The following is a 144,179-nucleotide window of genomic DNA, read 5'->3' as shown; positions in this document are numbered from 1 at the left end:
CAAGTATGAATAAATTGAAGATACTAAGAGGGTCAAGATTGCGAAGGCCAAACTGAAAGGGCATGTAAAATTTTGGTGGTAGGAGATTCAATTAGAGTGAAATAGTAGAGGAAAAGATAAAATCACAAGATAAGATTGGATGGTAGGTAAATTGAATTGATAATTCATTCTTGTTGATTATGAGCTCAATATACTAAAGAAAATGCAACGGTTAAAGGAAGCAGGAAGATCTGTCCAACAATATACAGAGTAGTTCTATTAAGTCCTCATCAAAACATGTCATGCAGAAGCTAACAAGGGGAAAGTTTCTCATTACCTTAATAGGTTAAGGCCGAGTATTCAAGAGAAGTTGAATCTAGTTAGAATGACCAGTATTAAGAGGCATACCCATTTTCCTTATGAGTGGAAGAAAATTCAAACAAGAAGTTTGAAATCAAGCAAGGTGGAAGATGTCATGGTGGGAGATCTAACATACAATATTATGGAGGTCATAATGAAGATTTAAAAAAATGAATAATGAGATAACTAGTACTAAGAATCAAATTGGAAATAAATATATTCATTTATGATAATATAGTAATAGGGGCTACAGAGGAAGAGGGAGAGGGGAAGGACCTAAAAGAGGAAGTTTTTCGTTGAACTTGTTTTCATATTGAGCCTATGAATGTCCCCAACACCAAGGAAGGACATATAGGAGAGCCGAAGACAAGGCAATAGTTGTACATGCATATGAAGAAGCCCAATTTGAGAAATCATATAATGTTAAGATGGGAGAAACCCTCGTTGTCAGGAGAACCCTAATAAATGAAGAGGAGTAAGATCAGAGGGAGGGTTGTTTTACACTAGGTGCAAGTGTGAGGATAAGTGTTACGATGTGATTATCGATAGTGGGAGCACTAGAAATTGGTGTCAAATGAGATGGTTGTAAAATTAAAGCTCACAAGAGAGAGACACACACATCCATACCAGATTATCTAGGTACATGATGACCACAAGGTCATTGTCAATAAACAATGCTTGGTGAAGTTCAAGATTGGGAGCTACACGATGAGATATTATGTGATATAATACCAATGGATGCATGTCATATATTATTAGGGAGGTTGTCGAAGTTTAAAAAGCACACTATACATGATGGTCATGCAAATACCTATTCTTTGACAAAGGATGGATTGAGACATAAGTTGAAGCATTGAAGGAAATAGAAGAAAATGCATGTAGTAATGCCATAATATGTTTAGGTGATGAAATAAAGTTCCTAGAAGGTACAAGGCATGAGTATTTGTGTTTTGTTTTAATTCTGAAAGATAGTAAATAGGAAGTAGAAGATGTGCCTCCAAAATTTACAAATTTGTTGGTTGAGTTTCATTACATTATATCAAATAATGTGCCAGATGGATTACCTTATGTAAGAAAGATTAGTCAATAGATGGACTTGATTTTCGGAGTCATTTTGTTGAATAAGGCAGCTCACAAAACAACTTCAACGGAAAGTGAATAATTGAATAGAGAAGTACAAGAGTTGTTGCAAAAGGGGTTGATTCATGAGAGTTTAAGTCTATATGGTGTGCCAATAATATTAGCACCAAATAATGGATAATGGATGATTCTAGAGATATCAATAAGATCATAATCAAGTATAGATTCCCCTTGCTAGTGATGGATAATATTATGGATTGTTTGAGTGGATGTGTGTATTTCAAAAAAAATAGATATGAATAACGGATATCACTACATATGAATCAGGGAAGGAGATGAATGGAAGCTAGCCTTCAAGAAAAATGATGGATTATACATGAGTGGTTAGTCATGCCTATTGGGATAATCAATACATCTATTCTTTGACGAAGGATGGAGTGAGACATAAGTTGAAGCCATTGAAGGAAATAGAAGAAAATACATGTAGTAATGCCATAATATGTTTAGGTGATGAAATAAAGTTCCTAGAAGGTACAAGGCATGAGTATTTGTGTTTTGTTTTAATTCTAAAAGCTAGTAAAGAGGAAGTAGAAGATGTACCTCCAAAATTTACAAATTTGTTGGTTGAGTTCCATTACATTATATTAAATAATGTGCCAAATGGATTACCTTATGTAAGAAAGATTAGTCAATAGATGGACTTGATTTTGGGAGTCATTTTGTTGAATAAGGCAGCTCACAAAACAACTTCAATGAAAAGTGAATAATCGAATAGAGAAGTACAAGAGTTATTACAAAAGGGGTTGATTCATGAGAGTTTAAGTCTATATGGTGTGCTAATAATATTAGCACCAAATAATGGATAATGGATGATGTGTATTGATTCTAGAGATATCAATAAGATCATAATCAAGTATAGACTCCCCTTGCTAGGGATGGATAATATTATGGATTGTTTGAGTGGATGTGTGTATTTTTAAAAAAATAGATATGAATAGCGAATATCACTATATATGAATCAGAGAAGTAGATGAATGGAAGCTAGCCTTCAAGAAAAGGGAAGGATTATACATGAGTGGTTAGTCATGCCCATTGGGATAATCAATACACCAAGCATGTTCATGTAGCTCATGAATGAGGTGTTGAACGAGTTTTTAAGTACATTTATCATTGTTTATTTGGATGATATTTTGATATTTAGTAAGACATTAGAGGAGAATATAATGCATATTTTAAGGGTGTCTGAGAGGCTAAGGGAAGATAAATTGTTGATTAATCAAAAGAAGTAAAATTTTGTGAAGGAGTTAGTATATCTAGGATTCGTAGTTTCAACAAAAGGTCTAAAAATGGACCCAGAGAAGGTGAAGATTATCCTTGAATAGCCTACTCCAAGGACTACTCATGAGATAAGATATTTTCATGGTTTGGCTAGCTTTACATAAAGTTTATCAAGAGCTTTAGTAGTAATTCTGGACCCTTGACTAAAACAATGAGAGGGAATGGAAAGAAGTTTAAGTAGACTACATGAGGAGACAATGTTTTGAAATGTTTCAAAAGAAAGTTACATACCAACCTCTTTTTCACTTCTAAGTTTTAATAAGATGTTTCAAGTAGACTATGATGCTAGTGGTAGTGCAATTGGTGTTTTTTTAGGACAAGAAGGTAGACATGTTTCTTACTTTAGTGAGAAGTTAAATGGTTCCAACAAAAATATTTTTTTTATGATAAAGAGTTTCATGCTATAGTTTAGTTCTTGAAGAAGTAGAGAAGTTATCTTTTGTCTAAGGAGTTTGTTTTATATATTGATGATCAAGCTTTGAAATATTTGGATAGTCAAGGAAAGTTGAATCAATCACATTTGAAACATATTGAGTTTTTCCACAGTTATTCCTTTATTTTGAAACATAGGAGTGGGAAGTCTAACAGGGTTGTAGATGCTCTTATTAAGAGATGAATTTTATTGACATAGATGTTTATTGAGGTTGTTGGGTTCAAGGAGCTCAAGAGTTTGTCTCTAGAGGATCCTAATTTTGGTGAAGCTTAGAAAGATTGTACAAAACCTATTACTTTAGAAAAAACCAGGTGTTTGAATTTCATCATCTAGGATGGAGTTCTATTTAGAGGAAGTCAATTGTGTATTTTTAAGAGTTCTAAGAGGGAGAATGACATAAAAAAGAAGCATAGTTAAGGGTTGGCTAAACATTTTGGTCATGATAAAATTATTTTGTAATTGTGCACAGTTGTAACAAGGTGTGAACAAATTTAGATAGAGTTGTAGAATATGTCAAATGGAGAAAGAAGCAAAAAAAAAAAGCTTTATACCAATTATTACTTGTACTGGAGAAGCCTTGTAGGATATCAATTTGGACTTTGTTCTTAGTTCCCTAAGGATCCAAAGAGAGCATGATTCAATTTTTGTGGTGATTGACATGTTTTCATAGATGATACATTTTATTCCTTGCAAGAAGACTAATGATATTTTTCATGTGGCATATTTTATTTTTGGAGAAGTGGTGAGACTACATGATCTATTGAAGATCATAGTTTTATATCAAGACACCAAGTCTATTGGGTACTTATAGAGAATATTATAGAAGAAGTTAAAGACATATTATAAATTCATCTCAACACATCATCCACAAAGTGGTGGATTAAGAAAAGTGGTGAATATGAGTTTCGGAAATTTGTTGTAATGTTTGTTCTGAGATAAATCAAAGATATGAGATTTGATTTTACCACAAACATAATTCACATACAATAATATTGTCAATAGGAGCATTGGTTGATCACCATTTTTGATAAGTAGTCATAACAATGTTTATGAATAAAGGAGGTTAGGCAAAAAAGAGACAAGTAGTGTTGAAGTCAAAGATTTTTCATAACACTTGAAGAATATTCAAGAGGAGGTGGGGAAGAACATTACTAAAATGAATACAAAGTACAATGCTATGGTAGATGAGAAAATGATACATAAAGGAATTTTATACTAGAGATGAAGGCATGGTTCATTTGAGGAAGTCAATATTTCTAGTAGGAACATATAGTAAGTTGAAGATGAAGAAGTTTGGACCATGCAAGATACTAAAGAAGCATGACTTGGGAAATGCCTATGAAGTAGATTTGCCCACTAAATTGAATATTTCGCCAATGTTTAACATTTTTAATTTGATAGAGTATCATAAAGGAGGTCTTAAAGACAAGGTCATAGAAGAACAATGGAGTATTCCAACAACTATTTCAGCTATAGAGGATATTGAAGGAATCTTAGATAGACATGTTGGTAGAACCACAAGAAATAAGACATATGAAGAATATATGGTCAAATGGAAAGGACAAACTATCAAAGTTTCATCATAGATGACAAGGGAGGAGGTCACCCATATTGGTTTCCCTATGAACACTAGAGATGTGACAAGGTCACTTCTCAAATTACTTCAAGTGTTTAATGTAGGAGCATCTTGGGCGGAAGTAAAATATTGCATCACCCAAAGATATTTTGATTTGTCTTTCAATACAAGGTATCTCAATATAGAGTTACTATTTCTAGAGGCTTACTACTTTCATTAAGTTGGTCACTTAGGCTCATAATGTTTCAATCTCATCCCTAGAGGTTCATTTTAGATATATTAGTGTTCCAATAAAGTCTCATTGCAATATCAAGTCTATTTGTGAGGTTATTGATTTTTTTTTTTGTAATGGCAACTAGGTATACAAATATTAAACTCGGGTTTTAAGGCTTTAGAGACTCCAAAAATGTGTCAAACCTTGGTTTAATGGAGCTTGTGTAAGTCTTGTACTATAGATTAGGTCATGAAATTTCTAAAATGGGGTCATAATAGTTAATCAGAGAAATTGGCAATGAGTTACGGTCCTCAAAAGTCGTGCCACCTGAATTAAGCAAAAGTGAAATTTCTTCAAAATCTCTTTTGAGCTTCAAAAGTTATTGGAGCCCACTCTAATGTAATAAAACATGAAAAAATAATGATAATTTAGGCTTGGTCGACCTTAAGGTCTAGGGTTATATTTCTAGAACCTTCTTGGGTGATAGAAAATTGCCTATATAAAAATGGTATGCAGGGTTGTCTAAGACAACTTTGGGAGGTTGATGGTGGCTTCGGCTTACAAAATATTGTTAAAAAAATGTCCATGTGGATTTGCATGTTTTATTTATGAAATTTGTAATTCCTTACTTTTAGAGATGTTAAGAAGCCAACTTAATATTACTTCTTTATTTTTATTATTCATTTATGTTTTTAAGGGGAGTACCCTTCATCATATTCCATTATCATAGTTTAGAGTATTTGGACCTAAAGCATAAAAAAAGCCTTTTTGGAGAGAGTCTAAGAACATATCAAGAGAAAACATATAATATAATGGCCATGAATTTGACCCACAATTTCTCATGACTCAAAGCCTTGCTAGTCCTCTAGTAATTGAAAAGTTTAGAATCTTAGAATTCATCCTAAAGTCAGTGGTCGATCTTTGTCTAATACCTCCCTTTTCCAAACTCCAATACTATCCCTTTATCTATCTTAGATGATCCTACCTACTAACCTCTTCATCCATATTATATTCACTGACATCCTCAATCATGCTTAGAAGTGGCCATAAGAGGAGTGGTGGTTGAAATTTGAGGGGAATCCAATGCTCCTCCCTTACTTAGCCCAACAATATGTATCAAGGGACTCTTTTGGCTATAATAACATAGTTTTGAGGAGAATATAACTCAAATATTTTTAGACTCTTTATCAAGTTATTCTAGTGTTGGAAAACATATTCTAGAACTGCCTATCCTTTTTGTCTTTCCATCTACTCATATTCTTAGAATGCTTCCTCTTTCATACCCTATATCCTCCTTTTATATACTTTCATAGTAAACCACAACATCTATTCATATCAGGTTGTTTGGGAATCCTTGCTTTTATCTCTATTAACATGTGTGACATTCACTTCTTCTTGTTTATATGATCATGCATGGATTTCCTTGTTGGCTTAATTTTAGATCCAGGACATGAATTCCCTTAACTAGACATCCTTGATGTGAGAGAGTGGGTTCCAATTAGTATCATGGGGTATGAAAAAGTTATGCAAGTAAAATTTACATAATGAATTCTTGACAACTACAGGAGAATTTTGAAATATATCATAGCATTTATGAGTTACTTCCATAGAAGGAATAAACCCTTGAACAATTATCATCTTGAAATTATATTATTGTTTCATGAGGTAAAGGCATACACCCTTGATGGTGGCCTACATTTCATTAACTTATGAACTAGAATAGTAATTCAAGTTGGTTTGTTATTAAGTTCATTCATCTCCTCATATTTCTTTTGTAACTCAAGTTGATTATCAATGATTATCTGTAGTCTTTCCTTTTCTAACTCCCATAATGACCATTCAAGTAAAATATCTTTATGTAGGCCAATTTTTGCAACAAGTGTGGTGGATAGATCAAGGAGTGTGGCTAGCCCCTAATCTTCAAAAAAGGGATACAATAATTAGGTCTAATAAATCTAACCTCATATCCACACTATTATCATAGTTTTTGTATTTTTATCTACTATTTATTCTATTACAGTGGTTGATTGATCAAGACCACTCATGTTCCCATGTCTGATCATGGTTTGATTCATCAAAAACTTCCCTTTGTACAATATTTTAATCATCTTCAACTCATGGAACATGTGGTGAAACATTTTGGGAATCATCTAGTGAAACATTCCCCCTGCCCCCCTCAAAGAAACATTTTTTGTATGAGGACAAATTTCATCGCCTAAGGCACTTTCCTCTATAACAATATCCTCCTCCTACTAGCCTGAAAACTCATCCTCTTTTTCACATTCAACTTCTCTCTGATAATAATGGATCCATATGAGTCAATAGTGACATATGGAGTTTATAGAGTAGGGGTTGGGTTTTGTGATCTCCCCCTTAGCCTATGCCACCTTCTAGTAGGGGTTTCTTCTGTAACCCTAGTGGTACTTTATCTCCTAGTCTTCCTTGGTAGGGTTTTAGCAGAGGACATGGTTGTAGGAGAATCATCTATCACAACCTTTCTCTTCTAGGGAGAAGGGGTAACCCTTATACTCTCTTGTTCTTCTTTTTTCTATGTTTCCACTACCTCACCATTCCCCCTATCTATCTTTCTAGTTGATTTTATTCTTCTAGACTCTTGGGGTGGCATCTACTATAAGATTGTAGGACAACAAATTCAAGATCCTCAAAGGACACCTTGGAGGTATGTGCCTTAAGTGTTTTTTAGGTTGTAGAAGTTTCTTTAGAAGGGTTTTCCTCAAGCTTAGCTTGAGATGGGGAATGATCTTCTCTAATATTAAATGCGCCTCCTAATTTTAGCCCTATTGTGTGGCTTAGTCCCTCTAGGTTCTATGTATCCTTGGTCAAATCTTCTTATTTTTACAAATTATTCCAATGACATTGGAGACACTTTTGTTATATCCCTTTCTATAATCAATTTAATCAGATAATGATGCAAAACAAAATGAGCATGCCTTTTTGTACCTTAGAGGCATTATGAAGGACAAGGTCGTAAAGTACATTCATAAATTTCATTGGCCTATTGAGGTACCAAATGTGGCTTAATAACTTGAAGTAGACAACATGTAGGTAGGATTGCCACCCCTCACATATAAGATACTTCATCAGATAGATAACTATCTACATGTATTCTTCTAAAAATGGCATCCTTTTTGTACCCTTCTTCTTGTCTACCTCTAGAGCAAGGTCTATATGTAGGGTAAATTGGGATCTAGAAGACCTAACATATTTTATTTTAGGGTACATCTATCCAGCTATGGGCAATTCAATTACCTCTACGATAATTTATTTTGAAAGGTCCACTCTTAAACCCTTCATATTAGCAACATTGTTTTTCAGAGAGCTTAGAAATTTGAGGGCAACATCGCCATCATAACTAGTTAGCTTAAGAAAATAGTCTATAGTCGTAGTTTAGAATCAGTTGCCTACATCTCTAATCTTACAAATATAGGTCATGCACAATAAGCTCGTGTCAAATTAGAGCTCCACCTATGATTGATTATGAGGTGATTCCTTCCTATAGCTTACAATTTATAAAACCTTTATAACTTTCTTGTTTATGGATGTGAAGTTCAAAAATTGCTTGACCAGATAATTGATAATCTCTTGAACCCTTATGCTTCTTCTCACTACTTTCACTCTATACTCTGTAACTAATTATTGTTCTTGCTAATTTTTTCCATAATAAATTATAATAACCTTAATTTCAATTAATAATGACTCAAATTTCAAGCCTTGACATTACATTATCATGACAAGGTGTGACACATCAACATGACCCCCTTGTTGAAACAATTGATTAATTGTGTATCGTCTTTGATGTTACACAAAATGTCATATCATTGCCAGTTAGTTTATGCTGAGTTCACTTTGGCATTGAAGATAGTTTTCTATATCTACCAAGATTCCAGAGTTTGCCTAGTTTAGAGATAGCGTCTACTAAGTTCACTCAGGTGACAAAGGAAAGTTTGCGTAAGTTGAGTGTTAACCAAGCTCACTCGGTTAATGAAGGAAAGGTTGGATGGAAGTAGTGTAACCGAGCTTACTCGGTTACCAAATTAACTTTGTTAATATTTAGTGTTAACCGAGTTCACTTTGTTAACACAAGAAAATTGCTTTGAGTTAGTGTCTACCGAGCAAGGTTTTGGCATATTGAGTTCAATTGAATTGTTTGTTGGTTTTAGCCAACTGGGGAGATGAATATTAATTATTCTAAGTTATTTTCTAGTCAACTTGACAATGTGTAAGATATAAATATAAGGTCAAGTTGAGAATCAGAAAGATGGCACATGTGGAACATAATTGAAGATTTAATGATGCTAAGAAGAAGAGAATTAGAAGGATAAGCTGAATATCCTTGTGGAGCTAAAAAGATACATTCGATCAAGAAGGATCAAGTATACAAGCTAGAATTGAGATTCGCAATCAGCAATTTAGTTGCATCAGAAATCAGGTCATCTCATTGTTACTCTCTAACCATTGTAGCAGTCATCTAAATCTCTTAATGGAGTTGGCTTAACAGTTATTTATAAATCCTCTAACAAGGTGGCATTTCTATTGAATCATCAAAAGGCCTCTAACAAGACCACTCCTAATAGGGTGATTAAATCCTCTAATAGGGTTACACTTGACAGTGTGTTTTGTAACCTTTAACAAGGTTGGCTCCTATCAGGGCTCACTTCAGAAGAGTGAAAATCAGTAACTAGTTGTAATTGGTGTTCCCAAATTGGGTTTCCACATTAAATCTTTGTGTCAAATTTTTTCTTGCTATTTATCTTATGTGTTTGCAACTAAGTTAAAGTAATATTAATCATAGTTAATATCTTAAAGATTTTCATGTTAAGCATTTTCTGAGCTATTTTAGTGTTTACCGAGTTACACATTTTGTCTATGTGTTTGTCGAGCTTCAACAGAGTTCAATTTTCATCAGAGTTTGTTTTGTACTAACATCTAAGGGATCTAGGATTTATTTTTGTGGTAACTGATTCACCCCTCCCCTCTCAGTTACTCCTCTTATATTTCCAACACCCCCTGCCCCCAAAAGTCAAAAAACAATAGGTTCCACGTAGGATGAAACTATGTGATAAATGCAAATGAAACTTTAACTAAGATAAAAAAAATGAAATGAAAGTAAAATTAATGATTACACATTAAATATGTAACTTCTACTTGTGAAATTATGAATTGAGCTGCCTATTATTGCATTAATTATAAGTGATAGAAAAGGTGGTGATAGGTGAATAATGTGGTAGACAAGGGATGGTATAAAAGAATGGATATTACTGTGAACAAAATAAATCCCACAAATAGTGGAAATGATTATTATGAGAGTGAAAGAAGTGTTGTATAAGTGAAAGATGAAGAGACAATAGGTCTGTCTTCTTCAATTGCTAAAGAATTATTTGACTTACCTTTCAGTAATCATTGTAGGAACTCCTCTTTAGTCCTTGGTTTTTGGTATAACTTTAAGTTATGGTTTTTGATAAGCAATTTGAATCATACTAGGTCAATGGTGGTTGATTGAATAACTCCATTGTCAAAGACTTGGATGACTTCATACAAATCTAAACAATGGGTTTGGAACTTCCTTGGAGTGTTATCTAGAGTTGAACAAAAGAGCCCAGTCACCTGATTGAAATTTATTTTATTTTATGAACTTATCATGTCATTACTTCTTTTGATTTTGAATTATTTTTGTATGGTGCACATCATAGTATTTTAATTCATCGAAGACATTAAGCTACAAGATCCTATTTTTTTGTGTTGTCATATTAGTATCCAGGCTAAGACTTATTTGTAAAGTCTTGTTTTCAAATTCAATCAACGCACTTTTTTCTTTTACATGTGGTTTTGTATGGCCAAATTACTTCCTACAACTTATTACCCCAATCATGTTTGTGGATGAAAACTAGCTTAGTTGGAATAGTTTCTATTTCTCTGTTGATTATTTATGCTTGATCATTAGCTTGGGGGGATAAGGTGAAGACTTCCTATGCCCAATGATATATTCACTAACCAAATTTGTGATTAGTGTTCAAGTAAATTGGGCTCCTTGGTAACAATTGCTCTAGGAACACCATACTTGATAAATATTTCCTCGTAGAGGAGCTCATAAACTTTGTTATCCTAATAATGCTTCATTAGTATGTCCTCAACTCACTTTGTCACATAATCCATGCATACTAAGACATAATATTCTATAATATGAGGGCTTAATGGGTCCTACAAAATCCAACCCCCATTTATCAAATGGTATTACTACCACCTAAGGAAACATGGGCATACCATCTAACCTTTTTGGCCTCCCCATCATTTAGCATTTGTCACATCTCTTTGTGTACTTTGTCACATTCTTGTGTAAGGTTGGCCAATAATACCTTGTGTTCAAGATCTTTATGGTTGTTCCTTTGGTTATAAATTTCTCGCCATAGGGATCATCATGATATGTGTGTAAGATATCATATGTCGCACTATTCTAGTCTAGTATAAATTAACATATAGTCTAATACTCATCAAAAAATAAATATTTTCTCAACAAATATTTATTTTTCCTAAGGTGAAAAGTGTGAGGTATTTTTACCAATGACCACATAATTAGCTATATCTACATGTCATGGGTTGTGAGCAAAAAATAAGAATAATTATTCATATGGGAAACTATCTTCAATTTCTACAAGATCATCTTGCACTTGAAGAACATATAAGAAAATATGTTGCTGCATTAGCTTTTCCTAGTTTATTCAACTATTTTAATATCAAAATATCACATTAGGAGAAACTAATTGGCTAACCATCCTATGACGGGGGTTTTTGTTCATGAGATATTTTATAGTTGCATGATCTGTATGAATGAATATCTCATATACTACAATGTAGTGTCTATTTTTTTTTAGTGCATAGATGACTACTAATACTTCTTTATCTATGACAATATAATTGAACTCAACTCCTTGGAGATTCTTTCTAACTTAATAAATTGCATGCTCAACTAACACTTCCTTTTGTCCTAGACTATGCCCACTTCATAGGCACAGTTAGAAGTATCTATATGGATGTAAAATGGTAATTCCTAGTTAGCACATCTTAACACAAGGGATTGTGTAAGAACTTCTTTGAGGATCTCAAATGCTTTCCCATAATCTATGGTCCATTTAAACTCAACTTCTTTCTTCAGGAGATTATATAAAGAGGAAGCAATTTGACTAAAATTCTCAATGAATCTTTTTGTAGTAGCATGTATGTCCTAGAAAGCTTTTGACATATTTTTGTTTCTTAGGTATTGAGGTTAGAGATGACCTCAATCTTTGATGGGTCCACTTGGATTCCATCTACAGAAATACAATGTCCTAATACTACCTTCTTCCATCATCATGTAAAATTTCTTATTGTTTAAATATAGACCATGGTTTTAGCATCTTTGTAACACTTTTTCTTAGTTATTGTGTGTCTATTCAAATTTAGAACCATAGGGAATAAATTCCTCCATATAGATTTCCATACACTTAAAGAACATGTCTAAAAAGATGTTAATTTCAGTCATTTGAAAGGTTGTTGGTGCATTGGACAAACCAAAAGGTAATACATAATATGAAAAAAAGATACTCATGAACATTTGAAGGTTGTCTTATCTTTGTCCTCTGGAGCAATCCTAATCTAGTTGTAACCACTAAAGTCATCAACAAATGAAAAATACTTCTTTTTTGCTAGGTTGTTTATGACTTGATCAATGAATGGAAGTAGAAAATGGTCCTTTTGGTTACAAAATTGAACTCTATTTATTCCACACATACTATGCACTTGTAACACCCCACTTGGGAACCCAAGAGAAATAAACCTAACATGCTACAATGTTTACTGAACCACTTTTTATTATTATTAAAGTTTAAACAACATTAAAGTAATAATGTGGAAGTAATACACTTATACACATCAATCACACATATACAAATGCAATACATGTTTCATTCCTCAAGGGTTCCTTTAGATTGAGTCACATTTAAGAAGCTTGTAGTAGTTAGCTTAAATCTTAAGTACAATGTTCATGATCATAAATAAATAATAGACACTTCATCGCATAAGAAAATGCATTAATACAATTGATAAAATAAAATACATCTAATGAATAACATCCACTACATATGTCGCAGGGCATACGAGAATAGATAGAAGTACATCCAAATACAAGATACGTGTAAACATATAAACATCAACTAGATAGAAGTCTCTGAGATAAGAATAAGAATGATAATGGTACAACTACAACAACGAATGTCCAACAACTGTTAATTTGAGGGGGGCCCAAAAGGTAAGAAGCCACAGCCTCCCAACTACTTGGTTACCTATTCAGGCTCCCACTCCCACTGTGCAAGGAAGATAAAGAATGATTTGCTTACAACTAATCAATCATAAAACAATCCTAGGCAAGGAATCCTAATAGACAAATCTACCTCATGAGTACACAATTATTGAATAAAAAAGAGACTCATTCCAATACCAACACCACGTACCAAAGTCAACCATTGATGCCAAGTACAAAATGAGTATAAAAAACCAAAGAGATAAAGTCAATAAAAGATATTCATTTCAAGTTAAAAGCTACATGTCAAAAGTACAGTAACCAACAAAATCACCAACAACTATTAAAAATAAATCATCAACAATAAGTATATCGACAATAAATACACCACTAGAGACAAATACAAAATCTACAGAGGAGAATTAGGCTACATATTAGGGAGTGTCATCACATGATCAAACTACTTGAGTTACCTTAGACTAGTCTCTCATCAGACCCTGGACCCTTAAGCATTAAGTTATCCTAGACATGTCACTCTAGACCCCAGACCCTCAATGTGACACACGCAAAAATATAATACCCTCTCATGAAGACGAGGCAAAATAGTCATACCTCTCACTAGGTATCATCCCATTCCTATCCTTAGCCTATACAAGCAGTTAAGGCATTGAAATATCCCTTACTATAAAGGGCACTAAATCTCGATATTGTACTGTGGCAATTCGTCAAATAATTTGCAAACACGCTCTGATATTTCTTGCAAAAAAGATGATTATACAAGAAATGCAATGATAACTGGAACGCCAGTAATATTAAACTCTTCGTAATAGTGCAATAATAACAGACCCAAGTATCAATAACAAGCTTATCATACGGGTAGTAATACAGGAAGAATAGCAATGCCTGATAATTTAATTGATTCTAAAGATCTATCGAGAACCTGGTTTTGTTTATGTCCTAGCCACGGCTCCCTCCAGTTGGTGATCCATCCTTGGTTGAATGCGAGCCTACAAATAGTATCTTATACAAGAAATCAATGGCATGAACCTGAGGTTTCAACGAATGCACTTCTCCAAGTCCGACTGCAAGCCTGCTGATGTAGTTGTTGACGGGTTTGGGTCTGTTCCTGTCGACCCTCTACCAACTCGTGCTGAATGCCATTTCACACTTACTCCAAATGGCGAACTGGTTGAATGGTATCTGTAGGTTGTTTCCAGCGATCCCGTGAAACGCCCAGTATCTCTTAAGCTGCGGAGTATTCTTGCAATGTGGATCCTGGAATCACAACTGAGCCCGCAAGACACTTAAACACCGATATGACTGATGCATGAGTTCGAACCTGAATTCACACAGTTCGTGTGGCCTATCGCAAATTGCGATTAATCAGTGATATTTCATGGACCAAGATGTTATTGTTATTGCCATAAGATTTTTGATAAAACGGTGGTCTCTGTCGTCGTGCGAAACCCTGACAATGTGCGTGGATGCTGTCGGAGTTGCCAATACCGGTCATTCGAATGCTGGACTGTAGTGCTAGCTATGCTATCTTCCGGTGTAGTTCGGCAGTCCACAAAGAATGTGGATTCAATGGTTAGCCCGCCACCCGTTAGGACTGTGCGATCCAATTTAAACCACACCCAATGAATTTATTCTTGCCTTCGGTGTCATTGAGAAATGTCTGAATACTGAGTGCATCCATTATATATTATGAGTACAGCAGATGCTGACTGGAGCTCGTCTCCTAAACCTTCATTAACTGGTCACCCTAGCCTGGCCCAAAATTCGTATGTCAAATCTGATCCGGCCACTCAAATTTTCATGCAAAGTGAAATAAATCTATGCCTATAATATCTTCTACAAATTGCACCTTCTTGTCCTGTTGTTCTGGATCGAATTCCTGATTTGAAGTTAATTCCTCCCGAATTCTCTCCAATCTCTGCAACAATTCGTGGAACGATGACGAACTCTATCCTTGCTGCTTCCTAAATGAACAGTGATGCATAAACCCTAAATTTGGCCTTAAGACACCAATAATTGCCCTGATGAAATGACTGAATGTCACCTCCAATCTGCAATAATTCAGATGATATTTCACACCCTCAAAATTGCGCACCGATTGAGAGTTATCATTCTCAATGGCCCGTTGTGACAATTGCAGAAACCCTAGGTTCTACAATGCACATGTGATGGAATCACAATCTGAAATCAAAGAGAGATAAACAACTGCCTCCTTTGAATGGAGCCCCGGGGTGCCTATTTATTCTTTTCTCTCCATCTTCTCCAGAGACTTCTAGAACATTTTCGATCTTATCTCTTAAGTGACTTTATTAAATATTTTATGATCCAAGTCACTTTATTAAATTAATTAAATATAAAGTTATCTTTTAATATTTATTTATTTGATAACTTTATAAATAATTAACTTAATATCACTTATTTATTTAATTAAAATAATTAATTAGTCGTCCTTATAAAATATGCATTATTTTGGACAACCAAATTAATTAAATTAATTAAATCGAACCGTCACCAAAAAATTGGGGACATGACAGTCCGCCCTTCCTGAAATTGCTTGTCCCCAAGCAATAGCTGAACCATAAACCAATCAGTATGCCTGGGTCCCAAATGTAAATCTGTGTATCATCCCAATCCTCACCATACTCCCGTGGAGCAATCATCAATATCAAAAACTGAAAAACTGTACTCAACATCCAAAAAACTGACAACTCTGATGAAATCATCTGTAAACCAACTGTAGATGATGATAGTAGAAACCTTTATGCGGAACTCAAGCCAAAAGAAACATCAACTCTATCAAAACTCAAGCCCTTGTCAAAATGACACCTGCACCCAACTGCACTGTAGATATGACAACAGCCATAGGTACCTGAATCACTGCCATCAAATCCAATCTCTGAAAAACTGCTCCGAGTGTGTCGATGCTGCAGGCTGAGTAACTTGCTACTACCAATTTTATTTTCAAAAGATGGTGCCAATCTATCCCCTAATGGATGGTAAGAAACTAGAGCCAATCTACATCTGCATGAAAAATCTTCTATCTCTGTGTTAAAAGAAAAATGATGAGCGTACCTTACCGCATAACGCCGATAAGAACCTCCAAACTCTACTGCCGGCTCATCATCACTGAATTGGGAATCAACAGATGGCTCCAATTTCTGACTCTGAGTGACTGTAAGTCGGATAGGTCCCTGTGCACTCTGCTCAACAAACCCCTCCTCGAGATCCCTGTGAGGTAGCATAGTAGAAAGGACCCCTATAATCTTCTCAACCAATCTGCAAATAACACTAGTATCTTGGATGAGAACACCTTCTGTCACTTTATGCGAGTCCAAATGAACACATGCACTATCCAACAAATACTTCATGAATGGTTCAGTGCAGTAAAAATTATATGAGGAAACATTAACATACTCCCCTTTACACCACAATTGGTCCTCCTGTAAGGGTGGCATACTTAACGGTACCACACTATCAACTATCTGAGAAGAATCAATCTGGAGACTTGACTCTACTGGTATCCCGAACTTATTTGGACCAGCTACTTCTAAATCCTGAACATGTGTGTCAGTTCCAACAATAAGCTCCTCAATAGCAACTGTAGGAGTGTACTTACCGTCATCTACCTCAATAGACAAATGAACTGGGTTTGGGGCTGGGTTTGACCGCAAATACTCCAACTCCACGGTCACCTCCTTCAACTGAAACTGCGAGTTTTGTAGATCCTGCCGTGTGTCCTCTAAAGCCTCAGTAGTCACTATGAGCTCCTGGGAAAGCTCACTCACCTCCTCTTCACGATCCAAGAGTGCCTCATAGGCTGTACTCCCCCATTCAACCAAGTGATCACGGTCGGCTACCAGTCGTAAGTAATCCTGCTTCAAAATCTGGACAGCTTCACTCAAGGCATGAATCTCTGCCAAAGAAAAGTAACCACCGCTGGACTCATCTGTCATAGAAGTACCCCAACCAGTAACGGCTAACAACTGACGAGCAGTATCAAAGTGCTCACAAGCGATAGCAATATCTCGCTCACTAACTTTCAACTGGCTAGACACATGATGGCTCTGGCTGAACTATCTCCTACAAGCCTCTTCTGGTGCTTGGTCTAAAGGAGTATCCTCATTATTATCATCCATATCTCGCGAATCATCTTCAATGTCCATATCAATATCCAGAGTGTCAAAACCCGTAGTACTGTTGTCTAATTCCTCTGTACCCAAAGAATTTGTCAAAGAAGCCGAATCTTCAAAATTGTCCATTTCATCCTCCTGGATATCATCCAGGCCAAAATGATCCTGGGACTCATCTGGACACGCTGCCAAATATGAAAAATCTTCAACACCTTTCAGCAAGAATGGTCGATTGGAAATATGAACCAAACCCAACAACGGTGTATAAAGACTAATACCAACATCGGACAAACTGTTGGCACAAGGAAAGACAACACCGTGTATTCTGCTAATCAAATCCATGATAGCATCCAAGCAATCATTGCTACCATTAAAACATCTCCAGTTAATTGAATCCCAAATGTTGCTGAAACATTCTCGAGTCCATATCCGTAAACAAGAAACAACTGGTAACTCAAGCAAACTCCTTACCTGAGTAATGTGACCAATACCAACTAACTTCACATACCTGTCTGCCATTGTCCTTGTATCCTGGATGTGAATGCAAGATGAACTCGTAACATTATCAGCTACCACATATGATCCGTCAAATGTAGAAAGCTGAGTGTTAGACGTGCCAGATGAAATTAAACTTAGCTCCATGCCATGCTCATTCTCATGTCTCTCCCAGTCCTGTAAAGCCAAAGTTGCTCGAGTGTCCTCAAGCTCGCGAGAAAGCTTGACAACCTCCTCCTCCTTCCTCCTCAAGGCATCTGAATAGTCTTTGGCAAGGCTTAGAAGATGGTCACGATCTGATAGAAGATGTAAATAGCTCAACTTTGTCGTTCCCATTCCTTCACCAATTGCATGTAAGCCACAACAAGGAGAATTTGCCTGAACTCCCTTATGTCTCCCTTGTAACTGAATCATCTGGATGTGCTCTTCTAACATCTCCCGCATCCTGTCATGATGAGATAAAGAAGCCACAATACTATCTTTGCTTACCTTCAGCTGGCTGGACAAATCATGTGAAGTACTGCCATTCTCATCCGCATGTGACGAAGCATCTAACTGAGCCTGGTACTCTCTCTCAGTAGAATCATAAATGCTCGATGTCTGCTCATTTCCACCAGGTATCTCATCATCAACATCCTTATCATCATCTGAACTCGCCTCACTGTAATCATTGCCTGTCGGAACCAAACCACCTTGAGTACCTGAGACATCACCCTTGGGAAACCCGTATTCAACTGTCCCAACTTGAGTATCAAGTTGACAGTTACTATCCATCAGCGTAATATCCTTCACCACTTCTTCCTATGACCGAACTAAAGCCTCTGACCGGTTGCACACTTGTTCCTCGAATTCCTCATTAAGGTTCCTAGTAACATCTCTCATTGTATCAGTCAAAGCTTTGTGAGAAGATTTGACAAAACGAAATCCAGTTGATTTATTCACCTTAGTTGGGTCGGACAGCCTGTCAATCATACGGCGGTACTTAACCAACAGTTCAGACATGTTATGTCTGATTTTTCTGAGCTCATCCTAAATGCCTGAATAGTCCTCCTTTCCACAATTCCGACTCTGAATACTATGTCTATTACTTGACCAAGATTGTGTCCTCGGAGACTTTGTGCTGTACCTGTCCATCTTGGTTGAAGTAGAGTGCTGATCACTCATGTAATTCGGTTCTCACCCCACAGGATGGCAAGAAAACCGCTCTGATACCACTGAAATATCCCTTACTATAAAGGGCACTAAATCCCGATATTGTACTGTGGCAATTCGTCAAATAATTTGCAAACACGCTCTGATACTTCTTGCAAAAAAGATGATTATACAAGAAATGCAATGATAACTGGAACACCAGTAATATTAAACTCTTCGTAATAGTGCAATAATAACAGACCCAAGTATTAATAACAAGCTTATCATACGGGTAGTAATAAAGGAAGAATAGCAATGCCTGATAATTTAATTGATTCTAAAGATCTATCGAGAACCTAGTTTTTTTTATGTCCTAGCCACGGCTCCCTCCAGTTGGTGATCCATCCTTGGTTGAATGCGAGCCTACAAATAGTATCTTATACAAGAAATCAATGGCATGAACCTGAGGTTTCAACGAATGCACTTCTCCAAGTCCGACTGCAAGCCTGCTGATGTAGTTGTTGACGGGTTTGGGTCTGTTCCTGTTGACTCTCTACCAACTCGTGCTGAATGCCATTTCACACTTACTCCAAATGGTGAACTGGTTGAATGGTATCTGTAGGTTGTTTCCAGCGATCCCGTGAAACGCCCAGTATCTCTTAAGCTACGGAGTATTCTTGCAATGTGGATCCTGGAATCACAACTGAGCCCGCAAGACACTTAAACACTGATATGACTGATGCATGAGTTCGAACTTGAATTCACACAGTTCGTGTGGCCTATCGCAACTTGCGATTAATCAATGATATTTCATGGACCAAGATGTTATTGTTATTGCCATAAGATTTCTGATAAAACGGTGGTCTCTGTCGTCGTGCGAAACCCTGACAATGTGCGTGGATGCTGTCGGAGTTGCCAATACCGATCATTCGAATGCTGGACTATAGTGCTGACTATGCTATCTTTCGGTGTAGTTCGGCAGTCCACAAAGAATGTGGATTCAATGGTTAGCCCGCCACCCGTTAGGACTGTGCGATCCAATTTAAACCACACCCAATAAATTTATTCTTGCCTTCGGTGTCATTGAGAAATGTCTGAATACTGAGTGCATCCATTATATATTATGAGTACAGCTGATGCTGACTGGAGCTCGTCTCCTAAACCTTCATTAACTGGTCACCCTAGCCTGGCTCGAAATTCGTATGTCAAATCTGATCCGGCCACTCGAATTTTCATGCAAAGTGAAATAAATCTATGCCTATAATATCTTCTACAAATTGCACCTTCTTGTCCTGTTGTTCTGGATCGAATTCCTGATTTGAAGTTAATTCCTCCTGAATTCTCTCCAATCTCTGCAACAATTCGTGGAACGATGACGAACTCTATCCTTGCTGCTTCCTAAATGAACAGTGATGCATAAACCCTAAAGTTGGCCTTAAGCCACCAATAATTGCCCTGATGAAATGACTGAATGTCACCTCCAATCTGCAATAATTCAGATGATATTTCACACCCTCAAAATTGCGCACCGATTGAGAGTTATCGTTCTCAATGGCCCGTTGTGACAATTGCAGAAACCCTAGGTTCTACAATGCACATGTGATGGAATCACAATCTGAAATCAAAGAGAGATAAACAACTGCCTCCTTCGAATGGAGCCCCGGGGTGCCTATTTATTCTTTTCTCTCCATCTTCTCCAGAGACTTCTAGAACATTTTCGATCTTATCTCTTAAGTGACTTTATTAAATATTTTATGATCCAAGTCACTTTATTAAATTAATTAAATATAAAGTTATCTTTTAATATTTATTTATTTGATAACTTTATAAATAATTAACTTAATATCACTTATTTATTTAATTAAAATAATTAATTAGTCGTCCTTATAAAATATGCATTATTTTGGACAACCAGATTAATTAAATTAATTAAATCGAACTGTCACCAAAAAATTGGGGACATGACAGGCATAGGTGAAACTTCGCTAACTTATCTTTTTAATGTGTATCTAAATATTTTAAATTAATACGTTATCACTTATTACATCACTTACAATAGGCTACCCTAGTACTGACCACATTGGGCCCCAAACCCCTATTGTAAGCCATTCCCAAAGACATGTACTTAGACAACCTCCCCTAAGTACATAAACCACAGTTGTGTCCCATACCACAACACCCATAATGATTGATTTTAGTTCCTTAACATGCAACCTAAAAATAAGTTGGTTCTCCCAACCCAGATATACATAAATGCAACACAAATAAAATATCATAAATGCAACTTTTAATTTAAATCAAAAAGCCCATCATAACATCCAAAACAAATAAACATTATAAAATAAATCACAAAAAAAGCCTCTAGTGCACATCCTAATTTGGCCAACTATACAAGTCACATAACATCATCAAAAAATAAATATCACAAGACTTTAAATAAAACATAAGAAACGCATAGTTTTCAGCCATATGGTTTAATTTCATCATTTGCTATGTTTAGATTGAGTCACAAGGATGTGTTTAGCAATAAAGTAAGAATATACATGTTTACATAAATTGCTGAGTTAATATACTTATTTAAATGAATAAGTATTTAAATGTCAAATATCTTTGTGCATATAAAATGTCATGCAATATTATCATGTTATTAATTTAAATAATCTTAAATCACAAATGAATTAAATAGTTATATTAAAAATTGATGTCAATTCATTGTTTAAAAAATACTTATTTGACTTCAATTTAAGTCCAATATTAATATTTACTTTCTTTTAATTCATAATGCGACTACAAAAAACTCAAATTTGAAATTATAATTATAATTAAATTATTTAAAATTTCTCTTATAATAATAAATATTCTTAGCTATATGATTACATAGTGAACTCCACCATAACTTCTCCTAAAATATAACAAAATTACAAATTTTTATTAAAAGAGAAAAAAAAAAAAAACCAATAGTTTAACTAGACTTAAAGAAATTATTAATATTGACATCCTACATATAAATGAGTAAATAAATAATTTTTTTTTGGAATTAATAAATAATAAATTTAATTTTTTTATAATAAATATATATTTTTAATAAAATAAAAATAAACATGCAATTATTATTTTCACATGCCCTTGATCTCTCAAACCATGAAAGCGTAATATAATTAGTTTTCTATCTTTAGTATATTTGTTTTCACGTGCATCTATAATTTTAGTTACAAAATGCCTTCCTCTTAATTAATCTTTTGTTTTTCCAATAAATTTTGCAACAATTTTTTTTTGATCGATAAACGACCAAAGCCTAAATTGATTATTCTTATTTATTGTAATTAATTATTTTTTTATGTGTTAAGTGAATTTGAACTCAAGACCTCCCACATGAGAGGCTCACAAGTTACCATTGTGTTGTAAGCTCTTGTTTGATTTTTGCAACTAAATTATTTTAGATATAAGAAGAATATTTATCTTTATTTAGAAAATTCATGATAATCACATGGTTCCAATGACAAATTTAAAGTTGAAACTCTAGTTGTTCAATTTGTTTTTTTCTTCCAATTTTCTATAACTTAATGTTCCCTATATTACAAAGGGTTTTAAAAGAATATATTCCTTATAATTTTCTAGATTTTTTTATGATTTTCCTCAGTCAAGTTTTATCGATCAATAATTTTCCTTTACAAAATACACAACATAATTCTTTATCCAAAAATAAATACAATAAATTAATAAGTATTATGCAAGTACCTAAGAAGACACAAAGTAGACATATCTTTAAATAAAATTCTATGATTGGTTTTCAAACCCTGCCTCAAAATAACAACTAAAATTTGAGACAATCTATGAATGCGTACAAATCCAAAAGCCTCTAAAACTTTCAACAATTCTTTTGCTCCAACTCCAAATATTGCTCCCCAAAACCTGTATGTGAAATAATGAACTGAAAAACCTCTAATATAGAGCCCTAACACCCTTTAGGGTTTCTATTTCTAAAACCCCTAAAATACAATTGTTTTATTTAATTAATCCTTTCATGCACATTTAACTCACTTTTTAATTAAATGAACTTTTTAATTATATTTTCCACCTTATTATTTAATGCAAGCACACAAAATATTTATTATTTAATCATTAAAGATAAGTAGAGTTCAATATTTAAGTATAACTCTAATTTTAATCAATATTAATTAAATATTCACACTAAAATAATATTTATGTTATAAGTTTTCCTAAATTAGGCACCTCCCTCCCTTTTGTATCTTGGTGAGGGCTGGTCTTATATTCTGTAGTTGTTTCCTACTAAAATATCTCTCTGTTGTTAGTTTAATTTTTTTATAAAAAAATTAGGACTTTAAATTAAATCTTTTAATTTAGCCAAATATTCAAATAGTTCTAATGAATTAACAATATCATCTTATTTTAATATTTTTCCTTTTTTTTAAATCGGTAAGAGGTTAGAGCCAAGGTTAATTATTAAAATCAAATAATATTTCATAATTTAAATATCAATGATTACTCCAAGAATTATAAACAAGCATTCTACTAAGAAATCACAAGTCAAACCACGTGAAATGCATAAGGAAAACTAACTAAAGAGAAAGTCAAACAACATACACACATAAAAACTCATAGATTCAAAAAAGAACAGATAGTCAGATACAAGTCCTCTTTGCAGTTTAAGCTATGGCTAGGATTAGATCCAATCATTATCTTCCCATTCTTACCATTGAGTTATTTAGATAAGGTACGCCCATCCTGACAATTCAGGAAAGTCGATGTTTGGTACCTACAACCCACATGAAAGATAAGCATGTACACACACACACACACACACATACACACTAAACATGCAATTATGAGGAGTGGTACATTGTGTAGATCCTGACTAGCAAGTGATTATGATTCCCTCCCTCAATCACATTAGACACATTAGATAAAAATTAAAATAGACACACACACCATACACATGCAACTATGGGGTATGTACTATAATAAATCACAAGTCAAATCATCAAATGCTTAGATATAACAATGCATCACTATGAATATAAAATAATCATCAACCTATCACATGGCATCATTATGGAAGTAATCACATTTACTAACTAAGAATCATTATAACATTATTAATGCATTGGTGATCACAATCATCAATCAATGTGTGAAATATAATCAACTAAATAATCATCTTTGATATATATGTAATCCAAGTCGTGAAACAATGCCATGTAATTGTAAATCAAATATCTTTAAAACTAACAAATGCATGAAATAGGCCTAAAAGAGTTTGACACATAGGACAGAAAAGCAAACTATGGGTCAACATTACACCAATTCCCTCCTTTCTTCGGAACTATCACAAGGGGTGACACTCATTGGGTTTCATAGATTGGATATAGGAACCCAACATTCAGTAGTTTCTTCAATTTTGTCTTACCTATATCCCTTAGACTAAGGATTATCCTTCTTTGAGGTTGCCTAATTGGTTTTCAATCTTTACTAATATAGATTTTTTTTGTGCACAAAATTGGATCTATGCCTTTCATATCACTATAATCCCATGCCAAAGCTTGCTCATGATTTTTAAGTAACTTGAGCATAGATTCTTGTTGTTTCTCAGTAAGATTCTTGTTTATGTTGAGATTTTTCCTTAGGAAAACTTCAATCAATGTCGTGAGTTTCACCATAACGAATTCATTCAAAACTAATTACTTTAGTTCACGATGCAACAAAGTGTGTAGGAAGTCTGTGGTTGCATGATAGTGTGGGTAAGACCACGTTGGAAGAATAGTCTGCAAGGGACATGGTTTTGTATCACAGATTTGGGTTTTACACCATAGCTATTTTCAATAATGGTTGATAGAACACCATCTTCATCCTATACACCAACAAATGGTTCCTTCTTTATTTAATTGAATTAACTTCAACTTCCTCATCCCCTACCTCTAGTGACAAGGCTTGATCTTCCTCTAATAAGGGTTGTGTGCAATAGAGTACAATGCAACTTTCTTGGTTGAAAGCCCATCTAAAATAGTCATGTTTCCATACCTATAGGCTATGAATGCATTTCTTGTAGCTATCCAAGGTCTCCCTAATATGACTAGATATCCTCTTAAGGTTTCATTTGGTGATAAGATGATAAAGCCTATAGGACACCTAAGAATCAGGGGTAACAACTAGGTCATGTACCATGCCTATCAAATTTAACTATATTTAGAAAATTATTGGCCTTGATACAATGATTATCTCAAATTATACTTGGTGTACAAGAGTCTAGCGTTTATCATCAAAGACCACAACTTTAATTTTGAGTATCATAGATTTGAACTTTAACACTTGCTTGAACTAATGGAAATCAAACTATAAAGTATTTTTGCTTTGATCTTTGATAAGTCTATAAAGACTATGGTGTATAAAGATAATATTGGGGAAGCTACCACAGAGATAGGGTCAAGTTCTCACTGGTTAAATTCTTAGACAATTTGTCTTTACAACTTGTACTAAACATCAAGAGGCAACATTCATGACTGTGCAAGTCCAAGCCTATATGCTAATGATATTCTCTATTTATTTTAGAATCTCAAAACATGCTCTAGATCTCCTTTTTACTCCCAGGTCCAACATATGATTTTTTTGAAACATCTTTAAATTCTATGACATAACAACATGTCACATATATGCATGCTAATTATATATATAAGTGCTAGAATAAATGGATGATATAGAATCAAAATTTTAGAGTTTATAGTCTAGGTTCATTTTTGTGTGTCATGGGATTGATCTTAAGAGGTGTAGAAATGAACCAAGATATAAGAAACAATCTATTCAAAGGAGAAAATATATGGAATGAGTGTGAGTGATGGTACTATAATGAGTGGTACATTCAAAATATGCATGAATAAGTGCAAGTATTGGTAAATAGCGGTAGTTAGGGCAATACATTGAAAATATGCATGAATAATCATGAGATAAATGGTAAATTATGATAGCTAAGGATTAAGGCATGAGCTAGACCTAATAAAACATAGTGTCATTTTTCAATGTAATTATATTTGGTATATTCCACTAAGGTGGACATCAAACTTGTTAGGAGATGACACACATAGGAAAATTTTACCATTGCAATGATTTGAAAAAAATAGAAACACATATGGAAATGTCTAATGACTTAACACCCTCTAAATTGCCTTCCTTGCATTTTAATTCATACAAAAATATGATTATCACACATATTCTTTTCACTTTGAGAGAATTACATAATCTTTTTATGCAAAGATATTATAATGGTGAAATTTATTGTATACCCATGCTAATTCCTATTTAATTTCATGTCCATTTTGAGAAAATGTCATGTTACACATATATATCAACTAACAATGTGCTATTTGCGAATTTCAACTCATTCTTTTAGTATTTATGATTCCTTATATACACATGTTCCTCCGGTTTCCTACATGCACATACTTTGATCCATCTCATAAATATATTTGTTCACCTATTAGTACACATATCTCAGTATAATTACTAATCACTTGAATTTCATTTTATCCACCTCACGCCGTTTGTGGTTGTGGGTCAATCCCTCATCAAAGGCTCGAGTCTCGACTTCCCAAAGTTTAATTTTAATTTTGGCTTACTAACTTCCTTTGATTTTTGCTTTCATTTTAGAAGTACATGTTTTCTAGAAATTGATGCGACATATACATCCATTCATTCAACTCACTTATCATCATAATTGTCATCTTTGAAGTATCTTAAAACATCAAAGGAACAAATAATAACAAAATACATGGATTTGTTACACATAAAAAGAGTAAGAAATCTACATCAATTAGATACTTGTTTGTTATCTTCAAACCTTTTTCATACATTTTGAAAAATTGACCTAAAGAAATACATCTTATTAAAATATCATCATTATTTCTAAAATAATTTTAAAACCCAAATTTGCTGAAAATCAAGATAGAATAGAGTAAATAAAGATCAATTAGACAAACAGGACAAGTAAATATTGAGTAGAATGAGATACAATAAACGAAATATAGATAAACACAATTTTGATTTGAAAATTGTCCATCATTCTTACATTACAAAATAAATTTTCTTTGTTTATCATTAAAACCCATTAATCCATCGTATCATATTTTGGTGCTTAGCAACGAGGTTTTAAAAACTGAAGTTTTAGGCTTTGTTATCAAATTCTGGTTTTTGATATCTTTTTTCGACGACACACTTATATCGCTCTAACATCCGTCTCTTGTATGGAAATATTAAGTTCTTAGCGACATGTCCACTTACTCTCAACAGATTCCTTTGGTTTGGCTGAGCCGATGCTTGCTCGCTACCAGATGCCTGCTTTTCCTGTCATTGAAGGTAAGCGTCTTAGACGCTTTTGTTTTAGGGTTCATGATTAGTTCTCGGCTGCCTTGATTTATTCTGATTTGAGAACAAGTTTGTTTGATAGCTTAGCCTAGCCAAGTTCCCCTTTTCAGTCGTCATAATTTACCAAGTGTGGCTCTACAAATTTCACAGGCGCTGGTTGTGGTTTTGGACAATTTAAGCAACTAAAAATATATTTTGAACACAGAAAACGCCAAAATAATTACTCAGTCTGCATAGCTTGAAATCTGTTGAACTTTGGGGTTTTTGTTGCAGCCTTGAAGTTTAAATTTCGATTTTCTTAGAGCAGGGAATTTAATAATGTCCATCCATACGGTTCTTGGGCAGGAATGTTGCTTTTTAGTATGCATCTAGCTTCTGTCGAGAATATTGAATTGTGGATTGGATCCATTAAGGAAAGATATCTCGCACTTTTGCACAAAGCCTAAAGTTTCTGCCTGGATTGCCTCTAAACGAGATTACCACATGACGATTTGACGTTAAGGAGACTTCGGTCAATCTTTACAAGAGAGCTGTTGAGCTTTAAGGGCTACTTTTAAGATTAGTGAAAAGGTCTGAATTAATTGGGCATTAAAGAAAAGATAATGTTCAGGCCAGGAGGATATGCTACTCAGTACGGACACGGTCCTCCGGGGACTTCCATTCAGGGGCATCCTGGACCTGGACCTGCGATGCATGGAAGTGGCCCTGGTTTTCCAGTTGGTTACCAGCAGAATATGGGCTTTGTAAATCCTCCGACAATGCCTCCTCAAGTACCTCATGTGGCAACTGGTTTTACTCCAACTCTTTATGTAGAAAATCAGGGAACTCATTCATTCCAACCTTCGTATGGAACGATGGCCTCTTTGCAGCCCCTTGAGCCACAGCAGTTTCCAGGGCCACCAATTGGCCAGCCGCTTCATGGACAACCTCCTCCATATCCTCTACCTCCGCCTCCTAATTTCAATGGCGCTCTTCACTCTGGTCCTCCTATAAATATCCAAGCTCCACCTCCACCCCTGCGTCCTACCTTTTCTCCGGTATTGCTACCACAGCCATCGTCTGGAAACCAGTTACCTCAAACATTTCCACCGTCACACACGGTACCCCAGCAAGGACCACAGGGACCTTTCCTGGTAGGGGAGGTTTCTCAACCACTTCCACCTTTGCATACAGTACCTGAGGCTTCAGCCCAGTCTTCATTGCCGCCTCCTACATTGAGTGCTTCTCAGTCATCCACCTCCTGGCACACACAACAATTTCACCAGCCAGAGTTGGCATGTTCACAACCTACATCCGGATCTTCTCAAGTACCTCCAGCTTCAACGGATTTCTCCAATCCACTTCTACCTTCAGACATGATCACTTTACCTCCACCCCCACAGATGCCGAGTGATATTGAAGTTGTTCAGAATATTGAGCTTCTTTCTGAATTTGTTGTCAGGAACGGACCTGAGTTTGAAAATATGGCACGTGCTAGGCAAGCAGGCAATCCAAAGTTTGCGTTTTTGTTTAATGGAGCAGCTGGCACTGATGCTGCTATTGCATACCAGTACTTTCAGTGGATGAAAATGAAATTGGAATTACAGATGAAAAACGGACAGGGAGTAGAGGGCCAGAGTCAGTCTGCAGAACAAACAGAGCCACCTCTATATGTTCATCAAGGTGCAGATCCAGTGTTTGAGTCACAGGCAGTGTCAACGTCTCCTGCTGTGTCAGACGTGGTTATGGAAGGTCAGTCATTTAACTCTTAATACATAGTTTAATACATAGTTTATAAGATAGTTTTTGAATATTGCTTTTTATATTGATTAGTGTTATGGTCTTTCGATTCTTTTGTTGTAAAGTTACTATAGATTACCACATATTTTCTTTAGAATGAAAAGAATAACCCTATCCACTGGATCACATGTTTCAATTAATTTCTACACTTCTGACATTTTTAAATTAGTATTTTAATTTTTGACTGCTGGACGTTAATTCCAGAAATTGATTGGGATTTAATATTGAGTAACAATTCATTCTTATCATTCATAGCACGACCATGTTATTAGCCTTTTGCAAGCTGTGGGTACTTCTCCAGGTGGAACCAATTAGATTTCTGGGAAAGACTGGACATGAATGCATTTTGATTTTGATGGTAAGGTATCATGGTAATGTTGAATGTTTAGACTTAATTTTAAATGACATAGTATGATAGTGTCATTGACAAAGAAACTTAGCACATCTGAAGTATTTAATATCATTTTACTTTTCTATTGTCTTTTTAACTGTGCTTGCACTAAAAGATCTTGGAAGACCATCGTTAGTTGCTATTCTTAGTATCCAAATTCCTATCACAGACAAGAAAAGTGAAATGGTTGAATTAATCTAAATTGTTTTTCATGTTAGCCTAGCGCTTGATTTTGTATAGATGTTAAAAAGCTGTCTAAATTATATCTCTATGAATTTAATAGTCTAAAAAGTCTAAATAATGAAATTAAGGTAAAATATCATGTTGCGTGTGGAAGTAAATGGATAGTTTGCTGTAGTTTTTTAGGAAAACTGTTTTTGATTGAGTTTCGCAATTAATATAGAATCTAGATCAATTACCCTGTGAACTTAATTAGATAGCCTGTACATATGTGAATGTTTTTTCTGAACTTTATTGCACTGCCTCTTGTCATAAGATTTTTGAACTAAGCTTAAACCAATGTATGACATCAGGTTTGGAAACATTTATAATTTTATATTCTTAGTATCTCAATTCCTAACATGGACAAGAAAAGTGAAATGGTTGAATCAATTTAAATTGTTTTCCATGTTAGCCTAGCTCTTGATTTTGTATAGATGTTAATAAGCTCTCTAAATTATATCTCTAAGAATTTACTAGTCTGAAAACTCTAAATTATGAAATTAAGGTAAAATATTATGTTGTGTGTGGAAGTAAATGGATAATTTGCTTTAGTTTTTAGGAAAACTGTATTTGGTTGAAGTTTTGCAATCAATATAGAATTGAAATTATAATATAGATCAATTGCTCTGTTAACTTAATCAGATAGCCTGTACATATGTAAATGTTTTTTCTGAACTTTATTGCACCGCCTCTTGTCATAAGATTTTTGAACTAAGCTTAAACCAATGTATCATGTCAGGTTTGGAAACATTTGGATAACATATTTTAGTTTTTGGGGATGATGATATGTTTCAGTAAAATAGTTTGAGGTTCTTACAAAATATAAGCACAACATTAATTGAACAGAATTACATAAGTCTAAGTTTATGCAAGTTTAGTACCTTTCAGTTTTTAAGTGCAAACACCCACATGCATTGAGTAATTTAAAATTTGTAATTTTCATAGTGATGATTATTAAGGTAAAATTTTCTATTTCAAACCATCTATTTTTGATTGCTTAAAGGAGCAATTCAAAGGTGTGCTTGTAAACTTCTGAAAACAGTTGAAACACACTTTGAAAAGATGGTGGGACATCACAATCTGAATAAAAAAGCCATCCATTATACTGCCAGCCAAATTCCATCCATTAGCTGCAAAACCAAAGGAAATATCCTCAAAGCCAGAGTTTTAGTTCATAGAATTTATGGCCACTGATGAAGATTTAATCCATTGTAGTCAGATTTCTGCCTTACGATAATCTTTCAAGACAATGCAACATTTGCATTTAACAGCTTCTGATATTCTAAAACATGTGTTTGAATGTTGTGACAAACTCTTCTACCACCATAATCATGGGACATATAGTGTTATTAGATAATTTGAAGATAAATAGAATTTACTAAAATTCCGGTGGTTGATGACATATTGGTATGGTGAGACATGCAAAACAGTGTCAAGAGAGATGGTAAAACTTCTCAGTGATCATCTATCTCAAAGGTTTAGATTCTCAAACATTTATTGCAAAGTCCTTTTTTTCTCCAGAGGAACTCCATAATAACTTTAACTTCAGTTAGATACGTAAATTCCCGATAGAAGTTGAAACACTTGGTGAAAATTGGTGGGACATGGCAGTCTGAATGTTTAATCCATCCATTTCACTGCCATCTGAATTACAGCTGGTAATTGAAAAGTGAAAGGAGACACCCCCAAAGATGGAGCTTTAGTTTGTAGGATTTACAGCCAGAGACAAGGAAGTATTCCATTGGAGTCAGATTTCTGTCTCCTAAACTCCAACACGACAATGCATCATATTGAAGCAAGATCTTCTAATATTATAAAGTGGCAAACCTTTCTGATCTATGATTGTGGAACATATAGTGTATATAACTATGCTAGAAGGTCTGGCAGAATTGGTTATCATGTTGTGTGGGTTTGATTTGTATCCAGGTATGGGGCAAGGATGGGTCTGGGTTCAACAAGGGTCAAACCTGGGTTTCCCAGGTCTATAAAATCCCACTCTTTTGATGCTAATATTATTTAGCTGTGGTGCAAGGCTGTATTCTCAATACTTTGGTAATTTATAGCTGTGTACAAAAATAGGAGAACCTTGAATATCTGCTATCGACACCTGCCCGTTGTTCTGTATGCCTTGATATTTGAGATGTGTCTTTTCACTTGGAATTTGAGTGATTCATTTAAGGAAAAATGGCAATCTGTCTCGTTGTTGTCACTCATTAACATTTTTCTAGTGGTTGATGTCAACTATTTTTTTGATGTGAAATATAATTTTATTAATATATATGAAATAAAACATACATGAAGCTAAATATCCATAGTCTGCTACATAAACCCAGAAACCAACCAACCCCTACATCCGATAAACTAATACATTCATAGATTGATGTCAATTATTGTTTGCTATTGCAGGGATTGATTTGTACATGAGGTACTCTAGGCTTGTGTGCTAAACTTATGAACATTAACTCTTTACACAACTGCCATGTACCAACAGTCAATCAAGTGGAATACATAAAACCTCATAAGATTGCTATTTTAATCATATGCATGTTTTGGCAAAGGTCACGTGTTATCCTTCCCTCTCCATTGATAGAGTTATTTTTTAAATAAAATAATAGGGTAAGATATTATGCAGGTTGGAGACTTATTAGAAAATAATAAAATAATAAAATTGATAAGGTCCTTTGACTTAGACATTAGTGTTTCACTAGAGGCCAAAGAATGTCCAATGGAAGTATGAATATTTTGGTTAACTGCAAATATTTAGTATCTCTTTTATATCACACACAAAACATTGTATAGCTATACATACATCCCTATATATAATATCCATGTGTATATCAACAATGAACAGACATTCATTTATGTATTAGTATATATCTATACAAGCGTACTTTCCAATATATGTATGCATATATATACAGTTATGAATGCGTCTACATATAGATGTATGTGCAGATACATTTACACACACATTTATGTACACACGCAAACAAACATATATATCAATCTATATATATGTGTGTGTGTTTATATATATATATATTGGAAATTTGTATACTGCCATCCCTTATTTTTAGCTCCTTAGGAAATGTCCCGAAAATGTGTCCCCTTCCTTCCCTATCCCCAAAATGTCATGGAACATAGTTCTTACCTTGTTAGCTTAAGTGAATCTACTTCTAGCACTATGCATCATATTTCAACTTAATGAGCAACGTAGGTTCTATAAGAGCAATTGGTGCTTCTAGATCTCTTTTCCATCATTGTTAATGCTTGTTAATTTTATTCGAAGTTAGGGAATGGTTGATTGCATGTGGGACAACATGAATTGCATTGATGATCGACATTCATGATTAAGGGATTGAGGTTTTTGATTAAGTACTTGTTGATGTTAGTTTTATACCACTACATAACATATAGCAATTGAATACTTGATAAAGAATACCAAACACTCAACCCTCTTTTGAAAAGTAAATACTCATGAAGAACATGAGAAAACTCCAAAGTTTTTTACACCTGTGGATACTAATTCAGTTATATTAACGTGATTTGTTGGTTAATCACGTAGGCGGCCTTACGTTGTTCTTTCAAGGATGTCGAACTTTTACTGTGATTGTAATGAAGTCTAGCTTTGCAATATATATTGACTTGATTTCTTAGTTCACTTTTCCGATTTATCTCACTTCCAACTTTGCTCTTCAAAACTCCAACTACTAAACTACTTGCTGCTTTACTTCTACTCCTATGAATGGAAAGATTAGCAGATGGACGGGGATCAAATGTGATGAAAGCTTCCCAACGACGCTACCTCCATATGCAATGATTCAAGGGAAAAAAGACTAGATTACCATGCAAGGCTTTCTAACAAGCAGCTAGGATGCTAGCGGCCTAGTGTATGGATCCCTATCAAACATCCACTAATATCACCATGCAACTATCCATCTATTCTTACACTTGCTTAACAATTTTCTTGAAATAAAATCTACTTTGACAACTTCAATGGAATTTAAGTTTAACTATTGGAAGTAGAAATCATGCAATAACACCAAGTGTTCTTAATCACCATGCAAGACATAACAATGATAAGAGAAGCAATTTTGGTATTATCTAAGCAACAATTTTCTTCAACTCTTTTAAACTTTAACTATTGGAAGTAGAAACCACACAATAACACCAAGTGTTCTTGATCACCATGCGAGACACAACAATGATAAGAGAAGCAATTTTGGTATTATCTAAGCAACAATTTTCTTCAACCCTTTACAAATGAGGGCAAATGGACTTATATAGGGGCCAAAAATACATTAAACGGTAGAGATTAATAGTCAATCAATGATCTAGATCAAATCCTAGAAACCCTAACTAGGGTTACCACTCCATTGGTCAATGAGAAGACGCCACTTCATCAATGGACCAATGAAAAAAAGGAAAAGTGGCAACCAATGAGAAGGTACCAAAATGGTAGCCAATCAGAATCAGACACCTATCCTACTCAAGAAGAAAGGAGAATTTGCCACTTGGGCTTACGTCAAATGATCCTCTAATATAATTCTACCCTTTTCTTTCATCTTCTTAGCCAAGGTAGTGAACTTGGCTAGCTTGTCATTAACTTCCTTCACGGGAGGGCAAGGTGTGTGTTCCATCTTTAGCTCAGCTGAATTCATCATGTTGCTCATTGCTTGCTGTGTCTTCTCATGATCCTTCTCATATTCCTTCACATATCCGATAAAGGCACTAAGGGAGGCAAGGGTGCCCAAATGCTTCTTCCTGATGGCAACCTTCCCCAACTCATCCAATCTTGATCCAAATTTTGTCTCATTGACGTTCTCCTCTTTGATATTGTCAAAATCAAGCGCAACCCCAACATTGCTCATCATGGATGAAATGGAAGTGTCAACGCCTGGGTTGTGCTGTGCAATCTCATTCCCCATCTCTTCAAGTATCCTCAATCTGATGGTCAAGGCACTATGCCAAGACTCCACCATACTCATTTCTCCATTCACCAACTTTGTTCTCTCCAAGTATCTCTTCAGTAGCCCAATAATTGCCCGTAGCTTGGGAATGGCCAAGTCCTTGACTAGAAGGAAATCCTTCCACTCCCCTTCAAATGTTCCGAATTTGTCTCTAATAGCCACCAATGACTTGAATGTTGAGATAAAGGAAGGCAAGAAATTTCTCCCATCTTGAATTATATTGTTGATCTAATCTTTGATTTCGTGCAGCTGAGTCGATATCTCTTCTATGTTGTTCCCGTTGTCTTGTGGAAGGGCTGCCTGATGCAACTGTTTGATAGGCTGACAATCTTTCCAGTACTTGTTTTCGGCCTCCAACTTTACAATCCTCTCGTTTGCCTTCCTCAACATTTCTCTAATTGAAACCATGCCTTCTTGGATCTCCTCACACTCTATGTCATCCGTGATTCTTTCCAAGTTATGCACTAGTATCTCATACTCTTGGGCTACAATCTCATCCACTGCCTTGCTAACCTTTGGTATAGCGATATGAACTTTTCGGTGACCCTCATTATCGCTCTTGATTACCTTTGCCATCATTTTTGCAATTTGTTTTTGTTTCTCACTATCTTCCTTTTCCACTAACCCTTGAATATCTTCGACTGTTCAGACAGTCACCACCTTGCCTCTTGGCATAAGCATTTGCCTTAACCATAGTGGTGTTGTGCATCTCCCCAAATTTGGATTTGGTTCGACTAGCAAAGCATCACCAACAACCTCGGGCACCTAGCTTATTTCCTCAATATCAGTTGGCCTATCCTCTTCTTCACTAGTGACTGTCATATCATCTCCATGCTAGTTCTTTGAGAGAGGAGAGTATTCAGTACTATCAATGTAACCATTTGATTCTGAATCAGAGCTCACCTCTACTGCGACCCTTTGTCCACTTGTATTAACCTCTTGGCTCCTAGCCTCAATTATGCTCTTCCTTGATGGTGCTGCATTCTGTCTCTATGCTGGAGGCTCCTAATGTTCTTTACTTTTTTCAACCTTCAAATTTTCTCTTTCCATTTTCAATTTCATCAATAAATAGTACATCCAGTTCTTGAAATGCATACCTTGAGCTATGCCCATGATTCGGCTGAGAAGCACAATAAGGTCGCTATACTCTGATTTGAAATCTAACCTGGTGAGCTTTGATGACTTGGTAACTCCCTTCTTGCCTTTGTGTAACCAATTTTGCTTTAGATGAATGAAGTAGGCATCTTGATTACCCTGAAAGAACTTGGTTGTTTGATCCATCATTACCAATGTCATGCCTTTATGCTGGGGAATATTGAATACTTATTCGACCACTTGTCTGTTGACGTTAGCCAACACTCTCTTCCCTTAATAAAAAATGATGGACTTGGTCACAATATCAAATCGAGATGCACACTCCATTACCAATTCTAGACAAGGCAAGGTAGGAGGGAAAGTCACCGCGTGTACAATTTTGCTCTTGTAGATCTTCTTCACCATGGGGGATTGTCCTTCCTTCAATCTATCCTTCAACTGTACCATGTTCATCGTGTCGATATTGGGGTCACTTATTCGCCTCACTTTTGAGAAGAAGGTGGTCTTAGGCATCATGCCTTCCTTGTCTTTTCCTTTGGGTTCTTGCTTGTACTAACATCAACCATCCTAAACACTTATTTCTGCCTCTTCTTTCTAAATGATATGGACTACACTTATAAATCTCCCAACTTGTTTCTATCGATGGAATCTAGCTTATTTCTGCCTCTACAAATCCTATCTCTACACTTATAGTCGCCTCTCCAGCCTAGGGGTGGGACTACCACTTATTTTTGCCTCCTCTCGTTACCTTAGGATGGACTATACTTATATCTCCCAACTTCAATCCTAGGGTGGTCTAGCTTATTTTTGCCTCTTCAAATGTCCTATCATGAACTCTACACTTATATCTGCCTTTAAAACCAATCTTCACTTCAAAAGATGAAGATAAGGGAAACAAACCAAGCAAGAACAAACCAAGAAGATAAGGGAAACAAACCAAGCAAGAACAAGGAATAAAATCTGCCTTTAAAACCAATCTTCACTTCAAAAGATGAACGAAAATCTTACCTTAAATCTGCCTTCTACCAACAATCGGGCCTCTTCAAATTCAGATCAGAGTTAGAAATTTCAGTCCTCCAAAATGTGATGCCCTAGCAAATGGATTACTTGCAAAAATCTGCTCCTTTCACCAAATTTCGACCTCCTTGCCAAAATTGCCCAATTAGAAGGAAATTCGCTGCCTTAGGGCAGAAAAGTCTGCTCCAAATCAGAATTTTGTCCTTCTAAATTCACCCACACTAGCAAAAAAATCAGACCTCAAAGCACCGTCTCTCCACCAAACAAAATTGCCCAGCTGAAGGGAAAATTCGCTGCCCTAGGAGGAAAATCAGATCTCCAAAATTGTCCAATCTTGCCTAAAATTAGATCTTCACCTCCAAATTTGCCTTAGGGCAGAAATCGCCCAGCCTCTAGGAAGGAATTTGCTGCCCAAAAATGGAAATCCTCAAGCCAAAATTGCTGCCATAGGAGAAATTCGCCTAGCTAGAAGAAATCGCTCAACACCAAGCAAGAGGAGTGGAAATGGAATGAGGAAATAAGAGGGGAGAGCCCCTTCTTATATCCTCCTGTTGACCTCCAGAGTGGGCGGACCTGCCTGGAGGGAAACAAAAACTTAAGTTAGACCCCCCAAAATGGCCCAGTTTTAAATAAAACATGAAAATAACTAAGCCCCATAGCAAAATTGACTCTCTTAATTGCCAGTTTGACCCAAAATTGCAAACTAGAAAAAGGTAAGTCTAGGAGATATCAAAATTTTCATTTAACAACATTTTGATAGTTAAAATATCATTAAAATTGAATGTAGCAAGCTAAAAATCAATTTTCAACTCCAAATTACCAATTTCCTTTAACATTTCTAAGAGCCTCTAGGCAAAATTTCAACCAAATTAATGAGATATTGCAATTTAATTCAATTTCAATTTTGCAATACAATTTCAATTTTTTGACAAAATAAATCCTTTTCATGGCAATCAAAATTCAAACTCTAAATTCAATTTCACTATCAAAAATTCTTTTCACCGAATTTTTTCTAAGATTTTCCAAAACTACTAAATCTAAAATTCATTTTGAAAATGTTCAAGCTTGTTCAATTAAATCAAATTCTCAAAATTTGTCTAAGTCCAAAATTTGCAATTTTATCTTGCTTGGTATCATTTTAACCATCAAAAAAATGTTGCTGTCGAAACCTGCTAGGCCTAAGGATGAAATTGCATGTTCTAGAAAATCTAGTTTCGCACCATGTGAAAACAAACCAAATCCTCTCCTAGCCCAAAGGCATCCAAGGTGTAAAATCGCCAATTCAAAAAAATCTTTGGACAACTCCAAATTTTGCTAAGGCAACCGAATAATTTTCAACACCCGTGAAAATTGCAAAGGCTTGCCTGAAAAGGGGGTCCCCAAAAATTTTGGGGCAATGGTGTGAAAACCTCACAACAGTACTTAGCTGGGATCTTATTAAAAGCAATAGATTATGGTATGTCACTTATAGTAGCAGATGTGTCATTCACATAATAAATATTATTCAAGCAATTTCAAACTAGTGTTTTTTTGTGGGCATATAAGCTTATGTAATTCTTCTTGGAATGTTATAGTGAAAATTTCATTTTAAGTGTGGTTGAGCCAACATTTGTACTAGGATAGACACACTATAGGACCTAGTGTTACAATTTTTGGATTCAACTTAGATTAAACAAGTTGACATTTAACTCGGACTTGATGCCTAAGCTTGGAATAAACTTGACAAAGTTTCGACAAATTGAAAAACCAAAGAAGTTCTAAGATTTGTAATGATTTAAAAGTTGTTTCATGCACCCTATGTAACATGCTAATTTCCAGTAGCCAATTTAACCCTTAATTAAATGTGATCATAATCAAAACAAATGAGTGACAATTATTCTTCACATTCACATGAAGGGGAATAACATATTTTAACTATAGCTTTCAATTCATATAACTGAGAAATAAAACTAACATTCCAATTCTATGTTCACAAGAACAACAGTAAATTTACCATTTCTATTGCATTTCCATCTCACGGTAAATTTATGTAATTGAAATTCCTAGCATCTAAAATAAGGAAGTAATAGAATTTAAGACATGACTATATGTGGAAAACAAAAAAATGAGTACCCGAGAATGCAGATAATGTCTCTGTGTTGTGCAAACCCTGACATCTAGAAGAGAGGAGAAGAATTGCCATGGGCTTAACGTCCAATTGCGGACCCTTAAGTATCTCCACACAATCTTTGTTGAGAAAGGCCCTCCCTACCCTAGGATTAGGCTTGGGACACCATTGTCCTACCATTGAGCGTCTTGGTGTTAGAGTGTTTGCTAGTCAGCTGACGAGTCTATGGACACCTTCCAATCAATCCATCTTCTAACTGCTTGCACTTTGACCTCTAGTGACCATAGTAACAATCATGCCACTAACCTAACTTGGCCAAGGATTTTGGATGGGCATCATGTAAGCTCAATCACCCACTACTCGACTTGACAACAAGATAATATACAAAGGATTATCATGAACTGACTTAGTTATTTAGATTTGAGTATTATTATTGATTTATGTCTACTTTTCCTTGCAGGGATATTCCCATTCACACCCTTCATCTCGACCATATTGGTCCTCGTGGATGAATTTCTATGTGATTCCTCTTGATATTTGGTTTTGAATATAAACATTGCCATCTTATTATGCCCAAATTGGCCTATGGAATTACAAATGAGAAATTTAACTCAATTCAGAATAATCTAGTACCATGCAGGTGTTGCACTCATCTTAAAGGGTATATTGACAATACCCCTATACGAGCTAACACTTTTTGATAGAGATTTATTAAGAATATATAATCATACTCTATGTGCTTTCATGAACATATCTTGCTACTAACATGATGGCTCCTTATATTAGTTTAGAGGAAAGACAACAGAAAGTAATATGTAGGCTGATAAGCATTTCAAACTCTGGACCAAAGAAAGAAATAATGAAGCCTTCTTTGATAGGCAATCGGGTAATTCAAATGCATGGTTTCTGAAAGATACAAGGAGAAATCTGATTATGATTCATGACCTGAAGAATAGTATAACTCGACTTGAAAGTGAAACCAATCGGTGCTGAATATGCCGGCTCTCTCGTACAAGTCCAATCTTATGTTGTTGTCCTGTATAGGGACGTTGGATATCTTGACTAGTACTTGGCTTTCTTAGAGCAATTGTTGTAGATGATCACATGCTAGCTTTGGAAAGAACAAAAGTGATGGCAAGCAAAATGGTTCACAATAAGAAGTAAAAATGAAACTTGAAATTGTAGACCAAAATGGTAAGAAGCAATGATAATAATCCATCGCCGAGGGCGAGTGTAGATATGCAAAAAGGCTCCTACATGCATGCTTAGTTAGGCAAGAAATTTTTGAGGTGGCAAGGCATTCATTGAGGCCATCGGTTCAAAATTATGCTGAATCAAATATAAGGCTTGATGTCATAAAAAGAAAATAAGAAAGGTGGCCACTCAAGGCAAAATAATTATGCTATCACCAAGGTCCAAAATAATAAGGATAGCAACAATAATGTTTTCGTATTCATGCCTTAATATAATGATGATGCCCTCTATATTAATGCTTGTATGAGTAGCCTTTATATATATATATATATATATATATATATATATATATATATATATATATATATGTATATGTATATGTATATTTGTGTGTGTACATATTTTATGCCTACACAAGTATGAATACAGATATGGTATTATTATATTAAGACATGATAGAAATTGCAAGATATTTTGAGATCATCCACATTATGAAGGTAATCTTTTCTTTATATGTATTTTAATGTTATAATTCAACTGGTTGGCTCATGGTCGTCCTTTGTACATTCTTGCTAGTCTAGCCGTTTCATCTCTAATCAAGGTAGTTAGATTTCATACCCGATGGTCTGACAGTGGATTTGGTGTCCCATTCCTACTCCCATTTTGGCAATACTCCTCCCCTTCATTGTGCTCCTGCAAAAAGGAAATGGTCTCAGAGTAATAACATATTTCCATGATTTTCAAAATATTAAAATATCACATAATCATTTTTCAATTTATGAAATATTCATTCTTTTTTCAATTTCATGCATAACGATTAACTAACATATCATATGAAATAATAATGAACAACCATAAATTCCATTTCACATGATCAAATATCTCAATAACTTTACCGATCAATTAATTTTACATGGATTCTCAACGGCTAGGAAGTTATTTTAATTAAGCAAAAATTTGGGATGTAACATACCCTCCCCCTTGTGTTTTATTGTCCTCGATGAACTTTGCAAGATAAACAAACATTCTAACGAAAAACATAAATCCATAATACATTTAATTTAGAGTTCTTTCATAGTTCAAGTTCTAGGAAAAAGATGAGGAAACTTTTGGAAGATCTTATCATAATCTTCCCAAGTGGCATTTTCCTCAATATACTGGTCCAATTGGGTTATATCTTGATTCCACAAGCGAAGCTTACACACCAAGAGTATTATGAGTGGCTCTATTTCCACCACCCTTGGGTCTCGCACCTACAAGAAATCCAGATCAATAACATGCTCATGATGGGTTATATATTTCTTAAGGTATGACACGTGGACCACATTATGCATTTGGGCAAGGGTTGGAGGTAGAGCAATTCTGTAGGCTACTGGGTTTATGGCTTCTAACACTTCAAATGGTCCCACATATCTTGGGGCTAATTTGGAGTTTCTACCAAACTTGATGGTGGTTTTTTGTGGTTTAACCTTTAGGGGGACCTTTTCTCCTACTGAAAACTCTCTAGGGATCCTCTTTGCATCCGCATAACTCTTTAAATGGTCATTTACCTCCTTCAACCTATGACGGATCTGAACTACTTGTTCCTCCATTTCTAGAAGCATCTCGAACTCGATGATGATTTGGTCCTCAATTCTGTTCCAACTCATAGGGGTTCTACGCTCACGCCAGCTTAGAGCCTTGAAGGGTGTCATCTTAAAAACAGATTGGTAAGAATTGGTATAGGCAAATTCCACCAATGGAAGATATATTTCCCATTGATATTGATGATCCATACAATATACTCTTGGGCCTTCTTCAAATACTTGGTTTACCCTTTTTGTCTGACCGTTAGTCTTGGGATGGTAGGTGGAACTGATATTCAGTTTGGTTCCCAAGGCTGAGAATAAGGTTTGCCAAAATCTGGATGTTATTCTGGTATCTCATCAAATAGGAAGCTAGTTTGAACTCATACACAAGTTTACAATTGATTGCATAACGATAAATGCAATATATATATATATATATATATATATATATATATATATATATATATATATATATATATATATATATATATATATATATATATATATATATATATATATGGATGCACCCATAAGCAAGAATTTGGGATTTAATACCCTACCCTATAATAAGTAAACCTCGAAGACATAATAATCTCATCAAATAGGAAGCTACTTTGAACACAGACAATTTTACAATTGATTGCATAAGGATAAATGCAAAATTTAGCTAAAGGAAATGTCAACACAAACACAGACATAGACACACAGACACATAGACACAGACACAGACACAAACACACACACACACACAGATGGACGCACCCATGAGCAAAAATTTGTGATGTAATACCCTATAATAAGTAAACCTTGAAGACATAATAATCTCATCAAATAGGAAACTACTTTGAACACATACACAATTTTACAATTGATTGCATAAGGCTAAATGCAAAATTTAGCTAAAGGAAATGTCAACTAAGACATTAGATATATAAAGTGTCAAATGTTTATGAAGCTCTCGAAATATGGATGACATTGAAAGTTCAGAACAAATATTAAATAAAAGCTAGAAGCTTGTTGCTCAAAGATGCCGATATCACTTGACACTCCGACCTTCCTGTGTGTGCCTAAGATATGTCCTAGATGATTTTGGTGCCATGATGTCTAGTTGTGTCTTTGGCTTTGGTTTGGGCTCAATATCCCCTTTAGTCTTGAGATCCTCCAAATGGGTCTCTGTATGCTCTAACCTCCACCTCTCATCGCTAGTTCCTTTGTCTGTCAATCCACATTAGTAACCCTGCCATGTGATCATTGCTGAAAACAAGACCATAAATTTCAGTCATCCAATCTCATTTTGGATTAGCCTCCTCGAAAGTGACAGGAGATGTCTGAATGCCAAAGATTTGTTTGTGATAGAGGCAAAGGTTGTAATGAACAAGCACAAGATCATTCAACCTTTGTAAAGACAATCTTTTGCACTTTTGGAGTGTATATGCTCAATCATACTCCATTTGTACTCACACCTTGAAGCATTGCATTGTCAGCTCATGATACAAATTGCAAACCATCTCTTACTATACATCACAAATGAGAAAAAATAAAAATCAGTTATATCTTTTAATTTTGAGTTTATCAATAACAATATAAATTGGCAATAGATAGAGAAGATTGATATTCCAATTTTAAATCATACCTCGAGTAGATTTTTGCTTGATTCCATTTGTGTCCGATTGTTGATTTTGCGAGGATCGCTGCAAATGTAATAGCACTGCTAGGTTTTGGTATATGTTTTCCAAGGGTAGCAATGTCTCTCTTATTGGATGAGACATGGAGAGACATGTCCCTTCATGAGACATGTCTATTCACTATTAATTAATTAATTAAACAATTGATTATTTAACTATATATATTATATCTCACACACACACACACAGAGATATCTTCAGTTTGATCTCATGGGTTTATTCAATTGAAGCTGCCTCTCATTATCACTCCCTCTTAGAGAGGGAGGATAGATTCACAATAGAAGGCCATGGTTTATTTAAGGAACTTAGTCCACCATGGAAGTAATCATCTATCATGATTTGTCTCAGACATCATAAGATATCCATCACAATAAAAGGCCACGGTCTATCCTAGGAACTTAATTTATTGTGCAAGTAATCATCTATCATGATTTGTCTCGGACATCACAAGATGTCCACCACAATGAAAGGGAATGGTTTGTTTAAGGAACTTAATCTACCATGCAAACTATCATCCATCCTGATCTTCATAGACATCATAAGATGTCCATCATAATAGAAGATTAATTATTGAAAGATCATCACTTCTCAATAACTTCTACAGATACAAGTGATAGTCATTTGGAAGTCGTCACTTCCTCATGATGTACACAGGGGTAGGCCTATTAAATCATACTGTCACATGTATGACACCAAAAGTTTATATGAAGTCAAAACTCCCTTTGATTTTGATATGATCAAGATCTTAAAAAATCAACTGAAACTTATCCTTTATCCACTCCTTCTGACAAATGAATTAGACTCCCTCTGAACATCAATCTTCTGAGCTCCTTTACCTTAGAATAAGTGTTAGACTCCCTCTGAATCCGATATCAATTTCCCCTCTTTTGCAAGAACATATGGGGAGGAAAAGATCAAGGCAAATAGCTCTTATAATACATATAGAAATATAGAGAAAAAAATATAAGAGAGAGACTAATACGATACTCAAGGATAATAAATAATTTTGCATAAGAATATAAGATCATTCCAATATAATATAGATCAATATCTAATTTAAATATATACTTTGAACATATAAGCGTATATTCCATCTTCTATATATAAACATATTGTTTCCTTATCAAATAACTAACTATGATTATGAAATTCTAAGTCAAATGATGAGTAACCCATACATATTTAGTAATCTGTTCTTTATCGATACCAAATATAGTTACCAATCGATCCTACCATGTTCCCCAATCTATATTCACTTTAAGTATCATATTCACATGGGAGTCTAAAAATTAAGAGATAAATACTTACCTCCACGTAGCCTTAACTTCTTCAAATAATTCCTATCTTATCGATTCATTATTAACATGGGTGCTCATGTTATTACAGACCATCAAAATTCTGCGTCACCACATTCTACAACCTTTGTGAGCCCTTCTCCCCTTGTGATGGTCTTTTCCTGATGCTTGAACCTTCTATGCGGTCACGTGTATGGTAGCATGTTCAATTCTGCCTATGGGACGTGACTGTTATTTTCATGTTCTTACTTCCGTTCCCAGCTAGTGTTTTAGACTTCTAAAGTGCGTACGTGTCCAGCACTGTTAATGTATTCAATATTGCTTACTTCAAGCTTTGTATCTAGAGCATAATTGAACTGCTGTATGATACTGGAGAGTCGGTTCTTGACCAGAGCCCACGGATTCTGAGATAATTTCCCATTCTATCAATGGAAATGTCTGCATGACATAACTCCCTCTTCCCCAAGAATAGTCCTCAGACTCACAGAGAGAGAATCGCGTTGAGCATGTAACAATCCTGGAGTCTTTGCTCCAACATCCCACGATAGTAACACTGATCCTGTTATGAATGAGCATCATTGTGTTGATCTCCCCCAAACTTTGAGAAGAGACAGCTAGTTGGTTAACACTTATTTGCTGCTAACATTTGACCACTTTCGAACACACAGTTTCAAACCTCACCCGATGCTGTCAAATTGCGCTATACAGAAATTGGTGTAATAATTGAGTGTGCATATCCACTTCTTACACAAATCTAAATCCTATAGAAATTGCCAAGTTGTGCATCATCTTGCATTTGAAGCCTGCTCTGATACCATGTTGATTTTATTAAGATCGCTGCAAATGTAACATCGCTGCCATGTTTTGGTGTATGTTTTACAAGGGCAGCGATCTCTCTCTTATATTGTGGACGAGACATGGTCAGATATGTCCCTTCATGGGACATGTCTATTCATTAGTAATTAATTAATATAACAATTGATTATTTAGCTATATATATATATATATATATATATATATATATATATATATATATATATATATATATATATATATATATATATATATATATATATATATATATATATATATATATATATATATATATATATATATATATATATATAATATCTCAGACATATTATATATATATCTTCAGTTTGTTCTCATGGGTTTATCCAACTGAAGCTACCAAATATTAACACCGATTTTTCTCGCATAAGTCATATTTAAAGCTGTCTCCTTGTGCAATCTTGAACAATAATATCAAATGAACTTTGTGTGCTCCTGTTGGTGAATTGGGGGACATTTGCTCTTCAATTGTGTAGATCCCACTCAAAACTCATCATTGGGCTCAAAATATGGGTAAAATTGGAATGTTGAATAGTGGTATTTGGCAGTTTTATGTAAAAACTTGTGAAGTTGAAGGTGCCAATGTCAATCAATGATTTTCCATGTGGGACCATAATCAGCCTCATTCCCTGAATACATAGATCTAATGGCCTCCTACCCCTGTCCATGCTGTCATATATGTAGCCTACTGTGAGCTTCTCTCCATCGAAAAACTCATAGGACAACAACTAGAGGCTCTGTAAACTTGTTGGCAAACAGACTTGTAATTCTGAAACTTGTATCATGCACCCAACGGAAAGTAGAAAAACATGTTCCAATAGTTGGATTGATTATGATGGAACAACTAGCTTTGCGTTTGAGAAGGGAAGAGACCTCTCAAGATATCATTTTGAATTTTGGGATGAAACTTGAAATAACAAAAAGATAAAGAACCTAAAGTAATAAATTTACAACTGGTATTTTGGTCTTAAGATTGAATAAACTATATGATAACAATTAAGAACTACACTTACTAATAAATTCAAACATATTCATATACTAAGAAATGAACAAAGATTCAAACAAAGTTTTCAATTGACTACTGCCGTCACTGTAATTAGCTTTTAATGTAGAGGGAGAAGGACATGGATCTTGAGCTTTATGCAATTTGGAAGAACGGTTGAAATTTTCATAATACTGTATCTTACAATGCCATGAAGGAATACAAACTTTATGAAATGCAAGTGTGCAATAAAGAAGAGGGCGGAGTGTGGTGAAAGGGGAATAGCGTTCCTTTCCCTAATTGCACAATCGAAAGGAAAATAAACGAAAAGACTCGGGTAGGACTAAATTGCTAAATGAGTCAATGGTCCTTTACTGATAATGAATTGGGCTAAATTGGATTTGAGAGGAAATGTCAAGGAATGCTAAAGAGAAGGCAAATAAGCAAATATTACAAGTTACTACAAGCATAGATTGACAAAAAATAGACAGCAACCTGTAATGACTGTACTATCCTCCAGTCTGAATCTGAAGCTGATTTGTAGGTTATAGAATGAACGGGGTATTCTATTCCTAGGTATAGATAGCCTTGGTCATTATATACCCAATGGTTTGTCTGAATTTTCTGAGACAATCCATCAGCTCTCACACTTTTAGAATTAATTCCCGACACATTATCACCTAATTCTGTACACAGAAAAATTGGAAATTGTTTGGTTGAAAGGGGTTTTCCTTTGTAAAACCCAATTTTAGGAATCAACCTTAAAATATAAATGAAATTGTACAAAGGAACCATATTAAAGTAAAGGTAAATGATTGATCTACCTTGTAAATGAATATACCTTCATAATAGATATTGAGATTGCACATATTCATGTCGATGCTTGTATGTTGATTAATGTTGTTGAACCTTAAAATGTAGGAAGGGATCAAGGATGCCCTTTGCAAATGCATAGATCTATGAGTGCCTCTCAAAGATCTTCAATGTTGCTATGCTTGATGGATTCTTGCCTTGAAGAATGAAATTGAATGCATGTAGATGGATGAAAGGACCTCCTTTGTCATTATGGGAGAGAAGCTTGCTAGAATGGAGTAGGTTACCTTCAAAATTGCTTTAGGCGCTTGAGGAATGCTAGGTCTTGAATGCATTAATGCTCTTTAAAATTCTCCTATAGCTTGTAAAACATGAGCTTCTTATGTTTGATATTGTATTTGGATTACCAAAATGAGGAGAGTTAGGCCACTCAGATACCTCTCACAAGATTTTGGGATTCAGAAATTGTAGGAGGCAAACACGAGATCTAATTTCCCACTAAATCTTTGCAACATGCTACAACTTTAAAATTGGCCTCAAATGTCGGGTATACAATGCCCTAGGCATTGTATACATTGATATATAATGCTAGACGTGTTGTATACTTATGTATAACGCCGAAGGTGTTATATACCCAAGAAAATGGGCCCAACATGATTTGGGGAGTTGAAGATGAAGGGAAATTGCTTGAATAAAGTTAGATAGATAACTAGATCAAACATAATGGACATAGAATCTCAAAGTCACCTAAATGAGGCCTAATTGAGCACTTAGTTATAGGTGCTAACTTTATAGGTTTGTCCAACAAGAAAGTAGTATCCATTTCGTATGATTGATAAAGAGGAGAAATGAAACAACATGGGATATCATACACCAATCTAATTTAGTAATCTCCAGGATGAAAATGAAAGCTACAAAAATTAGATATAAGAATGCAACATATGAGATCTGGACATGAAATCAAAACGAAAATGTCGTGTGTCAGGTTTACCAAGTGTATAATAAGAAAAGGGATGCAAGGGCAATTGATCCCTACTTCCTATTTCCTATTGCACATTAGGAAAGAGAGATAGCCTCATAGGCCTAGAAGTGTCCCAAACGTTGAATGGGTATCTAGGTTCCTCCACTAATATAGACAAAATGATATTTAGATTTGAGAACTCCGGAAACAACAATTAAAAGATGTCACTAACTTGTGGTTTCGGTTTGAAGCAGTTCTAGAAGGAAGAGGTCACCTAGGGTGTCTTGTTCCTGAGTAGGGGCCGCCAAAGGCATCTTGTTCTTGGCACTTTTGATTGATTTAGATCGCAGATTGTTCGTAAGGCTTTGTACTTTTTAGATCTAAGCCAGTGTGAATGACACCTGTATTGCACACCAAAACGAGGAAAATGTTGTGTAGAGGGGGATTTGCCTTAGTCAAACCCTAGTTTGGAATCAACCTTGAAATTAAATGAAGTAAAAGAGAGCTTCTTGTTATAAATCAGAGGCTAGATCTAAGAAATGAAGTATATTATACCTTGGCATCTTTGAATATGATCAAGTATGTTGATGTAATAAGTTTGACTTCACACTAAAACCCAAAAGTAAATCATGAAAGACAAAATCTCGTGTATTGGATGTTGTAGTTTGCCACAATGCTTGATGGAGAAAGAGAAGGATGATTTGAAGAGTTGAATGCTTGAATAGATGTGGATGCTTGAATGTATGTAGATGGATGTTAATACTATTATTTTCTTCCTTGATGGTAGACTCCTTCGCTTGGCCTTTATTGACAGAAAGAAGCTTGATCCATGAAGAAGATTGCCTTGAAGGCACCTTAGAATGCTTGAAATGCATAATTGTTGGAGAGTAGTCGAAATTTTGATTGCTATGTTTGCTTAGTGATCAAATGTGGAGACGTCAGTTGGCACCTTAGAATGCTTGAAATGAAAAATTGTTGGAGAGCAGTAGAAATTTTGATTGCTATGTTTTCTTAGGCATCAAATGTGGAGAAGTGAGTTGCTTTTACACCTCACAATATTTTGGGGCTCAATGCTCAAAGTCTGGCGAAAAGAATATGGAAATCCCGCTTAACCAATGAGAGGGGCCCTCAATTTAAATTTTACGGAAAATAATCTAAAGAAGAGTTTGGCTTGGCCACCAAAAGGTGATGAAATTCAGTTTGTTAGCTGAGATTACGAAGAGAGAGTAGGAAATGTAGGTGGTGCGGAGCCAGGATATTGAAAACTAATTTGGGAGCCCATACATGATATAATGGGGCTTAATCGAGCATCTAATCATAGATGCTTACAATTTAGGATGCTAGATTCCTTTGTTTCCTTTTAATTCTTTTTTCTCTTCAAAGGCCTGTAGTTGACATTGTACTTCATTTACAACATAAGGCTTGCAAAAGTACAAAGAGAAAGTAGGAAATGTAGGTGGTGCGGAGCCAGGATATTGAAAATTAATTCAAGAGCCCATACATGATATAATGGGGCATAATCGAGTATCTAATCATAGATGCTTACAATTTAGGATGCAAGATTCCTTTGTTTCCTTTTAATTCTTTTTTCTCTTCAAAGGCCTCTAGTTGACATAGTACTTCATTTACAACATAAAGGCTTGCAAAAATACAAAGAGAAAGTAGGAAATGTAGGTGGTGTGGAGCCGGGGTACTGGAAATTAATACAAGAGCCCATACATGTTAAAATGGGGCTTAATCAAGCATCTTATTATAGGTGCTTACAATTTAGGGTGTTAGATTCCCCTTGCTTCCTTTTTAATTATTTTTTCTCTTCAAAGGCCTATAGTTGACATTGTATTTTATGTACAACATAAAGGTGTGCAAATTGGTATGGTTTAGTATCATGGCATGGTATGTGTGCAAAGTGATACTTAAATTGATTAATACCCCTCCATTGTATTTCATTTTCCTATCGAAACACATCATTTCCCTTTTTTCTTCATTTGTGGATGACATGTTTCCAACAAGGATTCTCTATAATTTGGTGTAGCGTAGACATTATGCTTGAACTTTTGGATCAATTTGTGAATGACTTGCAAGTTGCAATAAACTATAAATGATTGTTATCATTTACACTTTCTAAAATCAATTGTTTTTACTGCAAGAAAGAAATCTTTTAATTTGAATTGAACTTAACTCCCCCTATTGGTTTGTTTCATGAATTTGAAAAAAGAGAACAAGTAGGTCTTCTTTACTTTTGATATTTAGCTAAATTTATTTAGTGAGGCCTAATAGAATACGCTTAATGAATTTTTAATAATTTGAATTAAAATAAAGAAAAATAAAAATTAAGAACAATTAAGAATTGCAGCTAAAGAATTTAGGGGAAAACAAAAAAAGCTAGGGTTTGATTATTGGATGCGTAGGATTTGTTGTTTCCATTAACATAAAATGAAATACAATAATATAAATATACAATAAAGTGATGTGAAAAATCCAAAAAGCAACAAAAAAATATTCTAACTTACCTCTCAAGTTTGCTCGAAAATGAACAAATGCAGCTCCAAATTAATTTGGTGGCCTCCTCCAAATCCTTCGTGAACCCCTTTATATGCATGAACACAAGCTACTAAATTGCCCAAATGATCCACAATTACTATCTTTTTTTTTTGGTTTCAGAGGGTATTCCTGCGATCCAAGCCTAGCAGGTTCCCTTTACGGGGCGAGCTTGGGCTAAGACTAGTCTCTTCAACCACAGGATCACCAACACTTCCCCCAAGTGTATCCACAATTACTATCTTGTCTTCAAATGATCTCTTGGTTTTCTCGTTAGTTGCACACTATTTTGTTGAATGGGGGAGAGTAGTACATGATATAATCTTATACACCTATGGGGGAGAGTAATACATGAAATACCTTATACACCTATGGGGGAGAGTAACATTGTTGAATAGGGGAGAGTAATCTATGTTGTTGTATGGGGAGAGTATTTGAGGTTGAGGAGTATTTAGTTTCAGTGATGTCAAAAAAAACTTATTGATGTCAATGGGGGAGCATTTCAATTTGGTATTTTTGGGACTTGTGGTTTTTCATCATATGTTGCCATCAATGCCAAAGGGGGAAATTGTGAGCATGAATGCTGAGAGGGTTCCTTTGGGTGGATCTGTTTGTATGTTTGGAGAGATGATTGAACACTTATATGTTGCATTCATGACTTGATTTGTCATTGATGTCAACGTATATGCTTTATGGTAGGAACATTCAGAGTTGCAGAGAGAGTTTTTGTTAGTGTGGTCAGCATTTGCAAACTTATGTTCTATGGGGTCAAAATAATGTTTGTGGATATGTCTATATGATGTATCTATGTTCGTGGAAAGTAATATGAAGGTTCAAGTGAGTTATGGTAGTTTTATGGAAGATTGGTTGCAGGCTGGTGTGCAGGAAACAATATGCTGATAAATGAGTTGTATCTATTCAACAAGGTTGAAGCTTGTTTAGCGGGCTTGGATTTCGATTTAAGACATGTTCGTGGTGATATGTTCGAGGTAGTAGAATTTGTTGATCATTCTGTGGAGATTTGTGAGGGATATCATGTAGGCTATTCTCTGAGGCCGACTTTTGGTTATATCATTTTGGGAAGTTTTATTTGTGATGTCTAATATCTTATTGGCGTCCTATATTATTCACTGTACATTGGGGAAGCCTCAAAGCCGACTCAGTTAGTTCTTTTAGCACTTGGTATAAAGGAAAGATGTTTTCCTTGGTTGTAATTGTCTCATTATGTAATTGTGAATGTATGTGAGCTTTGGATGCGAATTTGATGAGATCTGAGAAGAGGATGATGTTGACAACTTTAAAAGCACTGTATTGGCAAGATAAGTTGCTGTATCAATAAGTTCACTATTGAATATTTTATCTTGAGAATTGTTTAGTGAAGACAGTTCTGAAGCAATTTGGACAGTGGGTTCAATTGACTTCCTATTAGCTCCTAACATGATTGAAGCAACTCCTAACAAAGTTGCAATCTTCTAGCAGGGATTCAAAGTCTCCTAATAGGGATTACATGTACTAATTGTTATGTAATTGGCTCCTAACAGAGTCATATCCTTTCACAAGGAACTTTTATATTAGTTTATCATCTCGTGGGCATAATTCCCACTAGGGTTTTCCCTCTGATCAAGGGTTTCCCTAGTTAACAAATCTTGTGTCATTGTGTATGGTTATCATCTTATGGTTGTTGCATCTATTGGTTATATGTTAAAGATATAATAAAGTTTACTTAAGTTCTTTTTTTAAGTGCAGAATTGATTCACACATCCCCCCCTTTAGTTGCATTGGTGGACTTTACTTTCTAATAGGCATGGTATGTGTGCAAAGTGATACTTCAATTGATTAATACCCCCCATTGTATTTCATTTTCCTATTGAAATGCATAGGCTATTCTTTGAAGCCGACTTTTGGTTATATCATTTTGGGAAGTTTTATTTGTGATGTAATGTGTAATGTAGTATCTTATTGGGGTCCCATAATATTCATTGCACATTGGGTTAGCCTCAAGGGTTTTATCTATGATGTAAGTTCAGAAGCAATTTGGAGAGTAGGTTTAGTTGACTTCCTATTAGCTCCTAACAGGGTTGAAGTAGCTCCTAATAGAGTTGAAATATTCTAGCAGGTATTCAAAGTCTCCTAACAGGTACTACATGTATTGGTTGTATGTAATCGGCTCGTAAAAGAGTCTTATCCTTTGACAAGGAACTTTTATATTAGTATACCATCTTGTGGGCTTTATTCCCACCAGGGTTTTTCCTCTAATCAATGGGTTCCCTTGTTAACAAGTCTTGTGTCATTGTGCATGGTTATCATCTTATGGTTGTTCCATCTATTGGTTATATGTTTCAGATTTGATAAAGCTTATTGAAGTTTTTAAAGCAAAGTGATATTTCAATTGATTAGGACCCCTCCATTGTATTTCATTTCCCTATTGAAACACATCATTTTCCTTTTTTTTCATTCGCGGATGACATGTTTCCAACAAGGCTTCTCTATAATTTGGTGTAGTGTAGACATTATGCATGAAAATTTTGGATCAATTTGTAAATGACTTGCACATTGCAATAAATTATAAATGTTTTTTCTTAGCATTTACCCTTTCTAAAATCGATCGTTTTTACTGCAAGAAAAAAATTCTCTCAATTTGAATTGAACTTAACTCCCCCTATTGGTTTTTTTCACAAATTTGAAAAAAGAGAACAAGCAAGACTTCTTTACTTTTGGTATTTAGCTGAATTTATTCAGCGAGGCCTAATAGAATAGGCTTAATGAATTCTGAATTATTTGAATGAAAATAAAGAAAAATAAAAATTAAGAACAATTTAGAATTGCAGTTAAGGAATTTAGGGGAAAAACAAAAGCAATTTAGGGTTTGATTATTGGATGCCTAGGATTTATTGTTGTTTCCATTAGCACAAAATGAAATAAAATAATATAAATTTACAATAAAATTTGAAATAAAAAATCCAAAAAGCAACAATTTTTTTACTTACCTCTAAAATTGCAGCTCCAAATTAATTTTGTGGCCTGTCCAAATCCTTCATAAACCCCTCTATATGCATGAACACAAGCTACTAAATTGCCCAAATGATCCACAATTACTATCTTGGCTTCAACTGATGTCCTGGTTTTCTCCTTAGTGGCACACTATTTTGTTATAATAGCTCTTTTCCTCTTTAACTTGTGGTTGAAAACAATAGGAATGATTTTTCAGGGTTGAGTGAACAAATACAAGCACTTTTGTTTTAATGCAAAATTGTTTTTTAAAAGTTTTTTGACATCGTTCTTTTGCTGGCCACATGGTAGGGTCTTAGGGTTGGGATGGCTGAATCTGGCGTGTCCTGCAGACATGGCGATTCTTGCAGATGAGGCCAGTCTGCCAAGACTTGGCGTGAGCAATTGTTGGGTCTATTTTTAGTATTTCTGGTTTCAATTGTGTAAAATTTTTGATTCCAGAAACACGAACAATAAATCAAATGGATTGTAGAAAACTGATATTCTTAATTGAGTTTCAAGTGACCAAAATTCGACAGAACTTACCCTGCTCTGGACCCTGTAAGTCCAGGCAAATCCTGGATCTATATGGTGGAAACACATGTTTCTATTGACGAAAACCATGAGGACATCAAAATGAATCTGTAAAGATGAAGCTGTAAGAGAAGCTAAGCTCAAAAAAGATAAGATAATAATATTAATGTCCACGAGAAACCAACAAGGTTTATGGGACCGAGCATACAGACAAAAGTGGAGGCCAAAGCAGAAGCACCAAACGGTGATTGAGAAGAAACAAAAGCAAGAAACAAAACAAGAGAGAAGACAAGGTAAAGACTAAGGGTCCTTCCTTGTCACAAAGAAATCAGTAATAGAGAAGAAAAATAACAAGAGAGAAGAAAAATAAGATAATCTTTAGAAATTAGGGAGGATGAACAGAAATGGCGTAAATCCTAAATGCGTGGAAAAGGAAAACACCATATATTATGAATATTTCGAATGGACACGAGTATTCTGTAAGCTCTGTGGATGACCCATTTGAGGGATAACAATCCAAATCCTTTATTCACCATTTTGTTGATGATTAGTTTATGCTAATATTCAGCAACATTTAAGGCCTACATCTATAGAGAAGGGGTATCCATGTTTTCTGTACCCACTTGTAAGGTAGGTGTTAGCAACTTCTAGCAAGTTGGCATAAAACAAATAATTGGGAAAAAAAACACAAGCTTAAGATAACACAAGAGTTCAACCCTAGAGAAATTCAATGTGGAAAAACTATAAAAATCAATTTGCATTAGCTTGGCACCTTCCAAGCTTTCTAAAAGCATATTTCTTCTAGCATTCACTGCTAATTTACCTGATTTAATGAAATCCAGCATTATTACACAAAATCACACAAATCCTTGAGAAATATGGTAAATAGCCTTCTACCTTCAATTACTGATGACGTGAAAAGATAGAGAAGCATGACAGGAATGTAGCACTCTCAAGAGAATTCTGTCTCTCCACCCATTCCTTGTGTTTCCAAGATGGAAGAGTTAATCATTATTTGCCTGAATGAATGCATTCATACTACAGTGCTACTGGATGATTAGTTGGGTCAATGAAAAGGAATTTTAATCTTTTCCATACAAAGTGATGGAAGGTGAACTATTTAAACTCTCCAAACAAGTTTTCATTTCTGTTTTGACTCCCTAGGTGTGTATTCAGTTCCATTTTTCCATCATATATAAGGAATCTGTGTATAGATGAACCTGTCAACTGTGCCCAATTCACATAGTAATGAATTCATATACAGTGGAACACGTTGCGATGGTTTGACTGTGGTAAAAGGTGTCTACTACAGACATTTTTTTGCCTTTTTCACATAATTTTTTATTTGATTCTAACTCAAGAATTCCTCATACCATGATCGATCTCTTATTATCCTGTATCTATCTATCTGAATTTTTTTCAAATCATTGATATAAGAAAATCTGTTGGCAATAAAAGAGTAAAGGGTTGAATCTGGGAGCAGGCCTGTATACTTATCATGCAATTAGGGACAGACACCCTCATAAATCACTATGAAAGAGTAGATTCACTATCTTGTGATGCTGATGTGATAAGGTTAGAACAAGACAATAATATCCTTGATTTTTTCTGAGATTGAAAAGCAGAGGAGAATACTTGAACTGTTTGAGTAGCTAAAAGGCAACCTGTCAGAAAATTTGCATATTTCTGGAAAGAAAACCACAAAATCTGTACAAATCCGTTAATTTGTAGCTGAACAGAACACAAGAAATACTACAATGTCCAACTAGAATAATTTAAATCTCAAGGTCATTCATTAAATTGATTATGGCTTTCAGAACTATCTTAGCATGAAATGTAAAGTTTCTACAAAATTCTGTTATGAATCAGACTTAGATTATACCTTCTTTATGCTTGCTGCAGATGATCTTGAATATACAGTCTTGAGTGAATGGAGAAATATAATTCTGTAAATGTTTTTATTTTCTGCAAGTCGTCTTCGGGCAGTATTGATCAAGGAACAGACTTGTAATTCTTGTGTGTCCTTAAACTTCAACCATACCCTATTAAATATAGAAATCAAGGGGCATGTCCTTACAAAGGACATGTCCCTTCCAAAGTCGGCCTGGAATGCTCTCTCAAAAACTGGCGACTTTCCAAGGAAAATATTAGTTTAATGCCTAAACTAACCAAATTGATTAGTTAGTTAAAAACCAAGTTATCCAAGAGAGACGCCGATACCTATCAAGAAGAGAAGAGAAGTATATAGACCTTAGAAGGGATCTTATGCAAGAACAGATCAGTTCACTCTGCACTTAGACCACTATGATTTAAAGTTACTGAGTTAACACTCCCTCTTAACTTGATAATCATACTAAGAGATATCATATGTAGCAATATCAATTAAGATGAACAAGCAAGGATTGATACTCTATATCTATTTGAATATTCTTAGCATGTGGTATCATTGAACACATGATACTAAGTCATATTCCATCTTGTGATATGACTCATCACTTATACTAGTGATGTCAATATTTCATAGAATGCAACACAGGATAAAATTCGAAGAATGACTAAATTCTTCATTTATCCAAGTTGTGACTCATAGGTACTGGTGGTTCTATATCACAACATGATCCCGAGTTTAAGATCTATGAATAATTAAATTATTCATTTATCCAATTTGTGACTCATAGACATAGAAATGTCTACATCACAATGTGATCTTGAACTCATCTAGATCTTACAGTACATTTATACTGTTCAACACATTATCTAAGAAATCTTCATTTCTCATAGTGTCTTTTTTAACAATGTTCATTATCTTAGAGATCATCACCTGTTAAATAATGAATACAAATGGTGGAGCCCATAACAGTCAATGGCCTGATAGTAAAATTATTTTATTAATAATTTAAAGAATATAAAATGTTTCATAATTCAACCATACCAAGTCTTTTTCTGAAGTGATCTATCTTCATTTGAGAGAGAGGTTTGGAAAGAATATCTGCTGTCTGATCTGCAAAACAAATGTATTCTAATTTCACAGCATTCCTGTCTAACATATCTTTAACATAATGGTAAGGAATTTCAATATGCTTGGACCTATTATGAAAAACTGGATTCACAGAAAGCTTGATGGAACTCTGATTATCACAACGAATAATTGTAGGACTCATAGCTTGACCAAATAATCCTACAAGTAACTTCCTAAGCCAAACTACTTCCTGAAAGGCCACTGCTACTGCAATGTATTAAGCTTCTGTGGAACTTTGTGCTACTGATGACTGCTTTCTGCATATCCATGATATCATCGTTGATCCTAAACTGAAACAACATTATGAAGTACTTTTCCTATCCTTAACACTTCCACCTCAATCTGAGTCTGTGAATCCATGTAAATCCAAGTCAACTTTCTCATATTTGAGCCCAAGGTTAAGAGTGCCTTGTAAGTATCTCATAATGTGTTTGACTGCAACTAGGTGAATCTCCTTTGGCTCACACATAAACTGACTTAAGGCGTTAACAGCATAGCAAATATGAGGTCTTGTATTTACCAAGTACATAAGGGACCCAATCATCTGTTTGAAGAGAGTAGAATCTATGGAAGGTGATTTTGCAGCTGCTTCTTTAAGTTTATGTAGATTAGTCTCCATTGGAGAAGACATAGATTTGCAGTTCCACATTCAAAATCTCTTCAAGGTATCTAATGTATACTTTCCTTGATTAAGTATGATGCTGTCAAAATTCTGCCATACTTTCAGTCCTAGGAAGTAATGGAGTCCTAAATCTTTCATCTCAAATTCTCTGATTAGATCTTTCTTGCATTGATCTATGAGATGATCATCACCTGTTATTAGTAAATCATCAACATACAATATTAAAATTACCATATCATCTTTATCCTTTTTATAATATAGATTTGGATAAGCTTCATTCTTAGAGAATCCTAAGCCGGTGAGATACTTATCAATTCGTTCATACCATGCCCTTGGAGCCTATTTAAGCCCATAGAGAGCTTTCTTGAGCCTATAAACAAAAATTTTAAGGTTATGAGTTTCAATTTTTTCAGGTTGCTCCAAATATATCTCTTTTGTAATCTTTTCATTAAAAAATGCTGTTTTTACATTCATTTGATGTACTTTCCATCCCTTCGACGCTGCAATAGCTAGGACTGCTCTTACAGAGGTGTATCTGGCAACAGGAGCAAAAGTTTCTTCATAATCAATCCTTTCTTTTTGAGAGAATCCCCTTGCTACTAATCTAACTTTATATTTTTCAATGCTACTGTCAACAACGTGCTTTATTTTAAATATCCACTTGGAAGAAACAACAAATTTTCCTTCAGGTCTCGGAACAATTTCCCAAATATCATTCTTCAAAATGGATTGGTATTCTTCTGTCATAGCATCCTTCCAAGCTATATGTTTAATAGCATTTGAAACATTGGTTGGTTCTAATTTAGACAAATGTAACATACACTTTTTTCGGGTCTTAATTTAATAATTAACATATTCAAAGAAATAAAATTATTACTTCATTTTCATAGAAAGACAATTATAACAATTACGTTCATGTGAATGGGATTAACGGTTAACTTCAGTTAAATGAAAATTTCATAATTAACAATGGAATTCGAATCAGAAATCAATGTAGAGATGCTTCTGCAATCACCTAGATTAGTTCACAAATATCACTAAAAATCAAATGACGATTACTATCAAATACCACTATATCATTTAGGGCATCACATACCACTGTATCAATTAGGGCATCACATACCACTGTATCAATTAGGGCATCGCATACCTCCATGTTAATTAGGGCATCAATTACCATTGGATCATTTAGGGCATTAGATACCACTGTATCATTTGGGCTTTAGATACCACCGTATCATTTAAGGCATCAATTACCATTGGATCATTTAGGGCATCAGATACCACTGTATCATTCATTTCCTTTTGATTTGCTTAACTGTGGCAATAACATAAGATTAGAAAATATGCTCATAATCATTATTCTTATAAATGAAAGCCTGAAATAACAATCCATCAAATGAATCTATCCCTCGTAAATAAATATATTCCAGGTTCAGTTAGAAGATCAACCGAGCTAACTAGGTGTTAATTATATTGACAATAAGAGTTGCATTCATTTAAAGAAATAACTGCAATGATGATACAACTCAATTAATTTTATCTTCTACTTGCATATACATCATAAAAGTAAAAATACTTGTTTTCGATAAACGTTTGAATGCATAGCTTATCTTTGTTTGTTGCACGTTCGACAACTTGTGGAGAAGGGAAACATTATCAGGGGCTTAACCACCCAACTTTAGACCATAACTTAGCTCCATAGAATCTCTAATGAGAAAGGCTCTCGCTACTCGGAATAGACATAGAACATCTTGTCATCCACTGAGCATCCTCGTATCTAATCACACCACTCGACTTGACAGTAGGAGAATGCAATAAACATGATCATGCATGAGCTATTGAATGATATTATTCCAGATTTAATGTATCATATTTGACTTTTATCTCTATTTCATTGTAGACTCCATCTCAACCTTTTCTATGGCTATACAGCTGGTGAATCCTAGGTGTTCAGATCTCAGAGCAATCGGCTCTGTCTATTGATTCTCAACTAATTCATGAATATTATATATATATTCCATCTTATCACAATCTGTGATTTGAAAAAGATATTATTAAAGATTTATAGAAAATATTGTGTTAATTCTAATGGCATAATGATTCATGAATTCATATTGTGGTTACTTGGCTTTTACTTGCCACAGACAATTCTAATTTAAAGAGGATCAATCCTATAATATCAAACAAAACATAATCATTATAAATATTGTAGCTTACTGCCATGTAATTCGATGTTATTGCACCATTGATCAAGAAAAATCGTATTTGAAATATTAGATTTTGGGTATTCCACATAACCTGGATTAATTCGTAATTATTGCCTTGCCGAATGCTCAGCTACTTACCTCTCCTTTGCTTGCAAAATAACTATCTCAGTCTCAGCATAAGAGTGCTCACTATTTTTGGCAAAACAATTGAGTGGGCAAGAAATCATGGGAAAGATTATTGCAATGGTATAGACTGGTAACAGTAGGGATTTTGGCTCTTCTTCAAATTGATTATCGAGCATAATCATAGTGTGTAAATGAAACCATCAACTTAAGCAAGGAAGAACAATATACGACAGACTTGTAACAAGAAAGGCATTGCTATAAACTATAGAGATTTCGAATGGAGTTTGTAGAGATTCAAATGGTGAGTGAAGCTGAAACTATGAGCAAAGGAAAGACAAAAATAGTGGAGAAGTCGAAAATGATAAAGGAAGTCGCTCTTGAAAAAGGTAGTCGGGTGCTTGGAAAAAGATATCCACCTCTCACTCACGACTTCAATAAAAAGGAAAAGACGTGACTCCTTGGCTTCTATAATGTAAGAATTATCTTGGCTCTTGAATGCCAATTAAAAATGCCAAGTGTTAAATCGGTTTTTAAAAGAAAAGAAAGAATAAAGGTTGGAAGAAGATTTGAAGATTATAAATCGAAAATATTATAGTTTATATCTATCTATGTACATGTAGATATATTTGTGAGGTGGCATCATTATATTATGGTGTCACTTTATATTTATCTCTATGTGTACGTACATAGGTATATATATTAAAACAATATTGTGAAAGATCATCAAAACCTTTGAGATACCCATCATATTTAATTAAAAAATTAATGTTTTTAAATTTTTAATGTAATAGCTAATGTAGTTCCATTGCTTGTATCCTGATGTTCAAGTTGCTAGGTCCTCAACTATGGTGATTCACGATTCATACCCATTTGTCCAGTGATGGTGATGCTCTTGTGCCCAATTCTTTTTTGACAATGATTCCACCCCTTCGACGTGCTTCCTACAAGGAAATTCTCCGTAGTTAAATCATATTACTATAACAAGTCATTTAATCATAAATAATCATAACAGCTAACCACCTTTTCAATTCCATGAATTCATGATAAATAATCAACTAGCATGTTATCTTCACATAAAATTATAACGACTAACCATCTTGCCATTTCGTAGGATTATAACAAATTTAACTATCAACTGACTTCATGTGAACCTCAACGACTATATGAACATTTTAAATTAGGTCAAATATTGGGATGTAACAACAAATCATTCATATTTGCTGCATAACGAGAAAATCTTTGGGTCTATATGAACATTTTAAATTAGGTCAAATATTGGGATGTAACAACAAATCATTCATGTTTGCTGCATAACTAGAAAATCTTTGGGTCTTTTGCTTTCTTTGATTATTCCAGATGGTGCAGTGAAGTCTTGTGCTTCCTTTATTGTTTGAATGGCCCAAAGTGGTCTTTTCTTAGAATTTTGAGTTTCTTCAAGATTGAGATTTTAAATTTCATGTTGAATTTCTTCAATTTTCTCCCTCTGAGATTCGGATATAATATTTTCTTTAAAACTAGGTAAGGGAGAGGGATCTCTAGAACTTAGGGCTCTTTTGAATGCTAAATCTTTTTCAAATATTACATCCCTACTAAGTTCAATATTTTTTTGACCAGGTATGAAAATCCTATATGCTTTAGATGTTTTACTATACCCAATAAAAATACCTTTCCTCTTGGAGGGTTCTAACTTAGTTCTCTTTTCTTTTGGAACATGTATATATCCTGGGCACCCAAAAATCCTAAGATGACTTATATTGGATTTAACCTTAGTAAAGACCTCTTCAAGAGTTTTATCTCTAAGGTATTGAGGACTTTTTTTTTGAATATAGACAACAGTACAAGAGGCTTTTTCCCAAAGATAATATTCTAGATTTTGATCAAATATCATAGCTCTTGCAATTTCTATACTTGTTCTATTATTCCTTTTTGCTACCTTGTTTTGTTGTGGGTTATAAGTAAAGGTATACTCCCTTTTAATTCCTGTTTCTTTACAAAACTCTTTAAACAAATCTGAGGTATATTCCCTTCCATTGTCAGTCCTAACAGTATTAATTTTATGTCCTGATAAGTTTTCAATTAAGGTTTTAAATTCTTTAAATCTCTTAAGGATTTCTTCTGATTCTTTACATTTTAATAAGTAAATCCTATTTTTTCTAGAGAAGTCATCTATAAAAAGTATATAGTACCAGAATCCTCCAAGAGAAGGAATAGACATAGGTCCACATAAATCTGACTGGATTACTTCCAAAATATTGTTAGTTTTTCTAGTGCTATCATGAAATGGACTTTTGGTGTTCTTACCTAGAGCGCATCCTTTGCATATGCTTGAGTGATCTGTATTCAATTTAGGCAAACCAATAACCATCTTCTCCATAGTTGATAAGGTTTAGAAATTTAGATGTGCTAACCTTCTGTGCCATATTTTGTTTATATCAACAACTTCATGAATTAAGGCTTGAATAGGTCTACTAGGTTCAAAATTTAATTCATACAAGTACCCCTTTCTTTGACCAATCAATTTTGGTTTCTTAAATGAGTTCTTAGTCCAGGTCACTTTACCGTCCATGAATGAAACATTATGTCCATCATCTTCAAGTGCTATAACCGAGATTAGATTCCTTTTTATTCCTGGTACATAGAGTACTCCTGTGAGAAGAAGAGAACTACCTGACTTTAGTTTCAAGGTGCAATTTCCAATTCCTTTGATAGAATGTGCTGAATTATCACCGATGGTGACTTCGCCATTGATTTTTTCTGATATAGAGTCTAGTGCTTCTCTCTATCCTGTAATATGTCAAGATGATCCACTATCAATCACCCATGCTTTACTTGAGACTTCATTTGATAGTGTCGAATACAATACACGATTCTCAGGATCATAGTTATCTTCTTCCCTAGTAATGTTTGTACAGCTTACTTGTTTAGAATTCTCAGGACAATTAGGTTTGTAATGTCCAAACTTTTTGCATTTGAAGCATTTTATTTTGGATAGATCTTTCTTAGGTTTGTCATTCTTTTGATTACCTTTCTTCTTCTTCAAGTGCTTCTTCTTGTCTTTATAGGAATTTGTGTTGAGAACATGAAGTTCTTCGTCTTCAGTTCTCAACTTCCCCCTTTCTTAAGTTTTCTGGATTCTTCCTGAAGACGATCTCTTTTAAGTCTATTGAAGTTAGGAAGATTGTCTCTAGCACTTACTCCTTGTGCGAATGTTTCCCATGAATTTGGTAATCTATCTATAGCCAACAGTGTTAATTCTTTGTCATCAATTATGGTTCCTATACTTGCAAGTTCATCTCTTAGACTGGCAACCTTTAGGAAGTAAGAATTCATTGATTCTCTCTTTTTTATCTCTATGTGATTTAGTTGTCTTTTTAGCGCGAGGACTCTAGTTGCATTGTTAACCTTATATGCATTCAGTAATGCATTCATAATATTGAATGCTGTTTGATGTTTCGTTAGCATGAGTACTATTTCATTTTTTACTCCATCTAATATGAACTACATGGCTTTCCAGTTTCCTTTACTCTAGATAGTTATATTAGGTTCAGTATCAAGTAGCTTGGATGCTTTATCAACAAACTGTTTCACATCATTTTCTTCAAAAATCATCATGATTTTGAATTTCCAAGCATCGAAGTGTTCTTTCCCATCAAACCTGCCCTTGGGTCTGATTGTGTATGCCATTGAAGATAGAAGACTGATGCTAGATATGTAAAGTCTGATCCCTAGGTTCAACTACCAGAGCTATGATACCATGTAAAGTTTCTACAAAATTCTGTTATGAATTAGACTTAGGTTATACCTGCTTTATGCTTGCTGTAGATGATCTTGAATATACGGTATTGAGTGAATGGAGAAATATAATTCTGTAAATGCTTTTATTTTCTGCAAGTCATCTTAGGGCAGTATTGATCAAGGAGCAAACTTGTTATTCTTGTGTGTCCTTAAACTTCAACCACACTGGTGACTTTCCAAGGAAAATATTAGTTTAATGCCTAAACTAACCAAATAGATTAGTTAGTTAAAAACCAAGTTATCCAAGAGAGATGCCAATACCTATTAAGAAGAGAAGACAGGTATATAGACCTTAGAAGGGATCTTATGCAAGAACAGATCAGTTCATGCTGTACTCAGACCAATATGATTTAAAGTTACAGAGTTAACATGACATATTTTCTCTTCATGGAAGTTAAGCAGACAACAGTGACCTATTTATGGACGTATCACCTGTAGAGTGAATTAAGAAACATCATTAAGTACTTGCTGGTAAAGATTTGTCAAACAGTGCTGACAACCATATGCATATCATATGCAAAATTGATAGGGGTACTGGGATTCCAATTTTCTTGGTAATGGACAGTACAAGACTAGGGTACGATTTTATATGGTTACCAAAACCATTAATATTCTGAGATTGAAAAGCAGAGAACATTGCTGCTGTTTGAGTTGGTAGAAAACAACCTTTCACAAAATTTGCATACTTCTTGAAGTAAGGAAAACCACAAAATCAGTACAAATCCTTTGAATTTGTAGACGAACAGAACATAAGAAATACTACAATTTTCAACAAGCATAATTTAAATCTCAAGGTCATGCATTAATTTGATTATGGGTTTCAGAAACTATCTCAGCAGGACATATTGTTTCATCGTGGAAGTTAAGCGAACATCAATGACCTATTTAGAGAAGTAATACCTGTAGAGTTTGTTGAACTAAGAAATGCACTAGTAATTATTTCACAGAATAAACTTACACCATCAAGTACATGTTAGGCAAGATTCTTCAAAACAGTGTTGACAACCATATGCATATCATATGCCAATTTGGTAGGGGTACTGGGATTGCCATTTTCTTGGTGATGGACGTTATAAGACTAAGATACAATTTTATATGGTTACCAAAACCATTAATATTCTGAGATTGAATAATAGAGGAGAACACTGCCACTGAGTTGGTAAAAGGCGACCTTTCAGAAAATTTGAAAACTTCTTGAAGTAAGGAAAACCTCAAATTAGATACAAATTCTTTGAATTTGTAGTTGAACAGAACATATGGAATACTACAATGTCCAACTAAATAATGTAAATCTAAAGGTCATGCATTAAGTTGATTATGGCTTTCAGAAACTTTCTCAGCACGACATATTTTCTCTTCATGGAAGTTAAGCAATCAGCAGTGACCTATTTACGGAAGTAACACCTGTAGAGTTTGTTGAACTAAGAAATACATTAATAGTATATCACAGAATAATATTGTACCATTAAGTACATGTTGGGTAAGGTTTGTAAAACAGTGTTGACAACCAGATGCAAAATCGATTGGGTATTGGGATTATAATTGTCTTCAGATTGGGAAGCCAATAATCTTTTCTGTTATTTTACTGGTTGTGTATAATTTTCAACTTTTATGACATGCTTCTTTTTATTCAAGAGACATAGTACTTTAATGATAACTTTTGCAAGATAAGATATAAGTTTAATCGAGTCGATGTTCTTGACAGATGATTTTGCAGTAACTGTGACAAAGGATGACAAGAATCTGCATTCAAATCCTCCATCAGGCATATCGCCTTCGAATGAGAGAGAAAATAAAAATGTTTCTTTGAACATAACAGTAAAAGCTATTGATAGTGGTGAAAAAGAGGAGGTAATGACTATGAATGCAGCCCACATGGATTTTTCACAAACAGAGCTTCTCGGGAAAGAAGGTTGCCACTTTATGCCTTTCCTTGTTTGATTTTGGTAATGCAGAATGTAATATTTGTGGTATTTGCCTTGTCATTTTAGTCTAATAGTATTTATCATTAGGAATTATGGGCTCTGCTTTATAAACTTTTTTTCCAGTGGACAAAAGTGATCTAGTTTTCTTGGCTTGAATTAGACTGATTTTGCTAATGTTTCGAAGAATGTGCTTCAGACATTATTGTCAACTGTAATTGATTTAATATGCCCTTACAGGATTGTAGTTTTATTAGTATAACTTGTTTCTAGTTTTTTCTTGTCTGTATGTTTCAGATTGGAGATGCCAGCTGGCATTCATTTTCCTTGATAAATTGAAGCACCAATTTTTTTTCTGGTAATAAGACTAAAATTAGGCATTAGATTTACAAAGCTGCCGTTCATTTCTTATATAAATCACATTTTTTAAAGAGTTACTGATCTGTAAACTGACCAAGAAAAGCTATGTTGTTATTTAAAGATTAGTCATAAAGTGCATCCAACTTTAAACATGTAATCTAGCGTTATTTGATTGTTGTAGGTGAGAAGGATTCAGTTGGTGACGTTAAGATATTGAGGCTAGTTGTGTTGTTCATATTTTAAGTTGTAAATTTTGGGGCATGGTAATTGGAAGAATCCATGAGATTTTCTTGAATGGCACAATTGGTCTCTTGGAATGTGGGGTATGATTTAGAAGCTACTTTTTAAGAGCCTGATGATGGTAGTGACAATTGGAACATATAAGATAATTTGTGACAGAGGGAGTCACACATCAGTACAGATGATTCTTGGGTGCTAGAGAATTCCTACATGGACACCCAACTTTTTGGGCTTTGACGATTGGATGGTTAGGTTGTATACTCATTTGGGTTTCTATATTGAATGTTGCAATTGGGAAAATATACGAAAATTGTGTAGGAGATGTGAGAATGTTGATTTTAATTAAAGATAACAGCAGAACAGGGGTGTTGTCTCTTAAATAACTACAACCAATAGATGTTAATAAAGATTAACAACCAACAACAGACCATTAATTAACAACACACTAGCTGAATAACTAGTAGCACACATTAGAGGTGGGTAGACAGCTCACCCATTGTGTGGGAAGGAAAATGAGAGACTGAATGGCAACCTATCCTACATTGTCAGTACACTGCCCAGGAGATACAATCAATAGAAACTCCACCCAAAGGGGGAGCAAGTGGGGAATACCACTTTGAGACACTAGCAACACTAGGGGCAGAGTGCTTACAAGGCTGCACATCATTGGCCATAGGTTGGAGTAGATTAGGAGTGGCAGTTTGAGAAGGTTGACACAACTAGAGGGGTTCATACCAGTAACAAGAGGTGGTGTAGGGACCACTAGGTTTGAGGAGGCCAATCTGCAGCTTTTTGTCATCTTGAAGTGAGTCATCAACAACTTGTAAAGAGTCGTCAAAGGAACAATTAGAAGCTTGGACAGTTAGATGTTCATCCTTCGTATTTTTACACAAAGTGGCTGCGCCTTTACAATGCAAGAGGGAACAATCTGTAACTGAAACATTTTCCTCTTTATTAAGATAATCCATAGGATCATCTCCATGAACAAATTTTCCTTGAATCATAACTGGTGATTGATTTGGAATGGCAACCTCCTCTAAATCTTCAGTAGCATCAGCAAATCTTATCAGTGTCGGAAAGCAAGGAGGAAGTTTCCGAGCCTGTCCAGCCCCTTGCAAATTTTGTTACTTTCTCTGCATGTAGGTAATAATTACCCATTCCAGCTGATTCAAAAAGAATCTGAATGTGTGGGTCATAAGATTTGACTACCACATATTTTGTTTCCATCTTAGGATGCAACTTTTGCATGACACCTTTGATAGGTATTCTAGGTTCAGTCATATCCCTATTGAGTTCACTGCCTAAGTCCTTACAAAATTTACAACCACATAACATATCGTAAGAAGTAGGTACATCTGCAACCTAGATGGTCATCTTGATCTTCTTGTCTGGGAAGGAGGCAAAGGCAAATTGAGCGTCTTTGATTTGCCCTTTCAGTGGTACTTGCTTATTTTCCATAGAGGAGTGATTACCAAAGGATTTTGTCAAACTTAATCCCAAATCATCGGCAACCTTAGCTGGCATGACATTATCAGAGGCACTAGAATCTATGACACCATTGCTTAGCTTGAAATCATTGATCTGTAGCGATGAATAGAAAGGTTCAATCTTCCCTGGAACTGAGGATGGAATAGTAACTAGGTTATTGGGCATGTTTTTCGATTCAAGGGCAATCAAATGAGGTTGAGTAGGCTGTGATTATTTGACAAATTTGGTAAGCCTATCCAGCTGATCCATATATGCTTGTAGGTATTCTACCTCAGACATTTGGATGTTTGTCTTCTGAGCATGATCTATAATATCAAAAGCTTGGAAAGAACTAGCAAAGGAAGAATTGAAACTTTCAGCCTGGAGTTTAACATTAGCATTAGGCACATTGGGCTTTGAAATACTAGATGAAGGAGTAGGAAGATCAACTCTTACTTGATATTTGGTTGGGTCAATAGGTAGGCTAGGCAGAGCTGTTCCCCTCTTTGCAATGGTGACAGGCATTTGAGGACTATCCATTTTCTTTACAGCCTCTTCTTGTTGTTGACCCAACTTTGTTTGCGAACGTGTCATCATGACTGCATAGGCCTGGGCAAAATCAATCTTATGTTCTTTATCATTATATTGGACACACCCAATAGTAGAGTCGCCAGCTGCTTGGTTATCTTCATGATAGAGAGCAGCATTATCCTTGCGAAGATAGTCTTCTTGATTGTCATTAGTAAGATCAGCTTCATAGTAACTAGTGGCTGAGTTACTTGGTGGTGCTTCAATTGCAAGACTCTCCAGAAGAGGAGGAAGCTTGTTCTGATTCTTACCTGCGTAGTTATTTGCTGCATTAAGATATGGCCATTTTGGAATATCCTTGTATGGAGTAGTAAATAACCCTTGAGATATTTGCTTTTTGAGAGCAAGGATTTCATTTGCCAATTTATGAACCAATGGATCAGTTGAGGCCAATGAACAAGATTCTGTATAGGAATTGTTCTTGAACCAGTTGGAATCCTTATGGATCTTTCTTGCAAGTATTAGGTCATCTTCAATCTTTGTTGCTAGAGTTTGTGCAAGAGTCAAAGTGGCAGGAGCAACCCTTCTCAGCAAGAAACTAACGACTAGAAATTGAGTGTTGATAAAGAAACACTTCAAATTCAGAGTATTAGGTTGAGAAGCAACGAGAATCCGATTTGCTAGTTTATTGAACTTAGCAATAAACTCTTGCATCCCATCATGCACTTCCTTCTTCATCTATGTGAGCTTTGCTAGGAGAGCATGCTTATCTTGTGTAGGCATGAATGTATCAAGGAGCTTGGTTTGCAAAGAGGCCCAATCCGTGATGGAATTGGGTTCCAAGTTATACAACCAATTAGTTGCTATACATTGTAAGGTCTCAATAAAGAGCTTTATAGATATATCTTCATGTTGCATGCCAAAAACACCTACAACAATGTAGAAAGCCTTAATGTGTTCATCTGGGTGTTGGTTTCTGTCCATGTAGAATTTGGGAAAATTCTTATGGGAACCTTGGGGTAGTGGATGTAATGGTGCTGCAAGATTCAGTGGGAATATGGATATGGGAACTATGAGTAGCAGGATTTAGCTGTGCAACAGAAACAAGGGTTATAGGTAAAATTGGGAATCTTTACTGGGTATAGCAATCTTCTTTTTGGAAGGTGGATAACTTGTAGTTCGAGATAGAGAAGGAATTTTAGTTAGTAAATCAAAACAAGGTTGTTGAGCCCAAAATGATCTAGCAGAACTTGAGGAACTGTCAACCTTCTTTCTCCTCGAATACACATGCTCAAAGCTTGCCAGTGTGATAGCCAGTAGTGCCAATTAGAACGAGGACCAGACACTTCAAATGAAAGCAAGAGGCCTCTGAATGCTTTTGTTTCCTGAATAGAGTCGCCAAAAAAATGATGAGTGGATATTTTGCAACTGACAATTTGGGTAAAATTTAGTCATGAAAGAGGTTAACCAGTTGCAGTGTGTGAGACATAGTCTCTCCAGCCTTTAAGGGAAGGCTCCCCATTTTTACTGTTCCTTGGATCAACTCAAGGTAAGTAAGAAGTTGAGAGATTTTGAAAGGATATTACCAATATTCTTTCCTCTTTAACTTTCAGAAAAGAATCCACTTACCCATGGAGGGAGTAATGGGCAAGATGAAACCTTGAACCTCACTTCTATCTAAAGTTGTAAATGATGATACCAATAAACCAACACTAACTCAAAGGCTAGCTGAAAGCGTACCAATCTGGCTCTAAGTCCGGTCTTAATCTATGCTATAAGAATAACCTTTACTACTGGGGCTTGAAGACTTCAAGAAGTAAAGAGTTCTAACTATTTTTGTGAATTAAGGAGATACAAGCTACAATCAAAGCTCCTAGTCTATGTATTATGACAATCGCTCCCAATCAAAGCTTCGGCTCCGATTGCTTCTTAACTTTTATACTCAATTATCAAGAACACAAATACATATGAATCAAAGATAACAAAGGTAAATCACAGTCAAAGCCTCCAACTTGTAGTATCACAATTGCACTCAATCAAAGTTCAGCTCCAATTGTCTCTTTGTATTAACTTTTCTTTCAAAATAGTACCACACAATCAAAGTTATGCTTGCACAATTTCTCCAGAGCTTTGTTGCATACAATAATAGATGATTTTTATAATGAGGGGGAACTCTTTTATATAGGCAAAGGAGTTGAGAAATAGGAGGAAAAAGTGGGAGCAACTCAACCAACTTTTACCTGGTCTATCTAGCGAGATAAGTTATTGGATTACATGTCATAAGGACATGTGAATGGTATTACATGTAATTACACAATTTCATGCAATAGATCCTCTCCAATCTACAAACATGAAAACTAAAGAAAGAAGAAGACAAAAGAGAGTTGAAATAATCCTTAAGGATTGTTCTAAAGTGCCTTAAACTTGATGATGACATCACACACTGTAGGAAGATGTGAGATTTCCATCTTCTTTGATATAGCTTCTATTCTGATTGCATCGACATATGTTGATTTTACAACTTTGCAATTTGCCGCAAGAGAATTCTATAGGTGCTTTGCTAATGATTAATACAAAGTAAACCTATTCATTGTGTGAGAACCATAATTTTCAAATTCCAAATCAGCATTAATTGGGACTGTCTATTCTGAAGTCATCTCTATTTTGACCAAGTTGTCATGTTCAGTAAGAACTTGACATCCCATTTGTTCCAAGTTGCACATGAGCTCAGTTTCAATTGACTAACAGTCTTCAAAGAATGCCTGCAACTTTGCTACAAGTTTCCTTAGCGTCTCTTCCTTGTAACCCATGAGTTTGTAGCATCTGTAGAACATTTGGAAAGATTGAACAAAATTACACGCAACTAGGCTGTCCAAATCAGAATTGGCAATTTTATCCCAAACACTTTGAATTTCCTTGAAGGTGTTAGCTTCTTGATTAAGAGGTGCAATAAGGTCATGCAACATATCTTCAATACCTCTGATACATTGAAGAATTTTGACTGCATCTATAATGGCTTGAACTCCTCCAGAGACAACTTCCCCAAACTAAGTCTTTGCCGCTTCCATTATTTGTTTCTCTCGAGGTGTCTGAAATGTAGTGACTGCTTATTGTGAAGACTACTAATGAATAACCTCATTAATGTGAGCAATTTGCTGCTTGAGCTGATTTTTCTTCTCCCATAGCTCAAGATTGCTCTTCAATACATTAGCAAGTGCCTCATGAGCATCTTGTACACAACCCACCTGTGATTGCTTACCAAGTTCAATTTTGGTGAACTTGTAATCTGAACGGTTAAGTTCTGCAGCTGATTTCTCTAGTAATGGTTCAACAACCTCTACAAACTTAGTCTTTTTTGAATTGACTATAATTCTTGAAACAATCTTGCCTTTCAGAGATTTAGACTTAGTTTTCTTGAAAGGAAGATTATCTGGACACAGTAGTGAATAGCAAGAAAATGGAAACCTCTTCTCAACCCTAATTTCCAAAAGGAATGATCCAAATGGATTAAGCACAAGATAGTGTTCAATGCAAAAATGGATCAAATGATTGGAAATAGGGAGAAAGGAGGTTATATAATCTTTGCTAATGATTTATAGAAACTAAACCTATTTATACAAAGTAATGGATCTGGTGATTTATTCAAAGTAATGGATCAAGTGATTCTATAGGTGCTTTGGCAATGATTTATACAAAGTAAACCCATTTGTTGTGTGGAAACCATAATTGTCAAATTCCAAATCAGCATTAACTGGGATTGTCTATTTTGAAGTCATCTCCTCTATTGTGACCAAGCTGTCATGCTTAGTAAGAACTTGACATCCCATTTGTTCCAAGTTGCACATTACCTCAGTTTCAATTGACTAACAACCTTCTAAGGCTGCCTGCAACTTTGTTACAAGTTTCCTTAGCGTCTCTTCCTTGAAACCCATGAGTCTGTGGCATTTGTAGAACATTTCGCAAGATGGGACAACATCACATGCAACCAGGTTGTCCAAATCAGAATTGGCATTTTCATCCCAATCACATAGAATTTCCTTGAAGGTGTTAGCTTCTTGAATCAGAGATGCAATCAGGTCATGGAGCATACCGTCAATACCTCTAATACATTGAAGAATTTTGATTGCATCTATAATGGGTTGAACTCCTCTAGAGACAACTTCTCCAAACCAAGTCTTTGCCACTTCCATTATTTGTTTCTCTCAAGGTGTTTGAAATGTAGTGACTGCATATTGTGAAGTCTATTGATGAATAACCTCATTTATGCGAGCAATCTCTTGCTTGAGCTGTTTTTTCTTCTTCCATAACTCATGATTGCTCTTCAATACATTAGCAAGTGCCTCATGAGCATCATGTACACAACCCACTGGTGATTGCTTACCAAGTTCAATTTTGGTGAACTTGTAATCTAAACGGTTAAGTTCTACAGTCGGTTTGTCTAGTAATGGTTCAACAACCTCTACAAACTTAGTCTTTTTTGAATCGACTACAATTCTTGAAACAATCTTGCCTTTCAGAGATTTAGTCTTAGTTTTCTTGAAAGGAAGATTATCTGGATACGATAGTGAATAGGAAGAAAATGAAAACCTCTTCTCAACCCTGATTTCCGAAAGGAATGATCCAAATTGATTAAGCATAATAGAGTGTTCAATGTAGAAATGGATCAAGTGATGGAAAATAGGGAGAAAGGAGGTTATATAATCTTTCCTTTTATGGGGGAGTATTTTCTTAAATCTAGAAATAGATAAAAGACATACTAACCTTGAATCTGGAAAATGCTGTTTTCTGATGTTTGTATGTAATTTTTGGAAAATCTGAAACCTATTTTGGACTGGAAATGTCGAGACGGAGAAAACCCAAAAATCTTTTGTCTTTTTGAAGGGAGATTGACCTTGACCTTGTTGGAGGGGCACAATCTTATCCCGGGGCCCAATTGTACCTCGAAAAGTCGACCTTGACCTGTACTGCTTTGGCGAAATCTCTGTTCGCAGATCTTGCAAGTTCAACAAAAAGGGTATTCAAATTTGCTCTCCAATTCACTATTCCACACTTGTGTCTGCAAGAAAAATGGTTTTGTTGTTTGGATGAGGGGTTTGCTTTGATCAAATCTCGTTTTGGAATCAACCTTAATAATGGCATTGAAATAGAGAATGCTAACAAGTAGTAGAAGTAAATCTAACGATGAAGCTATGATATTCAATAGATATGCAATTGTATTCGAAATGTAAACAAGTATATTGATATGAAAGGTTGAGCATAACATTAACAAATGTAAATCAAAACCTCCATGATTGTATGCTTAAAATCCACCTTGAAAGAAGTATGAATAGATCTTGAAGATGGAAAAAGGATCTTAAAGGAAGATCACAACACCATAATGGCTAGATCTAGGGTTTTGAATGATGAATCTTGAATGTTTGAACCAAATCCCTTCAAAGGTTTGAATGCTCCAATCCTTGATCTTCAATGGAGAACATAAATACTTGATAGAATGCTTGCTTGATCTTGAAAAGTAGGTAGTTGATCATAGATCATGAATGCGCTTATGAGTAATGGATAACTTGTAGATATGCGTGAATGCTCTTCAAAAAGGGTAGATGTCAAAATGAGGGAAGAAAACTTCCTTATATAGTGATCTAGGGCACTAACTCCTAGAGAAGGCCGACATAGGAGCATTAAATCCCATTTAACCTCAACCCCTAAGAATAGACCTAGATTAAATGTAATTTAAGAATCTACCATTCTGAAACTCGAAACAACCGACCTGGAAGCGAGAGAAGAAACTTTTCGAAGCTCGAGATCTCGAAACTCCAAAAAATTGAAAATGGGACCTAGGGTCAAGGACGAGGTCAACCCTACCCTTGGTCAGGGTCGAGGTCGACCATGACCTAGAGGCCAAAGTCCTCAGTTCCATAGAGCAGTTTGTCAGAAATAGGCTGGAAATAGAGAGAGAAGCAGAACAGGGGAAAACTACCAGATTCATGCAAAGACCCATTCAAGGCGGTTGACATGACCCCAAACCACTTACTTGGAGGGCTAAATGCTCTTTAACATGAAATTGCTTTCATTTTAAGACGATACAAGTAGAGACCATTGACATTGATTCCAGTTGTATTTGCATTGCGACTAAGCATGCTTCAGTTAGCACAATTGTACCAAAGGGTGCCTGATGAGAAGATTCTGTCATGAATGCTTCAAAACCAATCATCGAAGTATCAAGTTGGGAAACTAGACCTTTTGTGAGTGTTGGGAAATCTTCAAACACATTTCCCAAATTCTCGCATTGCTTAGTTGGGAGAATAGGAGGAGTTGTTGACGAGATAGGAAGTGCCAATGTGTTTACTTCCGAGGCAGGGATGGTAGGGGTGAAAATAGTGGAGAGTGAACTGTAAACCCTCATCATCATCTATGACACCCAAAAAAGGTGTTTCCTGAATGGATGGACCTTGCTGATTTATCGGTTATGGAGGGGATTCTTCGTCCTCTTCATCCTCCTCATCAAGTTCTTCTCCAGATTCCTCCTCATCAGGTTGTTCTCCAGATGCATCCTCATTAGGTTCTTGAGCTTGCACAGATGCTTGTGAGGGTTCTAGAGGTGATTTAGACCCCTTTCCACCTTTCAATTTAAACTTGAGGGATTTAGCTGAAATGGAGGAAGATGCTCCATCTTTGGTTGAAATTTCCAGCCAGGATTTCCTTCTAGGTGGTCCAAAACTGCCACCATCTACCTCGAGCTTAGGATTCACCCTCTTTAGGCTTTTGATCTTTAACCATTTGTTGGTATTTGCGAAATAGATTGAAATCTATCAAAGATAGATACACCTTTCTGCTGGCAGTGTATGGGAAAAAGGCACTGCTTGTCAAAACCAACACGAGGTATTCTGGATCAAGAATATTGCTATCATCTTCAATTTGGAGATTGGATGGGATTTCGAGCATGTTAAGATCAATGATTTTTTGCAATGTGAGTTTGCAGTAGTCAATCATCATGATGTCTGGCTTGGTGCGCAGGTCAATCCATATGTCCTCTATGCGTTGAACATGGGTGAATGCTCTTTTGATCATTGAGTGCACTCCTCGATAATCAAAATCATACCTAGCTTTGAACTTCTTCAATGTGATAGCTGGAGTTCTACCTCCATATTTTTCACCTTGTAGATTGAATTGATCATATACTGACCAATTACCTATTACGATAATAGAGAGTTTCTATTATCTTTGTTTAGTATCTAATGGTTATCTATTGTAATCTCGTGTAAATATTAGAATGTTTCTAATATTTAGTTTTATGTTTCTAGAATAGATTGTTTCTATTCTTTACGAATGTTTCCTACGAAAACATTGTTCAGTCTCTTGTATAAATTGACCTCTTGATTTTTGTTAATAACAAGCAAGTATTTTACCAGTTATTTCGTAATATGGTATTAGAGCCAATACTCTAAATTTTTTCGAAAATAACTATAATTTCTTGGTTGAAATTATTTGGCTTTTATTTACAAAATTATTTATGTACATATTTGCTTATAACTCTCTCTATAATCCGACTTAAGGGTTTTCGCTTTGAGAGATCTGATTGATAAAAATCACGAGTAGGATTTTAGGGCAAATTTTTTCTGTGCCTTAGTGACCCTCCAAGATACAACTTGAGGGGCTCATTTCATCTGCAAATTGCAGTTTTTTTAAAGCTTGAATTTGTGAAAATGTGACTTCAGCTTGCTCGTGTTTGTTGTTTTTTGCATCCCTTCATCGACCTTTGATATTTCGCTCGTTTGTTATTGCTTGCGTCATTTTTCTCTAGCTCGTTTTTTACTAGAAAACGTCGAGCCGTTTGTTGCAATCATTTTTCCCTGTGTTTGAAATATTTATCGCACCTGTAACACCATGTTATGGTGTCAAAATCCTCATGTCCAGCGCCCTATCTGTCTGTCAGTCCCTATTTTGTGAAAAAATAATCACCATTTTTTGTGCAAGTTCGACCTTCAAGGATGCTGGGAAGGGTTTTGCTCGAAACCCTAAATTTTTAGCTCGGATTTTTTTTTGATTAGAGATTCTTGGTGGGTTTTTTGAGAACTCAACTTGATTGTTCGATTTTTTTGGGAACCTCGATTTTTGAGTCAGCGGATTTTGAAATCGACAACATAATCTTTCTGGGTTTTTTGAGCTCTCTTTTAGGTCATCCTTCAAAATTTTTTGTCTTCCGTTTTTTTGTTTCGAAGAACATGCCTCCACAAATTTTCACATTTTTCATTGAAAAACGCTCTATGGCATTATTGACTTTATTTTGCTCGAGAACAATTTAAAATTCAATGGTTGGAATATTGCACTTGGAAGCAACGAATAATAACAATTTTTGAATACTGAAATACCGATTAGATTGTTCTGGGTGTTACACAGCGTCTGCCTACCATGGTACTGATCAAGATACATGGGATTCGAATAATCAGGAGGCGGTGATGCTTCTCAAATTTTTTGTAGGTGATGATCAGCTCTCTCAAATTCCATTCGATAAGACAACTGCTGAGATATGGGCACATCTCAAAGGTCTTAGTGAGACTTCTAACAAAAGCAGAGCTTTTTTCTTGAAGAACACTCTTTTTGCTATTATCATGGATGAGTGAACCTTGCTCCAAGCTCACCAGAATAGGATTTAGGAAATCTGTGATCAGTTGCTTGCCATCGGTCGCAAGATGGAGCAAGAGGACATTGTGGTCATCACTCTTTGAAGTTTACCAAAGTCCTATGAGCATTTTATTGAGACTCAACATCACGTCTTTTGGTGTTAATATGAAGTTCACTGATATCTTCACACTTCTGCTAAAACAAGATCAGTGGAAACAACAGTTCGGTAGCAGTTCCAACTTCACCTTGAGAGAGCAAGCCTTTGCTGCCAAATCCTTTTACAAGGATAAAGGCGAATTTCAACAGTCTTCTCAGCAGACATCCTCTGCTCTAGATTCAAAAGGCTCTCGGAAGAAAAACATTCAATGCAACTATTGCCACAAGTTTGGGCACATGAAGGTTGAATGTCGGAAGCACTTAGCTTCCCTATCGAAGTAGTCTGGTTCACAGCCCACAACGAACAGTGCAGAGCATCTTGAGCAGATAAAATTTGCCTTTTACGCTTTTTGATAGCTTCATGCTTTGAATAGATTAACCATTAAGGGAGGGTATTATGATAATAGATAGTTTCTATTATCTTTATTTAGTATATAATGGCTATCTATTGTAATCTCGTGTAAATATTAGAATGTTTCTAATATTTAGTTTAATGTTTCCAGAATAGAATGTTTCTATTCTTTATGATTGTTTCCTACGGAAACATCGTTCAGTCTCTTGTATAAATTGACCTCTCGGTCTTTGTTAATAACAAGCAAGAATATTACCAATTACTTCGTAACATCACCAAGGGCTTGGCTTTAGTGATTCCAAATCCTAGACTATGTTGAGTATTCTAATATGACTGCATTTCCATGAGCTGTTTGGCCAATTCCATTAGTATGATTTTATCAGTAACATATTTCAGTAGAGTATATGGTTCTCCTTTGAAATAACCAACTCTCAAATAAGTGAAAGTTGGAAATTGCAAAAAGATAGCACCAAATTGATTTACTCTATTCCAAGCTTCATCTGGTACTCTCTTGATTACCAACTGTTTATTAAACTGACACCTGAAATGTCCAAAAAATTCATCTTGCACTCTCTAATAGTGGTATTTGGTATGCAACAAGGTGACTTGATCATAATATTCCCAAATAGGAACTTGAAGCCAATCTCCTTTGGTTGAAAGCCCTGAGAAAGATTCCATGAACACAACAATGTAGACCAAGTAGGAGTTAATGTAAAATGGTGCTGAGGTTCCCACATTGAGCAATTGTTCGCAAAGTGTGGTACTGATAAGCTCTCCCGAGAAGATAGGTTCTTTATTATAATAGATTTGGAAAATGAATTTGTACATCCATGGCTCGAAGTCACTAGAATCTTTGAGACCACATATTTGGCTAAGCAGAGTAATCAAATCCTTATATTCTGGATTGAAGTTAGATTTGTGAATGGTTTTGGCCATCTTGAATAATTGTTCCCTTCTGACCTTCAACCATCATGCATTTATATACTTCTGATAATCTGCCTTCTTCGTATTCCATAACTCCAAAGACATCTCCTTTGACAAATCCACACACTCTACATTTTAAGGAACTTCAAAGATTTGTTCAATAACCTCTGAGTGAAGGCTAATGATGACCTTTCCATCTGCATCTTAAATTGTCTTTGTCTTTGGACTGAAATGCAATGCACATCCTAAGACAAATTCCGGTTCCAAGGCAGCCATAGGGAAAGTAGACACCAAATGAATATTACTTTTCATTTCATGAATTGAAGGAGCTTCGATTGTTTGTATGAAATCAGCCATGTCAACGTGCTCGATCTCTGTGTTAAAAATGCTATCTAGAGGTGACGAAACCTGAGATGCAGTCGCATGAGCTAACTCTTTGTCATATTGGTATTTCATTTTCCCTTTGAGTTTGTGGATGAGGGCATTTCTTGTGTTGCAACATGAAAATTTCAAAATGTGAACACATCATCAGAGGATATTGATTCCATAAAGATGTTGATTCTTGACTGGCAACAACGGATCTATGAGGGACAATATGCTCGAAGTATGGTTTTAGAAGTATCATACAATGACTTTCAATGGAAATGGTAAGCATATGTGAAGGGCTGAAATGAGATTTAAGGAGATGAAAAACATGTGGGTGAAGGACGGATTCTTATGTAAGTGCTTTGAGAAATGAAGGCTAGGCATATGGGAATCCGTGCCAATGGGAATTTTGGCTTTTAAAGAGTGACCTTTGGTCGAGTTCTCTGGATGCAATTACATGTAAAGTGATTTACATATAATCAATGTTTTTATGTGAACATGCAATTTGGTTCGGAGGATGGAAATGCATTTAAATGAGAATGAAGAATGAGATGACATGTAAGTGTAGACGAGGAATGAGTTTACATGTAAACGCATATGGCGAATGAGATGCAATGTGCTATGACATCTAGGGATAGATGTGGAATGAAAAGTTGAAAAGTGGAATGAAGTGAAATGATCTTGCGTTCTTGGGAAAGAACTTGCAACTTTTCTAAAGACATAAAACAAAATAGCAAACAAACAACCAGCAAACTAAACACAAAACGAAAACATACCTTTGGTCTTTGACTCAAACATGCTAAACACTAAAAAATGGAAGTTCTCATCTCATCTTATTTAAAGTATAAGGCACAAAACCTCAAAACAATTCCTATTTGAGCAAAAACATGATCAAAATTGTCCCAAATTTGGGCTTTTTTGCTAAAACGTGGCTTCAAAATGCCATGAAATGAAACTTTTTGTTGAATGAGATTCAACATCTAGGGCATAAGAATGCATGAAGATGCAAAAATGACCTTGGTCTCATGAATTTCAAGCCAAATCATGGGCGGATCTGGAGTATCTTAGCAAAAACATGTTCTTCGGGAGCAAGAACATGAACAATTTTGCCCTCTTTGCAAATTTGTGGTCTTAGGATGCATTTGCATGTGTTTCAAATGCAAATCACACTTTATAAGGGAGGTTGCATGATTCAAATGGCATGAAACTTTGTTTCTTATGCAAATCACACTCATTGAGTGCATTTGCATGTTTTAAATTACATGCATTTGATGCCTAGATGCTAAAATAATCAAATAATGTATTGAATTAATTACAAATAGCTTACAAGCTCATTTATACAAAACGAATATACAGAAAATAGAAACTATCTAAGTAGATAGAGCATTAGTAAATATTAGAAATATTCTAATACCCTCCCATAATGCTCAATCTATCAATAACACCAATAGCTTCCCTGAATTTTACAAATTAATCAAAACTGAGAGACTTGGTGAAGATATCAGCAGACTGTTCTAAGGTGGGAACATACAACAATTGAATACATTTGTCTTCGACCAGCTGGTGAATGTAATGACAATGTGTTTCGACATGCTTGGTTCGTTCATGGAAGACCGGATTCTTTGCCAGTTTGAGTACTCCCTGATTATCACAGAATATAGGAGTCAGTCCTGATTGAGGAACATGCATATCTGCAAGCATCCACTGAAGCCAAACTGCCTCACAAGCTGTCTTAACTGCTCCCCGATACTTTGCTTCAGTCAAAGACAGTGCCACCGCCTGTTGCTTCTTACTAGTCCTTGCTTCGGTCGAAGACAATGCCACCGCCTGTTGCTTCTTACTAGTCCATGTCACAACCCCAGATCCTAAATTAAACACATATCCAACGGTAGACTTATGATCATCAACAGAGCTGGCCCAATTTGAATCTGTGTGGCCACATAGTATAGAATTAGACTTCTAAGTGTATAGAAGACCATAATCAAGAGTACCACTAACATAGCATAGGACGTGTTTTGCAGCTGTCCAATGGTCAGTCTTGGGTGCTGTCATAAAGCAGGAGACATAGCTTACAGCAAAACTAATGTCCGGTCTGGTGGCAGTAAGAAAATGAGACTATCCACTAGTTGTCTAAACAAGGATTCATCTACAACAAGTGAATCAGATTGAGCTGATAACTTGAGCTTGGGTTCCATAGGAGTGAGAGCAGGTTCACAATCCTGCATTCCGAACCTGTCCAAAAGACTTCTAGCATACTTGGACTGAGAAAGAAAGATACTATGTTTAGTCTACCAAACCTCAATTTCGAGACAATAGTGCAAGAGACAAATTTGTCATATCAAAAGTGGTGCACAAATCCTGTTTGATCTTAGTGATCAAATGTGCTGAACTTCCAATGATGATCAAATCATCCACATAAACAATGATAAACAAGACATCATCACTTGCATGTTTGATATATAGGTTTGAATTCGATGGACTCCTTTGAAAACCATGATCGGTTAGGTATTTATCAAATTTCATGTACCAAGCCCTATGAGCTTGTTTCTGACCATAAAGAGCTTTGACAAGTTTACAAACTTTGTGTTCCTGACCAACAACCTTAAATCCAGAAGGTTGCGTCATGTAGACCTCTTCTTGTAAGTCACCATTCAAGAAAGCACTCTTAACGTCCATCTGATGAACTTTCCAACCAAACTGAGCTGCTAATGCAAGAACAAGCTGTATGGTACTTATTTTAGCTGTGGGAGCAAAAGTCTCCTCATCGTCAATACCTTCCCTTTGTGAGAACCCTCGAGCAACAAGACGAGCCTTATACTTGTCTAAGGTACCATCAGCTTTGTATCTGACCTTGTAGACCCATTTGTAGCTAAAGGGCTTCTTCCCTGCAGGAAGATCAGAAAGAACCCAATTTTGATTTTTTTGAATACTCTGAAATTCTGCTTCCATAGCCTGTTCCCATTTAGGGATACCTTGAGCCTTTGAATAAGTCTGGGGCTTATAAACATTGTGAATATTAGCCATGAGAGCAAATTTAACTGCTTGTTTACTCTTATTGCGAGAAACTCTACCTCCGACGAGCTTATCATCCCTAAAATCACTAATAGTTTTAACCCACCATTTGGGTCAGAGAGTAGAAGAGCCAATCTCTGGAGGAGCTGGAGGATATTTAGGAGCAGCAACAGGAAGAGGGACATTCTCAGGAGCCTCAACAATATCAGGTGGTCTAGTGTAAGTAGTAGTTGTAGCATCCCTCTCATCAAATGATGCTAAAGGAAGAGGAATACTATGAGGCTGTTCTTTAGAAGGCAGAAAAGGTCCTCGAGTTTAATCAAAAACATCATGGCTAAAGATTAGATGATCAGTGTTGACATCTATCAATCTGTATGCCTTATGGTTGTCACTGTACCCTGTCATCATGAGTCTCTGAATCTTGGATTCTACTTTGGAACATTTAGCATCAGGAATTCAAACATAGGCAAGAGAGCCAAAAATCTTCAGATGGCTGATTTTGGGCTTACAACTAGGCCACAATTCTTTGAGAGTTTTGTTCTTGACAGCGTAAGTAGGGGAACGATTCAGAAGATAAACAATAGTAAACACTGCTTCTGCCCAATACTTTTAGGAACACTCATGTGCTGTAACATAGAATGAGCCATCTCCGCAATCGTATGATTGCGACGCTCAACAACACTGTTTTGTTGAGGATTGTAAAGTTTTGTGAATTGGCGTTTGATGCCATGTTCAGTACAAAAACCAAAGAATGCATGAGAACAAAATTCTCCCCCATTATCTGTTCTAAGAGAAATGATATTGCAGCCAGACTCATTTTCAACCAACAACTTAAAATGCTGAAATGTACTAAGTGCATCTGATTTTTGTTTCAAAAAGTACACCCACATTTTTCTACTAAAGTCATCAATAATAAGCAAAAAATATTTGCAACCAATTATGGACGATGTATTCATAGGACCACAAATATTAGCATGAAGTAATTGAAGTACCTGAGATGCACGCCAATAGTCCCCATCTTTGAAAGGAGTCCGATGTTGTTTGCTAGCTTGTCAAGCGTCACATACTCCAAGATGCTGCGTCTGGATTGGAGGTAGACCAAAGACAAGTTCATCCTGGGACTGTTGAGATAGATATTGGATGTTAAGATGTCCATATCGCTGATGCCACAAAGTACTGAGAGATAAATCACGGGCTGCCACAACTATTTTAGAAGAATCACCAGAGTCAGTAAGCTGATATAGGCCATGATCCTCTAGACTAGTAGCAACAGTACGACGAGTCTCTGGATCAATAATGGAGCATTTGTGGGCACTAAACACCACATCCAACTGAGGGGAATTGCTCATGATCTGACTTACAGAGAGCAGATTGAGGGGCGTGCTAGGGACATAACATACATTGAGAAAGATGAGCTGACACCCATCAGACTATATCTAAACATTTCCTTTGCCAAGAATTTTGAACTCCTCTCCACCACCAAACACAACTGAATCACTGTAGGGATGGATAGAAGTCTGTAAACTAGTCACGTCGATGAGAAAAATGACGTGATGCACCAGAGTCAATATACCAAGAGGACGACTGGGCTAAATCAGAAGGGCTTTTAGCCATAAACGGATAGAAAGTAGATTGCTTTTGTTTAGAATGTTTAGCTACATTTGCTTGTGGATTTGACCTTCCCAGCTTCTTTTGTTCAGAAGCGAGTCGTTGACGATAGTCTTTCTTCGTGTGACCTTACTTGTGACAGTAATGACACTGAACACTCTTCTGCTGATAACTGCTTGAGAAATGATGCGAACTGCCCTGTTGTGATGATTGAGAAGATTGAAGTTTTGTTGCAAAGGCTTGTGTTGACGAGGATGAGGAAGTACGGTTACCAAATTGCTGCTTCCAGCGATCCTGCTGTAGGAGTTTGGTGCACAGCTTTGGAAATTTTAGATCAACATTAGTTGAGGTACTGGCGAGTCTCTCTATGAAATGCTCATAAGATGTAGGTAGACTTAGTGTACTTCAAGCTGATCACAAATGTCCTTAATCTTCGCGAGATGTTCTTGTAAGGACATTTGTTCATCCATCATAAGGGAAAACAATTGATTCTTTAGAAAGAATGTGCGACTCTTGTTGGATGTCTCATGCAACTCCTTAAAATATTTTCAGATGTCTGCTATAGACTTGCCAGAGGGAATCTGAGGCAACTAATCATTTGTGACAGAGAGCTTGGGAAGCATAACAACTTCTCGATTTCGATAATCAAATTTATCCTGATCTACTTGAACAGAGGTTGGACGGGTCTCTGTGCCTAGAACCAGCTCATCCAGACGACAGTACTTGAAGATGGTCAGTATTCGCTGCTTCTAGATGTTGTTATTGCTGCCATTAAACCACTAACTGTTTTCTAGCATTAGGTTGGTTAAAGATGCCATTTGCACGGATTTTAAAGCAAATTTTAAATAGACCCAGTAAAAACTGACAAGTACTGAGAAGAGTAGGCAAAAAATACAAGAAATCTAAAGTTGGATCACAAATCCACTGGCTCGAAAAATGAGGTACCCAGAAAATTCTGATGAAAACCTAGATAAGGTTTTGGAAAACCCACCACAAATACAAAATCCAAAATAAATTCTGAGTTCAAAAAATTAGGGTTTTCAAAGAAAACCCTAATCGGCGGCAAAGGAAGGACACGATTTTTGTTGCAGATGTAGTAAAAAAATGGCGGTTAAGACCAGTAAAATAACAATCACGAAAGATACAAAAGAAGAGGCACCCATGAATATTCAGACGCCTAACCTGTGAGTATTCAGACATGAATCTCAACCAAAAAACGTGAATCTAGTTGCAGAATACAGAGCATAGGAACACAAGAGCACATGTCGTGACGTGAATGAAGTAACGGTTTGGTTGTAGAAGCTTGGAGGACAGGTCATGAATGCCGTGAAGACTGGAGCAACATGAATGCTGTAAAGCTTGGATGCGATTGTTTCAACAAAAGCTTGGACGTGGGCAAAAGACTAGGACCGGGGAAACAGGTCGCAGACAGCTGATATTGATTGGATAACTTAGAAAAAGACAAAGTTATAATATCTCAGCTCTTAGAAAATTTTGAAAAAGAAAAAGAAATAGGCTTTGATACCACAAAATAATCAAATAATGTATTGAATTAATTACAAAGAGCTTATAAGCTCATATATACAAAAAATAGAAACTATATAGAAAATAGAAACTATTTATATAGATAGAGCATTAGTAAATATTAGAAATATTCTAATAGATGCAAACCACATTCTTGGAAAAGCATAACATGTTTTAAAATTGGTCAAAAACAAGCATGGAGTGCGAAATTGCACTCTTGGAGGGTCACTGCATGTTTTAAAGAGGCCTTTAGATGCAAGTTGCATTTTAGGAGACCCATTGCATGTTTTAAAATGCATTTATTTACATGTTTAAGTAATTCAAAATGCTTTTCTAGTCCAAAATCGTGGTCTCTAGAGGCATGTACATGTAAACATGTAAATTGGTTGAAAAACATGTATGTGCGCAACTTAAATGATCAATTAAGCACGTCTAATTGTTTTTTTGATGAAATATCACTTAATTGGGTCAAAAATAACATTTACACTATATAGTTTAATTACTTTATAAATATCATTTCAAAAAGTAATATTGAACTTAGAATTTTTAAATAAAACATAAAATATACCAAAAATAAATCAAACTAAATAGTAAATAAAGTCACTTAAGTGAAAAATATAAAAAGCAACTAAACACAAAAATATAATATAAAGTGCACTATAGTCACTTAAGTGATAAAGCAACTAAAAAATATAACATATAGTGAATTTATGTTATATTTCTCAAAAAGTGAATGTCAACATGAAAATATAACGTGATTTGTTAAATCATGCAATTGCATTTGGAGAGTCCACTTTTTGGGCACTTCTTTGGTCATATCTTTTGATTGCCAAATCCGATTAAGCTCTAAGATAGATTGAATCAAAGGGAAAACCAAAAGCAATGATTTGAGCAAAACCAAAAGACCAAAAGCAAGAAAACACACACTAAAAAAATGAGAAAAAGGACGTTGAAGGCTTCAAAAATCAAGCATAGGAGCAACGAACAAAAAAACTAAAAGGACTTGACAAAAGCCTCCAGTAAAAAGAAGTCAATTGGTTGATCAATGTCGGCCAATTAAATAACGAATCAACTCAAAGAAAAATCAAAACTAAGTTCAAAAAGTTTTGTACTGTCACCTAAACTTTGTGGTGACAAAATGCAGGACAACACTATTTCATTTTGAAAAAAAGCATACTAAACTCTTCCATATATCACCATTTAGAGACCATCTCTAAAAAGTGGATAGAAATATACCTATTAGTCTTGTTTTTTTGAAGACAACTAAAAAAATGGCCCTAAAAACATAAAAAATGTGACTTTTCTTTTACATTGTGATGATGTCCTTGTTTTGTGAAAAAAACTCCAGATGATTAAATAGAGCATGATGATGGTAGTGACAATTGGAACATATAAAATAGTTTGTGGCAAACAGGGAGTCACACATAAGCAGAAATGATTCTTGGGAGCTGAGAATCGCTTCTTAGACACCCAACTTTTTGGGCTTTCACAAGTGGATGGTTAGTTGTATACTCATTTTGGTTTCTATATTGAATGTTGCAATTGGGAAAATATAAGAAAATTGTGTAGGAGATGTTGGAATGTTGGTTTTGATTAAATATAACAGCAGAACAAGGGTGTTGTCTCTTTCATAACTACAACCAATGAATGTTAAGAAAGATTAACCACCATCAACAGACCATTGATTAACAACACACTAGCTGAATAACTATTAACCCACCACTAGCTGAATAACTATTAGCACACATCAGAGGTGGGTAGACAATTCACCCATTGTGTGGGGAGGAGAATGAGAGACTGAATGGCAACTTATCCTACATTGTCGGTACATCGCCTAGGTGATACAATCAATAGAAACTCCACCACAAGGAGGAGCAAGTGGGGAATACCACTTTGAGACGCAACACTGGCAAAGTGCTTACAATGCTGAACATTGTTGGCCATATGGTTACTGACTAAGTCACAAGATTCGAGTTCGCCAACTATAAAATTCAGATGAAGTTCGACAAAGTGGAAATTTCAAAAAAAAATTTGACATTAAATTTGCCCTATATAAATTTAATATTTTTAAAATATAAATAATATATCTATAAAATATCAAAATAGTTATAAACATTTATAAAATATAAACCATAAAAAAAAACTTTCTATAAAGAAACATAAAATTTATAAATACTATAAGTATTAATAACATTATATAAATTAAAATGAATTGTAAAATTTTTCTAACTTTTATAATTAAAAAAAATTAATTAAAATTTTATATTTTTTAATTTAATATATTCTTTATTTACTATCTAAATATATATACTAAAATATTACATCTTGAATATCAAATATTTTTATTGAAAAGAAATAAAAAGTATTAATAATAAAGTTGTTAAAGTGTAAATGCTAAGTTTTAATAAAAATAAAATTTAATAATAGTAATATTTGATTTTTTTAAAACTCTACTACAAAAATTAGAAAATAAACATCCTTCAAAACTTTAAAAAACTACATACATTGCGATCGTGATAAAATTTCTGAGAAAAAAACTTGAAAAAAATGGTCCAACCGAAACGGAAAAGCCCAATGGTAGGTGCACAAAGATGTAATTGCCTACAAGATGGACTTTGTAGGCAAACGATATGAAGCCTTTAAGCCGTTGTGGGGATAGGTTTGGCAGATGCCAGTGATAAAGAAAATCGAATGGCTCGTGGGAAGTGTTGGGATCTCCTTTCAGACTTGTCTAGATTTGCAGATTCACGCACTATTGAAACCAATGGATCAAAAACCTCAACGAAAATACTTAAGAATTGCTTAACCAAAAAAATTGGCTGATTGCTATGTGAATTTGACACATTTTTTCGAATTTTCTAGCTTTTTAAATTGTTTGCCGAATTTCGAACTCCATGCTAGAAATCCAGCGAACCTTGTGACATAGGTTGGCCATAGGTGTGAGCAACAGTTTGAGAAGGTTCACACAACTAGAGGGGGTCATACTAGCAACAAGACGTGTAGTAGGGCCCAATAGGTTTGCGGAGTCCAATTTGCAAGTTTTTGTCATCTTGAAGTGAGTCATCGACAACTTGTGAAGAGTCCTCAAAGGAACAATTAGAAGCTTGTACAACTAGATGGTGATCCTTTGTGTCCTTCCAAGAAGTAGTTGTGCCTTTACAATGCAAGAGGGAACAATTTGTTGCAAGGTGACCAATTCAGAAGCATTGACAGCATTAAAAGGGGAAGTCCTCATAATCCATTGATTGAGTCCATGGTCTATCCCCAGCCGTGAAAACCCCATCCTCATGAAGAGGAGTGGAATGTCAATGACAACTAGAGTGTATGCAAAGGTAGATAGACTCATGGTATTCATAGTATCATCCATCTTTAAGAAAGGACCAATAGAGTTTTCAATGGCCTTAAAACAAGACTTCTTCGCAAAAATGGAGGGGGAGAGCAAAAATGGTGGAGATTAGGGAGACGAACCCACACCGGATGTAGACTAAGTGGTTTGGTAAGAAGGTTGAAGGAGACTTTACAGTGTTTCGCATAAAGAGTGTGTATCCCCCGAACCTGAAGTGTCGTGCCCCCTTTTTAGGGCCATTAACCCATGATGTGTTGTTGGCTCATTTTGCCTTGGTTCCGTGGGCTAATCGGGATTTCATAGGGATGTGGGGCTAATCTGGATTTCATAGGGATCAAACTGAGTTTTGGCTTAGGTAGTTCCATTTTCTGGTCAATCAGGGTTGTTTTAATAGGGTTTCTAGCTACTTACTATTTATAGTAAATCAGCAGTGCCCAATATTCTTGGCATTTCAGTTTTGGACTAGGAGCGTCTCATTGAGACCTTTTCAACGAGCTATCACATTTGATTATCTGAGTTCATCTGATTAGGAAGTTTAATGCGTGAAGATTGAATGCTTATTAATAGTGTGTCACTTTATTATTAAAAGAGCACTTTATTCTCTTAATTGAATTAAATGATTTTTTAAAAGTTGAATAAAGAAATAGGGAAAGGAATATGAAGTCACAAGATTGTGCTTTAAAAAAGGGAAGGGGGCTCCTTTGCATTATGCATGGATTATGCTTTTATTTTCTTCTCTTGGAAAATTTGGATGCTCAACTTTCTGCTGATTCGAGAACAGAAGTCCTCAAGCATGGAGACAGTGGACAGGAACCCATAGTCGGTTGGAGACATCGCGCAGGTGTTTTACATAGTGCTTCAAGTACATATTTCTGATATCCAATCTTGCTGTGATTTTCTGTAACTACGATTGGATTTGTTATTGTTTTGCTAAGGATTTAAATGCAATAAAATTTCAGAAACTATGTATTTTTGGTGCGTACTGTGTATCGTTGGTAGGTAATATGAAATCAATTGCATGCAAATTTGTTATTTAAATTTGTGTTGGAAAATATCCATTGGGGTATTACACATAACTTGTTCAACACCAAACCTTGGTCATCTGAAGAAGAAAAAACAGCAATAAAAACCCTTTAGCACAATGGAAAAGCTTAATATTACTAGAAACTAAGGGTCTCCAAGAGTAGGACACCAAACAATGAAGGTCTGAAAGGAAAGACTAGAAATCAGCGAATCTGCAAACCAACTCTTAGCATTGGTAGATGTTTACATTATCGACCATATGAGGACCACAAACCCCTCTAGGTGAGGTTATGACACAACAGAAGGGCTGAGTTTTTGCCTTTGGAGCAGCACTAACGGTTTATTTGACAACCTGAGCAAAGCTCTGTTAACCAACAAGAGGCTTTGGGGGAGCAGTAGCAATAGATCAGTAAAAACCTCCTTACCACTAGAGTGATGTTGGATAGAGGAATCTAACCCAGCAGCACCCAATGCCCACCACCTTGAAGCAGAAGTCAAAACAGCCGTAGTCATTGGCTTTACACATCAATATTTCATTTTAGATATCAATGCGTAGAAATGATCATTTTATTGTGATCTTGTTTGAGCTTAGATTTGAGTGTCACTAGATTTTTGGATAGGTATGTGGTATATAGTTTTATATATTGATTTTCTAGCACCATTACATTTGGTATCAAAACTTGATTTAGGTCAACATGAAGAAGGGACATTGTGTTTGGGAAATAAATTTCATTCTTAGTGTTAGATGTGTTTAGAAAAGTTTGTGGATATAATATATATGTCTAACACATCTTGGAGGATAGGAAATAAGAAATAAGGCACAGAAGGATTCTTATATGAGATTACATGTTATCCAAATTTGATAAGTTTGATAACAAGTACATCAAAAAACAGTTTTTTAAAGATCACAAATATAAATCACAAATGGATACCCGAGATTTCTGATTGCATAAATAATCAATTGAGAAATAAGGAGAAAAATACTCATTGTATAAGATTACATCTTATCAAAGGAGGATAAGAGTGACAAGATGATAATTCACAACCAAGAATACAAAAAAGCAATAACCTAAAGTCAATAGACTTTAACAGAGAATTCATAAAGTCTATCCTAAAAGGCAATTGAATATTTTAAATAAAATATTTTTCTTTAGTGCTGATACCCCTCAATAATAGTTAATCAATAATCTACTAACTACAACAAGCTTGTCTTGAAATTTCATAAACTTTTTAGGACCAAAAAGATTCATAGGGATGTCTGTAGCTTGATCTTCTAAAGGACAAACTTGTGTTCACCTAGTATATTGTTTAGGCATGCCTGATTCCTTGGGTGTACCTGAGTTGAAACAAGATCCATTCCCATATGGGGATAGTGGGCTAATATGATTTGACACGGTAACATAGCTGATATTTGATCTCTGATATCCTTGATCTTCAATTTGTACTCCTATAAGGATGCTCCCTTATCCGTCATGATAGTGAAAAGCATCGTCTTTAGAAGGGACCTGCCTTTATTTTAAGTCTCATGAAATTCTCATAGATCCTTTAAATTCTCAGCTGAACTCATTTCTAATTGGTCTTTGAGAAGCATAACATCTGTCAGTTACACGCACTATGATTAACACAAATGTTTCTTTCTTTTTTTCCTGCTGTCATTGGGGAAGTGTTGAGATTGAAGACAATTTTTTTAGCCATTTTTACTTGAAAATTGTGAGCATTCATTTGTTCTAGGTGTTGTAGTCCTTACCAATTAAATGTTGGATGCCTTCCAACACAATGTTCTTAAAGATGCTGTCTTCCCTCATGTTAGTTGTAATCATGGATTAGAAGTACAAAAGCCCTTTAGTCATACAGTTGTAGGAACCCTAGAAACTTCCGTAAAATCCTCTAGTTACAAATATTATTTTTCTAGCTAATTAGAAATCGAAAATATTGTAACAAACACCCACATTTTTGGAAAAATGTTAAGAATTCCTTTCCCAACCACAATGAAAAATTTAAACTGGCACCAGAAATCAAATTCTCATATCTTTGATTTTATAATAGAAGTCATAAAATGTTATAGTTACAGAAACACTCACAATTTTATTGATTTTTTTGAAAACCATAGGCCTGCTTTTACAGAGAGCAACCATTATTCTATTTAAACCTGAAAAAAAGCATACTAAACTCTTCCAGTCATCACCATTTAGAGACCACCTAGAAAATAATGGATTGAAATATGCCTATTAGTCTTGTTTGTTTGAAGAAAATTTAAAAATGGCCCTAGATACACAAAAAATGTGATTTTTCTTTGACATTGTGATGATGTCCTTGTTTTGCAATTTTTTTTCCAAATGATTAAATAGAGCATGATGATGGTAGTTACAATTGGAATGTACAAGATAATTTGTGACAAAGAGGGAGCTAGAGAATTGCTACTTGGACACCAACTTTTTGGGCTTTGACAAGTGGATGGTTAGGTGTATACTCATTTTGGTTTCTATATTGAATGTTAAAATAGGAAAAATATGAGAAAATTGTGTAGGAGATGTTGGAATGTTGATTTTGCTTAAAGATAACATCAGAACAGGGGTGCTGTCTCTTACAGAACTACAAAATTCCTTTCCCAACCACAATGAAAAATTTAAACTGGCACCAGAAATCAAATTCTCATATCTTTGATTTTATAATAGAAGTCATAAAATGTTATAGTTACAGAAACACTCACAATTTTATTGATTTTTTTGAAAACCATAGGCCTGCTTTTACAGAGAGCAACCATTATTCTATTTAAACCTGAAAAAAAGCATACTAAACTCTTCCAGTCATCACCATTTAGAGACCACCTAGAAAATAATGGATTGAAATATGCCTATTAGTCTTGTTTGTTTGAAGAAAATTTAAAAATGGCCCTAGATACACAAAAAATGTGATTTTTCTTTGACATTGTGATGATGTCCTTGTTTTGCAATTTTTTTTCCAAATGATTAAATAGAGCATGATGATGGTAGTTACAATTGGAATGTACAAGATAATTTGTGACAAAGAGGGAGCTAGAGAATTGCTACTTGGACACCAACTTTTTGGGCTTTGACAAGTGGATGGTTAGGTGTATACTCATTTTGGTTTCTATATTGAATGTTAAAATAGGAAAAATATGAGAAAATTGTGTAGGAGATGTTGGAATGTTGATTTTGCTTAAAGATAACATCAGAACAGGGGTGCTGTCTCTTACAGAACTACAAAATTCCTTTCCCAACCACAATGAAAAATTTAAACTGGCACCAGAAATCAAATTCTCATATCTTTGATTTTATAATAGAAGTCATAAAATGTTATAGTTACAGAAACACTCACAATTTTATTGATTTTTTTGAAAACCATAGGCCTGCTTTTACAGAGAGCAACCATTATTCTATTTAAACCTGAAAAAAAGCATACTAAACTCTTCCAGTCATCACCATTTAGAGACCACCTAGAAAATAATGGATTGAAATATGCCTATTAGTCTTGTTTGTTTGAAGAAAATTTAAAAATGGCCCTAAATACACAAAAAATGTGATTTTTCTTTGACATTGTGATGATGTCCTTGTTTTGCAATTTTTTTTCCAAATGATTAAATAGAGCATGATGATGGTAGTTACAATTGGAATGTACAAGATAATTTGTGACAAAGAGGGAGCTAGAGAATTGCTACTTGGACACCAACTTTTTGGGCTTTGACAAGTGGATGGTTAGGTGTATACTCATTTTGGTTTCTATATTGAATGTTAAAATAGGAAAAATATGAGAAAATTGTGTAGGAGATGTTGGAATGTTGATTTTGCTTAAAGATAACATCAGAACAGGGGTGCTGTCTCTTACAGAACTACAAAATTCCTTTCCCAACCACAATGAAAAATTTAAACTGGCACCAGAAATCAAATTCTCATATCTTTGATTTTATAAAAGAAGTCATAAAATGTTATAGTTACAGAAACACTCACAATTTTATTGATTTTTTTGAAAACCATAGGCCTGCTTTTACAGAGAGCAACCATTATTCTATTTAAACCTGAAAAAAAGCATACTAAACTCTTCCAGTCATCACCATTTAGAGACCACCTAGAAAATAATGGATTGAAATATGCCTATTAGTCTTGTTTGTTTGAAGAAAATTTAAAAATGGCCCTAAATACACAAAAAATGTGATTTTTCTTTGACATTGTGATGATGTCCTTGTTTTGCAATTTTTTTTCCAAATGATTAAATAGAGCATGATGATGGTAGTTACAATTGGAATGTACAAGATAATTTGTGACAAAGAGGGAGCTAGAGAATTGCTACTTGGACACCAACTTTTTGGGCTTTGACAAGTGGATGGTTAGGTGTATACTCATTTTGGTTTCTATATTGAATGTTAAAATAGGAAAAATATGAGAAAATTGTGTAGGAGATGTTGGAATGTTGATTTTGCTTAAAGATAACATCAGAACAGGGGTGCTGTCTCTTACAGAACTACAACCGATGGATGTTAATAAAGATTAACAACATGCTCGCTGAATAAGTAGTAAAGCACATTAGAGTTGGGTAGACAGATCATCCATTGTGTTGGGAGGAGAATGAGAGACTGAGTGACAACTTATCCTACATTGTTGGTACACTGCCCAGGTGATACATTCAATGGTAACTCCACCAAAAGGGGGAGCAATTGGGGAATACCACTTTGAGACACTAGCAACACTAGGGGCAGAGTGCTTACAAGTTTGCACGGCGGTGGCCAGAGGTTGGAGCAGATTAGGAGCAGCAGTTTGAGAAGGTTGACAGAACTAGAGGGGGTCATACCAGCAACAGGAGGTGGAGTTGGGCCCACTAGGTTTGAGGACGCGAATGATTCTTGGGAGCTAGAGAATTGCTACTTGGACACCCAACTTTTTGGGCTTTGACAAGTGGATGGTTAGGTGTATACACATTTTGGTTTCTATATTGAATGTTACAATTGAAAAAATATAAGAAAATTGTGTAGGAGATGTTGGAATGTTGATTTTTCTTAAAGATAACATCAGAACAGGGCTGCTGTCTCTTACAGAACTACAACCAGTGGATGTTAATAAAGATTAACAACCAACGACAGACCATTAGTTAACAACACGCTCGCTGAATAAGTAGTAAAGCACATTAGAGTTGTCTAGACAGCTCATCCATTGTGTTGGGAGGAGAATGAGAGACTGAATGACAACTTATCCTACATTGTCGGTACACTGCCCAGGTGATACATTCAATGGGACCTCCACCACAAGGGGGAGCAATTGGGGAATACCACTTTGAGACACTAGCAACACTAGGGGCAGAGTGCTTACAAGTTTGCAGATTAGGAGCAGCAGTTTGAGAAGGTTGACACAACTAGATGAGGTCATACTGACAACAAGAGGTGGAGTAGGGCCCAATAGGTTTTAGGAGGCGAATCTACAACTTGTGAAGAGTCATCAAAGGAACAATTAGAAGCTTGGACAGTTAGATGGTCATCCTTTGCGTCCTTCCACATAGTGGCTTGTCTTCATCTTCATCTTCTTGTCCAGGAAGGACGCAAAGGCAAATGGAGCGTCTTTGATTTTCTCTTTCAGTGGTACTTGCATATTTTCCATAGAGTAGCGATTACCAAAGGATTTTGTCAAATTTAATCCCAAAGCATCGACAACCTTAGCTGGCATGACATTGTCAGAGGCACTAGAATCTATGACACAATTGCTTAGCTTGAAACCATTGTTAAGAAGGGATAAATAGAAAGGTTCAATCTTCCCTGGAACCAATGATGGAATGGTTACTAGGTTATTGGGCATGCTTTTTGATTATGGGGCAATCAAATGAGGTTGAGTAGGCTGTGATTCTTTCACAAATTTGGTGAGCCTATCCAGCTGATTTGGATATGTTTGTAGGTATTCTACCTCAAACATTTGGATTTTTGTCTTCTTAGCATGCTCTATAATATGAAAAGGTTGGAAAGAACTAGCTAAGTAAGAATTGAAACTTTCAGCCTGGGGTTTAACATTAGCAGTAGGCAGCTTTGAAATACTAGATGGAGTAGGAAGATCATCACTTAATTTTTGGCTGGGTCAATAGCGAGGCTAGGCAAAGTTGTTCCTCTCTTTGCAATGGTGACAGGGATTTGAGGAGTTTTTCATTTTCTTTACAATTTCTTCTTGTTGTTGAGCCAACTTTGTTTGCGAACGCGTCATGATTTCGTGGGCCTGTGCAAAATCAATCTCATGTTCTTCATCATCATATTGGACATACCCAATAGTAGAGTCGCCATCTGCTTGGTTTTCTTCATGATAGAGAGCAGCATTATCCTCCTGAGGATAGTCTTCTTGATTGTCATTAGTAAGATCAGCTTCATAGTAAATGGTGGTTGAGTTACTTGGTGGCGCTTCAAGTGCAAGACTCTCTGGAGGAGGAAGCTTGTTTTGATTTGTTAATACATGTAGCTTTGGTCTGACATTATTTTGCATGATCATTCATAGTTCAAAACCAATGACATATATTTCTTGAGATCATTAAGGCATGATCGAAACTATGTTTGATTCCTTTGATATTTAGATCATGATTGATCTATCCTTTATATCGGGTGGCAAATTCAATGATTGGTATTACTTTGATTAGTTTGATTTAAGTATGTAACAAATCATGAAGATTAGTTACCACCGAATGGGTGTGAGAAAGAATGTCCATGTCTCCATTTGGAGACATGTCCATTCATCCTCACAGCCTTTCCACTTGATATATATCCAAACTGCCCAATGTAAACAAGGCATCGGAATCTATTAATGCAAGCACATCAAAGGATCAAAGGAAATTCTCAGTTTGATAATATTGTTTTATCTCTTTTATTACTGCACTAACTTCTGTAGATTCTAGAAGTGAATCATGCTAATTGGCATTAGTGATCATAACTGCAACAAAGTTGTGCATGTGCAAATAAATTAAAATCTGGTGAGAAACTTTATATGGTATCAAAGTAGGTGAACCCTAGGCTTGTTCGTACTGAAGCATCTATTGTGGATCGATGTTAATGATTTCTCCACTGGATATAGGCGATTTTCGATTTGGCAGAGTGCAATGTGTAGATGTGCTTATGAAAATGAGTCAAAGTTGCAAATTGCTTTGGCTAGGCTGTTTGATCGATGTCCCAAACTTGATGTCAATGTGTCATTGTTTGGCTCCAATTTTGGCACAATGGGCGTAAATAAAGGCTCGAGAAATAAGTACTCACTATGTGTGAGAAACAGGCCTATGAGAGATCTTATTGTTGAATTGAAATGTCGCTCGGGGGGGATAAGAATATCGGATAAATGCAAATCAAGGTCTCTAAGTTGTAGAATTTAGTAGAGATCAAAAGTGGTCAAAATGGTGCTCAAAGTGCTCAATTTGATGTAACGTGATCTCCAAAAAGAATCGGTTCTATAGAGATCATATGCAATATAAAATATGGATCCCTGAAGAGGATGCAACAGAACGTGCCCATGCCAAGGTTGATTCGCATTTGATGAAGATGCTTGCAGTGTGTGGATCTCACAAATATCTATGAGTAGAGGCTACTTCCAACCACTAATTTCTGCAGGATTGAGTAGTGCAATATATAGTCAATATCGAATCATACTGATTTCGATCGATCATTGTTTCAAGACTAAGTTGGTTCATTGTTGGTTGAAAGGAGTCTACTAGCAATGTTAGACAATAAAAATGCACTAAGATGGCTCGAGAGTAATTGTTTGCTGGAATATGGGGGCATACAACTAGAACAAATATCCATGGCCTTAAGAGACTTGAGTGCTTGACGATTTAACGAGGTATAGCTGATGTTTGATTGCTCCACATGGAAAACCCGTTAGTTGGGTGTGCATAGAGGAAATGACACAACCATTTCAAATGTTTGAGAAACTCATTTGTTTGTTGTGAAAGATTAAAATAAGCTATTGATGAATGAGTTTGCATATAATTGGATGGATCATCAATCGCTTATATGATTTTCAAAATATCCCGATTAACAGGTTTCCCACATTTCGTAGTGGTAATAAAATAATGGAGAAAATTTAAATATTTCATGCAGAGGAAGTTTAACTATCTCATTACACTTGTGATTGTAAAGGCGGATTTGTGAAAATAATGTCTTTTAATAAAGGTATTTGTAAATATTGACACCATGGAAGATTGTTGAAATTAAAAGCCAAATGGGTGATACATTGCTACACGTATTTGATAAAATTAATGGATAGTAGCAATCTTCCTATACTATTCCTTGACTCGATGGGGAATAAACATTTGTAGCAGATCTCTACAGTCAACAACCTTATGGGTTGGAGATATAATAAGAAACATAGACCTTATATCTAGTCAGTGGATGGTAGAGTCAAAGTGATAAATATTCATGAAGGATGAAAATTGATTCATGCGTTATATTTCCTATATGGGCTCACCTTATGTAAGGAAATATTTGAAACACAATGATGAAGGCATTTGGAATTCAAATTCAAAGGGAGATTCAGAGGGAGTTTGGCATCTTCAAGAGGTCTAAATGTCAATGAACTCGAGCTTCAGAGGGAGCAGATGGGTTCAGCCAACTTGTGACAACCCCGATCATAGTGATTGAGAGGGAGTTTCACTGTTGAAGGTGAAATACTTATGAGGTAAACTTTATTTAATGGATTATTATACTAATGAAATTATTTATTGTGCTATGGGCCGTGTGGTAATCATGAGGAAGTGATGACTTCCATATGATTATCACTTGTATTTGTTAGAAGATGACGATCTTACAATCATGATAGACATCGTGTGATGGCTGAAATAGATCATGATAGATGATTTCTAGCATGGTGGATTCAGTTCCCCAAAACAAACCATGACCTAGATTGTGATAGACATCGTGTGATGGTTGAAACATGTCACAATAAATTATGAATGTTCCTCTGGTAAGTGCGCATTACCTTTGTACATTTTTGAGTTATAGTGAATATCATGAGACTTGATATTTTTGGTCATACCATAATTCTGATATCATATTGAGGTGATATCTAAAATTGGGTATCACATGTTGATTGATTCCTCATATCATGTGTTAGGTGATATGCAAAACTAGGAATCACATGAGTGATTCCTCATATCACGTGTTAGGTGATATGCAAAACTAGGTATCACATGTTGAGTGATTCCTCCTCTTATCACGTGTAAGGTGATATGTAAAACTAAATATCACATGTTAGGTGATATGTATTACTAGGTATTATATGTTAGATGATACTTATATCATGTGCTATGTGATCACAAAATATGTAATATGGATTTATGGTGGATATCATGTGACTTGATATCTGTATACAGACCATGACTAGAAAGAATATCATGTGACTCAATTTTTCTTAAATATATCTAGAGGATATTACTTTTCTAATAAGGAAAACTTATATATGTGCACTTTGTCTTCCCTAGCTAAGAGGGAGTATTAATGTATGTAGCTTCGATCTGACACTACTGTGCGTGATCATTCACAATTCAAAACCAATGACATATATTTCCTGAGATCATTAAGGCATGATCGAAACTATGTTTGATTCCTTTGATATTTAGATCATGATCGATCTATCCTTTATATTGGGTGGCAGATTCAATGATTGGTATTACTTTGATTAGTTTGGTTTAAGTACGTAACAAATCATGAAGATTAGTTACCATTGAATGGTGTAAGAATGAATGTCCATGTCTGCATTCGAAGACATGTCCATTCATCTCCACACCCTTTCAACTTGATATATATCCAATTTGCCCGATGTAAACAAGGCATCGAAATCTATTAATGCAAGCACATCAAAGGATCAAAGGCAATTTTGAGTTCAATAATATTGTTTTATCTCTATTGTTATTGCACTAACTTCTGCAGATTCTGGAAGCGAATCATGTTCATTGGCATTAGTGATCATAACTACAACACAACTGTGCATTAGTCTGCAAATAAATTAAAATCTGGTGAGAAACTTTACATGATTCTTAGCTTCGTAGTTATTTGCAGCATTAGGATATGGCCGTTTTGGAATCTTTGTATGGAGTAGTAAATGACCCTAGAGATATTTGCGTTTTGAGAGCAAGGAGTTCATTTGCCAATTTATGAACCAATGGATCAGTTGAGGCCGATGAAGAAGATTCTATATAGGAATTGTTCTTGAACTGGTTGGAATCCTTACGGATCTTTCCTGCGAGTATTAGGTCATCTTCAATCTTTGTTGCTAGAGTTTGTGCAAGAGTTAAAGTAGCAGGAGCAACCCTTCTCAACAAGAAACTGACTTCTGGAAGTTGAGTGTTAAATAAAGAAACTTCACACCGAAAATTCCTACAACAATTTAGAAAGCCTTAATGTTTTCATCTGGGTGTTGTTTTTCGTTTGTGTAGAATTTGGGAATATTCTAATGGGAACCTTGGGGTAATGCATGTAACAGTGCTGCAAGATTCAATGGGCCAAAAATTGCTCCCCATGGTCCAACGACCATATTGGTATTGGGAATATAGATATGGGAAGTATGAGTAGCAGGAATCAACTATGCAATAGAAACAAGGGGTTTGAGGAAAAATTGGGAATCTTCACTGGGTATAGCAGTCTTCTTTTTGGAAGGTGGATAACTTCTAGTTCAAGAAAGAGAAGGGATTTTAGTAAGTAAATCAAAACGAGCTTGTTGAGTCTTCTTTCTAATTGTCAAGATTTCTAGAATTAAAGAATTCTAACTAATTGTTTGAATTAACAAGGAGATACAAGCTACAGTCAAAGCTCCTAGTCTATGTATCACCACAACCGCTCCCAATTAAAGCTTCGGCTCCAGTTGCTTCTTAACTCTTTACACTCAATTCTCGAGAACAGAAAAACATATGAATCAAAGATAACAAATGCAAATCACAATCAAAGCTTCCAACTTGCACTAATCACAGTTGCACTCAATCAAAGTTCAGCTCCAATTGTCTCTTTGTACTCATTTTTCTTTTGAAATAGTTCTACACAATCAAAGTTATGCTTGCACAATTTCTCTAGAGCTTTCTTGCATACAATAAAAGATGATTTTTACAATGAGGGGGGACTCCTTTATATAGGCAAAGGAGTTGAGAAATAGGAGGAGAAAGTGGGAGCAATTCAACCAACTTTGACCCGTTCTACCTTACGAGAGAAATTATTGGATTGCATGTCACAAGGAACTGTAAATCGTATTACATATAATTACACAATTTCATGCAATACATCGTCTCCAATCTACAAACATGAAAACTAAAGAAAGAAGAAGACGAAAGAGAGTTGAAATAAACCTAAGGATTGTTCTTATGTTCCTTAAACTTGATGATGACATCACGCACTGTAGGAAGATCTGAGATTTCCATTGTCTTTGATATAGCCTCTATTCTGACTGAAACGACATATGTTGATTTTTCAACTTTGCAATTTGCCGCGAATCTTGTAGGTGCTTTGCTAATGATTTATTAAAAACAAACCTATTCATTATGTGAGAACCAACATCTTTAGAATCCAAATCGGCATTATCTCTAACAGTTTATTCTAAAGTCATCTCCTCGATTGTGACCAAGTTGTCATGCTCAGTAGGAAATTGACATCCCATTTGTTCCAAGTTGCACATGACCTCAGTTTCAATTGACTAACAACATTCTAAGGCTGCTTGCAACTTTGTTGCAAGTTTCCTTAGCGTCTCTTCCTTGTAACCCATGAGTCCGTGGCATCTGTAGAACATTTCACAAGATGGGGCAACATTACATGCAAGCAGGCTGTCCAAATCAGAATTGGCGTTTTCATCCCAATCACACAGAGTTTCCTTGAAGGTGTCAGTTTCTTGATTAAGAGATGCAATCAGGTCATGCAGCATCTGTTCAATACCTCTGATACGTTGAAGAATTTTGGCCGCATCTGTAATGTCCTGAACTCCGTTACAGACAACTTCTTCAAACCAAGTCTTTGCTGCTTCCATTATTCGTTTCTGTCGAGGTGTCTGAGATGGAGTGACTGCATGTTCTGAGGACTGCTGTGTATTTCAATTTTGTATGTATTATTTTAGTATTATATGCGTAATGACAATGAATTCCAAATTATGAATGCATATTGACTATTGAGTTTGATTATTGAAATGTTGTATGTTAAGGTTTAATTATGTTTGAATGGCATACCTGATCCATGCTTTCATATGAATATAATGTATATTGCAAACTTCCATATATATATATTTTAAGATTTCCCTATATTTATATAATAGCTGTCCCTTTTACCATCCCCTTGCCATTGGCACACTTGTGCAAAATAATTGCTGTCTTGGAAATTTGTCCCTGCCGTCCCTGCCATGGAAACTTGTGGTAACACTTAAAAAACAGATTTTGTCCTTTGGTTTTGGAACATGTTTTGTAATTTTTACTGAATTTGATATGACTAAGAAATCTCAGAAATTAACCCACGGCAGAAATAATGCCATTTTCAAGGGAATTAATCTATGATCTGTGATTTTTTTGTTGGTATGCAAATATGTATAATCTTTTGACACTTTACTGTGTTACAAGAATTTCTCACATCTTCTCGATTGGAATCAGTCTCTACATCTTTCCGTGTTTACTGATCTCTAAGTTGGACTTGGGCTTTGCTACCATATTACAAATACAAAACAAAGAAAGGTGGGCTTGGGCTTTGCTACTATATGTCAAATACAAAACATAGAAAGATGACCAAGGTTTTATAAATGATAAAGCAAAAGGTGATAAACTAAAGTCTATTTCAAAAGCCATTTGATCTTCATAAATAAAACAATTTAAAAAGTTGATAAGAAGTTAGAAAGCTTGGTTTTACTTTGGCTTGTGGATTCAGTAATGCCAAAAGTTTCAGTGGAGGATGCTACAATTGTACTTTGGATGAAGTTGCGGAATTGGGATCAAACTAAGTGATTGTGAACAAGCTTTTTAATAAAAGAAGTTGAGCTCTTTGAGAATGGGAGATGGTAATTCGACTGGATTTTGATCACCTTCAATGCTGTTAATAATTAATTTGAATTTGTAGATGTGAAAATGGATGAGAAAACTAGTGTCCTACTTTGCGATGCTTGTTGCTGGATTAATGAAATAAGTTGGTCATGGTAATCAGTGCGAATACTTCTAAATTGATGCTTACAATGGTGGCTATTTCCTCATACGTAGAATAAATGAGGCGAAAAAATTCTAAAATCCACTTAGGATGCTTTGTTCATCAGAGGCAGGTCTAAGTAAAAAGACGAGAAGAAGAAATGAGTGAAGATGATCCAAGCCTGAGGGAAGATTTATGTCTATTGTCAGATACAAGGTAAGTATTGGTAAGGTTTAATGCTTATGAAAGCTATATCAGAGGACAAGTCTTTTTAGTTGACAAATTGTCTCAGAAAATTATTGGCCATGAAAAGGTCAAGCTTTTGTTTTTAAATGGAAAGGGAAAGTCCATTTGGTGTATTGGAAGATGAATGCATTGGGGGTGTATGCAATCTTTTATTGAGGAATGTTTTAATACATTTTTAGGAAGTTTGGTATTGACAAAGCGATGTTATAACATATTATGTTGATCAACATGTGATGATGTTGTAATAATACATTTGGTGCATCATATATGGCTTGTCTACATATTGTGGTGCTGTGATGGTCACTCCAAGTTATTTAAAAGAACTCTTAACCGAAGATATGTTCAGTTCTTGCTGGAATGATGATCAGTGATTTGGCTGACTTTTCAGTAGAACTAGTGAATATGCATATGAGGGCAACTTCTAAACAGAAAACTAAAATGTAAATCTTACGAAGGGGGACACTTAGTTTTTTGCTTGTTTTACATTTGTTTTTATATAGCTGACGTTTTAGTTTGCTATTTAGCCAATTGCTGAAATGAGGGCTTAGATAATTCATGCAAGTTACCACAAGCTATCTGAATGGAGATTATGTTTGTGTGTGATATGATAAGTGAGAAGCTAGTAGTGGTGGTTATATTCAGAAGGCATTGATACTGATAATGCATAGGATGTAACTAATGATTCATAGTGTGCAGTGGTAAAAATGTTTACAAGGTGATTATGCACATGGTGGCATTGCACTTATTGATAAGTGCACTTAGCTGATGTCATGCATGTTGGAACATGGTCATTGGGCTCTTGATATTCCCCAGGTTGCTTAAATAGTTGAGTAGTTAGTTGTCCAGTGATTAAATGTATTTATATCAGTATATATGAATGCATTGAGTTTCAAACTCATTGTAATTGATGTCAGAGACATTAGCATGTTTTGTCCATTGTAGAGAGTGCAAAAGAATGACATGGTGTACATTGAGACTTCATAAAATGTTGTCCAATAGCATTGTTTCCTTGAGTTGGTGTGGATTCCGAATAATACCATTTCAATGTCTTTTGTTGGTGACCCTTCTATGTTAAGGGTCTCCGACATAAAATATGCACATTGTTTCATTTGATTTCATATTTGCTGATATTTAAATTTGTACACGCTATTAATAGTTAACTAAACATATATTCTAAAAATTAATAAACCTAGTCTACTAGTCTTCTATAGCATGGGTGAAATTCGCCAATATAGATTTTGGATGCTTTCTCAAACTATTGCTTAAGCATCACCTCCAAAGAAGTAGAGTGCTAAAGTGGTATTGGTAAGGTGATAGCGATTGTTGTCTAAGGAATATTGCAATGCATTGCCTATACTAGAAGAGCAAGAGTTGGATTTTTATCCCATGAAAGCATTACGATATGTAATTTACCTTTCGTGGATTACCTTGGGGTCTAACCTCAGAATAAGATGAGGTAAGAATGTCTTGGCAATTATACCAGAACTAGATAATAATATAATCATAATACATGTATACATCCAATGTAGGGTGAAGAATGAAATACACTTATAACACATAATTCTCATGAGCTCAATCCATAATGCATGAAAAAATTGTCCTTGTGTCGTATGGGCATTTATGCACTCGGAGGTCTAATTGGGGGAATGGGATATCAAGCGAGGTGACTTCATTATCTACGACCCTAGGCCTAAGAGTAGCACCTTTGTCCCCTTGGCCTCATTTGGTTGTAACCATGCTCAAGAATTGGCGTACCTAGTGGAGACTTTTTATTGTTACCCATGATCACACTATCCTTATCTCTTATGATTGAGGATTCATTCTTAGTTATTGAGGATCCATTTTTTAGTTACCAAACTAACCCATATAGCCCTATGGAGAATATAGCTATAGGGTGCCGTTAACTCAATCCTTGGCTCATTGTTAGTCATGACCAAGAAATTTGATATAATTTGAATTAGTTTTACAAATGTTATAAGATAATAAGATGCTTATATATATTTCCTTAGATTTTTCAATCAAGCAATCTGTTTTCATACTATTGGTGCTTGAAAAATTGCATTCCAAAAAATTAATGCAATTGTTAAGTATCTTGTCGACAGATTTATTGATGTTTCCAATGGATCTTCAAACAGTTTTGTTTGGACTTTTGGAACCATGCTTTTTTACACATGATGTGGTTTCAAAGACACACGTGCTTGTGTTATTGGAGAGATTAATGTGACAACATATGGATGTAAGAAGGTCATTACAAAGGCTGGTGACATAGGAGGATGGAGGAATTTCAATCATCTCAAGCTAGATTCTCGCTTTGAGATGATGTTTTGCATGAGAAGCATTATTGCTAATTCTGGTTTACGCTTTTTTTTCCTTATTTGTTGATGTTGATAGACTTGAAGAATACATACATTGTTAAGGTTATGCTTTTGAGATGGGTTTGCTGTTAGGTGAAGAACTTAAGTTTGGATGGTTGGCTAGAGAGTTATGAGATGGTGATCAAGAATTATCACTCTTACAAGGGCCAAGAGACAATTTGGAGAATTTATGTCCAAAATAATTTCGTGTCTGTGTTTTAAGAGTTTGGGATTGAGATCTAAAGGATTCAGCTGGGAGCTACACCTTTATGAGGGCCATGAGACAACTTGGGGGAGTTTGACTTGATTCAAGATTTGGTTCTTCAAGAAAATATCTTCTCAAAATATATCCCTAAGGTTTGGTCCCTTGGCCAGGGTGAAACATGAGGTTTTAATGTTACATTTAGAGGAACAATGTAGTAATGAGTTGGGGTGAATGTTGGGATTTCTATCTATTTCATTGTGCCATCAGTACATATGCACCATTTCTTCTTCCTTTTGTGTTTGATTGGTTTAGTTTGTCAACAATCTACACCTTGTATAAATGCTTGGGATCTTTCAAAAACCAATGTCAAGTTTTCACCATTCTACTTCAGGTCAGAAATGACAACTCCCTAAGTTAACCATCATAGTATGCTAATATTGACATATAATTATATATTATATAGACTTAAAGTCTTAATTAATTATTAGTTGGAATTTTAAATTAATAACTCTATGATATTGTATATGTTAATTGTTACCAATTCTCATATCATTCAAATTGGTGAATTTTCATATCATTCAAATTGGTGACACTTAGTAGTCTAATTACTAGGTGAATTTGCCTCTACAATACCCTAGTTTGTCATTATTATGCGATCTTGATTAGATATGTGTTCATTTGCATAATAATGGAAAAATCAAGTACATCTTCACAAATAATCAGCTGAAATAAAGGAGCACATTGAAGGAAAATGAAGAGTAACGTGTGTAACTAAAACATTGTGTATGTATGCAAGGGAATATCAAATGTACATAATGAGAAGTTCATGTAATAATGATAAAACAAAGTGCATGGGCTCACACAGGCCGTGAGCATAGCCAACGACATACATAATGCCTTAAAGATGACATGTATGCATAAAGAATAAGAAAGATATAAGGTATCATACATTGCCTGAGTTGGCATACAGAGATTGATCATTAGCTCCAGCTTCCTTCCAGCACCTGCATTATCTCAAAACCTGCAAGGGCTACAAAAAGAGAATGAGTGGGATGAGATCTAGAAAGATCTAAGAAATGTTTGATATCTTGTATATATCATGCATGCATATACTCATCAAGGGAGAATCAGAAAGTACTCAGATGACCGTGTTCAAGACAAAGGAGATTGGGAAAGGTGATGCAGAAGGAGAGATGCCTTTGTTTTATCTAATTTGTTTGTTCCATGTGCAGGTACAACTAGTTGAATGGATTAGAAATTGCATATGTAGCATAGAGGAAAAACATGCAGAGGTGGCAGGAATACAAGATTGTTCCTGTAGCAAAAAACATGAATGTAGAATGCAGGCCTATTATCAGTGACAGGAAGAAAGCAAACATAATCATGTAGAAGAAATGCATGCAACAGGAGGTAGAAAAAGCAGAAGTAAACCAGAGATGTCAGAATTATTTGGACATGCAAGATTCACGTTTTACATGCATATTGCAGCTTCAAAGTGTTCATAAATCTGCAAATGAAGTGATGATAATAAATGCATGGTGAGCATTTGGGCACTCACATTTCCAGCATGCATATCAAATGTTTCAACATAATAATGGAGCTGCAAGTAGATGTAAAACAACAAATATTTGAAAATAAAAATCACTAGTAAACAACCCACGGTCTGCATGGAAAATATATAGAAGCAATCACATCAAGGTGATGCCTTTCAAGCAAAAAATTCAGAAGCGACAGGAACAAGCTGTCACACCTGTAGCAAAAGGCATGGATTCAAAGAATGCGGCCCAGGACCTCCATGCAATGGCCTACAACAACATTGCATTAAACAAAGCATGAAGCTCTTGTACAGACCATGAACTTGCAGAATCAAAACCCTTTTAAAATGCATCAATGCCATATGGTAAAAGTGGCATATGCAATGGGGTTATAAAAGCATGAAATCAAGCACAAAACACTTATGAATCTGAAAAATGCAGAAATCAATTGTGCAACAACTTTCATAGGGCGTTCACAACAAATAAAATGAGCAAATAGAGAAATGAAAACGAAAATCCTACTTTATAGATTGAAGATTGTTGCTTCTAATTTTTGACCTACATGAACTTGATCAAAACTCACTCCTGTTATGGAACTTTCCAAAAACTCCTCCGGTTCAAAGTTGGACATCTTTTCGAAGGCTTTGAATTTATGGGAAGCATATTGTAGCCTTTATGATCATTTTGCATATTTATGATGCCATTTTTATGAGGGTTTTAAAAAAAAGGGTGTTAATGGTAGGGGATATATTTATTTTTCTAAGTGTTTAGAGGGGGTGTTTTGTCTAAGGTGATAGATGTTTTTAATGTTCAAAAGCCTAGGTGGTATTATGGCCTAGGAGATAATGCATTTGTGGGTTTTTGAACCTATTTATTCCCTCTTCCTTGGCATTGTTCTAGCTAGCTCTTACACTCTACCTCCTTGGGAGTTCTTGCAATCTATCTCCTTGTAGTTGGCATTTCTCCTCTTTGGCGAGTTAGTATTGTTTGTAGCTCATGTCTTATTGTAATGCAGTTTTGAGCATTTTGGCTCCTTCTAAATAATATGCAACAATGATCCTCTTTAGCTTATTCATCTTGCCCTTATCTTTTATCAGTTTTAGCTTCTAAGTCACTCTAAGGTCCTTTACTTAAAGTTTAAATGGTTAGGAGGCATGTGAAGAGTGAGTTTTTATGTTAAGTATTGTGACTTTTGTGCAACCAAGTTTAAAAGTTGTGAAACTAATTTCCTTCTTTTGAATATATGCACCTTTTTTACATTGCATGCATAAAAAATTAGTATGGTCAATCTGCGAAAGACTATTGTATAGTTGTGAGTTTCTCTTTCAAACTGCATTACCCTTCATAATACTGGTGAATCACCTCAAGTTTAAAGTTCAATTTATGAGCCTTTTATCCCTTTTCCTGCCAAGTTTAGTCAAGTTTCAATAGGTTATTCAAGGGAAGCCAACCCTTTACACTGGAGGTTGATCCTTAACATGGCATACCCACAGGCCAAGGATCATCCCATGTTTCACTAGATTGCTGAAAGTTCTTTTCAGCATAAGAGTGCAATCTTGTTGACAACAGTCACATCTAAATTTCACCCAAAAGTGATTTTGACAACAATGCTCAATATACTCAATTTCATAAATTTGATTACCCTTTTTACCTTGAAACTCGTTCTCTGATTGTGCACACTTCTTTTGAGGAAAAATCTTCAGTAAATTTTTCTTATAAAAAAATCATTGGTAAATTTTCCTATGAGGGCCATGCATAGAAATGAGTGATGACTTAGAGATTGGAGCAAAATTGGGAGAAGAGAAGAGGACCAAAACCATACTAAGAAGTGCTAAAAGGTTTCAAAAATAAGTGCTTCCATCTTAAGACCTTATAATAACAAACAAGTCTTTAATAATGTTGAACTATAATTTCCCTGCCAGTCTTTATTGGGAATTAAAAAAATCATCACTGAATCCTGGAGCAACACGATGGATATCAAGAGGGTCACAACCAACACAAATATCTGTTCAAAATATATTTAATATGTGTGTCGAACATAATTTTAATTGCACCAACATTTGAAAAATGAAAGCAAGAATTATAAGCTTGGGCCAACTTTATTATATGGTCAATAAACTGACAAATGTTAGACTTGATTGAAAATATCAACTTTCCTCCACAAATATATATTGCTTGTCTTAATTCATAAAGCATATAATAGGCTCTATTAATTGATACTTACCGCATTGTTAAGAGTGGAAAATATATGTGTGCATGAGAATAGTTTTTCACCAATAATAATTCAGCGGCTATATTTAATAATTCATGAAGTTTTATTTTCCAATTATGATCGATAAGGATTCATGTATATATATATATATATATATATATATATATATATATATATATATATATATATATATATATATATATATATATATATATATAAGAAAAGAGAAATATACATAATTCTGAAACTAAATCATTTCATAGCATGAATCATATTAACAAGAATTGCGGCGATTCACTCAATTCACGCGATTCAATCTAGGGAATTTTTTGTGAATTGATGAATCAAATCGACGATTTCTTGGCATGAATCGCCATAAATCGGCTTGAAAAATCAGACAGCCCAATTGGGCAACTAAAAAACATAAAAAAATACAACTTTTTAAATGATTCATTTTCACAACTCTCTTTCTTGTAACTTTAAAAGGCTTTCTATTTTTGGAGTATGACAAAAAGAGAGGAAAGTGAGAGATAGACTTGAGCTAGAGCTAGAGCTAGAGCGGATAGACTTGTCTTTTCATTTTGTTTACAAATAGACATATGTTTCATGGATCTTCAGCTTACATATATTTATGATTTGATGTCATTGGTTTTATGGATCTTCATCTTACATACATCTTACATAATTCTATATATTTATGTCGTGATTCATTATGATCCTATGATTTCTATTTACTTAAGCTAGTATTTATATTTTACATATGTGATGGATTTAGCATTTATGTTCCTTGTTTATGTATGTTTGATTCTATTTGATGATGTCATAATGTGCTCAAGTTAAATTCAATAGAGGGTGCATGAAATAAATTTTTAATTGTTAAAATCTCTAAATTTCAAGGGTTTTTTAAATTTGCCGATTCATAGCCGATTTGATTCCAATTCATGGCCGATCCGTGATTCGATTTGTCCTTGTCGATTTTGATCTTTGTTACTTTGGTACTATGAATTTATGATTCTTAGAACCTTGGCTTGCTCGTGGCTCCTCGCAGATTTGTGTTGGATCCTCAAGAATTCACATTGGATTCATGTTGATCCGGGCAGGATCCTTGTTTTACATTGTGGATTCGTCTGGATTTGCAAGCTCACAGATCTTGCTAGATCCACAAGGTAAAACAAGGATCTTGTCCCTATCGTCATGAATCAAGGCACAAATCTGATTTTGGATCGGATCCCAATTCGTATTTTGCTTGTCTAGTAGGAATTCGACAATTATGGCTATTCATAATTGTTCTACAAGTTGACAACTCCTTGTAACCTCTTGTTCAATCATTATTCTACCATATTCGCACTTATCCATGTCTATGAAAGACAGTATTTGAGTTCTTGGAGAACTCTCGGACCTTCCTTCCTTGGAACTATTTGCTTATAATCTCTATTAAGCTTGCAATGAAAGAATCCCATATACTTGCTGCCAATATATTAATCAAACCCAGCTCACAATTTTTTCAGAATTATTTTGGCACACAATATTTAATCATTCAAATATATATTTCCTCTCCACAAGTTCTGTTGGTCAATTAGGATGATAATTATTATAATAGAACTTTTGTAAATTTGTCTTTGACAAATCATAAAACCTCACACGCTGGCAGGAAAACTGGCTTTGTTACCATTGTAATATCGCCAACAACATATTTTCTCCAAATTTCTTCAAATATATTTTCCGATTATAAACAAAAAATCTCATGCAAAAGATTTTAGATTAACCACCAAACAACAGAAAATTCCTAGATAAAATATCCTCAGAAATGTTATTGCATTTTAATATTTAGCAATACAATAACAATCCAATCTTAAATACAAAAGTAACAGTTAGATTGGATAACCAGAAATGAACTTGAACACAAATGTCAACTCCGTCGTGAATCCACTATTGAAGATGATTTAGGTTTCCATCCAATCCACCAAGAAGCTTGAAGGTTTTTGTCCTAAAGTTTCAAAAATGAAAGCTAGAAGCTTCCCAAAATTCCTCCAAAAGAAATCATTAAGTAAAGCCTCCCGAAATGAATCATGTTTCTTCTTTCAATGCCCATTGCAGTGACTCTTCAGCCTTCACTGTTTTGTTGTTCATCTTCTTCATATTTTGTGACCTTTCCCCTTTTTAAATATCAAATGGCTTTCTAATCCCAAAAGGGGACATTACACGCTTATTGCTAGAGCCACTGCAAATTTGGACTTAAACCTAGGATCTTCCGTTTTATGCTGGAGTGCTCTATCAACTGAGCTATTAGGCCCACTTAGCCATCCCATCATTGGTCTGGGTGTGGCTTAGTTGCCACCCCCACTTTAAGCCTCACCATAGGTGCTAGGGGCTTCTTACTTGGCTCTAATGACACTTGTTAGAGGTGTTTCTCATTTGTACCAGTTAGGGCTCGATTTTAGGACTTTCTATTTGTTGTTGGAGCCCTCTATTGAGTTATTTGTTTTGTTGGCTAGCTTATTGTGAGTTTGGGTTTGGTTTATTTCCAATAGTACTCAATTGAGTGAACTCACTAAGGTCTTGCAAGCTAGGTTGTGACGAGTTCGATCGAGTACTCGGTTGGGGTCCTAGGCTATAGCTCATTACCCTAAATCTTGAACTTTTGAGTCTATAGCTTAGACATGGCCATGCTGGAATAAAAAGGTAGTAGGCCAAAACATTGTTAAAAACAATAAAAATCATTATTTTGCCCTAAAAGTTCAATCTTCTAGACCTCCTTAATTATCAACTTTTTTCTCATGTTTAATGCCTTTTGTAGCTTATCATTGCTGTGCCTCAAACCTATTAGGGTCTCCCCTTCCAAATCCCCACTAGTTATTGGAATTTGTTGTCATATGAGATTTTTGATTGCAATGAGGCTAGAAGTGGAGACCAAAATCAATAACTTAGGCAACTAATTTTATCACTACTGTAATGTCATTAATCACTGGCTATGCTCCATGTTGTTTTGGGGACATGGACATTTTTGGGGATGATGACATGTTTCTAGTATGGTACTGGTTCAAAGCCAAACTTTAGGGAACGACATGGGATTACTATAAAACAAATTGGGGAATTTTAATTTTTTTATACATAGAGCAAGATTTCAAATATGCATATCAGAACATTGATAGACCATTCACCATAGATATTTTAGAAACTCCATACAATGAATACATAGTAAATTAACAAGATTCAAACACTTTGGAAAATATGGCTTATTTATAGCTATATTGCCCGAAGGCTCCAAGTCTCATTCATGAGATCAAAATGACCTAAAGAGAAGTCAAACTAAAATACTATACAGTAAAACTGTAAAACTAAACAATAACATAGAAATTCTATTCTGTAATCATATGTCCATAATAATCAAAATCAATAATGTATTTGCAAATGACATATGCCAAATATATAGCTTGATGGAAGTATTGTCATTGATGCAGTGGATTCATGACCATGAATGTTAGTATCATCAATGTTAAATGGACATAAAGTCAAAGCCATATCAGGAACTATTTTAGATCAATGAACTACAATGAGTAGCTCAGAGGTGCCATACCATTGATTAAGAGTTGACTATAATGAAAACACAAAGATGAATAGATGGAAGAATACAAACAAATGAGAGACTATCTAATAGACAAGCCAGTAATGACTATTTAAGAGGAGTTAGAGGATGAAAAGATACCAAAGAAAAAATTATATAATGGGTTTACATATATAAACCAAAGATGTTAAAACCAAAGTCTGAAATTGGTACTTTAAGAAAAGAAGGGATACAGATCGGGAGGCATCTGCTTGCTTGCTAGGCTGATCTTTTAACATTGGTGGGAAGGCTGCATCGAGCACATATATTACAGTGTTTTCAAAATAGATTAAGAGATCATAGAATATCATAGGAGGGCAATAAACACTAGATGGCGAAGGAGTTAAATTATTGTCCATTATGTAACAAGGAATTAAAAACGAACTTACACAAGAAGTATTATGGAATCAAGACTGAGTTTGGAAACTATATTTGAATGACTTATGGTGTTTAGCATATGCATAGTTGGCATGCAACAAGTAAGCATCGATTTATGCTTCAGTTGAAATGGAGCAATACAGTTAAACATGAGATGAAGTTGATAGTATCCAGTGATAGATATATATGGAGATACTCGGTCAATAACAGTGCAAGTACGTCAGCATATATTTTATACAATGATTATTAAGGATACTGGTATAGATGTAGATGCAGAGTCCCGACAATGATAAGGTTTATGAAAAATGTGCACAGAAGTTGGATATGATGGCAGCAAACAAATCATTATCTATCACAACAGAGTGTCTTCTCTATTTATACTGGCAGTTCTATGAGGACGGGCCAAATTCATCTTCTAAGATTGCTTTACAGTGATGGACTTAACAGTCATGGCATTCTAAAGAAGACATTGATAGAAGTAATATAGAAGTCAGCATCAATATAAATGATATAGTGCTAATGTGGGTTTAGAAAATAAGTCAGCTAATGATATACCATTCCACATCACCTTTAGTTGGTATAATTTATTAGTTATTACCATGTGGTGATAAGCAGTGATTCACGCTATGGCAAAAATAAATCAAATATGTGCAGTAATTATAAGATGTGGAAACGCAGAATTCCATAATCAGTAAATAACAAAGAAGCCATTGCAGATATAAAATACAAATGTTGAGAAGACAGTGGGAATAGTAAGGTATTGAACAGCATCAAAAGTGTTGATATCAAAACTCAGAGCAGCCAAGGAAGCCATGCGATTGAATAAATTGAATTAGTCATTCAAGCAAGCAGAGGATTTACAACATCTACAGAATATTAAAATAAAGCTATCAAAATAACGATATAATATATATTGTTTAGAAAGATAGCATACAATTAAAGATTATTTGAAGTGTGCAATTATAATAAGTGAATAGAGTAAATAAGGTGCGATTAAAATTGAGATCATAATTAATTAAGATAAAATGATATGGAAAGGCACGTATATCAAAAGACATAACTCTTATGTTATATAAATAAGGTTTTTTTTTTTCATGTTTTTGCAAAAATGAGGAAGAATTGAGTTAGTGAAGTGTGTGAGAAGAAAATGAGAAGTGCAATGAGTTTGAGGGGAGAAGAATTGAAATGAAGAAACTTTGAAGAAGATGCAGAATATATAAATGTATTTGTTTATATGTGATATATATTATTTTGAGGAAGGAATTAAATAAGTAAAAAAAAGAAAAAGAAAATTTAAAAAAAAAATTTAAAAAAAAAAAAAAAAAAAAAATATATATATATATATATAAAATAAAGTGAGAAGCAAGAAATAAGAGGCCAACGTGTACAGATTCGAAGAGAAGAATATAGTTGATCAAAAGAAGCATGCACAAGTACAACTGTGGAAGAATTGTTTGAAGAGGCTAAAGAAGCGTCCATCATCAGTTGAGTAAGCGACATTGACAAGGTGGAAAAACAATGTGTGTAGTGGGTCAGTGCTCACGAAGACAACTGTGGGGGTTGGTGCTTCCAATAGGTCGGTGGCTGCAAAGTGTGGGAGTTCGAGTTTCTAGTGAGTCGGTGCTCATAAACATAGGGTTTGGAGCCTCTGGTAGGTTGAAGCCTACAAAACATTGTAAAAGATCAAGACTTATGCTTTGATCAGACTTAATCAGACTAATGTAAATAATCTGCAAATTTTATGCTTTAATTAGAGTTATGCTTTGATTAGACTTTATTAACTATCTTTAGAAGGTTAATACTGTATTTCTTTAATTCTGATTACAACTGAGAATAATCAATCTTGATCTGATATTATGTGGGAGTTTATCTGCAATATTATTACTGGATATAGATGCTTGAAGGAGCAGTCTGAATGTGTTGTGTGTGTCCTTCAAAACTGCATCACCATCCCTCCAAATATCTAAACCAAGAGACGTCACCATCAAAGGGCATGTCCCTATCCTTGGTCGGCTTTCATAAACCTTTCTCATGAATCGGCGACTTCAAGACTAGTTAAGATTAACAACTAACACCTTGTATTAGGTTAGTATCAATGCAAATTGATCTTGGAAAGTCACCTTCTCACAATAAGAAAGGAGAGTATATAAAAAGCCATTCGTAGATATCTAGACTGAGAAGATTAAGCACGACCTACACTTCAAGACCTGTAGATTATCATGTTAAATACTTAACACTCCCTCTTAACTTGATAATCATACAAAGAGATATCATATCTAGCAACATCAATACAGATGAATAAGCAAGAATTAATATTCTATATGTCTGAATCTTCTTAGTATGTGGTATTATAGAACACATAATACACTATCATATTACTAAACTTGTGATATGACAAATCACTGCTGCTAGTGATAAGACACAAGTTGTGACTCATAGAAACTGGTATTTCTATATCACAACGAGATCTTGAGTTTAAGATATACGAGAGTACAGGATAAACCTGGAGAATATTAAAATTCTTCCTTTATCCAAATTGTGACTCATAGACATAGCAATATCTACATCACAATATGATCTTGAACTCATCTAGATCTTACAATAGAACTCTACTGTTTAGCACATTATTTAAGAGATCGTCACCTCTCATAATTTTATATATAAGCGTTCATCATTTCAGAGATTGTCACCTCTAAAATAATGAATACAAATGGTGGAGCCCATAACAGTCAATAGCTTGACAAATAAATTATTTTATTAATAATCAAAAGATTACAAATGGATTACAACTCAACCATACCGAGTCTCCTCCTGAAATGTTCTATCTTCACTCTAGATAGTGGTTTGGTGAGTATGTCTGTTGTCTGATCTATAGTGCAAATGTATTCCAATTTTATAGAATCCCTGTCTACCATATCTCTTACATAATGGTAATGAATTTCAATATGCTTGGACCTGTCATGGAAAACTGGATTCACTGATAGTTTGATGGAATTCTGATTATCACAATGAATAATCGTAGAATTCATGGCTTGCCCAAATAATCCCACAAGTAACTTTCTCAGCCAAACTGCTTCACGAGAGGCCATTGCTGCTGCAATATATTTGGCTTCTGTGGAGCTCTGAGCTACTGAAGATTGTTTTCTGCATATCTTAGATATCATCGGTGATCCTAAACTGAAACAACATCCTGAAGTACTTTTCCTGTCTTTAACACTTCCACCCCAATCTGAATCAGTGAATCCATGTAAGTCTAAAGCAACTTTCTTGTATTTGAGTCCAAGATTAAGAGTGCCTTGTAAGTATCTCATAATGTGTTTAACTGCAGCTAGGTGAATCTCCTTTAGTTCACACATAAATTGACTTAAGGCATTAACTGCATAGCAAATATCCAGTCTTGTATTTACTAAGTACATAAGAGACCCAATCATTTGTCTATAGAGAGTAGAATCTATGGAAGGTGATTCTGCTGCTACTTCCTTAAGTCTATGTAGATCGGTCTCCATTAGAGAAGACATAGGTTTGCAATTCCACATTCCAAACCTCTTTAAAATGTTTGATGTATACTTCCCTTGATTTAGCATAATACTGTCAGAATTCTGCCGTACTTCCAGTCCTAGGAAGTAATGAAGGAGTCCCAAATCTTTCATCTCAAATTCTCTAGTTAGATCTTTCTTGCACTAATCTATGAGATGATCATCACCTGTTATTAGTAAATCATCAACATACAGTATCATAATTACCATATCGTTTTGATCTCTTTAATAATATAAATTGGGATTGACTTTATTCTTGGAGAATCCTAAGCCGGTGAGATACTTATCTGTTCTTTCATACCAGGCCCTAGGAGCTTGTTGAAGCCCATAGAGAGCTTTCTTGAGCCTGCAAACAAAAGTGTTAGGATGATGAGTTTCAAATCCTTCAAGTTGCTCCAAATATACTTCTTCTGAAATCTTTCCATTTAGGAATGCTGTTTTTACGTCTTGATGCAGCAATTGCTAAGAGTGCTCTTACGGAGGTATATTTGACAACAAGAGCAAAGGTTTCTTCATAATCAATTCCTTCTTTCTGAGAAAATACTCTGGCTACAAATCTAGCTTTATACTTCTCAATACTACCATCAGCAACATGCTTTATTTTAAATATCCACTTGGAAGAAACAACCGATTTTCCTTTAGGTCTTGGAACAATTTCCCAAACATCATTTTTCATAATAGATTGGTATTCTTCTATCATGGCTTCTTTCCAAGCTGTATGTTTAATAGCATCAGAAGGATTGGTAGGTTCTGTGTTGGATAAATCACTCATGTTTGCTATATAAATAGAGAATCTTTCAGGTCTTTTGCTTTCTCTAACTGTTCCAAAAGGTGCAATGAAGTCTTGAGCTGCTTCAACTGTTTTAATAGCCCAAAGTGGTTGTTTCTTTGAATTTTCTTCAAGATTCATATTGTGAATTTCATCTTCTATTTCTTCTAAGTTCTGCCTCTAGGACCCAGATTCACTATTTCTTTCAGAACTAGGTAAAGGAGAAGGTTCATCAGAACTTATGGCTCTTTTGAATGCAAGATCTTCTTCAAAGATTACATCCCTCCCTACTAAGTTCAATATTTTTCTTTCTAGGTATGAAAATCCTATATGCGTTAGATGTTTCACTATACCCTACAAAAATACCTTTCCTTCGAGAGGGTTCTAACTTGGTTCTCTTTTCTTTTGGAATATGGATATGTATTGGACATCCAAAAATTCTAAGATGACTTATATTGGGTTTTACTTTAGTAAATACTTCTTTAGGGGTTTTATCTTTAAGATAGGAGTGAGGGTTTCTGTTTTGAATATATACAATAGTACAAAAGGCTTCTGCCCAGAGATAATATTCTAAATTTTGGTCAAAAATCATAGCTCTAGCAGCTTCTCTAATTGTCCTATTCTTTCTTTCTGCTACCCCATTTTGTTTTGGATTATAAGGAACAATGTACTCCCTTTTAATTCCTTATTCTTTACAAAACCTTTTAAACAAATCTGAGGTATATTCTCCTCTATTATTAGTTGTAAGGGTTTTAATTTTATGCCCTGAAAAGTTTTCAGTTAATGTTTTGAATTCTTTAAACCTTTGTAGGATTTCTTCTGATTCCTTGCATTTAAAAAAATAAATCCACGTTTTCCTAGGGAAGTCATTTGTGAACAGGATATACTACTATAATCCTCCAAGAGAAGGAATAGACATAGGTCCACATAAATTTGAATGAATTAATTCTAGTACATTATTTGTTTTCCTAGTACTATCATAAAAGGGTTTTCTGGTGTTCTTACCCATAGCACACCTTTTGCAAATACTTGGGTGGTCTTTATTTAGTTTAGGTAATCTAGTAACTATCTTCTCCATAGTTGATAAAGTTTTGAAATTTAGATGCCGTAATCTTCTGTGCCATATTTCATTTATATTTGTAGCTTTGTGAACTAGAGCTTGAATAGATCGACTGTATTCTGTGTTCAATTCATACAAATATCCTTTTCTTTGACCAATTAACTTTGCTTTCTTGATGGAGGAGTTCTTAGCCCAAGTTAATACTTTGCCATCAACGAATGCAACCTTGTGCCCATCATCTTCATGTGCTATAATTGAGATTAGGTTTCTTTTAATTCTTGGTATATAGAGTACACCTTTAAGAAGAAGAGTATTTCTTGATTTTAGCTGCTAAGTATAATTTTCAATTCCTTCAATGGAGTGTGCTGAGTTATCACCAATAGTAACTTCACTGTCATCCTTCTCTGATAAAGAATCTAGAGTTTCTTTGTATCCCTTTATATGTTTAGAAGATCCACTATCAATTACCCATGGTTTATTTGAAATTTCATTTGATAGAGAGGAATACAAAACACGGTTCTTAGGATTGTAAGTATCTTCTTCTCTAATAACATTTGTACAATTTGCTTATTGTTTGGAATTTTCAGGACAATTAGAGCTATAGTGTCCAAATTTTTCACATTTGAAACACTTTATTTTAGATGGATTTTTCTTGGGTTTTCCATTCTTTTGATTTTCCTTTTTCTTCTTGAAATGCTTCTTCTTGCTCTTATAGGAGTTTGTATTAAGAACGTGAGGTTCTTTGTCTTTTGCTTTTGGTTTCCCTCCTTTCTTTAGTTTTTTGGATTCCTCTTGAACACAATTGTTCTTGAGTCTGTTAAAGTTCGGAAGATTATCTCTGGCACTTATTCCTTGTGCAAATGTCTCCCATGAATCCGACAATCCATCTATAGCCATAAGCATTAATTTTGTGTCACTAATGGTGGTTCCTATGCTTGATAGTTCATCTCTAATGTCGACAACTCTTAGGAAGTAAGAATTTATTGATTCTCCTTTCTTTAACTGAATGTGATTTAGTTGCCTTTTTAGTGCGAGAACCCTGGTTGCATTGTTTACTTCATATGCATTTCGTAATGCCTTCATCATATCAAAGGCAGTTTGATGTTTTATAAGCATAGGTACGATATCATTTTTTACTCCATCTAAGATAATTTGAATAGCTTTTCTATTTCTTCTACTCTAGATAGATTTGTGAGATTCAACTGGAGGTTGTTTGGATGCTCCATCAACAAATTGTTTTACATCGTTCTCTTCAAGAATCATCATGATTCTGAATTTCCAGGCATCAAAATGTTCCTCCCCATCAAACCTATCCTCGGGTGTGATTGTGTATGCCATAGAAGATAGGAGATTGTTGCTTGATGTTTACAAGGTGATTACTGAAATTTTGCAGAGTCTAGGTTTGATTACCAGAGCTCTGATACCATGTAAATAATCTGCAAATTTTATGCTTTAATAAGACTTATGCTTTGAGCAGACTTTATTAACTATCTTTAGAAGGTTAATACTGTATTTCTTTAATTCTGATTACAACTGAGAATAATCAATCTTGATCTGATATTATGTGGGAGTTTATCTGAAATATTATTACTGGATATAGATGCTTGAAGGAGCAGACTGAATGTGTTGTGTGTGTCCTTCAAAACTGCATCACCATCCCTATAAATTTCTCAACCAAGAGACATCACCATCAAAGTGCATGTCCCTATCCTTGGTCGGCTTTCATAAACCTTTCTCATGAATCGGCGACTTCAAGACTAGTTAAGATTAACAACTAACACACACCTTGTATTAGGTTAGTATCAATGCAAATTGATCTTGGAAAGTCACCACCTCACAATAAAAAAGGAGAGTATATAAAAAGCCATTCGTAGATATCTAGACTGAGAAGATTAAGCGCGACCTGCACTTCAAGACCTGTAGATTATCATGTTAAATACTTAACAGTTTATATATAAAGCAATTATTTTCCGTGGTTTTCTCCCGCATTGAGTTTCCGCGTAAATCTTGCTTATTTCAGCATTTAAAGTTATTAAATTGATTGGTTGGATAAAAAGTTTTACATTGCAAAAGTTGTTATTATATTGATTAACCCTCCCTCTTAGTATAATCGTGTGCTCTTCATGGCTGTCCTCTAGGAATCTAAATCAAGTTCATCAGCAGTTCTAGGGTCTAAGTGACTGGTAGGGCTAGCTTTGCTGCTGCCACTCATTCTTGCCAAGAATGAATGACATGAAGAAAGGAAAGAGAGGGAGCCTTTTTAGCATCCAAAATAGGGTGTAACTTTATTTATTTGATATTAGAGACCATGTGGACCTGCCCATAACAGAAAAAATAAAAAAATGAACCTTTGCATGTCAACAAAAGTTTCTAAATTACTAGAGATTAGGGGACAGATCTGGGTATCGAGGATGGTCGGTGTTAATGTTTTGAACAGAATTAGGATAAGCAGCAATAAGGAAGAACAAAAAGGTACAAAAGACACATGGCATTTATCCTGGGAAAACCCTTCCACTTGTAGGGAAAAATCCAACCACACTAGAAATATATCACTCTTATGGATAATATAATATTCAAGTACAATGCTTTCATTTGATGTGTTATCTACGCACAAAGTAATCATCATACAAATTGAATTGAGAGACTCTTCACATCACAACCAAAGGTCTCTTCAATTTCCAAAACAAGTCTTTTCATATTTCCAAACTCATGACTCTTCGCATGACACATGTATCTTCATATAGTCTTATCTCAAATATTATCATAAATATCTTCTCTAGTTAACACAAAATAGAGGTAAATTCTCAATAAAAAACCAGCGATAAAGTTATCTATTGCACTGAAAATCTTCAACACTCCCTCTTAGTAGAAGAGAGATCTTTAGTATGGCAAGTAGATATAGTTGTAACCAAAGATGTCAATGATAAATTCTCATCACATAAATTTTCATTAAAACATATTATCTTGGCATAACATAATATACCATACAAGTACATGAAATTAAAGTCATGGAGGCACACGCATGAGTTCCACCATGCCTTCTTGTAGAGCGTAGTCCACCACACCTACTCGCAGAGGCTGGAATGAGGGCTTTCACCTTAAACTTTTTCTAAAGAAGAATGCATTTCCACCACGCCTACTCATAGAGGGTGGTCCAACATACATATTCTCAAAGGGTGGAACAACGACTTTCACTTCAGACTTCTCTTAGAGAAGAATGCATTTCTACCATGCCTTCTTGGAGAGGGTGGCCGACCATGCCTACTCGTAGAGGTTGGAACGAGGGCTTTCACCTCAGATTTCTCTCCCAAAGAAGAATGCATTTTAGTAAACATATTTTAGAATGACTGATATGCTTTATCAACAAAGACTCCGTCTCAACAACTTTGATCACCACAATAAGATAACTGACTCCAATTTCACCAAACAAGGAGCTTTAGTACTTAGACTACTGCATAAGCTTGCAAAGAATTATACATCTCCCTCTATCCTAAAGCTGAAAAGTCTCCCCCTGAATATCATCTCCTCTTTTATATATGAAGATATGAAATATCATCTCACTCCCAATGATTGCAAGTCTCCATGTTCATTTCTATAGTTAGCATATAACATCTTGTTGCAATTCGCAACCAAGAGAGATTAATAAAAACATTATATCATAAAGAAATATATAATCAATGCTATAAAGTAAACACTATTTCAGTTAAAGATATAGAATACGTGTCTCTTTTGGAAAGAGAGAGATTTCATCAAATCCCAACCACAATAAAATCTCCACGAGACTGAGTATACAATGCTAGTATATGATTGTGATCCACATTTTGACTGCAACTCATGTGAACCATAATCATGAAGCATCCATTTGTATAACTAAATCCAAGAAATTTTGCATTCAGATTGTATATGACACACTTAGTAACAAATTGATTTTTTTAGTGAATACAAGATTCAACCCTTATTAGGTTCATTCTCCTCTGGCATAGTATATGCTGTCCCAAGGCAATAGTAAACATTGTTGTCATTTGAAAATAAACTAAGAATGGAACACCCAAAATGGATCAAGTTGAAATGATGAGATAATTTCAAATGTTTGATGATCTAATAGATGCACAAAGAGTGATTTTGTCTTGTCTACTTTATGTATTTGAATACTTTACTAAAATACAATGAGTGTGCTTTCAAGATGAGTTGTGTGAATGAGTTGTTTCTGAGTAGGTCTTCCTTTGCAATCGCCAAGTTGTCTAGGAAATAAAATAAATTGAAAAGACTTGAGACAAGAACGACGGTTATTAGTTGTCTTTCCCATGGAAAATAACACAATAATTGTTCTTTCTTTCATCGTGAAAATTGACAATTAAATTTTTTTTGCCACCCTTGACAAAGTGTCCCACCCCCCAAATATTGAATCTCGTGCAATTCCCGTTAACACCTCGATGATGATCTACTAAGAAACAAAAAGATAGAAATTTTTTGAGTGTTACAAGGCAAGACGAGCAACTCATCAAACATAGAAAGTGCTCCTTTTACTGTAACCATCTCCACAGTCATGTCCTCTGACATCGGAACCGCCTCAATTGACTTTGATTCAGAAGCTCATACAACTTGAACTTGTAAAGTTACATGCAATGATCATTTGACCAACTTGGATCTCCAATTGAATGACAGAGAAACCAAAGAAATGCTTGTCGGGGAGAATAAGAAATTCATAGCATTCGAGGCCCAAGGCATCTTCCTTGACATTTTCTTTTGAGCGGGGGGGGGGGGTGGGGGGCGGGGGGCGGGGATGCAAGAATTTGAACGAGCTAAAGGATAAGAGGGCGGTGAGTGTAAATATCCGTGTCACATGAAATAAAGTCGTGGCCAACTAGAGTCTCCAGAACGTCAATTTACTACTACTTTAGCTTCCCACCATTGCTACTTGAGGCAAATCAATGGTGGAGGTATTGCCCAACTACGCAAATATGTCTTGCAATCTGTAAACTATGGGTATGATTGCTTTCTCTAATGACATTGCCATCTCCTACTCTTCCATTCATTCACAATACAATTCAATTCAACTCAATTCTCGTCTACTCTCTCAATTCTTTTCTAATCCGGAATATACTTCTTTTGTGCTTTCAGTATCAATATGGAAAATGCTTTGGTTGCAAGCTACCTTAAATTATATATAACTGTCATGCATGAAAACCATATAATTGAAAATCCTCTTTTCTTACTCACTTGGATATTGCTCTGAAGTATGAGAAAACTAATGCAGCAATTGATAGAAAAGAAGCAAAGCCTTATTAAATAAGCCACCACAAACAAAACGAAGTCTCTTAAAAAATTATCACATGATGCTTGTAGAACTCTAATTGCTAAAGAGAAGGAACACATACATGAAAGGAAACTTGACGTTTTTTTAGTAGTTGCAACGACATAAGAAAAAGGCTAAATTTGTAGATGACAAGATCAATACTAATGTCAAATTTTGATGCTACAAACTTCAACTCCAACACTTAGATCGTTCTCGGACATTCCCTTTAATTGCTGTTATCAAAACCTTGCTTTGTTACCATGTTAATGTTCTGAAGAAAAATGAGGATAAGCAACAGTAAGGAAGAACACAAAGGTACAGCAGACAATACATTAATCTTGGGAAAACCCTTCCACTTGAAGGGAAAAACCTAGCCACACTAGAAAAAAATCACTTTTATTGAGAATAATATATTCAAGTATAATGCTTTCACTTGATGTGTTATCTATACATAAAGTAATTTATACATATACTTAGAATTGAGACACCTTCCACATCACATCCGAAGGTCTCTTCAGTTTTCAAAACAAGTCTTTTCATATTTCCGAACTCACGACTCTTCGCTTGACACATCTCTTCATATAATATTATCTCAAATATTATTATAAATATCTTTTCTCAGGGTCTTGTTGCAGAGGCTAGACATAACGAGAAGTGGGTAGTTATTCAAACCTTAGCTATTATTCATGATTCTCCTCCCCCTTGGGTGGGAATTGAGACCAGACTTCAAGGCCAAGTGACGATCCCGCAACACTTGGAGAAGGGGAGGCCTCCCTTTAGCTCCCTTCTTGTCAATTGTTGAAATGTCAATGAAACATTCTAGTCCTTGCTAGGTCTTTTTCAGGATGTTAGTGCTGCTGATATTCTTGCTATCATTGAGACTCATGAGAATCCTACTCGTCTTTTGCCTGGACTCGCTGTGTACTAGTGGCTCTATTGTAGGGATGAGGTCAGGGCTTCTAGTGGGGTTAAGGGTTCTGGTGGTGTTGCCTACCTGATCTGTGACTACCTCTAGAGTTCTACATCAGTTGTCCACTCGAATACCTTGGTTGGACTCGTGGATTTGCATTCTCATACTGCTTTGCATCATAGAGATAACTTCATTTTTGTCTTCTACTTTCTGCTGGCTACCCACCCTATGCAAGACATAGAGCGGACAATGACGACCCTTTTACCGACTTACATGAGCACATCTCTAGATTCTTGACCACAGGTGACATTATCATCTTAGGGGATTTAAATTCGCGTACCAGAGATCTTCATAGCCCCCTCTCTGATTGCAGTTCCGATTTGTGATCTGACCAGCTTGGGTCTTCAACACTTTTCTAAGAATAGTTAGGGGCCTCTTATGAGTTATGGGTGCCATCTTCCTCAAGTTTGCAAGGTTGTAGATTTAGTGATCCTGAATGGGCTCCCCTATTTTACTGACTCTAGGCTCTTCACCTATTGGCCTCATTGTGGAGGTGTGAGCGTTGTGGATTGTGCTCTATCTTGTGCCTCCTTCATCCCTTCCACTAGTCGCTTCACCGCCTCTCGCCTCACCTTAGCCAATCATGCCCTACTTAATCTCTCTTTTTGTGTCTCCCTGCCCCCTCCCCCCTTCCTTTCCTCTATCCATCGTGTCACCGCTCACCTTTACCTCCTTTTTCATTTTTGAGAGTGACTGCGACCTCTTTATTTTCCATCTAAAGGGCCTCCTTCCCCAGAATTCCTTCACAAGTCCGTTGATACTTCTTTCATGTTTGATCTTCTAGCGCCTCCACTTTGGGAGTTCACCATCTGCTCCATCCTTTATTGTTCCAGTCCCTTCTCCCTCAACCACAAATAGAGGAACACATGTCCCATGAACCAATGGTTTAATGATGACTACATGTCCTTCCTTCCACCGTTTGCTTCGTTCGCCCTTCACTTGCCACTCCTCGTCCTTCACCTAGTTGTGTTTCTCCCACCGATGCCTTATTCATCACAAGAAGTAGTTTGTTTCGTCATCGTGTCAGTCCCTCTAGGCCTCCCTCTTGCATTCTTCCAAGCTCTTTTGGTGCACGTTGTTCCCTTGCCAACCCCCTCCCTCCACATTTGACCATAACAACATAGTCTCCCACACCTCTACTCTTTACGACGTCCCCAACCAACTTTCCCTTCACCTCACTCCTCCGACGCACTGCTATCTCTTCACCTTCTCCAGCATCTTCGAGGCTATTAGATCCATGGGTTGCAACAGGACTATGAACAAGGAAGGGTTCCAGACATAATTCTTCAAGCTTGGCTACATAATCTTGGGCATTTTCCTCTCTGTGCTCTTTAATATAGTGGTTTGCATGGGTTTTCTTTACTCTAGTCAAGACACATTATCGACCCTATTCATATGGTCGGGTTGGTTTCTGACCTTGACAATTAAAGGACTATCATGATTGGGTACACTTTTGCGAAACTCTGTGCTATAGTGTTGAACAATATTCTATCCAGAGAGCTTGACAAAAGGGGTTGCCAGAGGTCAAGTCAGTTTCCGGATTGATATGCAGACTATGGACCTCATTTTGTCTCTATGGGCTATTATTGAGGAGGCTTGACATTGCTCGGTGAAAGTCTATTGTTGCTTTGTAGACTTTTGCAAATTTTTTGACTCAATTCCCTTGTGAGGCTCTTTTTTAATGGCTTAGAGACATTAGGATCTGTGTGACTCTCTAGGCACCTGTTATGAGATTATATGAGACTGGTGGGCAGATTTAGGACCTCACATGGGTTTTACAACTCGATTGAGAGTACCATCAGGGTGAAGCTGGGCTTTCCTCTCTCTCCTGTCTTATTTGGCATATGCATTGATGAGCTTGAGGCTTTCCTTTGTGATTCCTCACTCCCTAGTGACAGTTGTTATTTGCACCGGGTCCTAATCTCCATTTTTCTTGTTGTGTATGATGTGGTTCTTTTTGGCCTCTTGTTGAAGGGCCTTCAGGGACTCCTTAATGGTCTTGCCTCTCGCGATTCAAGACAGCTAGTCTTTAATTGCTTGAACACCTCCAATCATCACTTCTATTTTCAGGGTCATGAGATTGAGATTTCTTCTACGTGCACTTATCTTAGGGTCAAGTTCTCTGGTGCCCACTTTAGCATGAGACATGCCATGCAGCTTGGAGTCAACAAGGGACTCGACTTTGTGGCTATGCTTGAGACGATGCTTGAGACATCACTTTTAAGACACTACATTCAATGTGTCCCTCTTGGACTCCTTGGTCAAACCGACTGTGCTCTACGAATCTGTTGTGTGGGGGCCCTCTCTTCTGAACACCTATTGGACTTTTGTTGAGAGGGCTCAGATCCTTCTCCTTTGGTGCACCATTAGATGTCACCAATCTACTCCTCCCAACATCATTTTGGCCTAGTTTGCGGCCCATCTCTTCAGACTTTGTGCTATCATTGTACAGGTTTGGTTTCTTCACCATCTGTGGTGTTTCATGGATTCGGTTGATGGGCGGCACAAATACTCTTACTTGGCCTATTACCTACTCGTGGCTATTTTCTGGTGGCGCAATGCGTTGTTGGTATGCATAGGTTTCTGCCTTGTTGAGCTCGATCGTCTCTCTCCCTTCTAGTACTCTTTGGATGCTCTTATTCACCTCACATCATGCATTGAATGGCCATGTCAGACTTGACATCTACAAATACAGATAATAAATTACCACAACCTAGTGTAACCCTTTAGCCGGTTTGTGGCTAAGGATGGCCTTCTATGCTGAGCACTTTTTTAAAGTTAAAGACATTGTCATTATGCACCCTCTTTACCTGTCTTGGTGTTGGAGCCATACCCTCCACGTCTCCTTGGGTTCCTTCCGTGTTGGCCCCCACTAGCTCCACATCTAGACTAATCACCAGATTGAAAGAGTCGACTAGATCTGTTGCCTTTGTGCCTTGACTGAGGTTGACACTGAGATTCACTATCTTTTGGTGCCCCATCTACTACAAGATCAAGGGGAGGTTTCATTGTTTGTTTAGAGAGAGCAAATATCTTTCCTCTTTCTTTAGTTGCATCGATCAACGATGTCTTGCTCTTTACCTCCAGAAGGTCATGTGGCTTCACGATCACACCTTAGAGGTTCTATTCCCGTTGAGGTAGACCTTTGATCAATTTATCACTTCCTCTTTCTCATCGATGTCCCCTACCGAGTGTACAAGGCAACCACTTGATCTTCCTGCTTCCAGTCACACTAGGTTTGTGAGGTCTTGTAGCAAGTTCACTCTGCAGTGACACTCCACTTCTAGCGGTATTCTGAGACGCTTTAGGGCCAACTCTCGCCTTGGACCCTATCCTTCAGTGCTGGACCTTTAGTCTCCCTGTATGGGTCCTTCGTTTTCATTTTTGCTCCTTTTCCAGTCACTGTTTGGTTTTTCCACTGCGGGTTGTTGCTCTTGTCATATGCTTTCAATCCCTTAGATCCTTTGTGATCTCTTGTTGGACTTTAATAAATTTATCTTATATTATCTCCAATTGTTGACAAAAATAGAGGTAAATTTTCAATAGCAAATCAGAGATAATAATCTCTATCACAGCTACAATCTTCAACAGTCAAGACGTCACTGACTATCCTTTTAGTACTTGGGTCCGTCCCTGAGTTTTGGAAACATTGCGTTATTGGCAAAAGGAAACATCCCCTTTTTGGGGACGGATTTGGCACGGATTGGGAACATTGAAATACTGTCCCCGGCACGGTATGGGAACAGGAACAGGGGTTCCAGACCAGGGGACATGTCCCGGTGGAACATATGTCAACAGTGAAGTATCCTACTATCAATATCAAATATTCAAATTTGAGTATTATAACTTAGCCTCAACTCTTCACTAGACTAGTGAAGTAGTAAAGGTATAATGTTGTAATGTACATAATACATATTATTATTATGTTTTTTGGGTGTGATTGTATGGTTTTTCTCTCTTTTTTTTCTTCTGTGAGTCTTTGCCAAATTTTCTGCTGAGATTGTGCAGAGTCCCGAGTCCAACTCAAATTTTTTGTCCAGCGAGCCAAGTGCAAGTCATAGTTGTTGAACTTCCTTTTCCACAACATTAGCACATGTTAGTCCACAACAACGCTAGACTGCAATACTGCAATACCTCCAGACTCACTACATGCCTCCAGAATGTACCTTGCACACAAACTCTTCCAACAAAAACTCTCTATAGGTGAATGTCACCTAAGACCCACACAATTCACTGTTGAATATTTTATTGCATGGATGATTTTTGAATATTTTTGCTGATGACTGTTGGAAATGATTTGTTTTTTGCTGGGTATTTTATTTATGATGGCCTCTGCTGTATCGAACGTGCAAATAATGTGCTCTAACTTGTCTGTATTGATACTTTATTAATATGAGAGAAGTTATTTGTTGCCTACTACTAAAATATCCTTAGATACAAGCAATATGCTATAGAGTTTGTCCAAACGACTATTTGCTAGTTTCTCTAATTATGTCGTTTACATTATTTGGTGTCCACACATTAATTTTTGCATTTGTGTTTTTGGATATTCTTTCAGAATGTGGTTATTTGACATGTGAGCAACAGAATGCTGAAGAAACCCCAGTTCAATTTAGGGGCACAGAGTTTCAACAAACAACAAAGAATTCAGTAAACATTCATGAGCAGGCTCTTAGCTATGAGGGGTATGAGAATGCTTCATCGGTTGAAGAGCAACAAGCAGGGTCTTTTGTGACACCAGGAAGTTTTAATTTGGCAAGAAATTATCAGGAGATGATGCCTGAAGATCTTGCTCATCAACGTGTGGGGTCGATTCGTTGTGACAATAGACTGCCAAATATCATGGGATTTGCTGGAAGGAATGAAGAGAAAATGGAATATGATAAATTTGAGCAGAATGAAGGTAGAGCCTTAGAATGCAATTATCATGGTATCGGCTTGGATGAGCCTAGTAGATCTGTACAGGAACAAAGCCAGCCTTCTTCATGGACTAATGATGCAAGGGAAGGACATGATCAGACAATTTTTGAGGGCAAAGTTCCTGTGGAGGACGTAAATCAAAGAATTGGAAGCCCTATTGATGAGGGGACAAGCGATAGTGAATCAGATGAAGTGCTATATACTGCAAATGGGTTGAAACCAGCTCGCAGAAGCAGCAGCATTCAGTCTCCAGGAAACAACAGATTGAGATCTGGCAGGTTTGATGCAAAATCTGTTTACTCTACTTGTTGTAAAGGTATCCTGGCAGGCATTGGTTGTTTCATTTATTATCAGTCAGTATCTGTAAGAGGCAAAAAGTTGTTTAATGTCATCTTTGGTTATATGCATCTTTGGATCAAACTATTTTTCTTTGTTAAATCTCTATTTCTAGTCTTAGTGGTCTCAGGTTTCGAGTATACATCAGGAATTATAACATCCTTGATGTCATAGTTTCATTATATATCCAGATTGTCACCCATTAGCTGCATGTTTCAGCCGATCTCCCAGGCGACATAGGAGCAGAACCAGGTCTCCCAGGAGAGGATTTGATACCAAAGGTACTAGGCAAGAAAAAGGAATATGTCCCAATTTTGAGAGAGGAATGTGCTATGAAGGATCTTCTTGTAGGTTTTCTCATCACAAGGTTGGTGCTAACAGTATTGTGGACTATTCTGATGAAGAAAGTGAAGAGGGCAAATGTTCAAAAGAGATGGAGCAAGACCAGAAGGGCAACAGAACATCCCCTCATAAGAAGTCTGATGGGTATAATAACCCTGCTGCAAGAGAGGAAATTAAACATGAGGCTTCTAAGAATGACAGTTTAGGAAAAGGTGAGAAATCACCAAAATGGGATTTGGATTTTGCTTCAGAGTCGTATTCTGCTTATTTTGACCGAGAGATCTTTCAGCCTTCTGTTCTGCATAGAGAAGGCTCAGACTTGCAGCGCTTGCGAAGGGATGACTTTAGGCCACTACCTTTGCGGAAGGAGGACTTTGAACCACAAATCCTTTCACGTGAAGATATCCCATCTCTGCGCTTTCGAAGAGAAGGATTACAGCCACAGCCCTTGCAAAGAGAAGGTTTGCGTGCACAACTTTTACATGAGGATGATTCTCTAGCTAATCGCTTGAAAAGAGAAGATGGAGGAACACCAATGCTGCTTCAAAGAGAAGGATTACTGCCACCACCTCTGCGGAGAGAAGATATACATCCACAATTCATACGTGGGGAAGATTCGCGCGCCCGTCTCCTGAATAGAGAAGAGGGACGGCCTTCTTTGCTGTTTCAGGAAGATCTGCAAAGGATGCATAAACAGCCTTTCCTCCAGGAGGACCTACGAGCGAAAGCATTTATTCAAGATGATTTACGTGCACACCCTTTATTTCATGAAAATGTACATGCAAGGTCTTTATTTCCTGAAGCTGTGGAATTATCTCAGGATCGAGCACGTGCCAACTCTTTTTCTCGAGAATATCTACGTGCACCACTATTGCGCAAAGAGTTGCATGCACATCCTTTACGTAATGAAGACATACGTGGTCTGCCTTTACTCAGAGGAGCTTCCTCAGGTCAGCACTTGCTTCGGGATGCATTCCAATTCCCATCTCTACTTTCAGATGACCTCAATCATGTGAAACAGCTCAGGAGAGATATCCTATTAGATCCACTTTATAGAGGCAATTTGCGATCTAAGGATGAAGAATACCGTGCACTGCTTCGGGAAGAGATCCGTGCCCAACAGTTGCTCAGGGAGAAGTCCCAACAAAATACTGAAGGTTTCCTACCCAGGGAAGATTTGCATCCAAGGCTCTTGTCAGGAGAAGATGCACACTTGAAAGCATTAGCCAGAGATTTTTCGTCTCATCAACTGGATGTTTCAATGGGGAAAATCGACCCACTTCTATATAGAAATCCTTCCGCACAGAAAAGTATTGCATTGCCAGTTAATTCATCTTTCTCACCTCATCTAGATCTGATGAGGAGTACAGGTCCTTCACTTCTGGGACATACAAGTTCCTTCACTTCTGAAGAGCGGCACACATTACATTCAGAGGTTCCTTTCAGAATGAATTCAAATACCCTATCTCAGACTGACTTAGTACCTTCAGTGCGACATACTTTGCCACCTCATTCACCAAGAAGCATTTCCGCTCAAAATATATATAGGACTGGAGTTCAAACTCAGCCAACTTATCGCTATTCTAATGATGGAGAACCATCTGTGCTTGTTCCATCAAGCCAACGTGGGTCTACTCCTGGGGGACCATATGATATTTGGTATGATAGTACTGACCCTACTTTGAGATCAAAGCTATTTGATTTTTATAGGGGTGAACAAGTTGATCGTATGGGAGCTGTAAAGGCATCTGATGTGAGAGAACAATTGGGGGATGTTAACCATGGAAATGATAGCAGCAATGCCAAAACTAGTGCACCAATGCAACCTGGGAATGCCAAAGATAGTTTCAAAGTTGATTATGCAGTTGAAGGAGTTACAGATGCTGAAGTAGGTGTAGTTGATAATGAAAGCCCCCAGCTTGACAGGGAGAGGGAGGGGAGTCCAGGACACCAGTTAGATGTGACAACTACAGGAGCTGGAGAGATTGATGTGGACCAGACACATGCAAATGAGAAACCGAGAAGTATCAAGGAAATCAAAGCGATGAAGGTCTTTAGAACAGCACTTGCAGAATTGGCAAAGGAATTGCTTAAACCAACATGGCGAGAGGGCCACATGAGCAAGGAGGCTTTTAAATTAATTGTTAAGAAAGCTGTTGACAAGGTCGCAGGATCGTTGCAAAGTCATCAAATACCAAATACCCAAGAGAGAATTGATCAGTATCTTGAATCATCACGGGTTAAGTTTGCAAAGCTTGTTGAGGTGTGTTTTCATGTTAGATATTTTTATAAATTTTATTATTTTATTGATAACAACTTTAACTCTTCTAAAATTTTAAGTAATTTTATCTGCAGGGATATGTTGAAAAATATGTCAAAGTTTGAATTACTTATGTAAGGAAGTGGAAATCAAATGCTGCTTAATTATAGGCCACAAATTGTTTAGGTACATTTGAAGCCTTTCTGATTTTGGAGGCATATTAATGTCTCCTATAAAGTGAAAATTATAATGATGGCTTTGCACCAATTCTTTCTTTCTTTTAGTTACATACTAATTTTTTCCTTACAAGAAGCATACTTTGTACAGAACTCGGTAAGACATTAGGCAGTAATATCTTGAGATCTGGGAAAACATTTTTGAGGTAAAACTGTAGTTTTGGAATGGTAGCTTTCAGTTTGATATGGCGGTTTCTTGCAAGGTGCGATTGTTATCTCTCAGCTTCACGGAGTTCTTATACTTGCAGCTCGTTTGGAGAGATGTCAATTACCTTGTAAAACATCAAAATGGTGTTGTAAGGATTATATCCTTTGGTTTCTCATTTGGATTATCTGAAATTCTATTGGAGATCCTACGAGAAACCTGCTAAGAAAACAATTTTGCCGACCTGTGCAATCAGCTTCTATGGGATTCTGAGTTTTACTATTTGGTTTCATTGATGTATGGAATCTTGGCAGTTATGGTTGCTGCTATTTCATATTTTTGTATAGGATCTATATGGCTTTGCTAATTTTATTCACAGGAATATTTTATATATTTACATGGTTGCATTGGAATAGCTGTGCTCATAATTTTGCTTTTAACAATGTCAATATATTAAAATAGTTTCCTGGCTCATAATCATTGCTTCAACATTTGCTAAATTCTGTGATTTGCCAGTTTCATAAGACCCATGGTCATGTAGTCCATAGATGTTCTTTATTGAAATCCCTTTTATGCTTTAACCTGCTTCTACCACAGATGAATTCATGTTATTGTTTACCACGTTGGACATTGTAGTATATAATTTTGTGAATTAAGGATATTTTTTCTATTATGAAGGGACAATGCGATTTGGAGGGTACACTGTAAATTGCCATGACTGCAAAGCATTAAATCACTACCAAGTGACATGAACAATGTGTGGCTTTGTAGTTAGAAAAGTAACATGATCAGAACCTAAGTCACAAGGTTCAAATTTGAATTTGAGTTCGTCAATCATTAAATTCGGACGAAATTCGGCAAGGGTAAAAATTTGGAAGAAAATTGATATTAAATTTAACTTATATAAATTTATGTGTTTAAAAAAATAAAATATATCCACAAAATTATAGGGTAACACTGGCGTGAGGGGACGTTGGGAGGAGTTTTCGGGGCAGGAAAAAAAGGGCCTCCATTTGGGGACGGTGGGGGGGCTGGGGGTTGGAGGGGAGGGGTGCTGCATGCTATATATAGAACATGAAATGCTAGCATGAAATGATGTTTCAATATATCATATCATATTGAAATACTTGTATATAGCAAAATTGCAACACGAACCAGAACCATTAAACATCCAACATAATAACATAGTACATACTACATCCCTAATAGTAACATTCATATATCAAGATTCAAATAGAAATCCAAAATATCAGCAAATAAGATTTATATCAGTTCCATCAAATATTAATATCATAATAATAAAGATGATTACAATGAGTAGCATCATGCGTGATTTGAAATTTTGAATCATGATCAATATCAAAATGAGTACAAAATCGTGTCAAAATGACAGAATGTAGTGATTGGAAGCCTCTAATCATCCCCCAAGCCAAAGTACTCATTATTGGAACTACTGGACTCCTCATGGTCAAGTTCCACAAACGGAACATCAACCAACCCTACATCTCTTTCTGATGCAATCTCATCCTCATCTCCACATCAATATGCGAGATCCTCTGGCTCTACATCCATCGTGCTGCTAGGCTCTCTTTGTATACGTGTCTTGTGATCTACGATATGCAAGACATTGTGTACAAGAAGCTTTTCCGCTCTTTAGAAGTAAGTTTGTTCCTTGTAACTGAGTGGACTTAGAACCCAAGCAACCAAGCACCCAAGAACCCAAGTGGTGCGGCGCGGTGCAACAATGCTTGGGTGTGCCAAGTACCCATCTGGGGGACATCCCCACAACTGGTTCAAGAGGGGCTGGGGCCAGGTGCATGTCCCTGTGTTACACTGCAAAATCGTCAAAATAGTTTGACATTGCCAAATAATTAAACTAAATAACTCTATATTATTTTAAAATAAAATAGTAATATTTAAATAACAATATTATATTAAATATCATAAATTTCGGATGATGTTCGGAAAGGGTAAAAATTTGTTGAAATTGGAACTTCATGATGAAATTCTGTGTATCCTGTGACTTAGGTCAGAACTACATTATATACAAGTATCTAATTTACAGCATTGATGAATTTGGATGCAAGGATCCCATATCGACTAGGATTTTTCAAATTAAAGTATGTAGAATGTGGTTTATTCTTCAAATGTATTTTCATCATTCTCACATGGCTGTCATATTCATAATTCGACCCATCTATTTGGTTATTTCGGTGTACTTGTATTCACATTGGATATCTCGGTGACTTTGGTGTATGCTTGCTTGCTTATTTGTGTAGCATTGCTTGGTAGTGCCCTAAAGGTATGTTTTCAATAGTGGTAAATGCTTTTGATTGGAGCTATGAAATAAATGGTCAAGCCCATACAAAGATGTGAGAAAAATTCTATATGCCCACCTAGGAGCATTGTTCAAATTTAGCCCTGTGGCGACTTTTCAAATCAGATCCCTTCTGATTGGGAGTCGAGACTGTGACCTGGAATGTATTCTAATATATCAAGGGTGTAATGGTGTTACCATTTCTATTACTGTGTATGTACTTATATACTTGAATTCTAATGCTCCTCTAATTTGTATAGTGTTGCTAGAGTTGTTAGAAGTACTATTTTAACATATGGAAAGGGTACTAGTTATGATGCAGATACAAATACAGATCGAGTGCCAATTCCAGGTGAAGTGAACAGTTCCACCAAGCAGTCTATAACAGGACATTATGCATCACCCAACTCCAACAAGGGATGCTGCGGGTGGAAAAAGCTTGCCAATTTCTTAGAATATCTGTGGTCACCTTTGGAGAAACCGCACACAACATTAGCATGTCATGACTTGTGACAGTTGTTGCACATCACAAGGGATCTGTCGTAATCAATTTGCTAAAGCCAATCTCCAAGATTTGAAGAAAGAGTAATTGAGGAAGGGAGCCACTTGTCAACCTCAGTGTTGACAAAACATCTAGCTGGAGGAAACACCTTATAGTTCTGGTCACATCATCAATGACAATGAGATCCCCTGTAAATAGACTATGGCAGTTGACATTTCATCCATTTACCCCAATGGTAGGCTAGGGAGTTTGATCCACACCAAGACTTTTTCAATGCCAATGTCATTGAGATCCAAACGAGGTTCCCGCTTAAATGAGCAAGAGGTGATTTACCAAGAAACCACAGACCACCCTTCAGGGTTTGAAGACAATCATCAAGAAGAGAGAAATGATGAAGCAGCCATTGGATAGAATAACAATCTCCAATGTGCTTTTGGTTTTCCAGTGCCTCCTTACCCAAAATTTGACATTGTTCACATTTGGCTCCGCACATAAATACTTCCTAGCAAGGAGGCTGAACTGTCAATAATCTTCTCAGGAATTTCACTACATCCTTGTTGAGAAGCTGAAGAATGAACATTGCTGGGAGGAGGTACAGTTGCGAGAGACAATGGGGCAAGAGCTCAACAGCAGGAGATGCCAAATTGGGTAAGACTACATTTGAATGCTCAGACTCAGAACCCGAGATGACTGAGCTGAACCCATCAATTTCTGTCGCTGTGGCCTCAATAGGAGCAAATAGAGGCAATGTGCTTGCAACAGAAATCGAACTCACCTCACACCACACATTTCCATTCACAGGGATAGGCAAGAGGAGAAAGCTTTGCTTAAGTTGTTGACTAGAGGAGAGTCCAATAGCTTGCCCTTAAAACCCCACTGCAACATCTCAAATGCATGCAAAGTGCAGTTTCTTGGAAGCAGTGGCACAGCCAATGCATCTGCATGTATCCAACCAGAGGTGCAACAGTTTGGTATCCTCTTCAACAGCTAGAGATCTCTCCAAACACCATAATCAGAATCTTTGCTGTTCGCATCCTCATTGCACCCTCCTGAACTGTCCTCGCACATACTTGATGCTCGTTCAGACACTGTCATTCCTGCTCATTGTTATTTGTTTTTATAGTAGTTCCATGACATCTAGAGCTATGTTAGTTCCTAGGTTGGACTTATGATTTAAGCAAGTTGCCTTTCTTTCAATTTCTAGCTTTATATATCTTCTTTGAAGATATGATCTCGTTGCAATGTTGAGCTCTGATTACTATTTCATTGATGTATTTTTGAGGCTGCTTGTGGCCATAGGAGGTGGCCAAGTTGCTGCAGTCCTGAGCACATTTGTAGCAAGACATCTATTTTTAGACAGCCATTTTTTTATTTTTTTGTCATTGTGGGTTGCTTCATCCCTAGGAAGTTTTTAGGAAGAATATCTCTTATAGGGAGTGAAATTGAGCTGGTTTTTGTTATTTTTTTCCGATGTAGTTCATGGGACCTTGTGACAGTAAAACAAACAATTATCATGTTTGTTCATTCAATTCTATACAATTTTGGGAGAGTTTGTGTAAATTTAATTAAAGTCATCGATCAAATTGATTTGTGTGCTCCATTTCTAAATTCATTGTTGTAAGAAGAGAACGAAGTCCCAGCTACACAATTGTGAGCTATGCATAGTTTCTGTAAACATTTTACAATTAAGTGAAGTTATCTTTATTCCCGCTCATTTTTATTTGTTTTTTTAGTAGTTCCATGAAATCTAGAGCTATGTTAGTTCCTAGGTTGGAATTGACGATTTAAGCGAGTTGCCTGCCTTTTAATTTCTAGCTTCATATGTATCTTCTTTGAAGATATGGTCTCGTTGCAATGTTGAGCTCTGATTACTATTTCATTGATGCATCTTTGAGGTTGCTTGTGTCCATGGGAGGTAGCGAAGTTGATGCAGTCTTGAACACATTTGTGGCAAGACATTTATTTTTAGACAGCCAATTTTTTATATTTTTTGTCACAGTGGGTTGCTTCATCCCGAGGATGTTTTTGAGGAAGAATCCCTCTCTAATATAGACTCTAATAGAGGGTTAAAATGAGCTGGTTTTTGTTAGTTTTTTGCAATGTAATTAATGGGACCATGTGACCGTAAAGTGAACAATTATGATAGTTGGTCATTCGATTCTACTTATAATTTTGGGAGAGTTTGTGTTTATTTAATTGAGTTAATTGATTAAATCAATTGTGAGTTATGTACAATTTCTGTAAACATTTTACAATTCAGTGAAGCATCTTTACTCATCTCACTTTTTTAGCAGATACATCTCAAAGTGTCTTAATCAATACAAATGTGATGTGAAGGCTGTGAATTAATAATTATCTCATACATTGATTTCTTGGGTATAATGGTTTTAAGGTTGTTAATCATGCAATGGGCTACTATAAAAATGATTTAACAAAAATAAGATTGTTTCTTAACTGATCCAGCAATGTTATATGGGTGGGGTATTTTCACTGGAATCCAGTGTGATGTAGACCTTTCACACACACCTTTACCAAGAGTAGCATCATCATTCGCAAGGGCAATTCAAAAAAGATTAAACTCAGTGAGAAAGAGCTGTGTGCATCATCGCAATCTTGCTGCCTTTGTGGGTCCCAATGAAGCCTATGTAGAAAGAGGTCTGCTATACATACTCTTTGTTTTTTCTGGCACACTTATTTAAGCTGTCATGTGCCTCATTTTTCCTCTTTGCAAAACTGCAAAATGGGACCGTGAAAAGTGTGGGTAACCAAAATGCAAAACATGCTTAGCCATCACATACTAGATAAAGAGTCTTAAAATGACTCAAGGGTCTACCATTCGAGGATTTTAAGATGAAAAAATGTGCCCGGGAACCCTAGGGGCAGTATAATAGAATCCAAGCAGCTATGTCTCAACAAAAAGGCTCAAAAGATCTTTATCCAGGTTAGGAGCTGAGACTATAATTGACCTTGCAAATATCTTTTACCAAACTTTAAGGCGCATACATGTCTTTGAAGGGGAGACAACTACCCAAAAAGAGTCTAATTATGATTTTTCTAAAAGTAGCTAAAATCAACTCTATTGAAGCTGTTAAACTGTGTGATGTAGCACAGGATAAGATATAGCAGGGTAGGGGTAAGATGTAGCATTAAATTTCAAATCAACACCTTAAAACTAAGATACCAATGCTTGGCAGTTTGGCCAGGGTGTGGGTGTGGGTGGGGATGCGTGGATGCTTTTGGAAGCATCATGGAGGTGGGCAGGAAGCGTGGCTTCTGCCTATGGGTGTTTGCAGGATGCTTGGGAAAGCATCCATCAAGCATCCATGTGAATCTGCAGAGAATCCAGACTTTTTAGGTGCCAAGTCACTTAAGCGACACAATAAAACATGTGTTAAAATGATTGTTTTTATTATATTTTCTCTCTTTTTTGCCCCAAAACCCTAAAACGGCCCTAATAAAGGCCATTCATTGTTCATTCCTCTCATTTTAATTGCAGCTGGGCTCTTGTTTCATTTGGTCTCCATTTTGGCATTTTGCTCATCTCAATTGCTATGGAATGGTTTAGTTTTCATTTTGTATATATCTTGCATTTCTTTGCATACATAAATTATATATGGATGAACCCAAACACATCCAAAATTCCCCCCAAAAAGAATCTGCGCATCAGCACCCCACACTCGTATCAGCATCAGAACCAGCATCAATAACTTAGCCTTAAAACAATTAAGTGTTCAGTTTAATTCATATATGGCTATCCATAGACATCTTCAAATGAAATGAAACAGATAAGTAAATTTTTTATGACAATTATGAAAACCACAAAGTTAACAGAAGAATCATAAATGGTGTTTTTCACGAGTGGAAAGCACTCATGCCTCATGGGGATGAAAAACCACTCACAAAAGAATGCCTTACTGGCAAATGAAAGTGCCTCATTGGCACTAAAACATCACATTTCTGAAATTAAATGTTCAAAGTATCATCTCTATTTTAATATGTATTATTTTCTGTGTATCTCAGTTCCTTGAGAATACAAAGCATCATCTATATTTCAATATGTATCATTTCCTCGGTATCTCAGCTCCTTGAGACTTGGGAACTCTGTAAAACAAATTGTATGCAACTCTATGTAGTGCTTCATAAAATAATATATACAGTCTATATGCTATATTTCACCTAATCAAAAGTATTGTTCTATGCAAATCCAATATTTCATAGAATTAAGATTGTTAAATAAAACCAATTTCAAAATACTGTTCAAAATCAAGCTCAATATCATCAATAGGCACTATGTCCCTACAAAACAACTCCTCCATATCTTTTATAAAAAATATAATTCCAATTAATTTGAAAAATTGAAATTATGACTAGTAAAACAAAGTATTCAATCAAACTTTCACGACTATCTTGGTATTCCCTTGAGACATCAAAGATAACCAACTCCAAGTCAATTTGCAAACAGTTTTGAAAGAAGAAATAATAAACTTACGGTTTGAGATTGTTAACCCAAACCAAATGAAGTCACTTGAGAATGAAATTACCAAACCTTTCAACTAATTCAGACTAATGTTCAGCAACTATGTTGACTGTAAGAGTAGCTTCAACAATTGCTAAAGATTTTACAAGAAATCTTTATGCACTAACAGACCATGCTGATGTCGACAACTGTCAACATCAAGATGCTCATATCACTGTGTCTTAGATATGCTTTAAACAGGTGATTATGTCTTTGGGTGCTTTGATAAGTATGATGCCGATGACTTGAAAATATACCTTTTGAAATGTAAATGATGCCGACAATAACCAAGGCAATTACAATGCCTTTGAAATGTACAAAAATATCAATGGTGTCGATTATCATCAAGGCAATTACAATGCCTTTCTAAATAATGTCAACGATAATCAAGGCTATAAGAAGGCCTTCCGTGTGTTTCAATGCATACAAACCAAATCCTCATCAATGTCACAATGCTCAAAGTCAAAGCAATAGAGTACCACTCGATTATCCGAAATGATCTATGCAAGTTTTTTATACCAAGATGGAAAACATTATCTATGAATCATCATATCCTTTCATCATTAGCACCATGTTCTTGCACCAGTCACTGGACAATTATCAACCCTGTATACAATAATAACTTATCCATCTTGTATGTAATAAGATATTTGTAACTTATAAATGAAAAGTTGATAAGATACTAGTTCCTTATGAAAGATAAGAATGTATAGAGCATTGATATCTTGTGTAACATGATGTGTGATGTATCAAATGACAATAATGCATATCAAGCTTGTACGTAACAAGGATGCACAAAGTATCAAGAATGCAAATATGTAAAGGGGACCATCGATCTTGTATATCTATTATAACTATCAATTGAAATGAGTGTAATATTGTGTATCAATGCCAGTCAATGCTACAATTGTATACCTTGTGTATGCCATGAACGATCAATATATAAATGTATTAAAATAAAGAGGTAATGTGTATCAATAAAGTGTCAAACAATACAAATCCCTTTGTCACCAACCATCAATAAGCTTATATGAGTATGTCATGTATTGAATTGACAATGTGATATTGCATAAAAAAGGAATATCAATAATAAATGTATCAATGTATCGATACCAACATCAATATCAATTCTTTTATGATGAAGGACAACCAAAGCGAACAAAGAACAACAAGAACCCAACAAGAGTATATAAATGTGAATTTGCAAAGGTTGCCCATGGAGAAGAGGATTGGGGTTGGGGCTCATAGAAAAGGGTAAGAATGTTATTTTTCTAATGGAAACAAATGAACACTATGGATGCAGAGTTCGAGACTTTGAAGGCTATAATGAAATCAGCATTTGGAATGAAGATCCTACAATATGGCATGGTTATATATAATGACACGTAGACTAGGCTGATATACAATAGTATCATTTGCAAGACTTACAATGGGCTAAGCATAAGTGACTATGTTATGTCCTTTTAAAGCTCTATATTGAGAGTTGCCCCAGGGAACTAAAATTTGATCATATGTATATTTTTCATTAAGTTTAACATAATTAAAAAGGGCATGTAGGAAGAGTAGGCCCAACATAAACATAATATGATTTTTATGGAAGATAAAGTCCTTATAAATCAAGAAAACCAAAAATCTTCAATGCGACTCTTATAAAGCCTTTGTAGTTGGCTAAAAATTGTTTAGGAGACAAGGAAAACTTGGGAGAATAAATGTACATATGTAGTATGATCATATGCATATTTTTCATTAAGTTTAACATAATTAAAAAGGGCATGTAGGAAGAGTAGGCCCAACATAAACATAATATGATTTTTATGGAAGATAAAGTCATTATAAATCAAGAAAACCAAAAATGTTCAATGCGAATTTATAAAGTCTTTGTAGTTGGCTAAAAATTGTTTAGGAGACAAGGAAAACCGGGGAGAATAAATGTACATATGTAGTATCACGTTGACCCCTTTAATACACGAGGCATTACATGAGTGTAAGAGATCTAAACTCTTGTAGAAGATTTCAAATACCTTTCCTGGTAACCCTTGGTATGATGAAGAGTGCAAGGCTGCAAAAAAAAACTTATAATGATGGATTGAGGCAAATAAAGGAATATAACATACAAGCAATTGATAAAATCATAAAAATATAGTTATGCAATTGCAATAAGGAAGGAATTACTTGCTTTGGGGAAACAAAACCTCAAAGATTTTTGGATGGAGTTACATCATATGAAACAACACAAAGTAATATCACAAGTGTCCAATGGTTAGATTATGTCAAGCTCCTATATGAATGAACAAATGACAAAAGTAACCCACCCATAATTGGCAATTTAGCTGAGCTCTTTTAAGTGGTTGACATCAAACAAGTTATAAAGTATGTCAATTGGTATAGCATAGTATGTTGATGGTTTTTAGACAAAGTTATGAAAGTGGGGAGCTGATCTCCTAGCTCAACATATTAAGAAGATACTTAACATGGTTACTCAAAACATCTTTTTGACTAAATGGATAAATAGTTTTGTTATACCTCTACACAAAAGTGGAGACATCAATAAATCTTCTAATTATTGTACTATTATGGTCAACTTCTGTTAGGATTACTTAGACAAAAAATAACAACTACATGTGAATATAAACAATATTATGAAGGAATAAAACACACATAAACATAACAAAAGACAAAGATTTAATGTGGTTCACCTAATACTAGGCTGCGTCCACCAAACAAAGAGTCCAATATTATTATGTAGTATATTCAACTTGTTACAATCTTCAATCTCTCTAACAAGTCAATACCACAACAATAAACTAAATATTCTCTTTAAATTTTTTTCCCAAACCCCACGCCTTATGAAAAAGTGTACAATACTTGCTTGATCAATTACCACAAATCAACGCCCTCTTATTGATTTTTTTTGTGCCATTTGTTAGAGCATATAATTAGATGTGACTAAAAATAGGGGAAAATGGCTAGAGGGCAGATTGGTCTTAGTCCTAAATACTCAATCATTGACAATTGTATCACTCAGACATTTGATTGGAAAAATTTGGGACAATAAAGGTGGAGATTTTTTTTCCCTGCTTCGTTTAATTGATGATTTTTTTGACTTTGTTCCTAGAAATATACTATGGTAGAAGATGAATGAAATTAGGGTCCCAAAGGAGTTTAGAGCTAACATGCATAAACCCTTTGAGTAGGTTAGAGCTAAAATGAAAACTAACAAGGGTATGCTTGATTGCTTTGGTAGTGACAGTGGGTTTAAACAAGGGTGTCCTCTATGCCCTAGTTTATTTGGTTTGTATGTTAACAATCTCTAATAGAGGTTTTAAAATACCACTGTAATGTATTAAAGCTACTTTTATATTCAAATGAACCTATTCTTCGAACAAAATTTACAGAACTTGAGAGAGCATTTGAAATTCTTGAGCTTTCTTCTAGGAGGTCGAGATGCAAGTGAACACCAAGAAGACTAAAGTAATGGTCTTCTCTTTAAAAAGTAGTAGGTTAATTTTATCTTTGAATGTTGCCCCTTGCAAGCCATGATGGAATAAATGTACATAGGAATTGATTTTCCACAACAAGCTTAGTTGGGAGATGTATAGATCAAAGAAGATCCAAGAAGGGTGGAGATCTTTATAACTTCTTCAGAACACGTCTAGGAAAGAAAAGTTGTGGGCTTGGAAGACTACGAAAACCCTATTTGGTTTG

General features: G+C 35.6%; 1 protein-coding gene across 2 annotated transcripts; it reads left to right on the top strand.

Annotated features, from left to right (window-relative positions):
- The first annotated feature begins 27,185 nt into the window (after positions 1–27,185).
- On the top strand, positions 27,186–133,552 carry LOC149574927 (uncharacterized). Of its 2 annotated transcripts, XM_089814777.1 has the most exons (6): positions 27,186–27,411; positions 27,766–29,151; positions 65,889–66,095; positions 129,459–130,098; positions 130,376–132,761; positions 132,854–133,552. In XM_089814777.1, exons 2-6 carry the CDS (start codon positions 28,023–28,025, stop codon positions 132,881–132,883), a joined length of 4,392 nt encoding a protein of 1,463 aa, XP_089670903.1. In that variant the 5' UTR covers positions 27,186–27,411; positions 27,766–28,022; the 3' UTR covers positions 132,884–133,552. The 2 variants fall into 2 exon arrangements, with proteins under 2 accessions (XP_089670903.1, XP_089670902.1); XM_089814776.1 differs by having other exon boundaries at positions 27,186–29,151.
- Positions 133,553–144,179: the final 10,627 nt, after the last annotated feature.

This window comes from Cupressus sempervirens, chromosome 2 (genome assembly GCF_028749045.1).
Source record: "Cupressus sempervirens isolate cs-2001-9-10 chromosome 2, ASM2874904v1, whole genome shotgun sequence".
Lineage (NCBI taxonomy): Eukaryota > Viridiplantae > Streptophyta > Pinopsida > Cupressales > Cupressaceae > Cupressus > Cupressus sempervirens.
Note: the sequence above shows the minus strand (reverse complement) of the source record. Positions and strands in the feature narration are given on the sequence as shown.

Bases quoted from the DNA above. Each gene is read 5' to 3' on its own strand.
- LOC149574927 (XM_089814777.1), top strand. From the start codon at position 28,023: ATGTTCAGGCCAGGAGGATATGCTACTCAGTACGGACACGGTCCTCCG. The intron at 66,096-129,458 runs GTTGCCACTTTA...ATATTCTTTCAG, and splicing joins AGAGCTTCTCGGGAAAGAAG to AATGTGGTTATTTGACATGT. The intron at 132,762-132,853 runs GTGTGTTTTCAT...TTTTATCTGCAG, and splicing joins AGTTTGCAAAGCTTGTTGAG to GGATATGTTGAAAAATATGT.